The following is a 102,678-nucleotide window of genomic DNA, read 5'->3' as shown; positions in this document are numbered from 1 at the left end:
AGTGCACTGCTCATGTGCGGCATGCTTTCCATTCATTCTATGGATGTTCTGAAAATAGCCAAAACTCCCATAGTGGCAAATGGAGAGCTCACCTCATATGCACAGCCACCTCTTCATTCACCACTATGGGACTGCCAGAAATTGCTAGGTGCATTCTCCCAGAGGTGGTATATCCTAGCAATATGCCACCAATGTCTGAGATGAGACAACCCTTTTAATTGCCATGTGGAGAGGACTTGTTTAGAGTTATCGCTGAGCATGTGCTTGACCCACTTAATGCAAATTTTGCAGACATACAGCTGCAGCTGTGGTCCCATTAAAGGGAAAACACATTTTACAAAAATGTGAGAAAAACCTTCAGATAAAATATGCAAATACATTTACTAATGTAAGGAGAAGAAAATGAAAGGCTCAACACCTCATGGATAGATAGCAGTGGGTGCACTAATCTCTGGGTCACCTACCCAGTGTAACTAGTCATAGAATGAAGAAAAAAGGTGAATAGGCACAACCACTTTCTGGAGTGTATACTAACAATTTAATTCAGCACACAAGCAATACAACATAAATATAAAATCTGGTATATATGGTATTCAATAAACAGCATTCAATAAAAATAGCATTCAATAAAATAGTATACAGCAAATAACACAGCAAGCAAATCAATACTGTGGCAAAGTGTAGCATCAGAAGTGTCCAAATTAGCAGCAGTATGTGGCGGACTGACAATACAAGTGTCCAATGTATTTAGGTTAAGATAAAATGAGGGTAAAGGCCCAATATATTTGCTAGTACATGTGTAACACTTGATCCATGCATCACATTTAAGGAAAATCCAGAAAGGTCTCACTTATATGTACAGGTCCTTCTAAAAAAAATTGCATATTGTGATAAAGTTCATTATTTTCTGTAATGTACTGATAAACATTAGACTTTCATATATTTTAGATTCATTACACACCAACTGAAGTAGTTCAAGCCTTTTATTGTTTTAATATTGATGATTTTGGCATACAGCTCATAAAAACCCAAATTTCCTATCTACAAAAATTAGCATATTTCATCCGACCAATAAAAGAAAAGTGTTTTTAATACAAAAAAAGTCAACCTTCAAATAATGATGTTCAGTTATGCACTCAATACTTGGTCGGGAATCCTTTTGCAGAAATGACTGCTTCAATGCGGCTTGGCATGGAGGCAATCAGCCTGTGGCACTGCTGAGGTGTTATGGAGGCCCAGGAGGCTTCGATAGCGGCCTTAAGCTCATCCAGAGTGTTGGGTCTTGCGTCTCTCAACTTTCTCTTCCCAATATCCCACAGATTCTCTATGGAGTTCAGGTCAGGAGAGTTGGCAGGCCAATTGTCCACAGTAATACCATGGTCAGTAAACCATTTACCAGTGGTTTTGGCACTGTGAGCAGGTGCCAGGTCGTGCTGAAAAATGAAATCTTTATCTCCATAAAGCTTTTCAGCAGATGGAAGCATGAAGTGCTCCAAAATCTCCTGATAGCTAGCTGCATTGACCCTGCCCTTGATAAAACACAGTGGACCAACACCAGCAGCTGACATGGCACCCCAGACCATCACTGACTGTGGGTACTTGACACTGGACTTCAGGCATTTTGGCATTTCCCTCTCCCCAGTCTTCCTCCAGACTCTGGCACCTTGATTTCCGAATGACATGCAAAATTAGCTTTCATCCGAAAAAAGTACTTTGGACCACTGAGCAACAGTCCAGTGCTGCTTCTCTGTAGCCCAGGTCAGGCGCTTCTGCCGCTGTTTCTGGTTCAAAAGTGGCTTGACCTGGGGAATGCGGCACCTGTAGCCCATTTCCTGCACACGCCTGTACACGGTGGCTCTGGATGTTTCTACTCCAGACTCAGTCCACTGCTTCCGCAGGTCCCCCAAGGTCTGGAATCGGTCCATCTCCACAATCTTCCTCAGGGTCCGGTCACCTCTTCTCGTTGTGCAGCGTTTTCTGCCACACTTTTTCCTTCCCACAGACTTCCCACTGAGGTGCCTTGATACAGCACTCTGGGAACAGCCTATTCCTTCAGAAATTTCTTTCTGTGTCTTACCCTCTTGCTTGAGGGTGTCAATGATGGCCTTCTGGACAGCAGTCAGATCGGCAGTCTTACCCATGATTGCGGTTTTGAGTAATGAACCAGGCTGGGAGTTTTTAAAAGCCTCAGGAATCTTTTGCAGGTGTTTAGAGTTAATTAGTTGATTCAGATGATTAGGTTAATAGCTCATTTAGAGAACCTTTTCATGATATGCTAATTTTTTTAGATAGGAATTTGGGGTTTTCATGAGCTGTATGCCAAAATCATCAATATTAGAACAATAAAAGGCTTGAACTACTTCAGTTGTGTGTAATGATAAAATATATGAAAGTTTAATGTTTATCAGTACATTACAGAAAATAATGAACTTTATCACAATATGCTAATTTTTTTTAGAAGGACCTGTATATAAAGTTCTGATGCCCAACACAAAATTGCTTACCGCTCCTTCTCTCTGGTGTGTGGGTGATTATGGCATAAGTTGCCTACTCGCGTGTATATCCAAACACAGTCCAAGAGGTGCGGAGTGCTGGTTGTTTGCAGGGACCCTGGAGACACGTGTAGCAGGTAAATCGCGGAGTCAAGGACCTTCCGCTACGTCATCCAGTGGGTGTGTCTTTAGTGACGTCTAGGTCAGGTGTCCGGTCAGCTGATCCGTAGGTCCTATGCCGATATAGGCAGACACTCTGTATTACCACAGGTCCTATGTGATAACGATATGTGGTCTCTTCCTTCTTCCAAAGAACTTTCTGTGCGCACATTTGTTCTTATTTAGACCGGTACCGGTTGTATAGGGTAGAGACGCCGCAGTTAGCTGGGGACTAGACGTGTTTCGAGGCTACTTGCCTCTTCCTCAGTAGTTCCAGAACTGTGGTCTTCTAGTCCTTTATATAGGGCGTCTTTAATTAGGAGTTGGAATGGAAAACATGGATCCACTTCCATGTATGTTGAAAGTGGGTTCGGATCAGAAAGTCCAATATACGTGGTTATAGGGGCAATCCCACATACACTGAAATCTTGCAATGCCATGTATAATAAACTTGCATATATAATGTAAAATACATATATGAAATAAAATACATATAAAATACACATATGCAGTTGCATATTCAGATTATATCACAGCGTTCCATGACATCACAACATTCTGTAACATCACAATCATGGCCCTTATATAAGAACAGCAGACACTATTGGGGCTGCTTATTCTGTTGCAGGAGGGTGATCTTCACAGTCAGAAGCTACAACAGGCATGTACGGAGATCCTCCACAGGATACACTAGGACAGTGATAGTGACCCTTTTACAGACCAAGTGCTCAAACTGCAACCCAAAACCCACTTATTTATCACGAAGTGCACGAGTGGATGCAGTGCGTGGAATCCGCTGCGTGAAAAAGAGCCAAACCCCGTTCCGGACAGCAGAGACACGGAGCAGTAACATGATAGATAATGCTCTGTGCCTCTCTGTGATCTCTTTACTACAAAATCACAGTGAGATAAAGTTGTCACCGTGATTTTGTAGTAGAAATTTCACAGAGAGGCACAGAGCCTTATCAATCATGTTAACGCTCTGGGTCTCTGCTGTCCGGAACGGGGCTTGGCTCTCTTTCACGCATCGTATTACCCGCACGGCATCCACTCATGTGAAAGAGCCCTAAGGTATATTGGTACATCATAGACTTTTTCCAGGGTGTGGGTGCCCACACATTATTTGTGTGCTGCTGTGGTGAAAGTATATAGTGAGTGGACAAATGTCACCATTCTGAATAAGTGACATGAAGCACCCCCTGCCATTGATGTGAAAGGTCAACGCCGGCTACGAAGGTGCGCAATGGCAGACTGACACGCTACAGTGGAGCAGCTCACTGCCAAAATGAAGCAGGGGGGCTACCAGAAGTGTCTAAAACTACATTTCAGCTAACCCTACTCCCTAAGGAGATCAGAAGCAGACGAATGATCACTGCACCTCTGCTAACAAAGTTGCATCAGCAGAAAAGGCTTCAATTTTCACGGCAATATCGGAAATTGGACCTCTGCTAATTGGCAAAGGGTTGACTCCTATGAGTCACATTTTCTGCTTCATCAAACAGATGACGTTGGCGTGTCAGACAAGAAACATCAAGGAACAAACACAGAGTACCCCTTGGTGGGAGGTACCCTAACCGTACCTTAACCGCTTCCGGACCGCCTAACGCAGATTCGCATTCCGGAGGTGGCAGCGCTGCACAGAGTAACGCGTATACACGTCATCTCGCGAGACGACGCGCTTTGCCAGCCAGCGCATGCGCATCGCGGGCCGGCAAAAGTTAGAGGGGGGTCATGTCAGCAACCTGCCAGCCAATGATCGCGGCTGGCAGGTTGCTGATTTTTAAAAAATCCAATGAGAAGCCAGATAACACATCATATTAGTAAATATGATGTGTTAAATAGCTTCCCTGCTCCTCTGCTGGTCCTTTTGGTCGGTTGGTTCCAGCAGAAGAGCAGGCTTCACAGTGAGTAGCACCAAACACTACACTTAGCCCCAGATCACCCCCTGCACCCCAATTAACCCCTTTATCACCCCTTCTTGCCCCTGTCAATCACTAGTGAAAGTGAAAAAAGTGATCAGTGCAAACTCACTTTTTTTTCCCACTGGTATTGACTGTTAGGTTTTAGGGATAGTTTAGGCCCCTTGGTTAGGTAGTTTAGGGATCGGTTAGCGCCCAGCCCACCGCACCGCAGTCACTGATTTGCTGATTAGCGTATCGCTAATCAGCTTTTGTACTTTTATAGTATCTGTAAGTGATCAGAACTGATCACAGTCAGATCTATAATAGTATTAGTGTCATCTTAGCTCACCCTCCACCCAAAACGCAGTGTTTGCCCTATCAGGCCTGATCGGTCGCCCACACGTGCGTTCGCCCACGCCCGCCCCGCCGCAGTGACAATTTTTTTATTTTTTTTATCACTGCACAATCACTTTACACTCGCTGCGGCGATAAAAAAATCAGGTTTGATATTTTTTATCAACCGCAGCGGCCTCCGGTACTTCGCTAGCCTCCCATTTGTAAGACAGGCTTGCTTTTTTTTCTTGGGTAGTCTCAGGGAATACCCCTAAATTTTGTTGCCAAAATGTCAAACAGGGGGTATTCTTCTGAAGAGGCCTACAGGCTTCTGACCCAGTCGGATGAGGAATGGGAACCCTCATCTGACGAATCCAGCGGGTCAGAATACGAACCTGTAGAAAGCAGTGGCACTCTGACCCAGGGGCGGATTAAGTGCATGATGGGCCCAGGGCTCTCTACCCAACTTGGGCTCCTCCCTCTATTTTAGTTTAGTTGTTTTTTCTATGTGAAGAGGCTGTGGTGCTTTGTGAGCGCCACAGTCTCTTCCTAGGCCATATGACATCACATTCATTGTTACTTGGCCTAGGTGCAGCTCAGTTCCATCTGAGTGGTTGGGGCTGAGCTGCAATACCAAGCACAGTGCTATCAAATGACATTGCTGAACAAAGAGACTGCAGAGCTTACTGGAACATCGCGGTCTCCTCAAACAGCTTATTGGCCAGGGTGCCAGGAGTCGGACCCCCACCAGTCTCATATTGATGACCTATCCTGAGGATAGGCCATCAATATATAAATCCCAGAGAAACCTTTTACCTTATGCTATCTGTATTGTTACATAGGACTGCAAAAATACCCAGGAGCCATTGGCTCCTAAACTGAAAATTTTAGGAGCAAAATTTATTTTTTTTGTTGCCAAATTTAAAATACATACCGTATTTTTTGCTTTATAATATGCACCTGGATGTAAGACACACCCCAGGTTTAAAGGAGGAGAATAATAAAAAAATATTTTCAACCTAAAGGTGGGCTAAAACATGTGCAGTACATGGGTTCATACCTATGGATGAAGGGGGTTATAGTCATATAATATAAACACTGTTAAGTGTACCGTAATTCACCTGTGTTATAACATATGTGACTACATGTGTCAGCCTAGTGAATGACTACTACTCCCCACAGGCAGCGAGTAAAGAGGCGCAGGCGAGTTGCGGGTATAAATGGCGCAGACACAATGCAGGAGCAGAGGACGTGGCAGGAAATCAATACGGTCTCGCTCCCACGGCAGGGGTTCAGTCAGCAGTATGGGGTGCACCACAGTCTTATCTACCTATAGGGAGGTATGTACTGAGCTTTATACACTAAGCCAAGCCTATTACTCCACCCAGTGGCAGCACTGTAAGAATGCCTCATTTATGCCTCTTTATAGTATAATGTACCCTTAGTACTCCTCAAAAAGTATGAGGCCTCCATAAGTGCCCCCTATACAATATAACACCCCCATAAGTGCACTCCACACAGTGTGAGGCCCCTTAAGTGCCCCCTATAAATTGTGTGACACCCCCAAAAGTGCACTCCACACATTATGAGGCCCCCTAAGTGCCCCATGCATTCCTAACTTTGAAATAAACCCATCCCATGTTCCCACAAGGAGCGGTGCAGAGCAGGACTGCTCTTCTCCCGTCTACGTCATGTGTGGCCCAGCACAGCAGGTTCGGTGATGTCACTGTATCGGGCCCGCCTGCGCTGAACCACTGGCAGCAGCTAAATGGTGGAGCAGGAGGAAGCTGATGGTTCCTTCTTCACCGCTGTGTCCTGAGGATCCACATACAGATGAAGTCGGAATATGCGGCAGCTCTCAGGGACCGGAAGACAGAGAGCGAAATTAGGGACAGTCCTGCTGGATCTGGAATGGTCAGTAGGCAAGGTCATACTGTTTATAGGGACACTGTGCTGACACTAATGATGGGGGTCACGCTAACAGTGCTCTTAATGGAGGCACTATGGCTGTTTTTGGGGTGTGGCTGTTACTCCTGGTTGGGGTCTCCTTGTACCATGTGCATAGACCTGAACTGCATAAATAAAAAGGAACCAAAGAACTTAGAAAACCCAGAAAGATTTTATTAACTAAGTTCATTAATAATATAGAATTCTGGAGATGTTAGTGGAGCTCTGCATCATGTATATCTGGCGGGATGGTGGTCCTCTGCATCATGGATATCTGGCAGGATGGTGGTCCTCTGCATCATGGATATCTGGCAGGATGGTGGTCCTCTGCATCATGGATATCTGGCGGGCTGGTGGTCCTCTGCATCATGTATATCTGACGGGATGGCGGTCCTCTGCATCATGTATATCTGACGGGATGGCGGTCCTCTGCAACATAGATATCTGGCGGGATGGCGGTCCTCTGCATCATGGATATCTGGCAGGATGGCGGTCCTCTGCATCATGGATATCTGGCAGGATGGCGGTCCTCTGCATCATAGATATCTAGCAGGATGGCGGTCCTCTGCATCATAAATATCTAGCAGGATGGTGGTCCTCTGCATCATAGATATCTAGCAAGATGGTGGTCCTCTGCATCATAGATATCTAGCAGGATGGTGGTCCTCTGCATCATAGATATCTAGCAGGGATGGTGGTCCTCTGCATCATAGATATCTAGCAGGATGGTAGTCCTCTGCATCATAGATATCTAGCAGGATGGTGGTCCTCTGCATCATGGATATCTGGCAGGATGGTGGTCCTCTGCATCATAGATATCTAGCAGGATGGTGGTCCTATGCATCATAGATATCTAGCAGGATGGTGGTCCTCTGCATCATAGATATCTAGCAGGATGGCGGTCCTCTGCATCATGGATATCTGGCAGGATGGCGGTCCTCTGCATCATAGATATCTAGCAGGATAGCGGTCCTCTGCATCATAGATATCTAGCAGGATGGTGGTCCTCTGCGTCATAGATATCTAGCAGGATGGTGGTCCTCTGCATCATAGATATCAGGTAGGATGGTGGTCCTCTGCATCATGGATATCTGGCAGGATGGTGGTCCTCTGCATCATGGATATCTGGCAGGATGGTGGTCCTCTGCATCATAGATATCTGGCAGGATGGTAGTCCTCTGCATCATGGATATCTGGCAGGATGGTGGTCCTCTGCATCATAGATATCTGGCAGGATGGTGGTCCTCTGCATCATAGATATCTAGCAGGGATGGTGGTCCTCTGCATCATAGATATCTAGCAGGATGGTGGTCCTCTGCATCATAGATATCTAGCAGGATGGTGGTCCTCTGCATCATGGATATCTGGCAGGATGGTGGTCCTCTGCATCATAGATATCTAGCAGGATGGTGGTCCTATGCATCATAGATATCTAGCAGGATGGTGGTCCTCTGCATCATAGATATCTAGCAGGATGGCGGTCCTCTGCATCATGGATATCTGGCAGGATGGCGGTCCTCTGCATCATAGATATCTAGCAGGATAGCGGTCCTCTGCATCATAGATATCTAGCAGGATGGTGGTCCTCTGCGTCATAGATATCTAGCAGGATGGTGGTCCTCTGCATCATAGATATCAGGTAGGATGGTGGTCCTCTGCATCATGGATATCTGGCAGGATGGTGGTCCTCTGCATCATGGATATCTGGCAGGATGGTGGTCCTCTGCATCATAGATATCTGGCAGGATGGTAGTCCTCTGCATCATGGATATCTGGCAGGATGGTGGTCCTCTGCATCATAGATATCTGGCAGGATGGTGGTCCTCTGCATCATAGATATCTAGCAGGATGGTGGTCCTCTGCATCATAGATATCTAGCACGACGGTGGTCCTCTGCATCATAGATATCTGGCAGGATGGTGGTCCTATGCATCATAGATATCTAGCAGGACGGTGGTCCTATGCATCATAGATATCTAGCAGGACGGTGGTCCTCTGCATCATAGATATCTAGCAGGATGGTGGTCTTCTGCATCAAAGATATCTGTCAGGATGGTGGTCCTCTGCATCATAGATATCTGTCAGGATGGTGGTCCTCTGCATCATGGATATCTGGCAGGATGGTGGTCCTCTGCATCATAGATATCTAGCAGGATGGTGGTCCTCTGCATCATAGATATCTAGCAGGATGGTGGTCCTCTGCATCATAGATATCTAGCAGGATGGTGGTCTTCTGCATCATAGATATCTAGCAGGATGGTGGTCCTCTGCATCATAGATATCTAGCAGGATGGTGGTCCTCTGCATCATAGATATCTAGCAGGATGGTGTTCCTCTGCATCATAGATATCTAGCAGGATGGTGGTCCTCTGCATCATAGATATCTAGCAGGATGGTGGTCCTCTGCATCATAGATATCTAGCAGGATGGTGGTCCTCTGCATCATAGATATCTGGCAGGATAGTGGTCCTCTGCTTCATAGATATCTGGCAGGATGGTGGTCCTCTGCATTATGGATATCTGGCAGGATGGTGGTCCTCTGCATCATGGATATCTGGCAGGATGGTGGTCCTCTGCATCATGGATATCTGGCAGGATGGTGGTCCTCTGCATCATGGATATCTGGCAGGATGGTGGTCCTCTGCATCATGGAAATCTGGCAGGATGGTGGTCCTCTGCATCATGGATATCTAGCAGGATGGTGGTCCTCTGAACGATGGTGTTCCTCGGGTATGATTAGGTAATTGAATCAGATCTGTGATCCTGTGCTGTATCCGGTGGTAACACATCTGAATGGACGGTGGTATTTGTGCAATCTTCAGCCCATTCAGGACCCACAAAACAGATGTTCTTAAAGAGATTCTGGTTTATTTCTTCAATGTCGTTTTTGTAGACTTCACTATAAGGCACAGGAATTGCTTGGTTGAGAAAGTCACTTAGATCATCAGCCGGCAATGTTACTGGGGACTCGCTTCTTCCAGCCTCCAGGTCTGCCCAGTTGATAGATCAAAAAAATGTCTGCTGTGTGGAAGACGCAATACCCGTGGACTAGGAAGGGACACTCGTTGGAAAGCCTTAGGCCTCATGCACACGACCGTTGTGTGCATCCGTGGCCGTTGTGCCGTTTTCCGTTTTTTTTCACGGACCCATTGACTTTCAATGGGTCCGTGGAAAAATCGGAAAATGCACCGTTTGGCAGCCGCATCCGTGAGCCGTGTTTCCTGGCCGTGAAAAAAATATGACCTGTCCTATTTTTTTCACGGCCAACGGTTCACGGGCCCATTCAAGTCAATGGGTCCGTGAAAGAACACGGATGCACACAAGATTGGCATCCGTGTCCGTGATCCGTGGCCGTAGGTTTTAGTTTCATACAGACGGATCCGAAGATCCGTCTGCATAAAAGCTTTTTCAGAGCTGAGTTTTCACTTCGTGAAAACTCAGATCCGACAGTATATTCTAACACAGAGGCGTTCCCATGGTGATGGGACGCTTCTAGTTAGAATACACTACAAACTGTGTACAAGACTGCCCCCTGCTGCCTGGCAGCACCCGATCTCTTACAGGGGGATATGATAGTACAATTAACCCCATCAGGTGCGGCACCTGAAGGGGTTAATTGTACTATCATATCCCCCTGTAAGAGATCAGGGCTGCCAGGCAGCAGGGGGCAGACCCCCCCCCCTCCCCAGTTTGAATATCATTGTGCGGCCCCCCCCTCCCCTGTTGTTAACTCGTTGGTGGCCAGTGTGCGCACCCCCCTCCCTCCCTCTATTGTTTTAATACATTGGGGCCAGTGTGCGCGCGCCCCCCCAACCCCCCCCCTCCCTCCCTCTATTGTTTTAATACATTGGGGCCAGTGTGCGCACCCCCCCAACCCCCCCCCTCCCTCCCTCCCTCTATTGTAATAATAGCATTGGGGCCAGTGTGCGCGCCCCCCCCCCCCCCCCCCCGATCATCGGTGGCAGCGGAGTAGAAGATTTTCATACTTACCTGGCTGCTGGCTGCTGCGATGTCTGCGTCCGGCCGGGAGCTCTTCCTACTGGTAAGTGACAGCAATGCGCCGCACAGACCTGTCACTTACCAGTAGGAGGAGCTCCCGGCCGGACACAGAGATCGCAGCAGCCAGCAGCCAGGTAAGTATGAATCTTCTACTCCGCTGGCACCGATGATCGGGGGGGGGGGGGCACACTGGCCCCAATGCTATTATTACAATAGAGGGAGGGAGGGGGGGGGGGGGTTGGGGGGGCGCGCACACTGGCCCCAATGCTATTATTACAATAGAGGGAGGGAGGGGTTGGGGGGGCGCGCACACTGGCCCCAATGCTATTATTACAATAGAGGGAGGGGGGTGCGCACACTGGCCACCAACGAGTTAACAACAGGGGAGGGGGGGCCCACTGGCCACCAATGAGTTAAAAACAGGGGGGGGGGGGTCTGCCCCCTGCTGCCTGGCAGCACCTGCCAGGCAGCAGGGGACAGTCATGTACACAGTTTTTTTGTATATTCTAACCTGAAGCGTCTCCATCACCATGGGAACGCCTCTGTGTTAGAATATACTGTCGGAAATGAGTTTCACGATGTAGCTCGATGTAGCTCATATCACGATGTAGCTCATATATATTCTAACATAGAGGCGTTCCCATGGTGATGGGGACGCTACAAGTTAAAATATACCATCGGATTGGAGAAAACTCCAATCCGATGGTATAACAGAACTCCAGACTTTAAATTGAAAGTCAATGGGGACGGATCCGTTTGAAATGGCACCATATTGTGTCAACATCAAACGGATCCGTCCCCATTGACTTGCATTGTAATTCAGGACGGATCCGTTTGGCTCCGCACGGCCAGGCGGACACCAAAATGACTTTTTTTTCATGTCCGTGGATCCTCCAAAAATCAAGGAAGACCCACGGATGGAAAAACGGTCACGGATCACGGACCCACGGACCCCGTTTTTGCGGGCCGTGAAAAAAAACTGTCGTGTGCATGAGGCCTTAGGATGTATCTCTCAGTAAGGTGGGACTTTAATGACTTGGATTTTGACTGTATCTTAATTGCCACCTGCTCTCTACGGACGACATCCGTCGCCGAGATGACTTTGCCGAACCCACCCTCTCTGAGTATGTGATGGTAGCAAAACTTATCCGCACTTAAAGAGGCGCAAACTCTCTGGAGGCCGGAGCAGGACTGGCTGAGAGCTAGCACAGGTTCCTAATTTTTGATTTTTATCTTACCCTGTCTGGGTTCTCTGGTTTTGCTACCGTCAAGTTGCTCGCTTGATCTTTTCCTCTTTGGCGGTGATGGACTGGACGGCGTTTTTCCATCTGGTGCTTCTTTTTCGGTCCCAATCCTGGGTCTCTTATGTGGAACTCGCTTTGAATCTTTCTCCTCCTCATTTTCGGCCGCAGCCTCCTCTTTCTTTCTCCCTCTACATCTTTTCCTGGAGCTCATTGTCAACGATTCCAAAAGACGTTAAAAAATAAAGTCAATTTACATCCAAACTCGCAAATAACACAGAAGTGTCTCGCCAGTTTGAAGTGTCTGGAAAGACTGAGCTTCAGGAGTCTCGGAACTGTGAAAAGGAACTCTATGATGTCATTGGTGATTGTGGTGTCATAGTCTACAGGAGGTTGCCAAGTCCTGGTTTGTGATGTCATCTGATTTGCATATTCAGTGGATGAAGGAGGGCACTTGATTGTGATGTCATGGGATTTGCATATTCAGAGGACAGAGGTCAGCAGTGGATTGTGATGTCATGAACTCTATCTTGAAGGGAAGGGGAATGTACAAAGTCTGTGCGGATGAGGCAAACCAAGGCCCATCACTAACATATCTGAAGTTATTACACTGGTTTTCAATGGGGGCAACATATAGTAACCACATGCCGGCTCACAAGACCCCGACCCCCTGAACTGAGGTGTTGTGAGGGTATTTTACATAATTAATCCCTCCATGACCAGCCTGTTTAGGGCCCTATTGACCAAGGGATTTTTTAAAAAGAGCTCTATTTTTTTTATTTTTCTGTCTATGTAGCCTTATGAGGGTTTGGCTTTTGTAGGACAAGTTGCAGTTTTTAATGGCACCATTTTGAGGTACACATAACTTTCATTAACCCTTTCTGCATGGGAGATTATACATCCTAAATTTTTCATCAATCACAAACAACATGATGAGGTTACTCTCCGGGTCAGTACCGTTACTAAGAATGCCACGTAGGGTGGGTTCACACTAGTGTTAGGGATTCCGTTATGGCTTTCCATTATAACATGGTTATAATGGAATCCATAAGACGGAAGGACGACGGATCCGTTCCTCTGCCCATAGACTTCTATTAGGACGGAAAGGAAAATGAATGCATTGGGGACCGCAATTTGCGCTCCCAAATGCGCGGCATCATGTTCAACTTGAATGGGTCCGTGATCCGTCCTACTACATGGTGACCTGAGGAACGTGACTTTCTTCACCCATGTGCCTCAAAAGGTGCAGTCTATTGCAAGCCCCACATAAAACCATTCCCCATCCCTCCAAGCCAGTAGGCCCTGTGAGGGTCAGGAACAGGTGGCCCACTTCAGCCAAAGCCAAGGAAGAGCTTGTTGTTGCTCTGGCTTCCACCTCAGGTGTTAGCCAAGAGCCTTAGGGTCCTTCTTCTTGGATCGATGAGCTGACAGTTTATCAGGAACGAAGCAGATGCTCCCGATAATCATCAGCATTTACATCCCTCACCGTATGGGGACAAGAGAGCGATACAGCGACCGCTGGTCCCCATAGAAAGTCATTGTTCCAGTGCAGTAGATCATTGTTTATACGCCACGATGTGCTGAGCAGGAACGATGATTTCTGGTGCTATTATTGGGAATGGGCATTTATAGAAACACTCTTACCTGATAATCTGATAGATCACTGTATTGAATAAAAGGACCCTTAGTCGAGGTGTGGCTCCCCCCCCCAAAAGGCGAAAGACAAGAGGTTGAGGGGGGCGAGGAACCTAATGGCCATACACGCCCATCCCCAGACCTCAGGTGATAACCCATAAGGGTGCCGGACCCTGCAAGTCCTTGTGACGGACAATGTGAAAAGTTAACACACAGTGAAACAAAATAAATAAATAAAGTGTGCCTTATAAAAAAAAATATCATCTTGCCCAGCCTGAAGGCCCGAGCAAAGAGAGGTGAGTACGCTTCAAACGTGGGAAAGTGAAGGGAGTCCAAATGTGCCATCAATGGACTCCAACCTCCAGGTCACCACTCCTGGGGCACTTCTCCACCTCAGGCTTTTGAAGGCCATTCAAGTGGCTGTAAATGGGCTGTGTATGCTGGAGCAGGAGTTCCAGAATTTCAGTGGCTGTGCTCTAACTCATAGAGAAGGGCCCAACACCTCTCACATTGAGGTGCTCCACAACCTGAGGAACATGATCGGATGAGTACAGGATAGATGAGGATTCCCTGGTTTTCTCTTCCATCCCAAGAAAATATCTGCAGCGAATACCAGTCACGCTTTGGTGTGGGAGGGAAACACCACACCGAGCATAGGAGGGAAGGGGGAAACAGGGAATCAGGCCTGAGAACTAGGGAAGGAAGATGGACACCTCCTAGTGAAACCCTAACCAAAATATTAGGGATAGGGCACATGCAGAAAAAAGGGGATGTCTGTCTCTACTCACTTGTCCCCGAGCGCTCCCATAATGAAGCCAAGTAGACCCGGCCTCTCCTGTGGAACATCGCAGGTGGTGCGATGATGTCACCACGCCGTCTACGTCACCATTGATACCCTTTTTCTGTCGACACTGCTGTATGCTCAATTGTATCCAGGGGCGGATTAAGTGCATGATGGGCCCAGGGCTCTCTACCCAACTTGGGCCCCTCCCTCTATTTTAGTTTAGTTGTTTTTTCTATGTGAAGAGGCTGTGGTGCTTTGTGAGCGCCACAGTCTCTTCCTAGGCCATATGACATCACATTCATTGTTACTTGGCCTAGGTGCAGCTCAGTTCCATCTGAGTGGTTGGGGCTGAGCTGCAATACCAAGCACAGTGCTATCAAATGACATTGCTGAACAAAGAGACTGCAGAGCTTACTGGAACATCGCGGTCTCCTCAAACAGCTTATTGGCCAGGGTGCCAGGAGTCGGACCCCCACCAGTCTCATATTGATGACCTAGCCTGAGGATAGTCCATCAATATATAAATCCCAGAGAAACCTTTTACCTTATGCTATCTGTAGTGTTACACAGGACTGCAAAAATACCCAGGAGCCATTGGCTCCTAAACTGAAAAATTTAGGAGCAAAATTTATTTTTTTGTTGCCAAATTTAAAATACATACAGTATTTTTTGCTTTATAATATGCACCTGGATGTAAGTCACGGTATGGGCAATCGAGGGTTACTCACTTTTCTGAGGAGAACCCTGGGCAGGCAAGTGAAAGAGAGGCAGACACTAGTTCCTCTGGGGCACACTCTGTAGATAGGGACCAGGCCTGATGGTATGTGAGGTGCCCTGGATGTTGTAGGTGTTTTGAGTGCCTTAGGTAAGGTCCCTTTAAGGATCGTGACGCCAGTGCCTGTAACGGTGGCACACCGGTTTGTAGGAGGATTAATAGAGTACGCAGTTGGTAAACCAAACGTTGCTTTACTTTATGGAAACAGTTCAACTTTATACATACAGTTGCAGTAGATGAAAATAATGTAGTCCTTTCTAGTACAAGTGCACAGCAGGTTTACTTCACAATATGGCAGGTATAATCTTGCAAGATACTTGGAGGGCAAACAGTTAATGCTTTGCAGTACAATGCTGCTCTATCCCCTCAGCTATTCTAGCTGGCTGGATCCCAAGGCCCGGATGCCTAAGTGCTGGCTTGAATCCTTGGTATATAATCCTTCCTCCAGTATTGGCACTTGACTAGATTACAATACCTCCTTTTCCTGGCTGTCCTTGTCTGTTGGAAGGGAGGTGCTCTCCTACTACTGGGGTATCTCAACTGAGCTATCCTTAGCCTCAGGAGCTTCAGGCTGACTAGGTGACTCCTCTAGTCCCCTGGAATACACTACACCTCCCCTGTCTGGGCCTTCCTATATATATATCTAGGGCTCTCTAGCTCCCTCTAACGCCTGGGAGGCTAAACTGCACCCTGACAGGCCTGACACCCAGTTAACACAGGGAAATACATGCACATGGCATTCAATGCAATAAGACACATTAACCCCTTTTGTGTAGTGCCCACCTTTACCTAGTGGGACACTACACAATTCCTGGACAGTGTTAATATTAAATGTGACTATAAGCCCCTTAATCCATAGAAATTCACTCATGCACTGCTGCACATGGGTGTTTTCCTATGAATGAGGGGGGTTATCACTTAGGCCAATAATAGTACAGCTCCTGGACAGTGTTTATATTAAATGTGACTATAGCACCACTCATCCTAAAGGGTGCACCCATGTACCCATGCTGGGCATTTGGGTCGGCGTTGGGCCCCCCAGCGATGTCGGGCCCGGGGCTACAGACCCAAACGCCCCAATTATAATCCGCCACTGCTCTGACCCAAAGTTCGGACGAGGAGGTTGAGGTCCCTGATAGCACCAGGCGTACCCGGCCCCGTGTCGCTAGACCACAGGTTGTGCAGGATCCGCTTCAAGGGCAGCAGAGTGGGGCTGGCGCTGTCAGATTACGTGGTGAGGCATACACCAGCAGCGCAGCCCTCCCTGGACCTAGTACCAGCACTGCTGTAGAACATGGTGAAGTGGCGATCACCAGAAGGGCAGTTGAAGCTGGTACGGTGGCACGTGCATTAGTTACCCCGTCGCAGCCCGTAGAGCCCCTAGAATCCCAGAGTTGCTGGCAAACCCTGATTGGCAGTCCCCAACTTCAGCCGCACCTGTAGTTTTCTCTTTCCCGCCCAGTCTGAAGTTCGGGTTGAGACAGCTCAGATCGGTTCGGCCCTGGGATTTTTTGAGTTGTTCTTGACTGCGGAGCTCTTGGACTTAGTCGTGGCAGAAACAAACCGGTATGCCACTCAATTTATATCCGCCAACCCGGGAAGCTATTATGCCCAGCCTTTCCGGTGGAAACCAGTCCAAGTTTCCGAAATTAAAATTTTTCTGGGCCTTCTCCTCAACATGGGTCTAACCAAAAAGCATGAATTGCGGTCATATTGGTCCACAAACCCAATTCATCACATGCCCATGTTCTCTGCTGCTATGTCCAGGGCACGATTTGATGCCATCCTGCGTTTCCTGCACTTTAGTGACAATAGCACCTCTCGTTCCAGAGGCCACCCCACAAAATTCGGCCCCTCATAGACCACTTCAACCAGAAATTTGCAGATTTGTATACCCCCGAGCAAAACATCTGCGTAGACAAGTCCCTTATACATTTTACCGGGCGCCTTGGCTTCAAACAATACATCCCAAGCAAGCGTGCCCGGTATGGGGTCAAATTGTATAAGCTCTGTGAAAGGGCCACAGGCTATACCCACAAATTTCGTGTCTATGAGGGAAAAGATCAGACCCTGGAGCCGGTCGGTTGCCCTGACTACCTGGGGAGCAGTGGGAAGACAGTCTGGGACTTGGTGTTACCCTTATTCGGCAAGGGGTACCATCTTTATGTGGACAATTTCTACACAAGTGTGGCCCTCTTCAGGCATTTGTTTCTAGAACAGATTGGCGCCTGTGGCTTCCCCCAACGCCTCGTTACCACCCGTCTTGCAATGGGGGAGAGGGCTGCCTTGTGTAACGAAGAACTGCTCGCGGTGAAATGGAGAGACAAGCGTGACGTTTACATGCTCTCCTCCATTCACGCAAACACGACAATACAAATTGAGCGAGCAACCCGTGTCATTGAAAAGCCCCTCTGTGTCCACGACTATAATGCGCTCATGGGAGGGGTGGACTTCAATGACCAGATGTTGTCTCCGTATTCAGTTTCCCGACGCACCAGACGCTGGTATAAGAAGGTGTCTATATATTTGATTCAATTGGCTCTGTATAATAGTTTTGTTCTCTACAGTAAGGCTGGGAGAACAGGATCCTTCCTCAAATTTCAGGAAGAGATCATCGAGAACCTCCTGTATCCAGGAGGCTCCGTGGCTCCATCCACCAGTGTAGTTAGCCGTCTACACGAGCGACATTTCCCCAATGTCGTTCCTGGTACCTCAACCCAACCGTCACCCCGAAAAAGATGTCGTGTCTGTAGCAGGGGTGGAATAAGGCGTGACACCCGCTATTTCTGTCCTGACTGCCCTGACCACCCTGCCCTATGCTTTGAAGAGTGTTTCCGGAAGTACCACACACAGGTACACCTAGCATAGGGATCACATCTCACAGGACAGGCACACAGGGCTATTAGGGCCCATTCACACACAGCTGCTGCAAACCTCTCCTTTCACCTGGGATAAAGTGCATAATGTACTTCGCCACATCTTTGGGCGATTTGCGCTTTGCACATTGTCCCATGGGGAAGGAGAGGTTTGTCCTATAATGGTAAAAAAAAAAATAAAATCACCAGTAAGCAAAAAGGTTAATGTTCAGTTCAAAAAGTTCAAGTTTATATGTTCTGTTCAAAAGTTAATAAAATTGTTGCGTTGTGGCCTGATTTTTTCTTTTTTTTTCTTTTTTTACCTTCCAGGTGGACCAACCGATCGACTAGCTGCAGCACTGATGTGCATTCTGACAGAAGCATTGCGCTGCTGTCAGATTACACACAAGTCGGTGTATGTGGCGCTGCAAGACGAGATTTCTCCTCTGCAGTAAAAGATACATTTGCCGAGGCATATGAGCTGAGGAGGTGGCGGTGTTCCTATGCTTTGGGAAACACTTTTTATATAAAAAAAAAATCCTGGCAATGATTTATTCATCCACATCGATTGATGTGAATGGAGAAATCTGGTTTTCCAGGGCATACGAGCTAAGTGGGTATGGATGTTTTTTTGGCAGAGATTTTTTCATCCACATTGATCGATGCGAATGAAGAAATCTGTGCCGTTCATTTTTTTTCTTTCAGCCCAGAGGTTGAACGGAAAAAAAAATCTCATTACCTGTATGCTCAATATAAGGAGAATAGCAGAAACTCCTAATGCTGGCCATACATGTAATGATTGCGGAGAACCTCAAATACCAGGTCAGTACAAAAAACCCACAAATGACCCCATTTTGGAAAGAAGACACCCCAAGGTATTCGCTGAGGGGCATATTGAGTCCATGAAAGATTGAAATTTTTGTCCCAAGTTAGCGGAAAGTGAGACTTTGTGAGAAAAAAATAATAATACAATTTCCGCTAACTTATGCCCAAAAAAAAAAAAATTCTATGAACTCGCCAGGCCCCTCATTGAATACCTTGGGGTGTCTTCTTTCCAAAGTGGTGTCACATGTGGGGTATTTATACTGCCCTGGCTTTTTAGGGGCCCTAAAGCGTGAGAAGAAGTCTGGGATCCAAATGTCTAAAAATGCCCTCCTAAAAGGAATTTGGGCCGCTTTGCGCATCTAGGCTGCAAAAAAGTGTCACACATGTGGTATCGCCATACTCAGGAGAAGTTAGGGAATGTGTTTTGGGGTGTCATTTTACATATATCCATGCTGGGTGAGAGAAATATCTTGGTCAAATGCCAACTTTGTATAAAAAAACGGGAAAAGTTGTCTTTTGCCAAGATATTTCTCTCACCCAGCATGGGTATATGTAAAATGACACCCCAAAACACATTCCCCAACTTCTCCTGAGTACGGCGATACCAGATGTGTGACACTTTTTTGCAGCCTAGGTGGGCAAAGGGACCCACATTCCAAAATGCACCTTTCGGATTTCACCGGTCATTTTTTACAGATTTTGATTGCAAACTACTTCTCACACATATGGGCCCCTAAAATGCCAGGGCAGTATAACTACGCCACAAGTGACCCCGTTTTGGAAAGAAGACACGCCAAGGTATTCCGTGGGGGGCATGGCGAGTTCCTAGAATTTTTATTTTTGTGGAATATGAGACTTTGTAAGGAAAAAATAAATAATAATAAATCATAATTTTCCGCTAACTTGTGACAAAAAATTCTAGGAACTCGCCATGCCCCTCACGGAATACCTTGGGGTGTCTTCTTTCCAAAATGGGGTCACTTGTGGTGTAGTTATACTGCCCTGGCATTCTAGGGGCCCTAATGTGTGGTAAGTAGTTTGCAATCAAAATGTGTAAGTTGGGGAATGTGTTTTGGGGTGTCATTTTACATATACCCATGCTGGGTGAGAGAAATATCTTGGCAAAAGACAACTTTTCCCATTCTTTCATACAAAGTTGGCATTTGATCAATATATTTATCTCACCCAGCATGGGTATATGGAAAATGACACCCCAAAACACATTCCCCAACTTCTCCTGAGTACGGCGATACCAGATGTCTGACACTTTTTTGCAGCCTAGGTGGGCAAAGGGGCACACATTCCAAAGTGCACCTTTAGGATTTCACCGGTCATTTTTTACAGATTTTGATTGCAAACTTCTTCTCACACATCTGGGCCCCTAGAATGCCAGGGCAGTATAACTACCCCACAATTGACCCCATTTTGGAAAGAAGACACCCCAAGGTATTTTGTGATGGGCATAGTAAGTTCATGGAAGTTTTTATTTTTTGTCACAAGTTAGTGGAATATGAGACTTTGTAAGAAAGAAAAAAAAAATCATCATTTTCCGCTAACTTGTGACAAAAAATAAAAAGTTCTATGAACTCACTATGCCCATCAGTGAATACCTTAGGGTGTCTACTTTCCGAAATGGGGTCATTTGTGGGGTGTTTGTACTGTCTGGGCATTGTAGAACCTCAGGAAACATGACAGGTGCTCAGAAAGTCAGAGCTGCTTCAAAAAGCGGAAATTCACATTTTTGTACCATAGTTTGTAAATGCTATAACTTTTACCCAAACCATTTATTTTTTACCCAAACATTTTTTTTTATCAAAGACATGTAGAACAATAAATTTAGCGAAAAATGTATATATGGATGTCGTTTTTTTTTTTGCAACATTTTACAGCTGAAAGTGAAAAATGTCATTTTTTTGCAAATAAATCATTAAATTTCGATTAATAACAAAAAAAGTAAAAATGTCAGCAGCAATGAAATACCACCAAATGAAAGCTCCATTAGTGAGAAGAAAAGGAGGTAAAATTCATTTGGGTGGTAAGTTGCATGACCGAGCAATAAACGGTGAAAGTAGTGTAGTGCAGAATGTTAAAAAGAGGCCTGGTCATTAAGGGGGTTTCAGCTAGCGGGGTTGAAGTGGTTAAAGGGGTTGTTCTAACCCCTTTTCAAAAAGCAGCCACCAGATCAGCTCACACCTCTATGGAGAAAACACGCAGCCAAATATTGTAAAATCATATAGAGACCCTGAGTGAAAAAGAGCAAGGAAATACAGAAGACATCACTAGTTGTAAGCCAGGAACCAGTAGTGGAACCTGCAAAGAAAAACTATAATGGAAAGAAATGCATCTTTGTTTTGGACCTATTCCTGATTTTGGCTTACAAATACTGCTGAAAAATTCTGACCAAATACTGACCATCTGCTTCAATGCTGTGTATGCGCTTGGTGCCAGTAATCATGTGAGTATGGTGAGTCAATGACCCTTCTGCTGTAGACTCTGATTGTGACCATTGTCACTTGCTAGGGCTGTTTTCTACTATGACTGGGTGTTGTTTATCATATCAATGGTCTTTTCTAAAACATTAAGCCCACTACACCCCCACCCCGCCCACTACCAAAGAAAATATAAAAAGAATGAATTCTAAAACACCTGACCCTTGCTAACACCATGTCTAAAGGTGCATTTACATGTGCCGAGCTAAAGCCGATTTTTGGAAGGAAGCGCTTCTTCCCAACAGTTGGCTACTTGTTCAGTGAAGGTGAAGTGCTGTATTTACATGTAGCGATCACCTTCACAGTATGAGGACGAGGTACAACTCCACTGTTTCTGGGCAGCAAATCGCTGTTTAGACAGCACAATCTGCTGCCCAGAAAGGATAATTTATGTTCCTGCACTAACGATCATTTTACCTGATGAATGAGTGTTTTGCTCGCTCGTCGGGTGATCGGCTGCACCTTTAACAGGGCAGATTGTCGAGAATGAGCATTCACAGGAACATTTGTTTTTCTGAAAATCCAGCTTAACGATCACTCTATCTAGGAGAAATTATACGTCAAAATAACTGGTAGACAATGAAGAATGCAAATATAAAATCATTTTTAGTTTAGATAATTAATGGGAATGTGCCCCCTATAAAAAAAAAAATTCTGCCAGCTCAAACCAAATAGTGATATCAGATTGTAGACCGATTTCTATTCTAATTCCTGAACATTATTTGTGCAAAGATGTTAACTTTTGGCTGCTTTCTGACACTCACATCATTTTTGCCACTCACACCAGAAACTGTCATGAAGAGATAAAGGGGGAAATAGGGTTGCCACCCGTACGGGAATGACCCGAACAGTCTGAGTTTGTAATCCTGTGCCCGGGTACAAGCCTTTCTCAGACCCGGGCACAGGATTTATTTCAAACTGCAGACTTGCTCACCTGACAGCTGGCGGTGAGCGGCAGCAAGTGGTGACCGCGAGCGGCCGGCGATGAGGTGTCAGCAGCAGACGATCAGCTGTCACTGCCGGTGCAGCAATCAGCTGTGAGTGATGCTAGCGTAGGGCGGCGCTGTCTTCAGACACTCCCTCCCTCCTTCCCTCTTCTAGTGAGAGGAAGTGGCATCAGAGAGAGAGAGGGAGGGAACGTGGGAGAAATCATCCGCCGGCAGCCTGCGCATGGAGCAGTTTTTTCTTCTTTTCGTCTGGGAGTTGACCTCTGCGACCAACGCCGTGACTGCCGTCCTTCTCCACACACCTGTACCTCTGAACTTCTAAAAAAGGTATTTAAAACATTTGAAGTGTTTAATAAAAAATATTAAGTATTAACATTTCCTATATAAAGAGTCCGTCAAAGCACAAATATTGTATTTTTTAAAGGGAACCTGTCATCAACTTTATGCTGCCCATACTAATGGCAGTATAAAGTAGGGACAGGTGAGTTGATTTCAGCGGTCTGTCATTTAAAAGTAAGTGGTTGCCGAGAACCAACATCACAATAATTGCAGACTAGGCCTGGAAAAGAGTCACGGCCACCTGAGAAGAGTCATGGTTATTCATGAATTCCTGCTCTCCTTGCCCACCTGCTGCTGATGGCTGACAGTCTTTTACCTAGTTTTCTCGCTTTCTCTCTAGGTGAGAACTGCCAATCATCAGCAGGTGGGTGACAGTGCAGGAGATTATGAATAACCAGGACTCTTCTCAGGTAGATTTGACTCTTTTTGGGGCCTGGGCTGCAATGATTATGATGCTGGTTCTCAGCAACCACTTACTTTTAGCTCATGAGTGACACACCGCTGAAATCAGCATTTCTGTCACTATTTTATGCTGCCCTCAGTGAGGTTAGCATGAAGTTGATGACAGATTCCCTTTAAGTACAAAATTTGGAAAGTTGTGATTAACTCCATATGTACAGGGAGTGCAGAATTATTAGGCAAGTTGTATTTTTGAGGATTAATTTTATTATTGAACAATAACCATGTTCTCAATGAACCCAAAAAACTCATTAATATCAAAGCTGAATATTTTTGGAAGTAGTTTTTAGTTTGTTTTTAGTTTTAGCTATTTTAGGGGGATATCTGTGTGTGCAGGTGACTATTACTGTACATAATTATTAGGCAACTTAACAAAAAACAAATATATACCCATTTCAATTATTTATTTTTACCAGTGAAACCAATATAACATCTCAACATTCACAAATATACATTTCTGACATTCAAAAGCAAAACAAAAACAAATCAGTGACCAATATAGCCACCTTTCTTTGCAAGGACACTCAAAAGCCTGCCATCCATGGATTCTGTCAGTGTTTTGATCTGTTCACCATCAACATTGCGTGCAGCAGCAACCACAGCCTCCCAGACACTGTTCAGAGAGGTGTACTGTTTTCCCTCCTTGTAAATCTCACATTTGATGATGGACCACAGGTTTTCAATGGGGTTCAGATCAGGTGAACAAGGAGGCCATGTCATTAGATTTTCTTCTTTTATACCCTTTCTTGCCAGCCACGTTGTGGAGTACTTGGACGCGTGTGATGGAGCATTGTCCTGCATGAAAATCATGTTTTTCTTACCTTGCAGACTTCTTCCTGTACCACTGCTTGAAGAAGGTGTCTTCCAGAAACTGGCAGTAGGACTGGGAGTTGAGCTTGACTCCATCCTCAACCCAAAAAGGCCCCACAAGCTCATCTTTGATGATACCAGCCCAAACCAGTACTCCACCTCCACCTTGCTGGCGTCTGAGTCGGACTGGAGCTCTCTGCCCTTTACCAATCCAGCCATCTGGCCCATCAAGACTCACTCTCATTTCATCAGTCCATAAAACCTTAGAAAAATCAGTCTTGAGATATTTCTTGGCCCAGTCTTGACGTTTCAGCTTGTCTTGTTCAGTGGTGGTCGTCTTTCAGCCTTTCTTACCTTGGCCATGTCTCTGAGTATTGCACACCTTGTGCTTTTGGGCACTCCAGTGATGTTGCAGCTCTGAAATATGGCCAAACTGGTGGCAAGTGGCATCTTGGCAGCTGCACGCTTGACTTTTCTCAGTTCATGGGCAGTTATTTTGCGCCTTGGTTTTTCCACACGCTTCTTGCAACCCTGTTGACTATTTTGAATGAAACGCTTGATTGTTCGATGATCACGCTTCAGAAGCTTTGCAATTTTAAGAGTGCTGCATCCCTCTGCAAGATATCTCACTATTTTTGACTTTTCTGAGCCTGTCAAGTCCTTCTTTTGACCCATTTTGCCAAAGGAAAGGAAGTTGCCTAATAATTATGCACACCTGATATAGGGTGTTGATGTCATTAGACCACACCCCTTCTCATTACAGAGATGCACATCACCTAATATGCTTAATTGGTAGTAGGCTTTCGAGCCTATACAGCTTGGAGTAAGACAACATGCATAAAGAGGATGATGTGGTCAAAATACTCATTTGCCTAATAATTCTGCACGTAGTGTATTGTGATACCTTGTGATTACCTACAATATTATTTAATTACAAAAAATGTGCATAGTGTATACTTTACTAAAAAATAGCTGCGAGGTGCTAAAGTGGTTGGGTTTGGCTTGAAGAAAAGGTGGCAACCCTAGGGGAAAATTATACTTACACAGGCACACAGAACATTCATATAATCTTCAAAAGCAGTGTAGAAGCAGTACTTTTATCGGGTTCGGGATCTCAGCTAGCTCCCCCACTTCTTTTCTGTCTTCTTCTGCTGTGTCTCAGTTACTAGGGACGAATCTTGCCTGACAACAGGCTGTGGACTGCAAATTAGGTGGAAGTGAACTTTTTTTCAGGTGGATGCAGCCATATTTTTTAAATGCAGTAATTTAGAAATTTGCTAGTTACACTATTCTCTATTAAATGAAATAAAATTGTGTGATGGTAACGTGACTCTTTAACATCTGAAGCAATTACAATGTGACAAAAAACTATTTCAGATCTACATGGCAATGCAAATTATTGAATTATTCCCCCAAAACTATTAATTGCCACTTGGGAATATACTAATGTTCAGCAGCTCACCCCACCTTCTCCCCAAGGAACCGGTGCTCACTCCACGGATTCACCCAAATCCGAATCAGAAAATGTGAAGTAAATATATTGTTGGAGGGCACTCAATTACCTGGAAACGTCCAATGTAGGGTGTCAATAACCTAATTTAATACACATAAAATGCTCACATAAAAATATACATACATAAAACAGTGCTGGTTGCACCTAATGGACCCTAAAACAATGTATTGTACAAAAACACAAATAACCGCAAATCCAGGCTATGGACCCAATCCCAATGTGAACAGTCCGAGTCCAGCTGCAATGTTATATCAAGATGTGCGATCCTATCTGGCCGAATATAAGACCGCACTCAATCGCCGTATAAACGTGATGAAAAATCGCATATGTTGGTACATCAATATAGCCCCATGGGGCAAAGTACGTTACCCCTCTTGTGTCACTGGAGGGAGATCCTTAGTCAGCCACTTAGACTCACATCGGCGTCCCGTGTGGTCTCAAGGTCTCAAACGCGGCGTCCCACGTGACCTGGCTGCGCCCCACGTGATCCACATGGCTCTTTGAAAAGCTGGAAGGTGAGTTGCGTCCTAGAGTCCGGACTGTGTGCTTGTATTCGCACAAGGGTTCACTCAGCGGGGATCCGGGGGGCTGCCTTTCAATATCGGCACCTCAGGACTTCAACGAGAAAACTTTGCTGTCGTATACCGGATGTGTTTCGGGGATCAAGCGTCTTCCTCAGCAGTAACTGCCACTTGTCACACTGCCTGTCTAAGAGAGGAACTCATTGGACCCTGGCACTACAGGATAATTATCAGCTCAGTCGTAGCATCCACAATCTTTTTGTATCAAGAACTTTACAGGCAGAGCACTGGCATTATGGATGGTGTCTAGATCTTTGGCTGTTTAGTTCATTTGTGGAGGGTAAAATCGGTTGCATTTTGCTAATGATTTTTTTAATGCAATTATGAAAGGATCTCGCTCCACGGTATCATAAACCATTCTGTATACTGCATTGTTTGTGACAAAACAGCATTCCACTACTAACTGCTTAGCATGCGGCGTTTAATTATAGTGTGGGCCAGAAAGCGTTAAAATGTGGGCTAAGCTCGCTCTGTTCATATAATATTTATCTAGCCTGGTACAGAGACGGGAAATATTATGTGAACCGAGCCTTATCTACCATCAATTATTTACCTGCCAGGTAAGAGGGGGATGCTCACACACTTTCTGTTTTCCATGCTTACATTTCCAGGGTTATATTTTTTGTGTTGCCACCCTTGTAATATACAAAGCTAGCCATTTTTCCAGTTCAATGGCAGGTGTTAAGTGTCCCCAGTTTAAAGGGTAACTGTCATATATGTTTTTATATGTAATTGGATCGGTCTTACTAAGTTTACCTTAGTTTCCTAGTTAATTTTTTTGTATAGGCATTACATTGCCTAGTAAGTGCAGCATGTTCTTTCCTCCCCCAGGCATTTCAGTGGTACGGCTAAAATAGCCATGCTAGGTGTCCTCCATCTCATATCTTCTATATACAGAAGACGGAGGAAGTAGTAATGGGCAGTCCCGAACGCTGCGTGCATGCTCCCGTCGGACCGGGATAGTGCCGATATTCCCGATAAAAATTTGTGATCAACTACTCAGGAGGAAGAGGGCGTGTTTAAGTCTGGAGAAATCCAATTGGTTGGGGTGAGGCTGCGCGTTCCCGAGATGAGCAGAATTAATTCTAGGTAGTTAGGGAGGGAGGTCTTAGCCTCAGAGTAAGGGCATCAGCGGCCATCTTGAGAAGATAGTCAGAAAGAAGTCTTGTGAGGAGCAGTTGCTATGGACGGAATCATATTAAACAAGTGGTATGTGAACACAATTATTAGTGATTATGGATTATCACCACAGCAGCAACAACATATATGAAAACTTTATTTTGAGTAACTAGTTTTCTTAAAGAATAACTGTCCCATATTTTCAAACGGTTGTCTAATCTCAGCCATTTGTGGCATATTGCTAGTATATGCCACCAATGTTAGATAGTTGTGGTTCCCATCTCTTGGGACCACTTCTATCTCCAGAAAGCTCTCCTTCCGCCCCAAAGTGAATGAAGTCCACTGCACAAGCACAACCACCCTCTATTCACTTCTATGGGAGTTCTGAAAATAGCCGAGCGCTGGCTTAGCTTTTTCTGGCAGTCCCATATAGGTGAATAAAGAGGTGGCAGTGCATGCGTGGTGCACTCTACATTCACTTCTATGAGACTTCCAGAAATTTGCTTGCTCGGCTATTTTCGTAAATTTCATAAAGGTGAAAGGAGAACAATCGTGAGTGTGTGGTGTGCTCTCCTTCACTTTGGGGGACCCGTTCAGGAGACTTTGTTCTTTGACAGCATCCACATGGACCATAGACACAATGGTCAGGAGGGGACCTAATTGACTTTTATGGGAAAGTTTTAGCATGATCTGTGACCTGTGCAGAGGTCAGAAGGGAGTAGGTAATCTGTAATATCACTTATTGTGAATGGTGGATCATGTGTTATAAATGGAGAGATGTTATATGGCATTGTAACCCTGACTGTGAAGATAATATGATGGTTATCGAAAAGTTACTAGTACAGATTTGGAAATCTCAACATATTATTAGGTCTAGATGCCAGTGTGAAAACTGCAGGAATTTTTTAAATAAAATATATAGATATTGATATGAAATTTTTTTTTTAAAAAATTATAATTCTAAAAAAATATGTTTAACATAAAAACATAATTTAAACAATAGGTCATTTTCTAAATACTTGTAAATCAAAGAAGTGATAGATGCAGACATGTAGATGCCCCTAAATAACAGATCAGGAAATGCTAGTGCCATCAATAATAGTGAGGTAGATTTAATAATCAATGGAGCAGATGTACTAACCCAATAGTGTAAACTGAGGTATGGACCAGGGGCTCGGGCTGGATGACAAACATGATGCATGGTTAAACCCTCCTGTCTAAATTTATATTAACTATTCACTGGCTTAGGGCTGTGCCGTGTGCTGCCCGTGGTCGCATTGCAGCCCGCATACGGCAGGTCCGCAATACACAGGCACCGGCCGTGTGCTTCCCGCATCACGGATCACGGACCCATTCACATCAATGGGTCCGCAATCCGGGAGATACTGAACTGAAGCCCCCGGAAGCACTATAGACTGCTTCTGTGGGTCTTCTGTCTGTGCCTCTGCACCACAAAAAAGTAGTGCATGCACTACTTTTTTGCAGTGTGGACAGATCACAGACCCATTCACGTTGAATGGGTCTGGATCTGTCTGCGGCCGCCGCACGGACGTTGCCGTCCATTGGGGACCTCAAATTGGGGTCCCCAATGCACGGAACAGCCAGTACACGGTCGTGTGCATGACCCCTTTCTTTGAGACAGATTCTTACACCAAAATGATGGTGCAATTTTGGCGCTAAATGCTGCATAAACCTTGACGTGTTCTCACATACCAAAGTTATGGCTCAGAATATGGATGCACATACCATGTACCATATTTAACAAATGGTTGATATGTTTTGTGCCTTGCTTGATGACGGCGTGTGGCTTAGCATGGAAGGGACATAGCATAACATGCACTTAAATTAAGCTGTTCAGTAGGTTTCTAGCAGATACTAAAAATCACCATACACATTAGATCGCAATCATCTAGAATTGCTGATTTTGACATAATGGGACACATCACAATGATCCACACCTTACACATATCTACTGCAAAACTGGTTGATCGTGTCTCCCTCATTCATGGGTATGTACAGTATATGATTATTTTAATGAGAATGTGTTATTTTTAATTTGTACATAGTTTTATTCTTAAAATATGCTAAATTACAAAGGTATTACTGTATATGCCTCACAGTTTAACCACTTAGTGGGCTATTGTCACGGCCACGGTTATGGTCGTGACTCCTTGGGAGCCGCATACAGTTGCCCGCGGTTGTGGTTTCAACCGCAGCTGAGGCATATTGTAGTTGGCCTCAGTGCGGTTGCCGCGGACAACAGCTATGTGTGCGGTTCCCGGGGAGTTGTGTGCGTGTGTGGATGCACTTTGTTTGTATGTCTGGTGTGCACTTGTTGTTGTTTGGTGCGCACGGACGTCGTCCTTTCACTGTGGCTGCCCGTGGCAACGTTTGGTATTATGTACATGTGGTGGCAGTGTCTCGATCTTCGGGCTGTCTCCCAGGACGGCTGCCATCCATGTCGTTGCCAGCGGCAACAGCCACAGGGTGATCAGGTTGGTCACTTCCCCTGTATGTGTATTTTCCCTTCTGTGTGCTGGAAGGGTTAACTTCCTTCCCAGTGTGTGTGTTGTGTCACCGGGTGTGGTTGACCGGTGGGTGTGGCCACTTTGCCCTATAAAGCCTGTGTCTGGAGCACAGCTCAGTAGGTTGCTTCCAGTCATGCTTGGCTGAGGCAGCCTCCTGTGGATTCCATCCTTCTTGTAAGGGCCACCCTTCCGGTCATAAGTTTATTTCCTTTGATGTGTTGTTGATGTCCCATCTTTCCTTGTGTTTTAGTGCAGCTATGGATCTGGGTCCCTGTGTGTGGATGCGTGGTGATCTTCAGCATGCCAGCACAGGGATCCAGTCAGCTAGGCTGAGACAGGTAGGTGTGGAACTGTGTGGGTTCACCTGTCTTATCCATAGACCTGTTTATGTTCCCTTTCTTCATGCTGCTTGGCCAGTGAGACTCCTGCTCCTCCGTGTCTAGGAGGAGTGGGTTGTCTTACTCTGTCTCTAGTTCAGGGCCGACTTGAGGGCTTGTAGGGACTATAAGGTTCCAGCGTATGAGCCCTCCTACCATCAAGGTCGGCTCATGCAGACAGGAGACAGGGTCAGCGTTAGGGACGCATTAGGAGGTGACCAGCTCCCTAATTCTGTGGTTCTGGCCTAGTAGCGACCGGACATCTTACATCATCGCACGGCTGAGGATTTCCCCCATCCTCAGCCGTGACAGCTATGTTGGTTTCACTGTTTATAATGCTATCCTCTTTACGTAATGTGCATTTGCTTATTGAGCTAAAATATCAATATTAGATATAGATAATCATCCTACTGCCTAAGGACCATATTCTCCTTGCAATTCAGTATTTAGTAACCTATATATGTAATCTATTGTGTATTTGGATGTGGCCCAAAATAAATTTTATTTTCTTAGATAGAAAATCAGGTAGGTAGATCACATATAAAAAAGTAAATCAAGTGAGTAGAGAAGTGGTATCTCATGGTAGATCCTATCATGCAGGTCATATCATATGTGGTCCTAAGAGGTTATTTATGAAATTGTACGTTGTTATAGTGTTCTACTCCTTAGAACTGAACACTTTACATTTCCCCAAACAATGGTAAAATGGTCATAGAAGCAGGTTTTGGGGCTCCTAGATACATAGCTCATGGACCCCACCTTGGTAGCTGTAAGGCCCATTTCACACTGCCATTATTAGTTCCAGCAGGCTGTTACAGCAGAGATCAGCCTGCCGGACTGCTCCAATGTTACTGGAATGCCACGCAGTGACAGCTCTTTGGATCTGATCTTGAGTTGACAGCAACAGATTCCAAATGCAAATAGCACACTTGAAATGAACTCTGGACCTTGTATCTGCTCATTGTAATTGGGATAATGAGGGAATAACACACACCTGGCCATGGAACAGCTGAGAAGCCAATTGTCCCATTACTTTTGGTCCCTTAACAAGTGGGAGGCTCATGTGCAAACTGTTGTAATTCCTGCACCGTTCACCTGATTTGGATGTAAATACCCTTAAATTAAAGCTGACAGTCTGCAGTTAAAGCACATCTTGTTTGTTTCATTTTAAATCCATTGTGGTGGTGTATAGAGCCCAAAAAGTTATTGTGTTGATGTCCCAATATTTATGGACCTGACTGTATCTATCTAAATAGAAAAAACAGCAGCACAGTCAGTGAAGTTGTGGGTGCAATCTATCTGAGACCCTGAGCAGGTGGTCCTCGAGAATATCCAAATAAATTAAAGATGAGGCAGCACTCCAATAATCAGTGAAAATGGTGTTAGACCTAATTTATTTCCCTGCAACATTTTACGGATCATAAGAACCTAGTGTACCTTGACCCTGTTAAGCGTTTGAACCCCACACAAGCACACTGGGCCTTGTTCTTCACTCGGTTTAACTTTATTGTTACGTATCGTCCTGGATCTTGTAATGTGAAAGCAGATGCTTTGTCACGTAGTTTTGGGACCTGTGAGTCTATTGATACTAAACCTGTTAACTTTGTAATTACTTCCGTTAATCCTGATCTTGCCTCTGAATATCAGTGTTGTCAAAATTTAGCTCCCAGTAATCTTCCTTCTGGTAAATAGTTTGTGCCTCCAAATCTTCTTAAAGTTTTGGAGGAGTCTCATTGCTCAGTACTTGTAGGTCATCTGGGAGTTTCTTTGACTAAACATCTGGTCTCCAGAACTTACTGTTGGCTTGGTCACGAGATGCGGTTGCCTTTGTCTCGGCATGTGATGTTTGGGCCAAGGTACCCAGGAGACGTCCTGCAGGTCTACTTTGTCCTTTGCCCATTTTACAGAGACCCTTGACCCACATATCTATGAACTTTATAACAGATCTTCCCCCCTCTCAGGGGAGGACTGTTATCTGGGTACTCATTGACAGATTCTCCAAGATGTGTCACCTGGTTCCGCTAAAGAGGCTTCCTGATGCTAAGAAACGTGTAATTATTTTTATTGATAATATGCTCAAATTGTGCAGGGTACCTAAATCCATTGTCTCTGATAGGGGAGTACAGTTTGTCTCTAGGATCAAACTGTCTATTCTACAGTGTTCCATCCTGAGACAAATGGACAAACTGAAAGGTTCTGGAGCAGCTGTTGAGATGCTTTATATCTGATTGTCAAAATAAATGGAAATCCACGTCAGCTCCTCTAGTGGCTTCTCTCCTTTCTATTGCAATTATGGGTTTAGTCCACTTTTTTCTTCAGTGTCTGAGTTTAGTTCTGTGAGTCTTGCAGTGGATGCCGTCATGAATGATCTGTCCGCAGTTTGAGATGAGCCTGGAAAAAGCTCAATGCATCCAGTGAGAACAAGCCAATAGGAAATGATCCTTGGGTCCGAATTTCGTTCTTGGGGAACTTGTATGGCTTTCTACTAAGAAATTGCCCCTTAGGGTCCTGTCTGGTAAACTCGCTCCAAACTTTATTGGCCCGCATAAGATAATTTCTATAATAACTCCGGTATCTTCTGTTGCCATCATCCTTTAGGATACATAATGTTTTCCACAAATCACTTCTTAAGATATATTTATTAATGATCTTGTAGAAGGCTTGCATAGTAAAATATAAATTTTCGCAGATGACACTAAACTGTGTAAAGTAATTAACACTGAAGAGGACAGTATATTACTACAGAGGGATCTGGATAGATTGGAGGCTTGGGCAGATAAGTGGCAGATGAGGTTTAACACTGACAAATGTAAGGTTATGCACATGGGAAGGAATAATGCAAGTCACCCGTACATACTAAATGGTAAAACACTCTAACACTGACGTGGAAAAGGATCTAGGAATTTTAATAAACAGAAAACTAAGCTGCAAAAACCAGTGTCAGGCAGCTGCTGCCAAGGCCAATAAGATAATGGGTTGCATCAAAAGGGGCATAGATGCCCGTGATAAGAACATATTCCTACCACTTTACAAATCACTAGTCAGACCACACATGGAGTACTGTGTACAGTTCTGGGCTCCTGTGAACAAGGCAGACATAGCAGAGTTTGAGAGGGTCCAGAGGAGGGCAACTAAAGTAATAACTGGAATGGGGCAACTACAGTACCCTGAAAGGGTTATTCATTTTAGAAAAAGACGACTGAGGGGAGATCTAATTACTATGTATAAATATATCAGGGGTCAGTACAGAGATCTATCCCATCATCTATTTATCCCTAGGACTGTGACGAGGGGACATCCTCTGCGTCTGGAGGAAAGAAGGTTTGTACACAAACATAGAAGAGGATTCTTTACAGTAAGAGCAGTGAGACTATGGAACTCTCTGCCTGAGGAGGTGGTGATGGTAAGTACAATAAAGGAATTCAAGAGGCCTGGATGTATTTCTGGAGTGTAATAATATTACAGGCTATAGCTACTAGAGAGGGGTCGTTGATCCAGGGAGTTATTCTGATTGCCTGATTGAAGTCGGGAAGGAATTTTTTATTCCTCTAAAGCGGGGAAAATTGGCTTCTACCTCTTTTTTTTTTTTTTTGCCTTCCTCTGGATCAACTTGCAGGACGACAGGCCGAACTGGATGGACAAATGTATTTTTCGGCCTTATGTACTATGTTACTATGTTACTAAATACATTACTCATGTTATTCCTCCAACTAAACCTCCTGTGCTTATTGCCAGTGTCTAACGAGGAGCTGGCGACGCACTTCCCCTCTGCAGCGCCGCCGGCATCCCGCTAGTGAAGAGAAGCCGGCGTCCTCATCTCCATAGCAACCAGAGGGTGGGGAGAACCCGGCCGCACACACTTTCTCGGCGTGGCCAGCATCCTCCATCCCTTAGGCAACGAGCACGTGGGGAACTGAGCGCCGATATTGATGAGTCAGCGCTCAGCTGTTCTGAGTTACGGGGGACGGGTCATGTGATGCTGGCCACGTCACATGACCCATCAGGAGGACCTATTTAAACAGGTAACCTGCTGGCCACAGGTTGCCTGTGATTGGTCTTGCTACCCTCACCAGCAGTTTCCTATTGTGCATTTCTGTGTTCTTGGACCTCGGCTCTGTTTTTCACCTCGACCTCGTGACCTCCCTGGATTTGACGTGACCTCTTGGCTTATGACTCCGGATTGTGTTTTGACCTCCCTATTGTATTGCTCCCTGTGTACCTGGTGACCTCCTGCCTTTGACTCTGGCTTTCCTGACTCTGTTACGGTATTCCTCTTATCTTAGGCCCCTGCACGTATATAAGCGAGGGACTGCCGCCAAGTTGTAGGCTGTCTGTTAGGACGGGCCGTGCAAGTAGGCAGGGATAGAGGTGGGGTGGAGTTTAGGGCAGCACTTATCCCTCCCCTCTGTCGTGACACAGTGATAGTCTTTGACTTACTGGCTGTTTTCCTGGTTGCTGCTCCTGTGCTTATATAGATTACTTGTGCTTCTGACCTCAGCTTGTCTTCTGACCACTCTTTGTCTCTCGTTTGGTACTGAATAGTCCATCTGGTTCTGATCTCAACTTGTCTTCTAACCACTCTCTGTCCTTCGTTTGGTACTTCATAGCACAAGGGAGCCTTTCTTAATTGGAAAGCGTGCGCTTCTGGGTTTTTCACCATTTAGATGCCACGGTTGCGCTTGACCACGCGATGTAAAAGCTTAAATGCCTGCGATTGAAGTTATTCCCAGTTGTGGATATGAGTCACAGGCCTCTTCTGTTTGAAACAGCAGAGACCCGCCAACTATTGCGCCACCTGCACGCACGTCGTGTTTAAAGAACTGTGAGGAATATGGATTCATATTTACTGTCAGCCATGTGCCATGTGCTCACACCCACCATTTGCTGAAACATGGCAGAGGGAATCAAGCTCCACAGGGGGACCCTGCTTCAAAGCCGCAGCCAGATAGCAGAAAACTCCTAGCAGGCCACATTTGGTTACATTTCACACCTCCAGTCAGACAGCACGGATCCTGCAGGAAAAACCCCAGCAGGAGGTATCATCCCTTGCCAGGATCAATAATACCTCCCAGACATGTCAGCACCTACATTTCATAAGGAATTATGAATCGTCCATCCATCCCAGGCATAATTCGGTTATATTTTTGCGATCCTGGGGCAAAGCCGAACATCCACGTAGTCCTGGCTTGAGGCCCGGAAGGGGGGATATACATATCTCCCCACAAAAACCAAATAACGGTACCATGCTTGGGCTCTAGTTGTAGCCTGAACCCAGGCGGATCAATTGGGCCCAGAACCATCTTCCTGTGACATTCTGGTGTGGGGCTATGAGCCCTAAGGGGTTTTATGGGTCATTTCCTGTCAGCACCAGAGAAGGAGGAGGAACCCTACCCCTAGGCGGGGAGGGGAGCGGCCAGCTACAGGTCATAAGCCCATGCAAGCCAGCGGGCGGGGTCTTTCTCTGAAAGGGGGTCACATCATGCAATGTGTTTGGAGGGACCTGCAACCATCTGACATTACTGCCTCCGACGTGAATACAGCTAAGAACTCATCACTACCCAAAGGACTTATATATCTGGTAAACTGACTTATTGTTCTGCTTAACCCTGTTGTACCTATATCACCTGTATCTGTTACCTCAGACCACTGTATATATTCCCTGTGTATATTGTGTCAAATAGTGTGCCCTTAAGGTGATTAAATATATAATTTAATCTTGTGCTATCTTGTATCTCGATCACGAATCCCCATGTCCGTGTTTCGGCCTAGTTATAAGCTACCGCGGGTTGGTTTCTCACCCTATATAATCCCATTAGCGGACCGGGCTTATATCAAACGAAAAGCTGGTGCCAGTATACCCGGGCCGAGGAGGCGCTGTTTTCACTGCGGCAGTGAAAAGCCTCTCTCAGCTTGATGTCTCTCTGTGCCCGCGTGGACAGGAGGAGTCTGTGTAAACTGTACCAAGCTGACCTTACCTGCTCCTCTGGAGGGCGTAACGTCACTCTTTGGTAACAAGTGACCTTACTGCGTCTCGTGAGCTTGGCGCAAGAACCTTTACCTATCTATCCCAATACTGAATCCCCCATTGTATCCTTTCAGTATGCATAACTTCTGTACACATCTGCTGTAGCCTCTGACCATGCACGTCACTCTCCTGCAAAGGAATGATCAGCCCCAATAGTGTCTGCTGTTCTTATACAAGGGTCTTGATTGTGATGTCATGGAATTCCGTGATGTCACGGATGGCTGTGATGTCATGTGTTGATTTGCATATGCAGCTGCCAATCTGCTACCTTTTAAACTGTGGAAAACCCCCTCTCAGACTGAAAACTGCCCACCCATTGGATTCCTTGAATGTATTGTCAAAAGAGGCCAAAATCAGCTATTAGCTACTAGATTAGCGTCTGTAATAAAATGTCTGTACAGTGCACTTGTATCTATTCTCTCTATCTATCTTAGTACCCCAGAACCGGGTACTAGCAAATTGTTTTGTTCTGCAATACGATTTAATGTTACTTAATGATATTTTATGTGTTCATTCAGTATCTTGTAATGTACCCAGAATAGCTTTGGTATGGATGAGACAAGGTTTAATGAGACAGGGTTGTTTACTCCCAGCCTTCCCAGAGCCCTAACTTTCTTATTTTTCCATTCACATAACCACATGAGGGCTTGTTTTTTGGGACTTTCTAATGGCTCCATTTATGGTTGCATACGATGTAGTGAGTAGCTGGGGAAAAAATTGGGGTGGAATTATAAAAAAAAATAACATAATCCCACCAAAGTTTTATGGGTTTTGTTTTTACAGCATTTTCCTATGTGGTAAAACTGACCTGTTAGCTTCATTCTCTGGGTCAGTACTATTACCACTATACCACATTTATATAGTTTCTCTTGCGTTTTAATACTGGAAAAAATAAAAACTTTGGGGAAAAAACATTTTTCTTTGCATTACCATGTTAAGACCCTCATAACTTTTTTTATTTTCATGTGTATGGAGCTGTGTAAGGGCTTCTGTAGTTTTTATTAATACCATTTGTGAGTATGACTTTTTGATCATTTTTCTTTTATGGAAGTGAATGGCAAATCAGCGATTTTGATGCTTTTTTCCATTATGCCATTCATCATATGGGATAAATATTTTTCTATTTTAATAATGGGTGTTTCTGCATGTGGCAATGCCTAAGATTTTTCTTTATTTTAATTTTAATTTTGGGTAAAGGGTGATTTAAATTTTTTAATTATTTTTATTTTTCAATATTTTTGAAAACTTTTAATAGTTCTCCTAGGGAACTTAAACAAAAAAAAGGATTGCTTCTTTCATAGACTCCAGCATTGGAGTCTATCAGAATTTCACTTTGTTCCTATGGAGCTCTGCCACAGGCACAGGAACATAGGATCATTCAGGAGGACCATAGCTGCTGCACACACCACCTTGCTCCCCCAATCCCTGCTAGGGGAGCCATTGCACTTTTTAGCTCACAGATGCCGTGGTCACATTTGACCATGGCATCTGAGAGGGTAAACGTTATCTGAGACGTCATTGATCGCCTACATTAGCCCAACTGTATGCTATTTAAAACAGCAGGCACTTGGTGACTATGGTGACTGCTGAGCTTGCAAGCGGGTGCCATATTTAAATACATAAATTTATGTTGGGCGGTCAGGAAGGGGTTAAGGTGTGGATCCTAGCTCAGTGTAGTCTAGCACATGTGCTCCACTCATAGGACTAGACTAAAGTTACAGAGAATCAGCTTCCATTTTTTTAGTACTCAAGAAAGATAGAGTTAAAGGAAAGAGCCATGAAGGTCTAGAATCTGCATGGCTGAGCATTGGAGTCAGACAGTAAGGTATTTGATGATCAAAGCTGATAGACACTACTGCAGGGAGAGGGACATTGTAGAGACACCCTTCACACTAGGACACAACCTGGCCAGTCGTATCTTAAATCCTGTATCCCTCCTTTGGAAATTACAGCCACCATTGCAAGAGGAATAGTGTCAGATATAGATTTGGCAGACAGAGACTTTGGGAAGATAGTGGAGGAAAGAGTACAAAGTTTCCATCCTTGCTCAAATCTATACATGGCTATCTGTGAAGATTAGCCTTGTGCAACGGCTTTGATATCGTTGGATGTGCTACAACTCCCATTCTGCACCTTAGTAAAGAAGCATTTATTTTCTACCTCTGACTGCACCACACACCAGTTATTACATCCTACACCTATTGCCTTGCAACCACACCATGCCTATAAAATCAAGGACACACCAACTACCATCAAGCAGAAGCTCCAACATCAAAGTGTGCCCTGAGCGAAGAAAGTGTGCACGCTCCTAACACTGCCCTGGTTTTAGGGAAAATCAGTGTTAGGAGTGCCACTGTGATTGACTGTTACAGCCAGAGCCACTACCATTCCCACCCTCTACTTTGCTACTCCTGGGCTTTTGTCATATCTATCTAACAAATGAGGCAGTACTACAAACTCAGGTGATAGGTGTCACGACCTATCGCTGACCCTGTTGTGCCTGGGGTCAGAAAGTCGTACTGGGTGGCTACGCGCTCGGTTTCAAGAGATCGCTCCATGACCTAGTGGTGGGAATGGATTCTGGTCCAGGTTTTCCTGCTTAGGTTTGCGATCCATTTTGTCCCATTTAGGAATCTGTAGATTTTCCTTTCAACTGTTCTCTGTCAGCCACTCCCAGCTACTATGTATTCTGCCTTTCTGCTTCCTTTGTTGCCAGATAAAGATCTTCTTTCCAGATCTTGTATTCTGACCTCTGGTGGAGTTGGAGTTACTGTGGAGGTGTTGGAACTGGTGCTGTTGGATCTCCGGTTCTCTCCTGTTGTTGTCTACTGTTTGTTGTCTCCTGTTTGTTGTCTCCCTTCGGGGATTGTGTTTGTGTTGTTTGTCCTTTCCCTGTTGTTACCCTAGGTGTCAGTGGTGAGGACTAGTGCTCCCACCGCCCTATTCACTAGCTAGAGCTTATTTCAGGGTAAGCCAGGGACGAGGCACGTGATCGGCATATGGGTTAGCAGCCTGTCTAGGGACGTCAGGGCAGCCAGGTGCCAGTTCTAGGTGAGTTAGGGGTCACGACTCCTCCCTCTCCCTAGTGAAAGGGTACTCTCCTATCCTTCCCCTCTCCCCGCACATCTGTTACCTGCCATATCAGACGATATACCTGCGATATACCTGCTTTCACAAAATACTGATTGAGGGCTGCGATATACCATGCACGGTCAATTCTGTCGCTCCCAGGACGCCGGCACATGGCTCGCAGTGTGGGCTTTTTTTTATGTGTCAGCTGCTGACAATAGTGTTGCCATCTGCAGCCTGTGCTGTCCACGCATAAGTTGCGGTAAGCCCAACGCTAAACCTAGGGATGACCGCCTTAAGAAGTCACCTGGCCTCCCATCACCGAGCCCAGTGGGAGCAACCCACAAAGCCACACTCCCGGCGCTCCACGTCATGCCTCTTCTCCTTCTCCTCTCTCCTCCCATTTGTCCTCCACTCCACCTTCCACCGTGCCATTGTCGCGTTCATCTGTCAGAAGGCAGACTTCTGTGGCCCAAATGTTCGAGTGTAAAAAGTTGATGACGCCGGATAATCCTCTTGCCTAACGGCTGACTGCTGGCTTGTAGGAACTGCTAACCCGCCAACTACTGCCTTATAAACTGGTGGACTCGGAGGTCTTTAGAAAATTAGTGGCCATTGACACATCACAATGGAAGGTCCCTGGAAGGAAATATTTCTCCCAGAAGGGCATCCTGGAGCTATATGGCCATGTTCAGCGGCATGTGACTGTATCTCTGGTACACAGTGTTGGTGCAAAGATACATCTGGCCACAGACATGTGGTCTAGCAAACACGGTCAGGGAAGGTACATAACTTTTACTGCCCACTGGGTGAACCTTCTGACGGCCATCAAGCATGTAACCCGTGGCTCCCATGTGGATTTGGTGTTACCGCCAAGGATTGCATGCAGGTAGTGGCGTCGCTAGAGGGGGGCGAGGGGGGGCAATTGCCCCCCCTATGTTGTCCCTTGCCCCCCCGGGTGCCCCCCCGCTGATTCCCCAGAGTGAATACTAATGAGCGCTTCCATTATGGAAGCGCTCATTAGTACCGAAGGACCAGGAAGTGGTGAACGCTCTGTACTCACCACTTCCTGGTCCTCGGCTGTCGGCTGTGCAGGGCTGCGCACAGCGTAAGGTCGCTCTGTGACCTCACGCGGTGCGCGCCAGTGTAGAGCACAGTCGACTGAGGAGAAAATGGCAGGCGGCGTCCGTCCAGGAGCAGGAGAGGTAAGTGTTTTTATTTTTTATTTTATAGAAAATGTGGCTGCTGGGGGCATTATGGGGGCTAATTGGAGGCATATGGGGCATTTGGAGGCATATTTGGGGGCTAATTGGAGGCATATGGGGGCTAATAGGAAGCATATGGGGGCATTTGGAGGCATATGGGGGCATTTGGAGGCATATGGGGGCTAATTGGAGGCATATTTGGGGGCTAATTGGAGGCATATGGGGGCATTTGGAGGCATATGGGGGCTAATTGGAGGCATATTTGGGGGCTAATTGGAGGCATAATTGGGGGCTAATTGGAGGCATATTTGGGGCTAATAGGAGGCATATGGGGCTAATAGGAGGCACATGGGGCTAATAGGAGGCATATGGGGCTAATATGAGGCATATGGGGGCTAATATGAGGCATAATGGGGCTAATTGGAGGCATATGGGGGCTAATTGGAGGCATATGGGGGCTAATTGGAGGCATATGGGGCATTTGGAGGCATATTTGGGGGCTAATTGGAGGCATATGGGGGCTAATAGGAAGCATATGGGGGCATTTGGAGGCATATGGGGGCTAATTGGAGGCATATTTGGGGGCTAATTGGAGGCATATGGGGGCATTTGGAGGCATATGGGGGCTAATTGGAGGCATATTTGGGGGCTAATTGGAGGCATAATTGGGGGCTAATTGGAGGCATAATTGGGGGCTAATTGGAGGCATATGGGGCTAATAGGAGGCACATGGGGCTAATAGGAGGCATATGGGGCTAATATGAGGCATATGGGGGCTAATATGAGGCATAATGGGGCTAATTGGAGGCATATGGGGGCTAATTGGAGGCATATGGGGGCTAATTGGAGGCATATGGGGCTAATTGGAGGCATATGGGGGCTAATAGGAGGCATATGGGGGCTAATAGGAGGCATATGGGGGCTAATATGAGGCATATGGGGCTAATATGAGGCATATGGGGGCTAATAGGAGGCATATGGGGGCTAATTGGAGGCATATGGGGCTAATTGGAGGCATATGGGGGCTAATAGGAGGCATATGGGGCTAATAGGAGGCATATGGGGGCTAATAGGAGGCATATGGGGCTAATAAGAGGCATAATGGGGCTAATAAGAGGCATAATGGGGGCTAATGAGGCATAAGGGCTGATATGGAGGCTAATGAGGCATAAGGGCTGATATGGGGGCTAATGAGGCATAAGGGCTGATATGGGGGCTAATGAGGCATAAGGGCTGATATGGGGGCTGATATGAGAGGCATAATGAGGGCTAATGAGAGGCATAATGTGTCATCCACAGATGCCCCCATAACAGTGTGTCTTCCACAGATCCACCATAACAGTGCGCCTGTGCACTGACGAGAGACAGAAAGAAGGGGAAAGAATCCGTGGAAGCAAGCAGAGGACGGCACTGCAGACGACTGAATAGCTTCTTTTGTAAGTAAATTGCTTTATTATAACTGTATCCCTGCATATCGCAATTCTCTCGTATTTTGTAATCTTATTGATATATACTTATTTTGTTTGTGCCCCCCCATTTTTGACTGTGGTATCTTTGTGCCCCCCCTATATATTGTTCCTAGAGTCGCCACTGCATGCAGGCCTGCTTCTTCTTATCCTCCTCCTCCTCCCTCCTCCTCGGCTGACTCCTCCTTTTCTACTGCTACCGCCTCTTCCACCTTGTCCTAGGTGAGACTTTGCCATGCTGTGCTGCGGTCACAGGCCAATCAGTGGCTAACCCCGCTCAATTTGACAGTTGGTAAAGTGGTGTGCGATAACGGTGCCAATCTGCTGAGTGCGCTGAAACAGGGCAAAATGACACACGTGCCGTGCATGGCACACGTCCTGAACTTAGTCGTGCAGCGTTTCGTTGCCAAATACCACAGGGTCCAGGATGTCTTGCGGCAGGCCAGGAAAATCTCTGGCCATTTTAGATCTTACACGACCGTCAGACGTCTGATTTGTGACAGCCACCTTGTTTATGCTGGATAGGCTGCTCCGGCAGCAACATGCCATTAACGACTACCTGTACGAACTCTGCAGCAGGACATGTTCTGGGGAGCTTGGTTTCTTTTCACCGCGCCAGTGGCTGCTCATGCACGACGAATGCAGACTTCTGCGGCCATTTGATGAGATCACCAAAATGGTCAGTCGCATCCAGGGTGACATCGTACCTTACGCCTTCTTTCTGGAGTTTGCATTTCGTTGTGTCATTGATCAAGCTGTCGAGGAGCAGGAGCAGGAAGATGAGGAAGTTGCAATGCTGAATGAATTCCCAGGGGGGGCTACTCCATCTGAGACAAGTCAGCAGTATGGCATACATATTAGGACCTCCTCATACAGTACAGCAGGAGTCTGAAGAGGAGTCAGAGGAGGATGGTGGCTGGGGAAGGAGGAGCAAGAAGAGCAGGCTTTGAGGGGGACTTTAAACTTTTCGGGGATCCCTGGTTTTGTCCATGGCTGGGGGGAGGAGACCGAGGACGACATTCTCCAGGGCGATGAGCAGGAGCCAGGGCGCTCCACCGCTTCCAATTTAGTGCAAATGGGGGCCTTCATGCTCCAATGTTTGAAGAGGCACCCCCGTCTAAAAAGCATAAAGGGCAAGGACTAGTACTGGGTGGCAACGTACTTAGAACCCCGGTACAAGCACAACACAAAATAGCGGACATATTACCAGCATCACTGAGGGCTGGCAGAATGCAGCATTTCCAGGCCTTGCTGCAAGAGATGCTGCATTCTGCTGTTGCGGGCGCTGGCAGATGAATTTCCACCCACAGAGAAACAGGTGTGGGTAACAATCCTACTGCACCTGCAAGAAGAGGGCGGTTTGAAGATGCGTTGGTCACTTTGGATATGAGATCATTCTTGCAGCCAACCCATCGACAGCTGCCCTCCGGATCCAGCCTCAGGGAACGCCTAGACCGACAGGTGTCCGACTACATCGGGTTAACGGCCGATGTGGATGCTCTGAGAAGCGAGGAACCCCTGGACTACTGGGTGTGCAGGCTTGACCTGTGGCCAGAGCTGGTACAATTTGCCATGGAACTCTTGGCTTGTCCCCTGTCGAGTGTCCTGTCCAAAAGGACGTTCAGCGCAGCAGGGAGAATCTTGACCAATAAGCGCACTCACCTAGCTCACGACAGTGTGGACTACCTCACATTTCTAAAAATGAATGAGGCATGGATCTCAGAGGAATTCAACACCTGTGACGACCACGTGTAATTGAATTTCCTCATGCTAGCCCACACATATCGGCCACCACACAGAACAAAGAATGGTCCTTGTCTTATGCACAGTATATACAGCGGCATAAAAGGGCTTTTCTGTCAGGTGTATGCCTAATTTTTGGGGCCTGTACTCCAGTGACCTACAGTAAAATTTTCATCCAGTGACCGCCTAATGTACCTCCAGCTACATCATCACAAGTTCTTTTCTGTCCGGTGAATACCTAATTTTGGGGGCCTGTACTGGCCTACAGTAAAATTTGTATCCAGTGACCGCCTAATGTACCTCCAGCCACATCATCACAAGTTCTTTTCTGTCAGGTGAATGCCTAATTTTTGGGGCCTGTACTGGCCTACAGTAAAAATTTTAGCCAGTGACCGCCTAATGTACCTCCAGCCAAACTATCACAAGTTCTTTTCTGTCAGGTGAATGCCTAATATTTGGGGCCTGTACTCCCGTGGCCTAAAATAAAATTCTTCTAGGCTCCAGCAGGGCACATTTTTGAGAGTTTCCCTTTTAAGATTCATAAAAATGGCCCCTGATTAAAATACATATTTTTTGTGGGAATTTTTGTCAATGATCCCCCTCTGGTATTTCACTGTCCATGTTGTGGGACTCTTTGTGCACTTCTAGTAAGTATTTGGTGGCTGCAAATATGACCTGAAGGTTTTTCAGGTTCGCCTGCCATTAAAGTCAATGGGGCACGCACGAACGCGCGGTTCGCGAACATTTGATTGCGAACGCGTGTTCATAAACCGTCCAGGCCGATGTTCGTCCATCACTATATGTATATATATATATATATATATATATATATATATACAGTATCTTAAAAAAGTGAGTACACCCCCCCACATTTTTTAAAATATTTTATTATATCTTTTCATGGGACAACACTGAAGATATTTCACTTTGATACAATGTAAAGTAGTTAGTGTACAGCTTGTATAACAGAGTAAATTTGGTGTGCCGTCAAAATAATTCAGCACATTTTACCTCCCCGGTGTCATGTGACTCGTTAGTGTTACAACGTCTGAGGTGTGAATGGGGAGCAGGTGTGCTAAATTTGGTGTTATCGCTCTCACACTCTCTCATACTAGTCACTGGAAGTTCAACATGGCACCTTATGGCAAAGAACTCTCAAAGAATTGTTGCTCTACATAAAGATGGCCAAGGCTCTAAGAAGATTGCCAACACCCTGAAACTGAGCTGCAGCATGGTGGCCATGACCATACAGCGGTTTAACAAGACAGATTCCACGCAGAACAGGCCTCGACATGGTTGACCAAAGAGGTGCACATGCTCAGCGTCATATCCAGAGGTTGTCTTTTCAAAATAGATGTATGAGTGGGGGGGGGTCAGCCTGTCAGTCCTCAGACCCTACGCCACACACTGCATCAAATTTGTCTGCATGGCTGTCTTCCCAGAGGGAACCCTTTTTTTAAATATGATGCACAAGAAAGTGTAATACCCCAGAGTGGCATTACCACCTCCTTTGTACCCCCACTATCTTTGGTTGGTGCATCCCGTGTAATCTCTTTTATTTATCTTCATTTCCTGCTATATGTGTGTATGCAGTCCTTATAAACTCATGTTAACATGTAATGTGCCTGGTTCACCAGCAGGTGTCAGCAGTACTGGCAGACTTAGTTTCCCTGGAGAGAAACCTGTTTGTTCCATTCCAGCCCTCTTTAGAGGGTGAGGAGTTCAGCTAGAGTGAGTTAGTTCAGAGTAGCCCCTGTATGGGGAAGCAACAGGCCCTCGTCCCTCTTGCATGAGCCCTGCATGTGAGTTCTACATGGTTGCATGTCCCCTCCTGGGCTTGCATTGCCTAAAGCCAAGCTAAATATGCTTGAAGCCCGGAAGAAGTTCCTAGGATTAAAGATAAAGATAAAGTAAAAGACAAAATACAGACAGCTAAGTAAAGTTCAAGCAGAAGAGGAAAAGTTCCTATTCTCCCCAGCTAGCAGAGCTGAGAAAGCTACATCATAGCACAGCTGAGATTGGTGCAGAAGTGTTTGGCTGCCAAAGTTAAACCAATACCTGCTGCTGACCAAGATACCGTTTGGAAACTGTTTAGATTACCGTTTGTGCCAAGGAAAGTTGTGTTCTGTGTTAATACAAAGTCTGGACTCCATTTATTCAACTTCCTTCATCATCCAAGTTCAACAACCCCCTTTTTTGCAGTTACTTCGGACTACTACGTCTGGGATTTAAGGATAACCAGGTAGGAGCACGTGACACGGTCATGCAACACCTTCAGAGAGACTGTAGGCCCCTCTACACCACTCTGGCAATCCTACATCTGGGTACCCACACTACCATCTACAAAGGGGACTCTCTGTCCTTGTTGCTTAACTGCAACTGGCGTCATGACTACTTGCTCTATAAGAGGGACATATTTCGTAGAAACCTCCTAAGGGGCAAGGGATACACAAGACACCTAGGAGTGGTCCGCTGCAAAAGCCCGCAAACAGTTTGCTGAAGACAAACAAGCAAACTATAGACGTTGATTGCTGAAACCATGTCTTGTGGTCTGATGAGACCAAGATCAACTTGTTTGGTTCAGATGCTGTCGACTATGTGTTGCAGCAACAAGGGGAGGAGTACAAAGACAAGTGTGTCTTGCCGACAGTCAAGCATGGTAGTGGTAGTGTCATGGTGTGGGGCTGCATGAGCGCTGCTCGCTGTGGGGAGCTACAGTTCATTGAGGGAACCATGAATGCCAACATGTACTATGACATACTGCAGCCGAGCATGATCCCCTCCCTTCAGAAACTGGGCCGCAGGGAAGTATTCCAACATGATAACGACCCAAACACACCTCCAAAACAACCACTGTCCTGCTAAAGAAACTGAGGGTAAAGGTGCTGGACTGGCCAAGCAGGTCTCCAGACCTAAACGCTATTGAACACTGTGGGGCATCTTCAAACGGAGGATGGAGGAGCACAGAACGCAGAGTTAAGCCAGTGCTGGAAAATAAAAGTGCCACATAGAATATTTACACTTTGGGCACAATTTGGCCATTTTCACTTAGGGGTGTACTCACTTTTGTTGCCAGCGGTTTAGACATTCATGGCTGTGTGTTGAGCTATTTTGAGGGCACACCAAATTTACACTGTTATACAAGCTGTACACTGACTACTTTACATTGTATCAAAGTGTCATATCTTTAGTGTTGTCACATGACATGCTTAGCGGTTTTTACGTTTTTAATTAGTGTGATATATAGCTGAGTCTGCTGTCCTTGCTTATTGGAGGTCTGCTGGCATAGAGCAAGGTAACCTGCTCGTCCATAGAGGTAACAATTGTAGCAGACACTGTATATATGTGGGTTCTGCTCTCCTGGAATTTCGAGTAGAGTAGTTTCCCATCTAGACTGAGTTCACCTTGCCGTTGGGGATGTGCACAGATATTTTTGATCAATATATAGTTGCACAGCACCTCATGTTTATATGTATACTTAATGCGGCATTAGTTTATATACAGGTCATATACTTTATGTTTATAGACTCCTCCTTTTTAAATATGGCCACATGCACATGTGTCTTTATCTTGCAGGATGTGCTGATTAATTTTGTTTTTGTTCTTTCTTTTTGGCATATGCAGCCAACATTTTTATGGACAAGTTGGAAAGCTGAGTATAAATTATATATATGTAAAATAATTTAAGGCTAGTTGCACACTAGCGTTAGAGATTTGGCAGGCTGTTTCGGCAGGGAATAGCCTGCTGGACCTCTGCGGACTCTGGCATTGCTGGGGGTAAGGCTCCGTCTGGCCCCATTCACTATAATGGAGACCAGCGGATATCTGGCCACATTCTGGCAAATATACAGAGAATCAGCCGGAAGAAAACAGCATATTTGCCAGAATTTCGGGCTCCTCTATTTTTTATTATGAACACTGAGAAAAGTCCCACTGTCTATTGATTTATGAATGGTGGGCAACCCTGACTGTGCTTTCATGGTGAGGCATGTATAAGTTTAGATTCCCTAGGAGTGGGAACGTCTCATATGAAATATGGCAATCATCTAACTTCAGTGATTGCTGCTATAGGTCGTGTAACCAGGTATTAGATTGAAGGGGGCAGTTACTATCTTACATGGTGATGTAGAGGCTGAATAATTAGTTTGTTGTTCCACAATGCTTCAATAATTGAAAGACAATGTTTTGCGTTGACTCTGATCCCATATACCTAATATTACATGTCTGAAAACCGCTCATATAGTAGAAGGTGGCATCTAAATGTATACAACAGACTTGGTTAAGAGCTGGTTAAGGTTTATTGCAGACACAAAACTGGTAAAAGGTGAAAAGGGGTAAGAAAGAAGTCTCAGTCAGTGGTCTGAAAATAAGTGCCCCTTCTTTCTGATATAAAACAGAGGAAGGGAGAATAATAGACTAAACCGACCTTAATAGATGGCAGAAAAGCCTTATGAAAAAAAGGTCGGAGGTTACTGAGCCATTGCCATTGTATAGAACAAAGCAATTCATGGATAAGATCATATGCTGAGAGATCAGCTCATCCAATGCGATGCTGATGTGAATTTGGGAGAGAGGTGAAGGACCAATACTCATGTTCTGTATAATGCTGCACTCAATGCACTGAATGGATCTGCTTTTCTTCTGCAATGTAACAAAAGAGCTATTGCAGCTGGCACTCGTTCTCTTGTGGGTATTAAAAAGGGGGGTGGCAAATAGTGTTTTCTGGTCTGCACCCCCCTCTCTGGCTGTCGTTTACCTCCTCCTCCTCTCTCCACACCCAGGGACTGGCCAGGAAGGAGTGAATAGCATGCTCCCTACTATCCAGGAGCAGGGGAGGGTGAATCCTTATAGGGTGGGTGGGTGTGTGGCTTGTCCTCACTGACTGCCACTCCTATCCTCCCCCCTCTTATACACAAAACACACAATAGACCAACACAAAGAGGACATAAGGTTGATCGCTCCTCCTCTCCTATATGGCATGTAGATTTGTAGGGTGGCATTGCTAAACATGGTCCTGTAAGCCATCAGGCCTTTTCTTTACAGGGAAAATGACGAATATCCTAGGCTGAGGAGCTGACATTTGTAGGAATACGCTATCGGATCAGGATTGTCTACACCAAAGCCTGCTGTTTGTGGGATCGCAAGCTGTCCACTATGGGCAAATGTACTGGGAGATGTACCTTGGTTGGAATCTGCTGCCTGCAGCTGGTGAGTTAAAACAATAACCGGTTTGATGGGATTCTGGGAAACATTCACAATATTAACACATTATTCCTTAATTTATAATAATTATGCTACCCAAATGACTCCACATCATCCTATCATATCCATATTCCCATTGTAAGATTGCAAGCACTCTATATTCATCCTGTAAGGCAAAGTCTCCCTGTCATCATTCACATTTGCATTATAGACGCCTAGACTTTTATTAATATTTAGATTGATTTTAGACACATTCAATAAATACTTATGTTCTGAATGTACATGAATCCCTTTGTCACGTGTAAAATACTTGTCTTCAGACTGTATGCTATTTCTATTACTGTATATATGCTATAATGTGTCCACTGACAGAAATGGTTATTTTGCACAATGAAATGTGCATATTTAACCAATAAAAAAGATTTAATCTGTGTATATCAATTACAATATTTGTGATATCACAATAATGACTCTTGGCAGACGCCATCTAATATGCTATGCTAAGTTTGGAGTTTTATGCAGTGCCATTTGTTATAGAGTAGACTGTGCACTAACTTGTCTATATAGACTTTTATATGATTTTTCATGTGAAGTGGATTATTGCAGCTATTACAACCTATATAAAAATACATCTCCAGGTTGGACATATGAATCATGGGAGATTTGCAGTTTTGTGACCTGAAAATAAGGACAGATTATTTCATCCTACAGAAATGGGATGCATACAGTCCAGAACTTTATTATCAATGTCATGCACCTGCCTTGTTCAATTTATTAGTATCTGAGTTTGTTCTTCACCTGGCTTGTTGGCGCCCCCCTGACACTCAGGGCACATGCTCCATCAGCTTCTCTTAGTTACATCACCGGCCTAGTCAGATGGAAATCTTGGTCAGGCAATTGTTTGGGTCAACCATTTACACGTGGATGTTTTTTTCGAATGTGAACAATGTTAAAAAAGGTCTTTCCCATGTTGTAAGATAAAACCCAGCTCTTCCCTCAAAACCAGTGACAATGGCAGTCAAATGCTTTAGCAGATTTCTTTTTTTCAGATCTATTTTCAGTTTAATTCTAGCAAAATTAGTATTTTGTGAACCATGCCTATTCTTCCCAGCCAGATAAATGAATATATGTTGCAGAGCTTCAGCTAACATTTGAAGGCCACACAACCACACCAGTATTTTGGAGATGCCACCATGTATGGGACAACATGTCGGTTGGGTCAGGTTGATTCAACCAAATTGATACATACAATATGTGTTGAATAAATGTGTCCCAACATAGAATGGTGGCTTCCAGGGAGGACCGATATGTGGCAGATACCATTCCCTCTAAGATGTGTGGTAGCACAACTGCACAGCTCAGTAGCTATCCCTGATAATGGAATTTTCGGGCCGACTCTGTAAACTGTCCACAGTGCTCCTGAATTGCTCTGCCCAAATATACAGAGAACTGTGCAACTGTAGAGTTACAGGTGCACAGTTGTCACTATATCTTCCCTACACTCATCTATAGGACCATTGCAGGGATGAAACAGGAAGCAAAACCATCAGTGTTAATCCTCCTGTTACAACCAGGACTACACTGGAGCTTGGAGGGGTGAGTAACCACTGGACCCCAGGTATGCAACATAATGACATCAATGAAATGTGTGAGGGTGGCTTTAGACCTTATAGGCCTTGTATGTAACTAGTTATTTTTAACTAGTTCTTTTTAATGGTGGTAGCAGTGGATTTTGCATGTGAATTAAAGGGATTTTCCAAGATCTTCTGGACAGGTCATCAGTATCTGATCGGTGGGGTCCGACACCTTGGACACCCACTGATCAGCTGTTTGAGAATGCAGCAGTGCTCGCGGTATTGCTGCAGTCTTCTCGCAGCTTTCCCTAGGTCATGTGACATCACATTAATTGCTCACAAGGCATAGGTGCATTCACTTCAATACCAAGCACAGCCGCTATCAAATGGATGGCGCTGTGGTGAGCAGGGGAAAGGCTGCAGCGCTACTGCGAGTGCCGGTACCTTCTTAAACAGCTGAGGGTCCCAGGTGTTTTTTTTTTCTTCACATAAGCATACATTACACAATATATTAAAGGTGTTGTGCACCTTGGGGGTGGGGGGGGGGGGGGGCAGACCTGCAAAGGAAAGCATACTTACCTGCTTCCCAGCACTGGCTCCCTGCACCTCATCTCCCCAGCCTCAGCATATGCAAGGGAAGCAGGTCACCTCTGCAGCCAGCGATTGGCTGCAGCTGTGTCAAAACCGAAGTTTACATCCTGGGAGTGTAGCGGAGCAGCCGAGGCCAGGGAGAGAGGGAGCCAGGAGCCAGCGCAGGGAAGCAGGCAATTATGCTTCCCTTTGCTGGTCTGCCCAAGAGGTGAGGTTTTCAAAAAAACAAAAGGTGCACACGTCCTTTCGGGTACACAGTGTTGCTGTTTTTTTTGTTTTGTTTTTTTAATAATGGAAGTCTATGGCTTATTAATCCAAGTGTTAATATGTATATTTCATTTATTTGTTCAGTATACATTTGGATGTGTCTGAACAAAAAACTTGAGGACAAATTCTCATTTTCCCTTTATACTAGAAAACAGATTCACCAAATGCGATGCAACTTTATGTCAGCCTTTTATATAGATCAATAAAAAAAAATTATAGAGCTGGCGTAAATTTGCATCCATTATTTGGGAGCATACACTTTTGTTAAAGGTATATGTCTGAAATAAAAAGACACAGATGAGGTTTGGACCTATGTTAGTGATTTTTTTTGTCTCTTAGGGCTCATGCACAGGAATGTATTTTCTTTCCACATCCGTCCGTTTTTTTTTTAGGACACTATGCAGAACCATTCATTTCAATGGGTCCGCAAAAACAGTTACTCCTAGTGCATTCCTTTACCGTATGTCAGTTCTGCAAAAAGATAGGACATGCCCTATTATTGTCCCCATTATGGACAAGGATAGGACTATTAGATTATAGATAAGATAAGAGAGAAGATAAGATAGGCCTATTAGCAATTCTATTAGGCCCCTTTCACACGGGCGAGTTTTCCACGTGGGTGCAATGCGTGAGGTGAACGCATTGCACCCGCACTGAATCCAGACCCATTCACTTAAATGGGGCTGTGCAGATGAGCAGTGATTTTCACGAATCACTTGTGCGTTGCGTGAAAATCGCAGCATGTTCTATATTCTGCGTTTTTCATGCAACACAGGCCCCATAGAAATTAATGGGGCTGCGTGAAAATCGCAAGCATCCGCAAGCAAGTGCGTATGCAGTGCGATTTTCATGCATGGTTGCTAGGAAATGATAGGGATGACCAACCTTGGACCCCATTAAAGTAAATTTACTGTATTATTTCCCCTTCTAACATTGTTATAAGGGAAAATAATAGCATTCTTAATACAGAATGCTTAGTAAAATGTGCCTTAAGGGGTTAAAAAAATCAAATAAAATTAACTCACCTTATCCACTTGATCGCGCAGCCGGCATAGTCTTCTTTCAGGACCTACAAAAGGACCTTTGATTACGTAATCGCACTCACTACGCGGTGAGCATGGTGACGTCAGTGCAGGTCCTGCTGAATGAAGATAGAAGGATCTTCTGTCTTCATTCAGCAGGACCTGCGCTGACGTCACGTGGTGAGCGTGATTACATCATAAAAGGTCCTTTTGCAGGTCCTGAAAGAAGAAGAAAGAAGACGATACCGGCTGCGCGAACAAGTGGATGGGGTGAGTTAATTGTTTTTCTTTTTTAACCCCTCCAGCCCTATTGTACTATGCATTCTGTATTCAGAATGTTATTATTTCCCCTTATAACCATGATATAAGGGGAAATAATACAATCTACACAGCACCGACCCCAAACCCGAACTTCAGTGAAGAAGTTCGGGTCTGGGTAACACATTCAGTTTTTTATCATGCGCGCGCGCAAAACTCATTGCACCCGCACGATAAAAACTGAACAACGCAACGCAATCGTAGTCAAAACTGACTGAAATTGTGCGCGCGCTCGGGCGGGTTTCCCGCAATGCACACGCGACACATCCGGAGCAAATCCAGGACGCCCGTGTGAAAGAGGCCTTAGAGTCCAGCCGTTCGGTCATCCATATTTTTGGCAGATTTGTGTTTTGTGGACTGCAAAATACACGTGTGCATGAGCCCTAACATGTATAGTTGAGATAACAATGTACAGGTCTCTGTGATTCACAACTTGTATGTTGGGGTGCGCCTTACTGATTTCAGTTCAGAATGCATCATTTAATGTGCACCTAATACAATACTGTACTGGATGTTTAATGAAAGTAGCACACAATAAAGAAAACCATATTACTGGGGCTATTCAGCATTAAGGGGGCAGCAAGTTATAGAGCAGAAGGAGCTGAGCATATTGCTTTACAGTTTTGTGGGAAAAAGATCAGTATAGCCTGTATTTTAGTCATTAAATCCTTGCATATATTTTATGATTAGGAGTCCAGCGGGCGGTCCAATTTAGTAATAGTTACTTAGTGACACAATCTCATGTATGCAGAGATAGCTGTCAATCACTGATAGGACCCCTCGCTGGATTCCTAATCATAGAATGATCAGAGATTTTAAAGGGCTTGTCTTATCTTGACGTTACTAAGATGAGATGAGACACAGTCCCCGCTGCACTCCGCTGTTTCCTGGCCAGCAGGTGGTCGGGACTGTGTCTCATCGCTCCTTGGTACCAGTGAGATGAGACAAGCCCTTTACTGAATAAAATAAAATGTATACTGAATCTTTCCCCATAGCACTATATATCAATCTGCTCAGCTCCTCCTGCTCTATAACCTGCTGCCTGCAGCTCAGACTCCATATTCAACATGATAGGTTGATTTTAAGTGTATTGCATGTACAGATGCTAAAGGGGTTTTGCAGGACTTATTGATGACTTATCCTCGGTATTGGTCAGTATCAGATCAATGGGGGTCTAACACCCGATACTCCCGCAGATCCGCCAGTGTCGGAAACGATTCAGTGTATGGAGCAGAAGCAAAAGGCCCAGTACACTGTGTGGTTTCCATTGCTAGTGTATTTCAGCTCAGCGCTGCAGTATACTGGCACCAGCACTACACGGTGTACAAAGTGTTCTACTTCTGGATCCTTACACTGTGTGGTTTCCAGTGCTAGTGTATTTCAGCTCAGCTCAGCGCTGCAGTATACTGGCACCAGCACTACACGGTGTACAAAGTGTTCTACTTCTGGATCCTTACACTGTGTGGTTTCCAGTGCTAGTGTATTTCAGCTCAGCTCAGCGCTGCAGTATACTGGCACCAGCACTACACGGTGTACAAAGTGTTCTACTTCTGGATCCTTACACTGTGTGGTTTCCAGTGCTAGTGTATTTCAGCTCAGCTCAGCGCTGCAGTATACTGGCACCAGCACTACACGGTGTACAAAGCGTTCTGCTTCCGGCTCCTTACACTGTGTGGTTTCCAGTGCTAGTGTATTTCAGCTCAGCTCAGCGCTGCAGTATACTGGCACCAGCACTACACGGTGTACAAAGTGTTCTGCTTCTGGATCCTTACACTGTGTAGTTTCCAGTGCTAGTGTATTTCAGCTCAGCTCATCGCTGCAGTATACTGGCACCAGCACTACACAGTGTACAAAGCGTTCTGCTTCCGGATCCTTACACTGTGTGGTTTCCGGTGGTTCCCAAAACAGCTGATCAGTGGAGTGTCAGACCCCCTATGATTTGATATTCATCAATATCTATGTCCTGAAAACCCCAGTTAGCTGTAAAATAGTTGAGTTTACACTTAGACCTATGGATGGGACTAATACTGAATTAAATGGATTGTCCAAGTTTTTTAAAACCTTGCAAAAATTGTATAAAATAAAAAATATCCTATACACACGGGTTTCTTCCACGCCAACTCCTGCACCTCCTCCCGTTCTTAGTATACAAGACTGCAGCAATGACATTGAGGTATATGGCATGAGACTGCTGCAGTCAGTGGCATAACTAGACCTGACTGGGTCCCACAGATTTTTTTTGGATGAGGCCCCTACCTAGCAACCCCCTCATCTCGTGCAACCCTCACTCCTGTGGCTAGTCAAGATAACTCTCTCTGGGGCGGGCCCCTTCTGAGTTTAGGCCCCTGCTTCCACTATAGCTACTCCCCTGGCTGCAGCAGTCACATTCGTACACCTCAACGTCACTGCTACAGTCTTGTATCCAAACAACAGGAAGAGAAAGACCGGAGGTGCGGTGCTGAGAATGGCCTGGAACAAAAATAGGTGAGCATAGGATTATTTTTTATTTTATACATTTTACTTGTGAGAGGTATATTTTAAACAACTTGGGCAACCACTTTAAATAGAATTCCCTTTGTTCAAGGGGTATGTCCCTACACCGTGACACTGTTAGATCAATGCGAACAGTGTCCATGGTATGGTAAAGCCCAGTTCTCATTTTATTCCTACTTTTCTATGAAAAGATGCTCCAGAATTGTTTCATGGGAAATGCAAATATTTCCTAAAACAGGCCTGTTAGTAAAGATGACAGATCCTGTCGTCAACTGGTCTTGTGGTGTTACCAGTACAGGGATTTCGCTTCTGATTGGGATTGTCTGACAAGTTATTATGTATGGCGTTAGACCCTTGACGTCTGCCATTGGGGGAAAGAGGGATCAGAGATTTTAGATTTCAACATGGCCAATGCTTTATTTCTCTGTCAGATGCCATGTTTCTGATGCCTTATTCCCAAATATAGATGAGCGAATTCCATATCTTGAAATTTGTTCACACTTTGTTGGTGGTAAAAGCAGAATTGCGTTATGGATTCCGTTAACACGGACTATAACGCAATTCTATGACGGAATGCATAATGGCATAAAGGCATTCCATTATGCATTCCATCATAGAATTGCAATATGGTCCGTGGTAACGGAATCCATTGTTGGGAATGCAACAGCATGTAACATATACAGTATTGTGTATTGTTATCACTTGACCAGTAGATGGTGCTGTACATTAAGGTTACCAGTTGTGTATATCTGTAAAACTTGTTGGTTTCTCTCTCTTTCTCTCTCTCTCTCTCTCTCTTTATACCAAGATGGCTGTTGTTACAGTTTGTTAAAATGTTTTGTATATTTGGAACTTAATCCACACAAGTAAACCAAGTTCTGCCTCATCACAAGCTACTAGTGTCTTCTCTAATACATAACCAAGATCCATAACGGAATTCTGCTTTTACCACCAAAGGAAGCATGACGAATTTAATAACATGAAATTCGCTCATCTCTATTCCCAAAATTAGGCTTGTAATAATGTGTGAGAGAGATGACGTTTGTCCTTTATCATACAGACACTATTTTCAGACTTTATAACAATGTGGTTTTAACCTTTGTGGTTACTGCACTAGAAGTTCATCCTCTGAGTCTAGAATTAATGTGTGTCCAGTAAATAAAGTGGTAGAAATGCCACCTATTAAAGTCTGTAACCCTGCTTCTCATAAGGGGTGGGAGTCAGAAACCTTTCTGTATAGTCATTCACACTGATGACACCAACAGCAGAAGGTAAACAGGGTAGCTTATACTCTAAAATGTATAACATTGGGATCCACTAAGTGCATTTATAATACTGGTGTCTTCTCCTGCCTCAGGCAGCAGGTGACCTCTCATCCACTCCATAGATTCCAGCACTGGCAGCTGATTGGTTGGGGTATCGTGTGGCAGACCACCACCGATCTGATATCGTTGACCTATCCTGAAGATAGATAATCAGTATCTAAGTGCAATATATTATAGTAATGCTTTTCGTCATACTCATGATGACAGTCTTACATTTTATAAAGCCTTTGGCTTTCCCCCTTAACGCAAAAGATTTATGAAATATTCATTGTGCAGGGATGCTTGATTGAGTCGTTCTGGGAATTCTCATTCTATGTAATACTGACATCCCTAGTCTGTCTGTGACCTTAGGCCTTTGCATTCTCTTAAATTCCTTCTTCATTTCATGTCTGACCCGGAAATAACAGTGGTTAATTTCACTTTTAACAATGTGAAAATAAGCAAAGCAGTCCAGGTCACTGCCCCTCTCCTGGACACCCTCAAAGTGCACAGGGGATCCAGATAAAATCTCTTTATTCCATAAGATAAAGCATCAATCAGACCAGTATAGAAGTCTCCTTATTCATAAGATACCTTCCTACTTTACAGAAGCTCATTCAAATACAGATGTGTTGATGAGATGCTCAAGGACTCCACCTTGCGAGCGAGTAGCCCAGCAAACAAAATTCTGAAAAAACACACATAAAAACAAGACCCCTATAGATGACAGGAATTGCGACTAAATCGGAGCATGGTGACATAATTCTACAGTAATAAGCAGATACCATATCAATAAATCAAGAACCCTTGCATCAAAAACAAAAATCCAAAAGGATTCTCTGTTCAGGAGTTTCCTGGAGTGGTCACCTCTCCAAACAGGGTTGAAAACCTTTTCAATACCAAAGAAAAATTTGATGAAGAGACTATACCCATTATGGCATTCCCTAATATGTATAAAAAGCACTGGGCCCCATAGCAATTTTTTTTTTTATGGGCACCTCCCTCCCCCTGCAACTTCTTCACAACCCTCTTCTCCCATGCAACGCCCACTGCTGTGGCTAGTCAAGATCTTTCAGTCCAGGCCAGCAGCTGCTCCGTCCATATATATATATATATATATATATATATATCTACAGTACAGACCAAAAGTTTGGACACACCTTCTCATTCAAAGAGTTTTCTTTATTTTCATGACTATGAAAATTGTAGATTCACACTGAAGGCATCAAAACTATGAATTAACACATGTGGAATTATATACATAACAAAAAAGTTTTGAAACAACTGAAAATATGTCATATTCTAGGTTCTTCAAAGTAGCCACCTTTTGCTTTGATTACTGCTTTGCACACTCTTGGCATTCTCTTGATGAGCTTCAAGAGGTAATCACCTGAAATGGTTTTCACTTCACATGTGTGCCCTGTCAGGTTTAATAAGTGGGATTTCTTGCCTTATAAATGGGGTTGGAACCATCAGTTGCGTTGTGGAGAAGTCAGGTGGATACACAGCTGATAGTCCTACTGAATAGACTGTTAGAATTTGTATTATGGCAAGGAAAAAGCAGCTAAGTAAAGAAAAACGAGTGGCCATCGTTACTTTAAGAAATGAAGGTCAGTCAGTCCCAAAAATTGGGAAAACTTTGAAAGTGTCCCCAAGTGCAGTCACAAAAACCATCAAGCGCTACAAAGAAACTGGCTCACATGCGGACCGCCCCAGGAAAGGAAGACCAAGAGTTACCTCTGCTGTGGAGGATAAGTTCATCCGAGTCACCAGCCTCAGAAATCACAGGTTACCAGCAGCTCAGATTAGAGACCAGGTCAATGCCACACAGAGTTCTTGCTGCAGACACATCTCTAGAACAACTGTTAAGAGGAGACTGTGTGAATCAGGCCTTCATGGTAGAATATCTGCTAGGAAACCACTGCCAAGGACAGACAACAAGCAGAAGAGACTTGTTTGGGCTAAAGAACACAAGGAATGGGCATTAGACCAGTGGAAATCTGTGCTTTGGTCTGATGAGTCGAAATTTGAGATCTTTGGTTCCAACCACCGTGTCTTTGTGCGACGCAGAAAAGTTGAACGGATGGACTCTACATGCCTGGTTCCCACCGTGAAGCATGGAGGAGGAGGTGTGATGGTGTGGGGGTGCTCTGCTGGTGACACTGTTGGGGATTTATTCAAAATTGAAGGCATACTGAACCAGCATGGCTACCACAGTATCTTGCAGCGGCATGCTATTCCATCCGGTTTGCGTTTAGTTGGACCATCATTTATTTTTCAACAGGACAATGACCCCAAACACACCTCCAGGCTGTGTAAGGGCTATTTGACCATGAAGGAGAGTGATGGGGTGCTGCGCCTGATGACCTGGCCTCCATAGTCACCGGACCTGAACCCAATCGAGATGGTTTGGGGTGAGCTGGACCGCAGAGTGAAGGCAAAAGGGCCAACAAGTGCTAAGCATCTCTGGGAACTCCTTCAAGACTTCAAGACTGTTGGAAGACCATTTCAGGTGACTACCTCTTGAAGCTCATCAAGAGAATGCCAAGAGTGTGCAAAGCAGTAATCAAAGCAAAAGGTGGCTACTTTGAAAAACCTAGAATATGACATATTTTCAGTTGTTTCACACTTTTTTGTTATGTATATAATTCCTTATGTGTTAATTCATAGTTTTGATGCCTTCAGTGAGAATCTACAATTTTCATAGTCATGAAAATAAAGAAAACTCTTTGAATGAGAAGGTGTGTCCAAACTTTTGGTCTGTACTGTATATATATATATATATATATATATATATATATATATATATGTATAATGTCCATATATGTATATAATGTTATTTTATAATACCGTTGAGGGGACCTTGACAATAAAAATCTTTTAGTCTCCTCCTGGGTGGGCCCCTTCTGAGTTCTGGCCCCAAAGCGGCTGCTTCCCCTGCAGCCCCACTCCAGATAAAAAGCATTGATACATTTACCATATTTTTATGTTTAAATGTATCACTTTTTAAATGTATCTAGTATAGTATATAGTCCCTTAAAGAGGTTGTCCCACAAAAAATATTCTACAGTTTTCAAACCAGCACCTGGATTTGAATACTTTTGTAATTGTATGTAATAAATTTTTTAGCATAGTCACTGAGTTATTCAATAAAATGTATCTGTATAGCGCCACCTGCTGTTTTTTATTTATTTCTTTGACCTGCTCACTGAGATGGCCGCACATGGTCAGTTTCAACCTTTAACTGCCTCTTGAGCTTTGATAGGTAGATCTGAGACACACCCCCTGAGCTGCAGCAGAAAGGACACCCCCCTTGAGCTGTCAGCTTGATATAAATCTAGCAGAGCAATGAATGGGGAGATCTCTGGATCCATGTGAGGTACAGGGCTGGTTCTAGCTTTGTTAGAAAGAGGTTGTCATGTACTATATGATCTCTGATTTTCATTTTTTACATTAGTCATGGGATAACCTCTTTAAGAATCCTTCAAGCCCTAGATTAGAGCCCTTGTTTTTACATTTACCCTATTTAACTTAGCATGCAATATATCCCTGTAAATCCCTTTTTAATTACCCCGTTATTCCTATACAATCAATTACCTTCATGTAATATGACGACAAATATTGGTAATGAGGTCCTCACCATATGGCTACATGCACACGACCGTGCCGTTTTTTGCGGTCCGCCAACCGCGGATGCGCAAAAAACGGAAGCCGCCCGTGTGCCTTCCACAATTTGCGGAACGGCCGGCCATTGATTTAACTGCCTATTCTTGTCCGTTTTGCGGACAAGAATAGGGCATGTTATATTTTTTTTGCGGGGCTGCGGAACGGAGCAACGGATGCGGACAGCACACGGAGTGCTGTCCGCATCTTTTGCGGCCCCATTGAAGTTAACAACGGCCGTGTGCATGAGGCCTAAAGCTCAGGATTTGCAGGGAATTTCCGGTTCCTACATGGAGAAGCAGCTGGCTATTAGGCCCCTTTCACACGAGCGAGTTTTCCGCGTGGGTGCAATGTGTGATGTTTTTTTCACGCATCAGTTCTGTGTTGTGTGAAAAACGCAGCATGTTCTATATTCTGCGTTTTTCATGCAGCCCCGGCCCCATAGAAGTGAATGGGGCTTCAGTGAAAAACGCATTGCATCCGGAAGCAAGTGCGGATGCAATGCGTTTTTCACTGATGGTTGCTAGGAGATGTTGTTTGTAGACCTTCAGATTTTTATCACGTGCTTGAAAAACGTATCAAAACGCACTGCACCCACGCGGAAAAAACTAAACAACTGAACGGAATCGCAGACAAAACCGACTGAACTTGCTTGTAAAATGGTGCGAGTTTCACTGAACGCATCCGGACCTAATCCGTCACGCTCGTGTGAAAGAGGCCTATGGGTATATGTATTGCTAAATAAACTCCACATAATAATTTACAGAAGGGTCTACTATGTCATGAAGGGAGGATTTATTGCATAGGGAATGTACCGGGCATTATATAAACAGTCTTTACTGCATAGGAGTATTTATGTGGCATTTTAAGGCTTCAATGTCACTTAGTTTTCAGAGATATTTACTACTACATCAGTGTCTAAAATAGAAACAAACACACAGGGCCAGATTTATCATTAGCTCAGGTCAGAATAATGGAGTGAAAAAGTCCCACATTTTTTCTGCTCTGCACTATGCTCACCAGTTTTCTGAAAGTGGGCGTGTTTTCTTATGTATATTAATCTCTAGACAGATTTACTATTGGGACTATTTAAAAAGTCGCAAAAAAGTCGCAATTTCACTCCAGTGAGGACCATGCTTATCTTATGAGACCTTTTAATAGAACATGCGACTTTTTCATGAAAACATGCGACTTTATCGTAAAGACATGCGACTTTTGCAAAGCTGCTTCCTGACGGATAAACTGCTACCGTTAAACCACATTTATTCCAGTCTTAAAGAGCCGATCATAAATCTGACTTTAGCCATATGTTAAAGTGGAGTGAGCTGTCAGAGTAATGATAAATCTTGCCCTGTACAATGTTTAGCTTTATTCCTGTTAATAAGCCAAGAAGAGAAAGAATGAAAGAACCAGTAAAGGCAAGTAAAGCAAATGCCAGAAAAGCCCTGCTCTGGGTGGGATGGCATATAAAATATAAATGGTGAGACGCTAGTGTGCACAGCATGAAAAGAACAATCATTTGGAGGAAGTAAGTGACATTGCTGACATTTGCTTGCATCGCTCCTGAGTAAAATGATATAGTGGTACCTATATATATAGAAATATAGGTCATTTTAATGTAATATAAAGCGCCGGTTATTTCATTTTAACGACGCCACAGTGGTTGCAACATCTGCATGGAGTCTATATGTTCTCCCTGTGTTTCCTCCGACATACAGGGCCGTCTTTAATATTGATTGGACCCTGGGCAAAAATGTACTTGGGCCCCCTGGATCCCGCCTTCCCACACCTTAGCAGGCAATCACGCCCTCCACCACAACACACACACAAAATCCACACACCTGGTAGGGTCCAGTGAATGACTGTAAATACTTCCAGTTCTGAAGACTCCAGCGGCTCAGGATCAGTGTTCTGGGCACAGGCTGGAAGTGGGCACCGCTCTACAGGAAGGAGACCAGGGCTCGGCTCACCCTAGTGTTACAGTGCACCCCAGCACCCCACAGTATGCAGTATAGCACCCTATAGTATACAGCACCACACAGTATGCAGTATAGCACCCTATAGTATACAGAACCACACAGTATGCAGTATAGCACCCCACACTATACAGTACCCCACAGTATATAGTAGAGCAGTATAGCAGCCCACAGTATACAACACCTCACAGTATACAACACCTCACAGTATACAACACCTCACTGTATACAGCACCTCACTGTATACAGCACCCCAAACTATACACTATACAGCCCCCCACACTATACAGTACAGCAGTATAGCACTCCACACTATACCGCACCCACAGTATACAGACCCACACAGTATACAGTACAGCAGTATAGCACTCCACACTATACAGCACCCACAGTATACAGACCCCCACAGTATACAGTACAGTAGTATAGCACTCCACAATATACAGCCCCCCACACTATACAGCCCCCCCCCACAGTATACAGGCCCCCACACAGTATACAGGCCCCCACACAGTATACAGCCCCCCACAGTATACAGCCCCCCACACAGTATACAGGCCACCACACAGTATACAGGCCACCACACAGTATACAGCCCACCACGGTATACAGCCCACCACGGTATACAGCCCCACCACACAGTATACAGCCCACCACACAGTATAAGGCCCCCCCACAGTATAGAGGCCCCCACACAGTATACACCCCCCACACAGTATACAGACCCCCCTACACAGTATACAGCCCACCACACAGTATAAGGCCCCCACACAGTATACAGCCCCCCACAGTATACAGGCCCCCACACAATATACAGCATCCCACTATACAGTAGTTTACAGTATATTAACATAACAGCCCCTGTCACCTTTTTCTGATGTAATCTTCACACAAAAAAGCTTCACAGTTAACTTCTGCAACACTCCTGATAGGACCTGTGGCTGTGATGACCTCATAGCCATGTGACCAGTAATTGCTAGGTTACTGGTTACATGGTGATGATGTCATTAAGGTCCTAGATCACAACGTTAAAGTACACAGACAGCTTGACACCCGGGGCAGTAGCTAGCAGGGCTCAAGAGGGCCCCCCAGGAGCAACTGTGCCTGGGGCAGCTGCCCCTTTTGCCCCTTGGTAAAGACGGCCCTGCCGACATAAATAAAAAAAATACAGATAGAAAATCAGCCCCAGGGTGTGTGAGCCCAGGAACTGGTGTGATTGATGAAAATATACTTGTATAGTGCTGCAGTATATGTTGGTGATGTATAAACAAGGGAAATAACTCAATAGAAGTTCAATAAATGTCAGCAGAAAGAGGTTTTAGAAACACTCCTTTCAAAACGTATACATTTTCAACATGCAGCCTGCAGAACAGAGTGCTGCGAGGAGAATGGAAGTGGCACTGATAGGAGTGAAAGTGGTCCACGGTGGACTCTGGTGGTCCCTGGGGCCATGCAGCAGTCAATAGAGGGCACACCCTTTCTTCCCTCAGGACACATGCTGGTATCGGGAGGCTCCTGCATGGTGTTAGGTGGGGTGCCCTTGATGTTAGGTAGATGAGTGCAAGGCAAGGCTCCCTTGGGATGCTTGTGGGGCAGTGAAGGTGGTGAATGCAATAATAATAAAAGGCAATAGAGGCCAGTTTTGGTAAACTGGTAGCTTAGGCAGTTCATAACACAGGCAATGATAATATCCAGTTCAGTCTCTCCAAGATACATACACAAAACTTCCAAAGCTGAACATGGGATAACTGGCAGTGAAATGGCGGACTCTGAGTTTCCCTTTTTTACATCCAGACTACTTTAAAAATCAACCAGAGGGGTGCACGTTCACAATATGTACTACAATTCCCACAGCGGGGTGTAATAAAAATTTTATTCTCTGCCCTGTTAGAAAGGTACATTATGTAAACTGTAGTGAAGGTAATGTTCTTACCAACAACTGTATTTTTAAGTTATCCCCTCACTTCTGATCCTCAGCTGTGTCAGGTGACTGAAAATGTAACTCTCCAAATAACACAGCATCTTATATGTGGACAGGAAGTCAGTCGCTTTATGTATTTCTATAGGAGCCTCAATGTCAGTCTTATAGGAATGAGAAGTAACTGACTACCTGTCCTGTGTCAGTTGGAGATCAGAGTGTCGATCACATGACACAGCTAAGGATCGGAAGGGAGGATATAACTCACAAATACAGTCGCTGGTAAGATGTTTCACCTTCATTACAATTTACATCATGTACCTTTCTAATGGGCCAAAGAAAAAAGATTTTGTGGAGTGCTTCTTTAACATTAACAATGAACTTTAATCCATTAGTAGCAAACTCATTTTTATTTTATTTTTTTGCAGTCTCCCTCGGGAGTACTGCACATTGTGCTATGCCTTGTACAGGGCCAGAGTCTTGACACAGCTATTCAGGGAAAAACAAAGTGATAATCCCTGTTTCATGCAGCTCCTCCCAGGCCATAACATGATATATCTATTTTGCCCAGAGTGGGACCAATTTCACCATCAGAATGCAAGATTGACTCTAATGTTCATGTTTTTGTGCATGGGGGAAAAAGTGGTTGTCAGAAGCCTCTGGTACCATTAACCCTGGTTTCACACCTAGGCGTTTCTCAAACGCACGTTTCTATGCGCGTTTTTGTCGCGCGTTTTTATGCGCGTTTTTTTTAATAGTGAACGCGCGTTTGACGCGCGTTTGGGTGATTGACAGCAATGTTGTCCAAAGAGTCTATGGCCCAAACGCGCGTCAAACGCGCCAAAAAAAGCTCCTGTACTTGTTTGAGCGTCGGGCGTTTTACAGCGCGATCGTACGCGCTGTAAAACGCCCAGGTGAGAACCATTCCCATAGGGAATCATTGGTTCTTGCCTGTTGTGCGTTTTACAGCGCGTAGGAACGCGCTGTAAAACGCTCAGGTGTGAACCCAGCGTAAAGGGAATCTGTCCCCTAGTTTTACCCTATAGAGCTGCAGACATGCAGGGATAGATCTCCGCTAGCATGTCCACAATATACCTGTCCCATAGCTCTGTGTGGTTTTATTTAATTAAAAAAATGATTTTATAGATATGTAGATTAGCCAAGTAAGGTGCCCAAGGCGTGGTTACTTACAATTAAGGAGCCCAGCCACATATCTATAAAATCATTTTTTAAACGAAATAAAACCACACAGAGCTATGGGACAAGTATATTGCGGACATGCTAGCGGAGATCTATCCTTGCATGTCTGCAGCTCTATAGGGTAAAACTAGGTGACAGATTCCCTTTAAGGTAGCACTCCAGAAAATGTTATTTTGGCTTATATAGTGCAGCATAGACTATTATTGAAAAATAATGTTGGGGATCTTGTTATGTCTGGTGAATATCAGTTTTAATTCCTTTGCTATGTACAGGTAGTCTGCCATATTGATTCTTCCTTCAACTCTGATATTGTTCCCCTAATGCATCCTATATTTCCAACCTAAAGGATGCAAGTGATTAGCAGCATAGCACTTCTGTACCCCTAATTCCCTCTGCAGTCCCAGTATATTCTATGTGTTTAGCTTCAGCCTGTCTCCCTTGCCATCTGCTTGTGATAGGATTCTACTTGTCAGCTCTTAAAATAAGGAGGCAGAGGAGAGAAGTGGGACGCTGCGTCTAAGGCCTCTTGCACACGAATGTGTGCACCCCATGGCCGTGCTGCGGCCTGCAAATTGTGGGCCGCAATGCACGAACACCCATTGTGGGGCAGCCTAATTTACTTTAATGGGTCTGCGATCCGTCCGGTCCGCAAAAAGATAGGACATGTTCTATCTTTTTGCGGAACGGAAGTACGGGACGAAACCCCACAAGAGCACTCTGTAGTGTTTCCATAGGGTTCCGCACCATTCTGCATCTCTGGATTTGCGGACACATTGAAGTCAATGGGTCCGCATCCATCATGCGGAATGCACACGGAACGGTGCCCGTGTATTGCGGATCCGCAAATGCGGTCTGCAATATGGCCACAGAGCGCACACTTATAGAAATACAGTGAAGATTATACATACAGCACACACAGATAGTACAGACATTTAGGGACCTTTTACACAGGATGATGATCAGGAACTTTCATCTGCCCAATCATTACTCCATTCAAACTTGCTGCTTATGATCCAACAAATGAGCCAACGCCATTATTTCATGCACCATTATAAATGCTTATTTGTCAGCAGAAGGCTGCTCCGTGTAAACAGGGCATGTACTGCTGACAACAATGAAAACTGGGGAAAAACAATATAACCAATTATTAATCCCCATACTGAAGCTATGTGCCACACATAAATGCAGGTAACACGCGTCAATGAATATGCTGTTATTAACTGGTATCTGCAGCTGATTATTATATAGACTCACTATATTATTGCACTCCTGGTTTCATAGATAGGGCAGACATTATATCTTCAGTAGCACTCTATGTATGCAGTAAAGACTAGAGTGTATGGTGTTTTAGGTCATGTAAAGAGGGTATGTGACATAGATTGGCCCCATTGAAGTGAATGGAGCTGAGCCACAATACCAAGCACAGCCTTTATACACTGCACAGTGCTTGGTAAGCTGAGAGAAGCCTGCGGCGCTACTGCGCACGACACGTGCTTTCTCAAACAGCTGATCCAAAGGATAAGTCATAAACTGTTCGAAAACCCCTTTATTGGGGTTCTGTTTGGTTTCTTGTATGTGTTAGGATCAGATGTGTTAGGATCAGATTTACAAACATCTCCTGTGAGGTTTATTTTTTTGGGCTGGTGGACATGGACTCTGAAGATTATTTGGGGTGGGTCTGGATTCAAGTAGGGGCCCATACATTCTAGAGACAACCATGGTGGCCCATGCTGAAGAACAAGGAGGCTGGAGCTTGGTGAGGAGGAGAGGTGTCTCAGCACCCCCAGGAACGATTTGTAAGTTATGCACTCCTGCATTTCACAGTAAGTCCTGCATAGGACTGCTGTTTACATAGGACAGTAAGCTCTGAACTCTTGGTCAGATTAGCTATCATATGACACAGCTGGCCAAAATCTATGGATGTGATTGAGCTGGAAAGAAAAATGGACACTGCTAAAATAATGCTGGTGAGTACAGTATATGCAAAAGAAAATCCTGAAGTGTTCCTTAAGCTTAAAATAATATACTTGGACAGGACTGATACAGACAAAACACAAACTATATATGATCACCTTAACTCTAATTATATCTGCATTTTCATTTTAATGTGCTAACAGGATTGGGTAAAAAGCGCAAAATGCCAATGTGTGTCACATTGTTATGTATATCAATTACTTAGTTGCCAATTGTCCCCATTTTGCTGGGCTGACCAACAAATTTGGGCTGTCCCTGGCCAAAAATAATTGGGGTTAACAATAACCTTGCCCATAAGTGGGCATTTCTGGGTGGTGTCAATGTCCCTGAATTTACCAGCTTAAATGTTACTAAGTATGCAGTTAGAGGGGAGCTGTTTGTGGTAAAACCGATCTTGTAGAGCTATAGCTACAAATTTACCTCCTAAATGCATATACAGTAGTTGCTTCAAGGTTCACTCTGGAATACAAAAGATGATAAGTTGTACTTTATGATGTGGCAGTGTCAATAAATAAAGTTTTTTTTTTAAAGTGTAAGATCAGGGGTGGTACTGGTACAAGATGAGTAAAGGCTGTCCTAGCCACTGCTATGCCTTTGTATGGCTTGGATGAAGACATTTTGTTTTTTCCCCTCTGAATCTTAATTCTATAATAACACATCACACCAATAGGCAGTGGCGTTAGAGCTTAGAGCCCCAGCACCCCCTTTCCCCCCTGCTGGCAGCAGCTCACCTAGGTCAGGTACACCCCACTTTCGCTGGTTGGCTGACCGAGACACCAAATGCTGTTCAATTTCTTCTGGTGACCGCTTCTTCATTTGGTCATCGTGTTCTGACTTGTGCGGTGGAGTCACATAGTTGACGTCCATCAAGCTCCGCCCTGCCACCGCTGATGTCCCTTCACGTCCTTCACTGAGCTTGCCGACCAACCCAAGCGGTAACGGTGGGGGGTTTGGGTAGTAAACAGACCGCTGACGTGGGGGGGGGGGGGATAAGCAGACAGATTGCCGACGGGGCACGAGGGGGGGGGGGGGCGTTTTTTTTTTCTAGCAGTCAGATCGCTTACCGGGCAGTGGCGGATCCAGAGCCTGGTCTCGGGAGGGGCACTTCCAGATTATTTTCTGTCCTCCGCCAAAAAACAAAAGAGCTTATAGAACAGACTACACAGTGTAGAGGTATACTGTATATTGTGTGGCACAGTGTATGCTATATGTGTGTAACAAACATATTTCACATGAAAACTTACAGTTACTTGGCTTGGCCCTTGGGGATCTCGGACATCACTTCAACACTTTGGATGGGGGCTCTGTGGAGCTGATGTGTTTTATCCTAATGAGAAAAATTTCATAATAAGGATTTGGAGAAGGGGCAGAGGGGTCACAGTGCAGGGAGAGGCTGGTGCTGCTACTAGGGGGTCATACCATGGGGGAGTAATAAGCCCACCATAATGCCCCCCCCCCCCCAGTAGAAATAATTCTCCTTATAATGTGACAGTGCAAAAAATACCCCCTTGTAATGCCCCCAGTTGAGCTAATATCCCTATAGTGCTCCCATAATGTGCCAGTAAAAAATACCCCTATATAGTGCCCCCAGTAAATGCCCCATACTGCTCCTCTCCCCCCTTCCTCCTAGTGCCCCCATAATGTACCAGTATAAAATACCCATTCTTGGTGCCCCCCGGAGATGACCCCATAGTACTCTTCTCCCCCCTTCCCCACAGTACCCACCATAATGTGTCCCAGTATAAAGAGCACCCCCCCATCATGTGCCAGTAACAAGAGCACCCCTATCATGTGCCAGTAATAAGAGAACCCCCCATCATGTGCCAGTAATGAGAGCCCCCCCATCATTTGGCAGTAACAATAGCGCCTCCATCATGTGGCAGTAACAAGAGCCCCCCCCATCATGTACCAGTAACAAGAGCCCTCCATCATGTGCCAGTAACAAGAGCACCCCCCATCATGTGGCAGTAACAAGAGCCCCCCCATCATGTGGCAGTAACAAGAGCCCCCCCCCCATCATGTACCAGTAACAAGAGCCCCCCACATCATTTGGCAGTAACATGAGCCCCCCACATCATGTGCCAGTAACAAGAGCCCCCCACATTATATGCCATTAAAAGTATTGTACATATAAAAAAAAATATTGTTATACTTACCTCCATGTCAGCGAAGCGATGCAGGCCTCTTCCGACCTGTGTCCCGCGCTGTACGGAGGAACAGGGAAGGGACACGCCTCTTCCTCCCCTGCCCCGCCGCAGCATCCATCTGTATCGCTGTCCTGAGGACGGCCATACAGATGACTTTGGAGATGAGCGCTTCCACAATGGAAGCGCTCATCTCCCTGTGCCCTTATGCTGCCACCAGACTGGTGTCACCCGCTGCACCCCCCACACTCCCCTTTTGCAACACCACTGCTAATAGGGTTCAGATACTTTATTCATATCTGCATAAAAAAGACTAATGCAGATTACTATTTATTTTACTGCTTTTATAATTCTGCCCTATTAGGTCTTTAATAGCCTAAACATACATCTGTGACATTATTGGCTCAGGCTCCAGCGCTATCCCTCCTCTATATCCCTCATGTAGGGGTGTGGAGTGGTTATGGTCCACTGTTTTCTGGTACTTCTTGGAGCAAAGACACGACCTCAGGAGGTTATGAATAAATCCTTTATTGTTCGCATATATGACAACGACTTTCGGAGTTGTAGACACTCGTTTCTCAAATCTGAATTCAAACAACGAACACGAACAATAAAGGATTTATTCATAACCTCCTGAGGTCATGTCTTAGCACCAAGAAGCACCAAAAAACAGTGGACCATAACCACTTCTCACCCCTACATTGTTTCTCCATTGCTGCTCCAGAGGACTGGCAACCCTACAAACGTGAAGCGAATTGTACTGGCAGCAACGACCACCTTATAATTATAACTAAATGCCTACACTAGTGTTGTGCCTATGCATGCACAACACGAAAAGATGAGTACAACTGATTATATTTACTCTCTCAGTCATCCACAACGAAACTATTACTGAGCGCCTCTCCCTTTTCTGCCACAATTGCTATATCCCTCATGGCTGCTATGGATAAGCACAAGCTCTGCACATGTACCACAGGATGGCAGTGCATAGAGAAATGAATTAAAGATTTTGTCTCACTTCAGAAAATTACATTTTTTTTATGTAGAGAAAGTTAATACAAAGCAATTACTAATGTATTGTCTCCTTTGCATTGCATTATACACTTCTCGTTTCCATGGTTACGACCTTGCAATCCAGCAGCGGTGGACGTGCTTGCACAATATAGGCAAAAGCACAGGCCTGCCTCGTTGCTGCGACCTAGGGAGTGCCCATAGTCCAGCACTTTTTTCTATAGTGTGCAAGCACGGCCACTGCTGCTGGATTACAGGGTGGTCATAATCATCAAAACGAGCAGTGTAAAATGCAATGGAAAAAATGAATTTCATAATTTAGTGTCTTATATTAAAGGGGTTATCCCATCTTAGACAATGGGGGCATATCGCAAGGATATGCCCCTATTGTCTGATATGTGCGGGTCCCAGCGGTGGAGCAGAGAAAGTGGAGGAGAACGGAGCAGAGAAAGTGGAGGAGGGCGCACTGCGCATGCGCAGCCGCCCTCCGTTCATTTCTATGGAGCCGCCGAAAATATCCGAGCGCTGGCTCGGCTATTTCCGTCGGCCCCATATAAAATAATGGGAGCGTTGGCCGCGCATGTGCGGTGCGCTCCCATTCACTTCAATGGGAGAGGCGGGGAGCTGTGCCTGGTGGTGGTCGGACCCTGGGAAACCCGGGGTCCTCCAGCCACAACTCTCCCCGGCTCCGTTCTTGTTGTAGGTGCGGGTCCCAGAGGTGGGACCCGCACCTATCAGACAATAGGGGCATATCCTTGCGATATGCCCCTATTGTCTAAGATGGGATAACCCCTTTAACTTTGTCTACATGGTAAATGCCATTTGCTGATGGGAGACAACCCCTTTAATCTAGCAAGGTATATAATAATGTTACTACTGAGAAAAAGTAGTACCTGCCACACATATACAGAGCCAAATGTATATCATTAGGTGTTGGGGGAGGGGAGAGATGTATGCTTGAATCAATAAATATATTTATTATTTAATATTTTAAGATGATTTGTGAAGTCATGAAGTGCATGACTTCTTTACAATTTTACAAATATAGAAATATCTTTGTTCCAATTGGCATTAAGGAATTATCACAGCCACAACCATGTGTTAATGGGCAGTGGACCCACTGTACAAACCAAGCAATTTAACTTTGAGCTAGTCCTAAGGGCATTATCCTGGTGCTCCCCTGATTTTCACCCTTTAGCCCTTTGCAGGTATCTGGCCTTCGCTGCAGGTGACCCATCAGGCTGCTACCTCTTGGAATAGTTCTGGTGTAGTTGACAGCTGACCCATATGGGTTAGGGACACCAATGCGTAGAACCAAGGGGTTAGGCAATACTCATAGTCAGTAAATAGACAGAGGTCAGGCATGCTATGCCTTGAAATAATATTGGATGTAATGTGACACAAAGTGTTCAAAATGAATGAATAAAACTACAACCTTTAATATCATTGTGGTGTGCCATAGATTTTCTCTTACAAACCACGAGATCAGGCAGGACTTCATGTCCCTGATGTCTTTCTGCAGTACCTCGAGTAGGGGGGGGAAATTAGTGTGGAACGTCCGTGACGTGGGGTAGGTTAACTGGATTCCTAAGTATGATATACTTTCTCTTTGCCAATCTAGAGGGAACCGGTCTTTGAGCTGCAACAGCTGAGCTCTGGGACTTAACTAAGTTCAGTTTGTAGTAGGAGATTCGGCCAAAGGTGTCTAATAGGCTAAATACTCTTTGAAGGGAGGTCCTAGTGTTGGTACAAATGACAATAATGTCATCCGCAAAGAGTGCAAGCTTGTGCTCTTTAGGTCCCACTGTGATGCCCGATATATCCGGGTCCCGAGGGATTAATTCTGCCACGGGTTCAATAGATAGCACAAAAAACAAGGGGGATAGCTGGCACCCTTGACTAGGGCCATTTGTCAGGGAAAAGGTAGTAGATAGAGCCCCGTTGGTAAAAACTTTGGCACAGGGGTTAGAATATAGTGCAGAAATGGCAGAGTAAATCGGGCCAGTTAACCCGAATTTCTGTAACACAGAGAAGGCATAAGGCCAGTTAATTTGATCAAACACCTTCTCGGCGTCCAGAGTCAGGAATGTAGTCGGGGTACCTGAGGTTTCTGCAAGTTGCAGAAGTGACAGAAGTCTCCTGGTGTTATCCGGAGCCTGTCTTCCCGATACAAAACCAGTCTGATCTATCGAAATCAATGAGTGGATGATTGACAAGAGTCTGTTCGCTAGAATCTTTGCATAGATTTTAACATCACAATTCAGTAGTGAAATTGGCCAGTAACTGGTAGTCTGTAAGGACGCTTTACCTGGCTTCGGGTTAGTCACTATCAGTGCTTCCAGCATTTCTGGTGAAAAGGAGCCTGATTCCATTGCTGTAGAATACACAAGAAGGAGATGAGATGTTAATGAAAAGAGGGCTATACTTTTTGTAGTATAGGGAAGAAAATCCGTCGGGACCCGGAGCCTTATTAAGAGGGAGCGAGCGGATCACCACCATTATTTCCTCAGGAAATATTGGCTTGTTAAGGGTTTCCAATTGATCTGGAAGCAGCTGGGGGAGGTTAATCTTATCCAGGAAGGAGTTTATGTCCAGTTGAGTGGGCTGGGCAGTATTCCGATCCTCACCTAAATTGTATAGGCGGCAATAGTAGTCTCGGAAAGCGTTGGCTATATCTCTAGGGGCAGAAACTGGGTTCCCTGTTGTGGGGTGATGGAGACATTGTATCCTCGATTTTAATGTTAGGGACTTGAGCCGTTTCGCTAGGAGCACTCCAAATTTGTTATCTTGTGCATAGTATTGGAATTTGAGGGATTTCTCTTACGTATACATGAAGAGGTTTCTCAAATGCAACCTTGCTCTAGAGAGCTCTGTCAAGTGAGTCTCAGAGAGGGTCTGTTTCTTCAATGACTCAAGCTTTTGGATGGTTTGCATAGTGTTCTGGATGTCTTTATCCCTTTGCTTGCGCCATAAACTACTCTGTTTAATGAGAACTCCCCGCATGTATGCCTTATGACAGTTCCATAAAGTAAAGAGCTGAACCTCTGGGGTGTTATTCATAATAAAAAAAAATCCTTAAGGGAAGTCTCCACTTCCCTGCTGAAAGACGGCATGGATAGGAAGTAAGTATTGAGTCTCCACACATAGTCCTAAATTCTAGAGGGGGATTCAGATAATGTCAACATAATTGGAACATGGTATGACCACTGGATAGATCCAATTTGTACAGTGGAGGTCCTGTCTATAAGGGATCTGCCCACCCAAAACATGTATATTTGAGAGTAGGTTTTATGGACCCCAGAGTAGAAGGTGTCATCCTTTTCATTAACATGCAGGAGACGCCATATGTCATACAGATCATGGGCCCATGCCAATTTCGCCACCAAGATCCTGCAGGATGAAGGGCCCGCAGTAGAGTCTAGGGAGGCGTTACAGATGGCATTAAAGTCACCACAGATCACCATGTTGCCCTTCTGCACTTTTTGCAGTTTACAAAGGCAGGCGCCGAAGGAAGCGTTCCATGTGCGAGTTGGGCGCGTAGACATTCACTAGGGTATATTCAGTATTATTGATGAGACAATGTACAATTATGTATCTGCTATGTTGGTCAATCCAGGTTTGGTATATCTGGACTGCCACTGAAGATAATCACTCCTCTCTTTTTCTTAGGAAAGTATGAGTGAATGATAAGAGGGTAGACCCTGTGGTGGAGCTTGGGTGGGTTGGAGGATGAGATATGCGTCTCCTACAAACAAGCAATATCACAGTTTTGGGATTTCAGTTCCTGCCACATTACAGACTGCTTAAAAGGGCTATTCAGTCCCCTCACATTTAAAGAGAGCCACTTAAGTACCATATTTAGTTACAAAAAAGAAACATGAATATAAGCTGGCACAAGATCTCACAGTTTGAGGGGGCTGTCTAGCTACATCAGCAGGTCTGGCATGGTAAGGACACTCACTTGAACACATGTCTACATAAAGAGCAGCAAAGTTAAAACAGAGAAAATAAACGTGGAGCAAACCACTGTAATGCAATAGTCGTACCCAAACCATGAACTTATGCATAGTTCCATAGGTAGGTACATGTCAAACTGGGGGTGAAAACAGAAAGCATACGCAATTAGCTCAGGCTGAATTCTGCCGACTCCCTCGCCCAAAACATAAAACTACAGAGAAAAGGCAAAAAGGAAAAGATGTAAGAAAAAGACTAGTTCAGGGTATGGGCACTACATGCCACTCCCCATCCATTCTTGCAGGGGAGGCGCTCTTGGTTGTTGGAGGGTCCTCTTCTATAGGGATGCGCCATTTGGTCATGAGGACCTTGCCTTCTTCCACCGAGGAAGCTGCATGGAAAGTTCCTTTCCTATTGATGAGAATTTTGGTGGTGATTCCCTAACGGTATGGTATAGCATGTTGTCTCAGTATAGTTGTGAGTAGAGCAAGGCATCTATGGTAAATCTGTAAACAGCTTCAAGGAGACATAGGGCTCAGGTAGCGGCTGTTGTTTATGTGCAATTTCCTTAAGCTTCATCTTAACATGATAGAAGGAGTATCTGGCCAAGCCATCCCTAGGCACACAGGATATTGGGTGGTTTAGGAACCCTGTGTGCTCGATCTATGCGGAGTTCATAGTCAGCACAAGCAGGGAGTAGTACCTTAGTTAACTGTTGCAGGTATGCCCGAAGTTCCAAGCCCAGAATTGTTTCTGGGAGTCCACCAGCTCATTATGCGCCCCAACAAAAGACGCCATTTTGGATTCTACATGGGAGACTCTGTCCCCTAAATCATTAAGCATGGAGTGCAGCGACAGCAAAAGTTTGGAAACGTCCTTATGTAATGAAAAACGCAGGGCCAGCAGCATGTCCTTCAGTGTATTTTCAGAGGCCGCCTTATCTGAAATTTGGAACGAAAATATTAGTATCCTCTATAGGGGTATTAGGGAGTGAAGAGGCAATACCCTGGTCTGCAGCGTGCATGTACTGTCGCTGCTTCTGGGGGCTAGCATACTAAGCGGCCAACTTAGATGCAGGCCAAGCCACTCACCCGCCAGTTAATTTTTTTCATCTGCACACTTTTCAATCTCAATCACTACTTGTCTCCAATTTAAAGCAAGGAGAAGAGCAAGGAGATAAGGGGTTTGGAGATAAGGGTCAGTACTAAGATTGTAGAACCCTTAAGAATAAATTGTGTCTGTTTCTGTATTAACTATATCATTGAGGATCGTGCAGTGTGAATGTTACACATGCTGGTGGACTTATGTCAACTAATACATAGGTGACCCTTTCCACATTTTGGGACTCCTCCATGGCTCTCCACTTACCCATACTGCATGCAGTCATTTTTAGAATACTCACCAAGACTTGGAGATGTTTCATTTCAGTGCTCTTCTAAATTTCACTATTAGATTTTGCATCTATGGCTGGAAGGCTTATCTAATATGTCTGCAAAATGTAATTAGACATATCAATTCAGTGTCATTTAAATGTCTGATAGCACGTGCTTATTTTCTAATTTAATATAAAATTTCCTATACACCTATCAGCTTGATGGACATTCTATTCAAAAATCATAGGTGTAAATAGAGAGTTGGTCACATTTTAAGGCCATCTTTCACTCTCCTTGGAAGTCAATATGATTATAGAGTCTTTCTGGGGGGATTTGTTCCCATTCAGTCAAAAGAGCATTTGTGAGGTCAGACAACGATGTTGGATGAGAAGGTCTGGTTTGCAAATGGTGTTCCAATTCATCCAATTGTGTTTACAGGGGTTGAGGACAGGGCTTTGGTGTGGAAGAACTCGAGAATCCTGCACAAACTCTTCAAACCATGTCTTTATGGATCTCATCTTACCACAAATTTTAAAACAGCCCACCTACAGTTTTTTGTTTTCTAGCTTAAACCTAGAAAACAGCCACATACCACTATCCCTCTTCCATCATATTTTATTGCAGGTACTATGAAACCAATAGGTAGCATTCTTTGGACATCTTCCAAACCCAAATTTAGACTGACAGTAAGTGAAATGTAATTCTTCAATGCAGAGAATGTTTCCTCTGCTCCAGTGGCAGCATCCTTTCCAGCACTCTAGCTGAGCCTAAGCATGTAGGGTGGTTGTAACCCCTGGAAATGAGCCGTGCATAATGTGATGGAAACATGAATTAAACCAGCAAAGAGGCAATATGGACAAGCACAATACATTAGTAAGCGCCTTGTATTAACTTAAATGCCATTTGCTGAATTGAGACAGCCCCTTGGCTGAGCTGCTCTTACTCCTAGATTATAGTTGACCAGGGCAGATTTAGAAGATCAGGAATTGAACAAATTTACACACAGCAGCTTTGGTGTAGAAATTCCTACAACTGATAAATCCATTCAGTCTTAGAGTGGTTGGTAGTATCTGGTATGTTGCATCTGGGCAACCACTTTTCTAAATAAGGAGTGCAAGAAAAACTTCAAGGCATCATGTAATATCATGCACTAAATGCAGTGAGCTCCAGACATCTCTCAGACGCATGCTTGGCTGTTTCCATAATGGAGATAGGCACAGTTACCTCCTCTCCTGCTATTTCAGGCCACCATCAAAAGTCTTGGATTGAAAAATTAGGATTTAGCCACCACGTCTATCAGACATTTTTTTCTCATATCCTGTAGATATGCCACAAAAATCTTTTGTTGGAATACCACTTTAAACATGACTCCACTCAAAGCATTCCTAGAACCACTAATTAATATTTTCAATATTTAAAGGGTAATTTGGAGAATAACACTGCTGTGGCATCAAGATTCCTTCCCGTGTTATCTTCCCAAACATGAAATTCCAATCTGATATAATTGTTTTGAAATACAATATTTCACTGCATGAATACTAATGAGAGAATTATAAGGGTATTCATACTTTAAAGACGCCCTGTATGTGTCTGCGTGCAAATATATGTGAGTGCATTCTGGTGCTTGAATATTTTCTGTTCAATAATCCAATTAAAACGGCAAGCTTCTGAGGTTAAAAGCTTTTTAATTACCCTATGCTTCTTCAATATTATTGATAGTATTGTTTTAACCCTCATGTTACCCTTCCCTTTGCAGCATCCTCCATAATCCCTTTCAAGTATGCACGTGTTGCCCTCATTCAAAAGCATTTTTAAAGCCTGGGAAAGGGCCCCATAAATATTGAATGAAATGCTCAGTTGTGAATCATCATTAGGTCACTTTGTTCCCTTCAGCCCATCAAATCATAATGTTTGGCCACTTTACTGCCTTGAGAGACTGACCATTCACTTCATGGATTTTTGTATTAAATTATGACAGGCAGCAGCTCTACAGAGGCAAATATTTGACTTCCTCGGCTACCAGTGGGCTCCAATATTAGCCAATTTCCTGCACATTATGGCTGTCATCCTGGGGATATTCGGCACTTTACATTACAGATCTAGATACTTGATCTTGGTAAGTAATATTTTTGCCTATAAGATTTTATGTAAAGAAATAGCACTATTTTAGAGTATACTGTAGATAAAATACACATAGCTGCAATTGATCATAAACTTATTTTGTACCTTAAAGGTTTATTCCAGGATTGACTTATTTGATAAATTCCACCCTACTGCACTTTGACCTGCATGTAAACTTCTGGCATGGACAGGGTCGCATGCGTTGCTGCAGCCAATGACTGACCTCAGCTGCAATGTGACCCCAAGCGGTACGTGATCCTGCAGTGACATGCCACTTGGAAACATGTGACTACTGAGGCCAGCACATATTACCCCTGGAAATTTACATGCAAGGAACAAAGCCTGGGACCAATGGAACCGAGCAGCGGGGAACAGGTAAGCATGTTTCCCTCCACAGGTCCGGAATATAAAAGATAAGTCAATCCTGGAATAATCCTTTAAAACACATAGACACAGAGGGGTGGATTTACTATGAAAATGCTGTTTGCCACTTTATTACCTTAGACACTTTTTGTGGCTCGCTCAGTAAGTGGGTGTGACTTTACAGGAAAGTGGGCATGGCTTAGTAAGAGGGGCGTGGGTGAGGTTTCCAGAATGACGCCAGAGTCTTTTTTTGACATAAAGGAAGTCTAATAGGCAGTGGCAAACACAGAGAAGTAAGGGCCCCCTAGCAAGGATCAAACCAGGCCCCCCACACAGGACAGAAGGGTTTCGCCTTAACCCCTTTCAATGATCCTTGGGCCATTTTTCCACTGCCTCATTTGCTAAAACTTGTTCCTTTAGGCCCCTTTCACACAGGCGAGTTTTCCGCGCGGATGCGATGCGTGAGTTGAACGCATTTTACCAGCACTGAATCCCGACCCATTCATTTCTATGGGGCTGTTCACATGAGCGGTGATTTTCACACATCACTTGTGCGTTGCGTGAAAATCACAGCAAGCTCTATTTTGTGCGTTTTTCACGTAACGCAGGCCCCATATAAATGAATGGGGTTGCGTGAAAATCGCAAGCATCCGCCAGCAAGTGCGGATGCAGTGACATTTTCACGCACTGTTGCTAGGAGACGATCGGGATGGAGACCCGATCATTATTATTTTCCCTTATAACATGGTTATGAGGGAAAATAATAGCATTCTGAATACAGAATGCATAGTAAAACAGCGCTAGAGGGGTTAAAAAAAAATATATAATAAATTAACTCACCTTAATCCACTTAATCACGCAGCCAACATCTCTTCTGGCTTCTTTCTTTGCTTTGTGCAGGAACAGGACCTGTGGTGACATCACTCCGGCCCATCACATGGGTAAAAGATCATGTGATGACCGGAGTGACGTCACCACAGGTCCTGTTTCTGCACAAAGCAAAGAAAGAAGCCAGAAGAGATGCCGGCTGCGCAATCAAGTGGATTAAGGCGAGTTAATTATTTTTTTTTTTAACCCCTCCAGCGCTATTTTACTATGCATTCTGTATTCAGAATGCTATTATTTTCCCTTATAACCATGTTATAAGGGAAAATAATACAATCTACAGAACACCGATCCCAAGCCCGAACTTCTGTGAAGAAGTTCGGGTTTGGGTACCAAACATGCCGATTTTTCTCACACAAGTGCAAAATGCCTTACAATGTTTTGCACTCGCGCGGAAAAATTGCGCATGTTCCTGCAATGCACCCGCACCTTTTCCTGCAACGCCCGTCTAAAAGAGGCCTTAGAGCGTAGAATCCTGACCAAGTTTTCACCTCCAGTAGAAGAGGGGATAATCCCAACTAAGACTGGGCCTCATAAGAGTCGCGTGGTCTGCATTTGCCACTGTGATAAATCTGGCGCAGACCTTGAGTGGCCACTATGCTCTTGTGATGTGTCCCTCCATGCCCTGATGATATAGATATCCCCACTTACACAGGCAATTGTATAGAAACACAGCATTACCGCTTTAGACTCTGGATTCTGGACAGTGTTTATCTCTGTGGGACAGTTATAAAAATTACAATTTCCTTTCCCCACCAATTAATGTACCAAGTGATAGTCGACTAGAGGAATTGTTATAAGATGGATGTTTCTATCACTACAATCATGTTTGTAGATTTTTTTTTGTATCTTTGATCATACTAGTGACAGTAAAGAAGAGCTATGTCAGAAAAAGAACATTTACATTTCATAGTTCAACCTCACCAATGAAAATTATACTTTATAACTCAAGTTTTTAAATATCCCTACGTTATTTACTGTCTCCCATTGGTCACAGATAGTGTTGTGCGAAGCAAGCTTTGGATGCTTCATCCGAAGTCGCTTTGTTCAAAACTTCTGAATAAGGCCTCATGCACACGACCGTTATGTGCATCCGCGGCCGTTGTTCCGTTTTCCGTTTTTTTCCGCGGAACCATTGACTTTCAATGGATCCGTGGAAAAATCGGAAAATGCACCGTTTGGCATCCGCGTCCGTGATCCGTGTTTCCAGTCCGTGAAAAAAATATGACCTGTCCTATTTTTTTCATTGCCAATGGTTCACGGACCCATTGACTTGAATGGGACTTGAATCACGGATGCACACAAGATTGTCATCCACGTCCGTGATCCGTGTCCGTTTTTTCCTATCATTTCAAAGGCAAACTTGACTTAGATTTTTTTTTCATTTTTCATGTACGTGGATCCTCCAAAAATCAAGGAAGACACACGGAAGAAAAAACGGACACGGATCACGGAACAACGGAAATCGTTTTTGCGGACTGCAAAAAAAACGTCCGTGTGCATGAGGCCTAATACTGTACGGAGATTTGTCTCTGTACAATATTAGAATGTATGGGCTCCGATGAGCCAAAGTTAGTCATACACAAAGTTGCTCATGACTTCATTGAATAACTTCGGTAGTTGATTTTTAAATTGGTACTAGTCGGAACCAAAGTCGAGTTTGGTTTCAACTTGGAAGTTCGGTTATCCATAGAAACCAATCAGATTCCACCTTTCATTTTTAACAGCTCTTTTGTAAAATGAAAGGTGGAATAGGACTGGTTGCTATGGGCAACTAAGACAGTTCTACTTGACAACAGTTTGATAAATATCCCTGTAAGTATTTGTTGGCCATTCATGTTCTATCTATTCTATTTTTATGCAGTATTCTGTATGGCTGGCATTATGGGTGGCATGGAATGCCTTTATAATCTGTTTCTACTTGGAAGTGGGGCATTTATCACAGGTAAGACATTATCTACCATCCTCAGGATGTTAAATTCTGTTATCGCCATATTACGCATTTCTATATTTGATATCACTGGGATTAATACGATCGTATGCCATCCTGTGAGATCACAAAAAACCTTGTTAGAGGACAGTATCTGATTGCATCCTTGGATCTATATGTACAGTTCTTGCACAGACACATAACATTGCATGAATCTAGAGTAATTTGTGTTATTGATTTGTTTCCAGCACAGGGACCTGATAATGAATTTTAACACCTCCCTGCATCGGTCATGGTGGATGGAGAATGGACCAGGCTGCCTTGTGACACCTGTTCGTACACCACCTCTGTCACTGGCAGATCATCACATGGTCACAGTGACTGGCTGTCTTCTCGACTATCCCTACATTGAAGCGCTGAGCAGTGCACTACAGATCTTCCTGGCGGTGAGTATGAATGAAACCATGAGAACCATTTTAGCTTTGGAGGTCAACATTATTAATTATGGACTTGACTATAATTGCTGCCGATTTCCCAAACCCCATAATTATTCTTCAGTAATGCCTGCAATGTCCAAGAGGGATCTAAATTAGAGAAAATTGTTACTGCTGCCTCGCTATTTTTCGCTTCCTATACCCCTTCAAACAACAGTGACAAAGACAAAGGTTCTCAGCAGGAACTCTCTCATTGCTTTTGTATAAAAATCAGAGCGAGGGTCATAATTGTGTATCTAACTAAAGCCTTAAAACATAACAGTTGAATTCATTTGATTAAAACCATAAAATAGTTATTATCTGTGGTGAAGAGAGCAGAGATGTATGGGGTCAGCGTATCAAATACAAATACCAACTAAAATAGCAACAAAAAAATAGATCTTATTTGATATTTGCATTCAGATATTTCCTATATATCATAGGAAATATCTATAAAATGTCTGTAACGCATATACATGATATACAACCAGATTCAAGGATCAGATAAGTATTAGGCATGTGTAGAGAAGATCATTGTGCTTCCCACAGTTAGAAAATCCTGGTGCTATAAACTCAACTCCGCCCCTAAGGAAAATACGTTTTTAGCTCAGGAGCAACCCAAAAACATGAAGCGAGCAGGGAGACCTCTCATTGGATGTCTGAAAATGATGTTATCACCATAGCCATACCGGAATGAAACTATCCCCTTTTAGACAGCCTAGGAGGGGCCTCCCTTCTGGCTTTGTGACAAATGGGGCAATAAGGGAGGGACCTGCAGTAAAACGCAGTGCCTCACTGGCATTTAGGGTGCATCCTGGACCTGGACCCAGTGTGCTAGACTGACATGCTGCTGGTCCATACAGCCACCCATCCATGTTTATTTAACCTTTTTTCTTTTACTACATATGACTAACACTTTGCTCTCTACCTTGCCTCTCCTATCCCGCTGATTAACACATAGGGGCAAAAAGTTTGAGGTCCTAGAGAGGGTCAGTTCTGCTGAGTTAGGTTGTCCTTAATAGGGTAGCAGCTTGATGATCTATTAGGGTAAGAATTTCTGAGGGTTTAGCATTAGGGGACTTAGGCTCATACAGCAGAAACAAACACATTACAAACACACATTCTTAGCTTTTCTCATTACTAACCAGCAGAAGTGTCCTCCATTCTCATTAATTTGTGATACATTACTTATTTTTAACTGGTACTAATAAAAAGTATATTTACAAACACCTTTTTAGCAATAACTTTCCTGTATAGTGTCATTCAGCCCATGTGGAATGTGACAGTTATAGGGCTTAAAGGGGTTCTCCAGGAATTTTTAAAATTGCAATCCTCCCTATGATATGCCATCATGGATGAGCAGCCAGACAGGAACACTGGCTAATATGTAGTATATGCAAGTGCCAGAGCATAGTTTGTAGTGAGGTCCTAACACACACTTCCCTAGACAGCTGCCAATGGAGGCAACAAGTCCTGCTCACATTCTAGGTCTGGTTGCTGGTCGCCATTTTAAATAATTCCCAGAGACCTCCTTTAAAAATGTAAAGAACCCTCCCAAGTGCAAATATTAATTTGCCTTATTGTGATTATGGGTTATATGGACATAATGTTTTATATAGTAGCTACTTAGCCTACAAGCAGAATCAAAGGTACTTCATAATGTTCCCAAAGCCATTAAGTTTACAAATTAAAGGGTAACTGTCATATATATTTTTTTTAAGTAATTGGCTTGGTCTCACTAAGTACACCTTAGTTCCCTAGTCAATACTTTTCAATAGGTATTGAATTACCCAGTAATTGCAGCTTGCTCTTTGCTCCCCCAGGCATTTTAGTGGTACGGCTAAAACAGCGTTGGCGTCCTTCGTCTCCTATCTTCTATATACAGAAGACAGAGGACTTAGCAGTGGGCAGTCCTTAATGCTGCATGCGCGCTCCCGTTCGACCGCTGAAGTGACTTGCTTCTAGAGCGATGTAATTCCCGCTCTACGGACTAATAAAGCGCCAAGCGCTCTCAGGAGGGAGAGGGCGTGTTTAACTGTGGGAAAAGCCGATTGGTTGGGGTGAGGCTGCGCGTTCTCGAGATGATCCTAAGTAATTCTGGGTAGTTAGGGAAGGCAGTCTTAGCCTCAGGGTAAGGGCCTCAGCGGCTATCTTTAGAAGATTATCAGAAAGAAGTCTAGTGAGGAACGGTTGCTATGGACGGAATCTTATTAAACAAGTGGTATGTGAACACAATTAGGCTACTTTCACACTAGCGTTCGATCGGATCCGTTCTGAACGGATCCGATCATAATAATGCAGACGGAGGCTCCGTTCAGAACGGATCCGTCTGCATTATTTTAGCATATAAAAGCTAAGTGTGAAAATAGCCTCGTACGGATCCGTCCAGACTTTCAATGTAAAGTCAATGGGGGACGGATCCGCCTGAAGATTGAGCCATATTGTGGCATCTTCAAACGGATCCGTCCCCATTGACTTACATTGTAAGTCTGGACGGATCCGCACGCCTCCGCACGGCCAGGCGGACACCCGAACGCTGCAAGCAGCGTTCAGCTGTCCGCCTGTCCGTGCGGAGGCGAGCGGAGCGGAGGCTGAACGCCGCCAGACTGATGCAGTCTGAGCGGATGCGCTCCATTCAGACTGCATCAGGGCTGGACGGCTGCGTTCGGGTCCGCTCGTGAGCCCCTTCAAACGGAGCTCACGAGCGGACCGACGAACGCTAGTGTGAAAGTAGCCTTATTAGTGATTATGGATTATCACCACAGCAGCAACAACATATATGAAAATTTCATTTTGAGTGAAAATATAACAGTTACCCTTTAAATATTTATTAGACAATTCTCTATTAAAAATGTGTCCTCGTTATTCATATTCCATTATTTTTCTTTTCTGTTTTTGCCTACTCACAGCTCTTTGGCTTTGTGTATGCCTGTTATGTCAGCAAAGTTTTCATGGATGAAGAAGACAGCTGTGAGTATTGTATATAAAGTGCCTTCATAATATACAAGGAGAGATGTGAACTTTTCAAAATGCAACAAAGGAAAGATGTTATGCTATGCAATATGTCATTTTATTACGACAACTCAAGTTTATCCTTAAACCTAACACTTTTGTCTTAGAAAGCTTTGGTTTGTGATTTTTTTTTTTATTCATTAGCATAGCTAACCATGACCACTTTTACACCCACATGTCAAAGCTGGAGTGAGTGGTGTAAAAAGGCAAAAAGTTGCAAAAGCCCTAATTTCTTACTGTCTGAAGTCAGAATTCTGGAGTAAAGGCATGATAAATCAGGGCCACTGTATTAATAAAAATGGCATACATCACACAATTGTTCATATATTACATATGCGAATATGATATGAAATTGATTCGGAAGATATGTAAACTTAATGGTATTATGGGCCACAACAATGTCCCTACCAGCAGAGGTTGTCTACATGCTGCCCACAGACCCTTCTGGCTGTGTGGAAGAGACAGAGGAGTTCTAGTGTGGATGGTGGAGGCCCCTACAACAGAGTAGCCACATTATACAGCATTCAAGTTTTGGGTAACTGCATTGTTTGCTTAGGGTTAAAAGCAACCCTGGCAGGAACATAATTGTGTCCCAAGTTTTTTATGATTACAATGTTGGATGACACCTTGATACATGAGTAATTGTAGTAAGCAAACTAAAAAGTTAATTGCCTATGTATATTGAAGGCAAAAACCCAAAGGTAAAACACTCCAAGAAAACTGATGGATGATTACATTGTGGACCATCAATCACATGAACATAAGAAAGTGTGAAGCACAATGGAGAAAAATATTAAATAATAACCTACACTGAACTAATAGGTTGTTTAATTTACAATTTTTAAAAATCCATTTAAATATTGTTTATTAACTACACGTCTACCTTGTCTATTTCTATTAAGTTGATTTCATTGGCTCCTATGATTCCTACGGATATCAGGCTCCCATGAAGACATCACACCTCCAGTTGCAGCCACTCTACAAGTGCGTGTGTTAAATTTGCTTTGTATGAATGTTTCGAGAGATATTTCTAGCTCATTGTTCTGAAAATGTTAGATCACTATCTAGTAAGCCCTGCTTCAAAATGAAGGACCATCACCCATGTTCAACAGCAAAACAAGGAAAGCAGTAGTGTCAGTCGCACACCACACCATGTCTGTATTACAGAAATTGACCTTATTGGTCTCGACAAGAGCTTGACTACTCCACTCCAATTGTAGTGATCCATATACTCTATAATATGACTGGATACATTTAGGGTCCATTCGCACGTCCGTAAGTGTTCTGCGGATCTGCAAATTGCGGATCCGCAAAACACGGACACTGGCAATGTGCATTCCGCAATTGCAGACAAGAATAGGACATGTTCTATTTTTTTGCGGAAACGGAAGCACGGATGCGGAAGTGCGGATCCGCGGATGCGGACAGCACATCCCGGCCCCATTGAAAATGAATGGGTCTGCACCCATTCAGCAAAATTGCGTAACGGATGCGGACCTATTTTGCGGATGTGGGAATGGACCCTTAAGCATAGCTATGGGTTTTTGAGAATAATTTCTTTTTATCTAATGCCCACTGCCTGTCTCTTGCAACAGAAAATGTATACTTACCTCCTCACTGTCAGTCCAGTCCTCCGCGCTGCCTCAGGTGTGTCCATGTTCCGGTCCTGGAGTGTTTACATCTGGCACTGCATGGGCAATGACTGGTCTCAGGAGTGATGTGCTGCTGGTGGCCACGTTACTGCTGATGCTACAATGTACACACTCTGGAGACCAGAAAATGGACACAGCAGAGGCAGTGTGTAGGACAGCAGCATCAGGGAGCAAGTATGAATTTTCTGTTTCAGGAGGACGCCTGTGGGCATTAGAATTAGATAAAAAGTAATTCCTTGATAACCCCTTTAATTTTAGTGCCTACATGCTTCAATGTTGTTTCTTAAATAAATACAGTAATAATTCAGGTTTGCTTTGTGTAATACAGCACTAGTGAGTCCATATGGCGTTGCACAGTGTCAATTTGTCTCCTTAGTACAGAGCTCCACTATCTCAGTGCATTACTGTAGACCACCAATGAGAATACTGATATTGATCCATTCACTGCCCTAGACCACAAGGTATACTAAACATTAACCCTTTCAATGTCTTAGACAACCATGGATTCTGACATTAAGGCAATCACTGCCTTAGACCACTGGGAATCCAAACATTGATCCTTCACTGTATTATACCACCAGGTTTACTGACCCTAACCATTTCACTACCCTACACCACCAGAAATTCAGATAATAACCCTTTCACTGTCCTAGACCACCAGGCATGTAGGCAATAACCTTAACTCTGGTAGAACTTGATGCTGTTTAATACTATTTGCCCGGTTGGTATGTGACACTGTACCTCTAGCTGCTTTAAAAGTAATTATTAGGGTGTTGTATTTATTTCATATAGTTCTGTATTGTCTGGTGTAGAGCAAACATTGTTGTGGGTGGATGTCTGTGAGGAGGATTTGCAAAGGAAGGGGTTGGGGGAGCTTAACTTTTGTATCAGGGCCCATGAACCTTTAGCTATACTACTCTACTCTACTATTATATAAAATTCTTGCATGCAATCCTACTCATATACAGGTGAAACTCGAAAAATTAGAATATCGTGCAAAGTTGATTTATTTCAGTAATGCAACTTAAAAGGTAAAACTAACATATGAGATAGACTCATTACATGCAAAGCGAGATATTTCAAGCCTTTATTTGGTATAATTTGGATGATTATGGCTTACAGCTTATGAAACCCCAATGTCACAATTTTGAGGTACCCTTTGCTCAGGGGGTATGGATTAATTAGCTGACTAGAGAGTGACACTTTGAGCCTAGAATATTTAAGCTTTTTCACAAAATTCTAATTTTAAGCTGCATTAATGCAGATCCTATTAATTTGCTCTACTGAAATAAATGGACTTTTGCACGATATTCTAATTTTTGAGTTTCACCTGTATATCTTTTTTATTTTTATTTTTTATTATCTGTATATCTTGAAACTATAATCAATATTATATTTTCACTAAAAACATTATCTGTCTTTTTTTCTGCAGGCCTGGCTAGAGCTACTCCATGAGTCTTCATTCACTACACATTTTACCCAGTCGATGCCCTTCCTGTATCTCTTCACATCTCATTTAGGTTCCCCACTTATATTCCTGATCAGTGGTCGAAATGCCTTAAAACACCTTAACACAGCAGTAGCAATGTTCAGATGTATCTGGACTGGTTGCACGCATTTAGCATTGCAACTATGTTTTTAAATATGGCTTGCAATGACTGGCAGTACAGTGGTATACGTTGGCTGGTTTAATCATAACTAGCTATGTGTCAAACACTGATCACTGGAAAGTAGAGGTAGTAATGGCAGCCGAAGAGGTTAGGTAGATAATACAAAATTATTTGTTAGAAAAAAAAAATCCATGTCAATTAGACCACTCTTAGACTTAGTATGAAGAGGAGATTTGAAGTTTTTGTTTAAGTCTTTTTGTTTTCAATTCAGGAGGAACAGTAGACCTTGCCAAACAATATAGTGTTGAGGGATTGTCATATTTTAGATATCCAGTTATCACCCATCAGTACGTTAAATTCGTCAAACAATACCAAGTGTCAGAAAATGTGTAGCACTTCCTAGAACAGGACTATAGGTTGACACATATGTAGGCATAGCACTTTTCCGAGAAGCGAGTGAAAATCTACAACTCTGGAACATTGCTGAAGACCCAATAATGAATGAAAATAGCTATTTGGGTTTTTGACTGTGTACCTTCACAAACTAGCTTAGCATCTACTGTTCTTTATTGTATATGTACCATTACATCGGTGCACCAAGGTCAGTTGTAGAACTGCAAGAGTTATATATAGTATATATGCACTTTTCTAGCCATACTTTTTCAACTTTGCAAATAGCCTTCATTTTAAAAAGAAATCCTTCAGTTTTGTGTATTCAGTTACTATTCAGTTAATATTTGTCTCTTCTTCTACTGTTTGTGGGTTAGAAAAAAATAGAGAGCAGATGGAGAAGAGTAGCATACAACTACAAGGGCAAATAGCAATCAGGATTAATTTGTAGTCTGTAACCATGGAAACAAATACATCTGGATAATGGCTGTATACACAAAATAATAGAATTTTGTTTTTAATTGAGAGTATTTACAAAGTTGCTAAAAATAAAATGGATACAAAAGGGCATTTTAAGTATTACAAAAATGTGTAGGTTATCACAAAATATGGGGTTGCACTGTCAATGTCTATTTAAGATTGTAATACAGTAGCTAAAAAACTTCAAAGGAAGACATAGTTGGAACAATGGTCAGATAAGAAAACTGTACATATGTTTTGGAGTTGGTCTATCTACAATTTTCTAAATACTCTGCAATGTTCGCAGTTAGTAGAGAATGCAATAGGTGCTGCATTATAGATTGGAAGAGGTGGAACACAACTCCAAGACCTGCTTCTACAAGGTTCTAGTAAATAGGTGCTGACTCATTGTTCTACTACACATTTATTTATATAGGAACAGAACAACTAATCCTTGGTCAAATAAATAGCATCATTTTATGACGTTATTACAATGGCAAGGAAATATCTTGGCCAGCTCCGCTGAAGATCTACAACCTTGAATGGAAACTGAATAGGAGGATGCACTTAACTAAACTCAAAAGTATTTTTAAAAGCTCACTCTTACTAGGAAGCAAGACCTCTGGTAAAGGAAATGATAAAAATCATCCCTTGTTTTACAAGGAGTTCTAGATGGGTAAATTCTACAAACTCAGGTGATAGCGAGGCAACAGACAACGAAACTACACTTGGCAATACCCTTGGAGGGCACTTTGTCCGGCACTGGGAGGAAATTAGTGGGAATACTTTATGTACTTCCTGTCTTTTTATTTGTTTGATATATATGATGTGCAAACCTACTACTGTACAGTTTGAATCAAAATGTCATTTTTAGCCTTAATGGTACTTTATGGTCCATCGCCACAGCTGGAACATTTCAGGAAAGTAACAATTTTAATGTTAACGACAAGCAGTTTGTATAGATATCTTCAAGACAGCAATATCGCATATTCCATTTACAAATTCAATTAGTTCATTTCTACCCATGTATTATTATTTTGTTAGACATGAATTTTCTACCACTGTATGAAGAGAACTTTAGCATGGTGTCTCTGTGGCCATGATGTCATAATGTAATAGTGTGTGCACTGTCGATAACACAGGGGTAGAATTGAGAGATGGCAAGAAGGCATCAATAATCAATTATGCTGGTCTGTAATGTTAAAATGGGCGAATAGCAGAGCACAATAATTGAGCTTCCTTAAAAGGGGTTGTCTCACTTCAACAAATGGCATTGATCATTTAGAGAAAGTTAATTCAAGGCACTTACTAATGTATTGTTATCATCCATATTGCCTGCTTTGCTGGCTGGATTCATTTTTCCATTACATTATACACTGCTCATTTTGCTAAAGTTACAGCCACGTCCATTGCATATACGAGGTGTCCAGGACAGGAGCTGCTGCACATGAGTGCCTATGTACACTCCCCCGGTCCCAGCCACAAGAGAGGCCAGTGTTTTTCCTATAGTATACAAGCGCGGCCACTGCTACTGGATTGCAGGGTGGTCATAATAACCCCTGGATATGAGCAGTGCATAATGTGATGGAAAAATGAAACAAACCAGCAAAGGAGGCAATATGGACAATCACAATACATTAGCAAGTGCCTTGTATTAACTTTGTCTACGCGATGAATGCCACTTGCTGAAGGGCGGCAACCCCTTTAACATTTATGATGGGGAATATTGGCACTGGTGTTGCACCTGCACTGTGAATGCAATAGGATTGCAATTGTATGTAATGGCCATAGTGGCCGTGCCATTGTAGGAACATTATAACATACATACAGCACAATATGGACACCATAATGTGCCAATACCGCTCCTGTATGCGTGTTATGTGTGCTAGTATGAAGGAGATGTTTGTATTCATTTTAGTTTTTGTGAAGTCTAAACGCTCTCACAAACCATATACATTATGAGTGTAGCGTGTGATGGTGACTGCTATAATACCATAGGCCTTGGTACATAGGATCATAGATTTCATCATCTAAAAGAGATCACAGCAATGTTACCTCATAAAAGACTAAGAACAACAACACATTCAGTTTTTTATATGCAGTTTTTGAAGCCAAACTCAAAAACTAAAAGGATAAAAACTATTAATGCCAGATATTACGTTGCTTCTTCTTTGAATCCACTTCTGGTTTAGGCTTCAAAACTGCATTAGAAAACCTACAAATGTGACTATACCCTTACAGGTCCTTCTGATTCCCAGGAATGAGAGAAAATGTACCCTGGTCTAATTTAATGTATGTATGGGATTTCTTTTATAATGTACCTCAGATTATGTCCATTTTTGTATATTTGAATTAAACAGTGTTTTGATTCTTTCTCTTGTTGTATTATTTGATAGATTTGGACATACCAAATATATGGTGTTCAAATGTTTTTACTCATATACTGCAAAAAAAAAATGTGGATTAGGTAAAAAATATATTAGCATTTCCATTACAGACCTGTGGATGCTGGGGCAGACTGGGGACTTACAGTGGTCCTGGAAAAAATAAAGGGGACCAATGTTGTAGATTGGTCCAAATTAACAGGAGGCAAGGCCGACACAAGTTAGCAGGGACATCTCAGGCAGGTGGGGTCAACAATACATGGTGCAGCACACAATACCATCCCAGCAGAAGCAAATACCACTTTCACACAATGCCCCCTAAAAGCTGCCCCTGTATGGTGGGACAGGAAGCCATCTGAGGGCATCTGGGGCTGCGACCAGGTATATAAATACTGGAATTTCGCATCGGTAACTAATGCTATTAGTGTCAGGTTGTTATGTACCTTGCTGGCAGCCATGAGGAGGACTCAAGAGACTCCCTGGACATTGGCTCAACGGGATGTTTCCCTGTAGGGTCTATGGACAGTCCGCCCGTGTGGACGTTTCTTTTCTCTTTTATTTTAGATGGATCAAGACATATTGGGGAGATTTACTACATAGTTACATAGTTAATACAGTTGAAAAAAGACATAAGTCCATCAAGTTCAACCAAGGGATAGGGGAGGACAACACCTTCACCTATAGTGTGCAAGCACGGCCATTGCTGCTGGATTACACTACTTTCTCTACATGATAAATGCCAATTGCTGAAGTGAGACAACCCGTTTAAGTGTGCTACACTTTATAGGGTTAGGCATAAATGTCTTGCATTGCATGTTTCCTATGTGTGATTGGTGTGTGCTATATATGATCTATGTATCAGTGGTGTATGTTGAGCATGTCTTTGGTTATTGAGATCTGCACACCTTCTTGAAGGTGGGTGCTCACAGAGACATAAGTCAATGTGTGAGAGAAATTCTATGGCACACCACTTATAATGATATTAAAGGTTGTAGTTCTTTTTGAACACTTTGTGTCACATTACATCCAATATTATTTCAAGGCATAGCATGCGATTATGAACAGTGGTCCCGATGTTTCGTCACTAATGACCTTTAACAGGGGATCTGTAATCCATGCGCCTGGGAGAGATGGGATGTGTACACGAATGAATAAAACTACACTTTAATATCATTCAAAATTGGTGTGCCATATGTGACATATGCATCAGTGGGATGTGAGCCATGTATAAGTGTCTTGTGTCCCACATGTGTCCAATGAGTGATTGGTGTGCGCTGCATGTGTCTTGTTTCTGACTGACTTCAGTGCAGGATATCCATATGTGTGCAAATTCTGCCACATGTCTGTTTGTGCATTTTGCTGTGAATGTCTGCCAACATACTTCATCTTTAATATTTCTGTTATCACTGTAAGTGCTCATGACCACGACCGTTGGATGTTTTGTAGTTTTCAAATTGCGGATCTGCAAAACATGGATACCGGGTGTGTGCATTCCACATTATGCGGAACAGAACAGCCTCTAATAGAACAGTCCTATCCTTGTCTGTAATGTGGACAATAATAGGACATGTTCTTTCATTTTGCAGAACGGCCATGCGAACATACAGACACGGAATGGTGCACATGGAGTCTTTTTTTTTTTTTTTTTGGGCCCTACTGAAGTGAAGTGAACAGTACGGACATGGAAAAAAAATAAGTTAGTGTGCAGAAGCCCTAAGGTGGAGCTGCGCGATATTTAAGGTGTGTAGGTCCAGGTGGAGGAGCCCGGCTCTACACATCATACAGAGAGGGGAGGGCCTGCCCTGGCTGCACTGCCTGCTTTACGTTTATATAATAGACAACAGCAGGCTACAGTGAGGAAGCTCCTCCCTCCCCGGATCCTACTGAAGCCCCCTGCCCCATTTGCAGCCACCACCATGCTTATTGCTGCCCAGCTCTGAATCCTCCTTCTGTAAATGGCAGGGGGAGGAGCCGGAGCATCTCCTCTCCTACATAGCGCCCCATACCTCTTACATCCAGTGATGTCACCTTTGTTGTAGACGTTCTCTTTCTTTATCTTCTCCATTCAGACCAGACCACCATGATGATTTTTCAGCCATCTCCCGTCTCTGCAGAGATTGACAAACAGACATTAGTTTTCCACTTTTCCATCGACTTCACATCTTCTGAACACCCCATCCTGCCACCCCCAATACTGTACTCTATATTGCAGAAACAGTCCCTCTGAAAATACTAGTACCACAGAGCTAGTGCCCCCTTCAATAATTATTGGCACACAGTGCGCTAAGAAAAATAACTGCGCCCAGTAAATTGTATCCTGGAAACTAATAGTGCCCCCAAAAAATTATTGTGCTAAGCTGATACTGTGCCAGGGTGCCAAACAAAGTAACTGTGCTACCCAAATTCCAACCAATAGAAATAATTATCTGCCAGAGCACACTTAGTAGAAATAATGCCCCCATAGTTCCCATACTAGTAATCATGTTCCCTATAGCCCCCCAGTAGTAGTAAAGCTGACCATAATACCCTGACCATAATACCCTGGTAATTCTCCTTATAATATGACCTCATAATGTATGCAGGTATAAAATACCCCTATATAGTGCCCCCAGTAAATGCCCCCATACTGCTCCTCTCCACCTTCCCCATAGTGTCCCCCATAATGTTCCAGTATGACATATCCCATTTTAGTGTCCCCAGGGCAACTAAAGTAATAACTGGAATGGGGCAACTACAGTACCCTGAAAGATTATCAAAATTACGTTTATTCACTTCAGAAAAAAGACGACTGAGGGGAGATCTAATTACTATGTATAAATATATCAGGGGTCAGTACAGAGATCTATCCCATCATCTGTTCATTCCCAGGACTGTGACGAGGGGACATCCTCTGCGTCTGGAGGAAAGAAGGTTTGTACACAAACATAGAAGAGGATTCTTTACGGTAAGAGCAGTGAGACTATGGAACTCTCTGCCTGAGGAGGTGGTGATGGTGAGTACAATAAAGGAATTCAATAGGGGCCTGGAAGTATTTCTGGAGCGTAATAATATTACAGGATATAGCTACTAGAGAGAGGTCGTTGATCCAGGGAGTTATTCTGATTGCCTGATTGGAGTCGGGAAGGAATTTTTGTCTCCTTAAGTGGGGAAAATTGGCTTCTACCTCAAAGGTTTTATTTTTTATTTTTTTGCCTTCCTCTGGATCAACTTGCAGAATAACAGGCCGAACTGGATGGACAGATGTCTTTTTTTGGCCTATAAACTATGTTACTATGCCTCCATAGTGCTCCTCACCCCTCACCCATAGTGCCCCCATAATATACCAGTACAAAATTCCCCTTCTTAGTGCCCCCAGCAGATTCCCCTATAGTGCTCCTCTCCCCTATAATGTGCCAGTAAAAATGCCCCCATAGCGCCCCCTATTATGTGCCAGTAACAAATCAGATTCCACCTTTCATTTTTCACAGCTCCATTGGAACTAGGCCAGTTCTACTTTACACCAGTTTGATAAATCTCCCCCTTTAATCCTATGTTGCTATGGTTTTAACCTACCAGATGTCGTGGTCATATTTTGTCTATGGATTTCACAGATTACAAAATAGGTAAAGCTATGTGAATGGATGCAAAATCTGCACACTTTTGGGAAATTCCAATCTGCAAGGGCAATCCACTCCAAATAGTGTAGATTTTGTTGATGATTTTGGTGCGAAAATGTTGCGAGTTCATGACAGATTTCACCCTCTACTTTGAAAAGGTGCAACCACATGTAACCTGCTGCAGAATTAAAATCCACAACCTGGCATGTGGATGAGATGAGTGGATAGCATTTTTCTCTGTATATAAGGAGATGGAAAAATGCCTGAAAAAAACACCATTGATTCAACATGCTGCATTAAAAAAACACCAGAGACAAAAAAGGCTACCAAATGGGAAAAAAACAACTGTAACAAAGTATATTAAAAAAAAAGCTTGTATGTCCAGCATTTCATATTTCCCATAGACTTTCAACTAACATAAATACCACATGTGCAAAAAGAATTACAGAAAAACCAAGACAAAAGTGCTGAAAAACATCACTAAAAATGATATAAACGCCACTAAAAACTATATATATGCATAGGTCTGATTAAGGGTACTTTCAGACTTGCGGCAGAGGATTCCGGCAGGTGGTTCCGTCGCCAGATCCGGCAATCCGGACGTAAACTGATGGCATTTGTCAGATGTATCCTAATGCGAATCCATCTGACAAATGCATCGAAATACCGGATCAGTCTCTCCGGTTTCATCTGAAAAAACGGATCCGGTATTAATTTGTTTTGCATTTTTAAAGGTCTGTGCATGCCATTTTGCCGGAACACTTAATGCCGGATTCGGCACTAATACACTTCAATGTAAATTAGGTGTTCAGAATTTTTGGGCGGAGAGAAAACTGCAGCATGCTGCTGTATTTTCTCTGTCCAAAAAACGTAAGAGGGACTGAACTGATGCATCGTGAACAGATTGCTCTCCATTCAGAATGCATTAGGATAAAACTGATCAGTTTTTTTTCCCGGTATTGAGCTCTTGTGATGGAACTCAATGCCGGAAAACAAAAACGCTAGTGTGAAAGTACCCTAAAAGCTCTATTGGACTATCTTCCTATAACAATCATTAACATTATCTGGAGTAATAAAATTTGCAATAACTTGGAATGATGTGAACAAGACACAGTTAAAGGCTTGTGCATATTTTAAAACAAACACAAGATGTCACTGATGAGCAGAATGTACCCCGATGAACTATACTTTGAAATGGCACAGTTGCTTTTGTATCAAGTTAACTTTGGGTGGAATTTATCTTCATGGTAATATTTGAAATCAGTTTTTCTTGAGTTTGTGTTGGTGTACTTTGTGCAAAATTTATCAAACGGCGGACCTTGTTGGGGAAATTTGGTGCATCTTTAAAACCATTAAACACTTTTATCTAGAAATGCTACTCTAGTTTTCATCACCACCTACCTACTGGAGTGATTTTTGTCTTTTTAGTGACTTAAAAAAAAATCGGGAGTGAATAATATACTGTATTTGTGCTCTATAACATGTAGCACACCATAAGAGGCATCTAAGATACAGAGGAGAAAAATAAGAAAAAAAACTTTTTTTCATCAGACGCCCAAGTTCCATAAGACTTCAAATCAGACCCCCGTTAATTTCTTAGGCTTCAGACCCCCAATCCTCCTTAGCCCTCATATAAGATCTCATCTCACCCCCAAGCTCCATCAGACCTCAGATCAGACCCCCTTCCTTCCTTGACATCATATCACTAAGCTCCATCATACCTCAGATCAGACCCACATCATATCCCTATTCCTCGACCCTCCATTCCTCTTCAGACCTCTGTATCAGACCCCCATTCCTATTTAGAACTCAGATCAGACCCCAATTCCAAGTCAGACCACAGATCAGACCCCCACCATACCTCCAGTGGCGTACCAAGGGGGGGGCCACCCCGGGTGCCACTCACAAGGGGGGTGCCAGCCAGGCCGCCTGTCTTTAAAAAAAAAAAATTATATTTTTTATTCTTCAGGGCCGCACCGCCGATCGCCACAGGCCCTGGATGTAATTGCGGCCGCTGTGTGCTGTGGGGCAGGGGAGGGAGAGGCGTGTCCCTCCCCTGTTCTTCTGATAGGCCGCAGGCACTAATGCCTGCAGCCTATCAGAGGCCGGCTCAGGCAGCGCGATGATGTCATTATCATCGCGACGCCTGAGACCGGCAGCACACAGCAGGGACACAGGCCGGAAAAGGCTTGCATCGCTGCTGAGCTGATGGAGGTAAGTATTCGTTTTTTGTTTTTTTCCCTCTTTGCGGGGGGGGGGGGGGGCCTGGCACTATGGGGGGGGGGAGATCTGGCACTATGGGGGGGGGAACTGGCACTATGGGGGAACTAGCACTATGGGGGGTCACTATAGGGGGAGATCTGGCACTATAGGGGGAGATCTGGCACTATAGGGGGGAGATCTGGCACTATAGGGGGGAGATCTGGCACTATAGGGGGGAGATCTGGCACTATAGGGGGGAGATCTGGCACTATAGGGGGGAGATCTGGCACTATAGGGGGGAGATCTGGCACTATAGGGGGGAGATCTGGCACTATAGGGGGAGATCTGGCACTATAGGGGGGGAGATCTGGCACTATAGGGGGGAGATCTGGCACTATAGGGGGGAGATCTGGCACTATAGGGGGGAGATCTGGCACTATGGGGGGGAGATCTGGCACTATGGGGGGGAGATCTGGCACTATGGGGGGAGATCTGGCACTATGGGGGAACTAGCACTATGGGGGGGCACTATAGGGACAGCTGGCACTATAGGGGGAGCTGACACTATAGAGGGAGCTGGCACTATAGGGGGGGAGCTGGCACTATAGGGGGGGGGAGCTGGCACTATAGGGGGGGGGGAGCTGGCACTATGGGGGGGGAGCTGGCACTATAGGGGGGGAGCTGGCACTATGGGGACATTTCTTACTGGCACATTATGGGGGGGCACCATGGGGGTATCTGTGGGATTTTTTTTAATTATTGGCACATTCTGGGGGGCACTATAGGGGAGAGCAGCACTATGGGGCATCTGGTGTTACTATAGGGGCATTATTTGGGGGCACTATGGGGAAGTGGGGGCTCTAAAGTGGTCTTTTGTATTGGAACATTATGGGGGGCACTGGCATTTGGTGGCACTAAGGGGGCATTTTTTTACTGGCACATTATGGGAGGCACTATAGGGGAGAGCGGCACTATGGGGGAGTGGAGCACTATTGGGGCATATGGTGGCACTAAGAAGGGGCATTTTTTTACTGACACATTGTGGGGGAGGAGCACTATAGGGGCATCTGCTGGGGGCACTAAGGGGCATTTTTTTACTGGCATATTATGGGGGACACTATGGGGAAGGGGGAGAGGAGCAGTATGAGGGCATTCACTGGGGCACTATATAGGGGTATTTTATACTGGCATACATTATGGGGACATTAGCTCAACTGCGGGCACTAAGCGGGGGTATTTCATGTACTGTCATATTATAGGGAAAATTAGTACTACTAGGGGGTATCATGGGGAGCTATACTACTAATGGGGGCTATGAGGAACATGATTACTAGGGCACTATAGTAGTATTTCCAGGGGGACCGTTTCTGCAGTATAGTATTGGGGGTGGCAGGAAACTAATGTCTGTTTCTCAATCTCTGCAGAGACGGGAGATGGCAGAAAAATCATCATGGCGGTCTGGTTTGAATGGAGAAGATGAGGAAAGAGAACGTCTACATCAAAGGTGACATCACTGGATGTAAGAGGTATGTGGCGCTATGTAGGAGAGGAGATGCCCCTTATGAACCACTGATCACCCCTGATCACCCCATATAGACTCCCTGATCACCCCCCTGTAAGGCTCCATTCAGAGGTCCATATGATTTTTACGGATCCACTGATACATGGATCGGATCCGCAAAACACATGCGGATGTCTGAATGGAGCCTTACAGGGGGGTGATCAATGACAGAGGGGTGATCACCCATATAGACTCCCTGATCACCTCCGTCATTGATCACCCCCCTGTAAGGCTCCATTCAGACGTCCGTATGATGTTTACGGATCCACTGATACATGGATCGGATCCGCAAAACACATGCGGATGTCTGAATGTTTTGTAATAAATATTATTGAAAACATTGAAAAAAGTTTGTGCATGTTTTCTTAACTTTCTTGGGGGGGGGTTCGCCCCGGGTGCCAAATGCTTTAGGTACGCCCCTGCATACCTCCATTCCTTCTCAGACCAGACCCCCATTCCTCCTCATACCTCATATCAGACCCCCCATTTCACCTCAGACCTCCAAGTTACATCAGACACTGGTCTTGGTCTTCATCCGGCCTGCGCTGCACTGCGACTGTGACATCACACAGCATCAGTGCATAGTGTGCGCCTACATGCACTGCATCCTGACACTGTACATAACCAGGATACGTTCAGCACCGGTAAGAAGACAAGGGAGCAGTGAGTACAACCAGCACAGCGCTTCACTCACAGTTTCCAGTGCCTCCTGCATACTAATAACTAGGGATGACCCAATCGACTTCGGATGAAATATGTTTTTATGGAACAAGAAGGTAACAAAATACTTACAACACAGTTGCAGTTACAGTAGTTACATACAAAATCATCAGTAAGGCAGTAGATTTGTGACATTTCCTCATTAGGCTACTTTCACACTGGCGTTTTGGTTTCTGTTTGTAAGATTCGTTCAGGGATCTCACAAGCGGTCCAAAACGGATCAGTTTTGCCCTTAATGCATTCTGAATGGATAAGGATCCGCTCAGAATGCATCAGTTTGGCTCCGTTCCATCTCCATTCCGCTTTGGAGGCAGACACCAAAACACTCCTTGCAGCGTTTTGGTGTCCGTCTGACAAAACTGAGCCAAACGGATCCACAATGTAAGTCAATGGGGACGGATCCATTTTTACTGACACAATATGGCACAATAGAAAACGGATCCGTCCCCCATTGACTTTCAATTGTGTTCAAGACGGATCCGTCTTGGCTATGTTAAAGATAATACAAACTGATCAGTTCTGAACGGATGCAGGAGGTTGTATTATCTGAACGGATGAGTTTTCTGCAACACCATCCGTGACACACTGATAATGTAAAGTTGGGTGAACAGATTGCTTTAATACGGGATTATATTTCTGTCCAAAACGTAGTAATAAGCTTACAATGCCACCCTATTGTCACGACCATGTTTATGGCCGTGACTCCTTGGGAGCCGCATACAGTTGCCCGCGGTTTTGGGTTGTTGTGTCAACCGCAGCTGGAGGCATTTTGCTGTTTGCCTCAGGTGCGGTTGCCGCGGACAACAGCTATGTGTGCGGTCCCCTTGGAGTTGTGTGCGCGTTTGTTGGACATATCACACAACATGACATAAACATAATGTGACAATATCTTTATGACCACAGGGGTGGCTCTCACTGGCAGGTAGAAAACACAGGCGGCTGCTCCAGCTAAGCATGGCTGAAGCAACCCTCAGACCTGTGCTAACAGTGAGGCTTTATAGGCCAAGAAGCCACACCCCAGAGTCGGACACACCCAGTGACACACACACACACTGGGAAGGGAGTTAACCCTTCCAGAACCAGGGAAGGGAAAACACAACTTAAAAGGAGAAGTGTCCAAAACACGAAACACACTGTGGCCGCAAGCAACAACATGGGTGGCACTCATGTCCTGGGAGTCAGCCCGAAGACCGGGACACTGCCACCACATGTACACACAGCGACCAAACGTTGCCACGGGCAACCAGTGAGGGGAAGATGTAAGTGCACACCACACATAACACAGAGTGCACACAGACATACGAAAGTGCATGCAAACGCGCACACAACTCCAAGGGGACCGCACACATAGCTGTTGTCCGCGGCAACTGCACCTGAGGCAAACAGCAAAATGCCTCCAGCTGCGGTTGACACAACAACCCAAAACCGCGGGCAACTGTATGTGGCTCCCAAGGAGTCACGGCCATAAACATGGTCGTGACACCTATACAAGGACAAGAAACCCATCTCCGTATCACCAACACATTTGACCTAGTTGATACCAAAGCTCAGGCCTATACCATCTAGTCAGTTTATAATGGTTCTCCTGAATTTTTATATATCTTGAGAAGCCAAGTGAGTTCCTAAGCACAAAGGTTTTCTCCTTAAACTAAGCTAATCCCCAACTCCTCTTCCCAGAGGCTTAGAAAATGAGGCACAGGAGAGGCATTCTGTAGCGATAACTGAGAATAAAAATTGGATATCTTGTGCTAAGAAAACGTACACGTAAGTATAATTTTTTCAAACCACTGTAGGTCCCTAATGACAGGATGCTGCGCCAATAAGCGCTAGCAAGTGTGTTGAATATGACAAGTGTGCAATAAAGAAACAAGGGGAGATTTAGCAAGTGTATGGAGTAGTTCAAGTGTAGGAACACTATTAGAGGGAGTTAAATCTGCTATTGTGTAACTGGAGAAATTACTCCAGAGATCATCTGTCCATGAAATATCCACATTCATTAGGTGTGGGAGCAGGGTGGCCAGAATCAAAGGCAAGGGTGAAGGAAACAAACGCTGCCATCTAAGCAAAAGTGGACCAGATAGATAGAAAGCCTTTAAGGAGGGAGTTAGAAAGTAAGGCGATTTTTACCCACTTAGTAAGCCAAAGTAATTTTAAAAATGTCCTGATTCAAAAAAGCTAATTTCTAGTTCCGCTCCCCATACAGTGGTGTCTCGGGAAACAATATCCAACCACTTCTGAAGGTGAATAGCATGATACCAACTTTCTACATCGGGGAGGCCAAAGTTCCCACTCGTTTTCCTTTGAACTAAGGGACAGACTCTGCTTACAAAGGAAGGAAGAAAACAATCTCTTGATGGCTATAAAGAAGTGTTTTCGCAAGTGAATGGCTATCTGTATAGTGTCCAATAGATGGGGCATAACATATGTTTGGAGGAGATTCTTGCGTCCCATCCAGGAAATGTAAGGAATATTATAAGAATGTAGGGATGACATTTTTAATGCTAGATAGTGGTAATTGAGGTCAAATGGTTTAGAAAGGTTTCTAGGGAGTTGGATGCCCAGATGTGAAAACAGAGGATTCAAGCCATCGAAATAAGGAGGAGTGGCTAAGGTTTTGCGCCTGATCCTCTGGGATACAGACATTTAAGATGTCAGATTTGTGGTAATTTATTTTAAAATTTGAAAGAGACCCAAATGTTTCGAACTGATTAAGGCTACATTCACACGTCAGTATTTTTCTATAATCCGAATTTCGGTCCGTTTTTTGCGGATCCGTTGTTCCTGAAAATGTTTCCGTATGTCATCCGTTTTTTGCGGATCCGCAAAAAACGGAAACATGTATACATTTCAATAATCAAATAAAGTTGTTTGGATTTCTTTGAAAAAAAATTGAAAAAAAAAAAAAAAAAAAAAATTTGTTATGTGTTTCCAGGAACGGAATCCGCAAAAAACGGATGACATACGGAATGACATCCGAATGTCATCCGCTTTTTGCGGATCCATTGACTTTGTATTGTACCAGGATCCGATTTTTCAGGACAAGAATAGGACATGTTTTATATTTAAACGGACATGCGGAACGGAACAACGGAAACGGACAGCACACATTGTGCTGTCCGATTTTTTCCAGGACCCATTGAAAATGAATGGGTCCAGATCTGGTCCTGATCTGGTCCTGATCTGTTCCTGAAAAAACGGAACAGATCAGGAAAGAAAAAACGGACGTGTGAATGGACCCTAAGTCTGGGAAAGAGCCTTATGGTGGTTGGTCAATATTAAAAGTAAATAATTGGCAAAAACTGTGGCCAGGTGAGTGGAGTTTCCAGTAAAGCCCTGTAACAACGTATCTTGCCTAACACTCTGTAATAAGGTTTCCATGACTAATAAAAAAGGGGACAGCAGTGGACTGTCTGGTCCCATTTGCTATTGTAAAGGGTAAACAGTCAGAGGGTGCCATTTATCTGCTGGGGCTTGATAAAGTGTGAATATAGCATCAACTAATGAGGAGGGGATGTTAAAGGTGAAAAGGCGAGGCACACATAATCCCAGTTTACCCTGTTGAAGGCCTTCTCGGCATCACTGCTGAGAGGGATCAACGGGTTGTGTGTTAGCTGAGCATGATGGATCAGGTTCAGCAGTCTAATCACATTGGGCTTCCACTCCTTACGCTTCACAAAGCCCTTCTGATCAGAATGGATAAGCTTGGGCAGGAATTTACTA

The 102,678-nt window shown here is 44.2% G+C and overlaps 1 protein-coding gene across 2 annotated transcripts; it reads left to right on the top strand.

Annotated features, from left to right (window-relative positions):
• Positions 1-48,580: 48,580 nt before the first annotated feature.
• Positions 48,581-89,781, top strand: NKAIN1 (sodium/potassium transporting ATPase interacting 1). 2 transcript variants are annotated; one of them, XM_044286726.1, is made up of 7 exons: positions 48,581-48,824; positions 77,579-77,716; positions 80,834-80,914; positions 81,148-81,345; positions 84,282-84,342; positions 85,287-85,368; positions 87,469-89,781. In XM_044286726.1, exons 1-7 carry the CDS (start codon positions 48,771-48,773, stop codon positions 87,476-87,478), a joined length of 624 nt encoding a protein of 207 aa, XP_044142661.1. In that variant the 5' UTR covers positions 48,581-48,770; the 3' UTR covers positions 87,479-89,781. The 2 variants fall into 2 exon arrangements, with proteins under 2 accessions (XP_044142661.1, XP_044142662.1); XM_044286727.1 differs by having other exon boundaries at positions 48,772-48,824; positions 77,583-77,716.
• The last annotated feature ends 12,897 nt before the right edge of the window (positions 89,782-102,678 follow it).

The sequence above is a fragment of the Bufo gargarizans genome, chromosome 3, assembly GCF_014858855.1.
Source record: "Bufo gargarizans isolate SCDJY-AF-19 chromosome 3, ASM1485885v1, whole genome shotgun sequence".
Lineage (NCBI taxonomy): Eukaryota > Metazoa > Chordata > Amphibia > Anura > Bufonidae > Bufo > Bufo gargarizans.
This window is presented reverse-complemented; position numbering and strand designations above follow the sequence as displayed.

Coding starts and splice junctions, on each gene's coding strand:
- NKAIN1 (XM_044286726.1), top strand. CDS start 48,771: ATGGGCAAATGTACTGGGAGATGTACCTTGGTTGGAATCTGCTGCCTG. Junction 48,825..77,578: donor GAATCTGCTGCCTGCAGCTG/GTGAGTTAAAAC, acceptor AAATTATGACAG/GCAGCAGCTCTACAGAGGCA. Junction 81,346..84,281: donor CACTACAGATCTTCCTGGCG/GTGAGTATGAAT, acceptor GCCTACTCACAG/CTCTTTGGCTTTGTGTATGC.